Raw genomic sequence first — 103,313 nt, forward strand, 5'->3', positions numbered from 1 at the left:
GTGTAAGGCTTTCTCTAAGCGTCTACAACTCGTTATTGATGCAGATGGTGGACATATTGGATGAAATTGCGGGAATTGTATCTCTGAACTTCTGCCTACATAAATACATTTTCAAACATTCACAATTGTGTTTCATTTCATAGTTCTAACCATTCAAAGTTGTAAAGCTAAATATTGATGACCCTGAATTTGCTCAGCGGCACTGTCAACCAATTGTTAATTATTTTAAATTTAATTTGAGGCTTCGGGCATGCAGGTAGCACATCTCCCAGCCTGAGCACAACGGGTTTTGGGCACTTCAGTTCACTTCTAGATCTCTTTACCTCCTAGCACTTCCACCAGCCAGTGCGGCAGTAAAATTGTCAAAGAGGAAAATTACTATTAGGCTATGAAGAACATTCCCAGCCTGGTCACCATATTGCAGCTATGCAAATATTGACCAAGATGGCGGGTGGCAGCGGTGCGTCTCCTCATTAGGCTATCACTACCCTCATGAGCTGAGGAGTGCAGGATGAGGTGTATGATTGTGCCCTCCATATTGCATACTGGACAATTACTGGAGTCGGCTAAGTTGAATCTGGCCAAATGAGCGTTGACACCAGCATGCTCCAGGCGCAGACGTGACACAACGCATTCAACTGAACGTGGCAGCGATCCATGGTCCACATAAGATATCTCAGGTCAGTGACTTCGAGGAGCAGATCCAGTCATCAAAGGACAGTTGAGATCTTGCTGAGCGGGTGTTAGAATGTACAAGGTTTGCTACCCTATCTGCCACCTCATTTCCATGGATACCACCGTGACCTCAGATCAGAAAATAACCACGCTGTCAAGTCCATTGACAAGAATCAACTCCTGTATCTTGAAGACAATTGAGCTATATGCGTGCCCAGTTGAATATGATATAAGCTGCAAAACAGACTTTGAATTTGACAAAATCAAAACCGGCTCCTCCCTCATTGATACATCCTCGGTGGCCAGCTGCATGGCTTTGTGTATTGCAAACAGTTCAGCACCAAGAACCGTTGGAGTAATCAGCCAATCGCCAAGTTGGCCGATGGAACAGAAAGCCCAGCCGAAACTGACCCATCATCAGATTTGAAGTCATCTGTATAAATTTGGATTTGTTTTGGATAGTGTTCTAGGAGAAAGTCAGAGAAGCAGTTCTGGATAATTTGATGTGGCATATTAAACAATAAATTGTTTTGTAAGTTAAGAAGTATGTTTGATGCAAGATCCACTTGAGGAGAAATTTAACTCCTCAGAGGATTTGCAGAACGACGAGTGAGTGTGAGGCCCAACTTTCGGAGGCTTTCCTAAGCTCTAATGCAGTGGTTTCCAAAGTGGGCGATATCGCCCCCTAGGGGCGGTGGAAAGATTTTGGGGGGCGTTAAAGAAGAAAAGGGCGATATGGGGGCGGCAGTCCGAAGTCGAAGTTCGAACGTTTGTTTGACGATTTGTACACTACACGTGCAGCTCATGACTCCAAGTGATGGTTTTTTTTACCCAGATCTCTTTTTAGCGCATTTTCTCATTTATGGAAAAAATGCACTATTGTGCTCGCCATGTCCGTCCGTCTGTCTGTCCGTCTGTCCGCCTGTCTGTCCGTCCGTGACTTCACGTTTTCGTCAACGAGAAAGAGCGCTCTCTATCACCCACTGCAGTGAGTACTGATTTATATTTTTTAACCTCTCCTGGGTTTATGTCTCCGACAAATTAACGACCGGACTCGCGGCCGGTCTGTCTGACAGTGTTGCCAGATGGGCCTTTTTAAGGCCAAATTTCGCAAATGTGGCCTTTTTTGGAATGCCCTGGCCTGACAAAATTTCATTTGGCTTTTTTGTCTGTTTTGGGCATTTTTTTATGAAAAATTTAATTCTGTGCTTTATTTGGTGATAATTTGCTCTTTCAATTTTATCCAAGATAAGTACGCCCAAATTTAGTTTTGCCCAAGACGAGTACACTTAAATTTCGACACGTAACTGCGTCAACACTTCGGTTTAGGTGGCAACACTGGCGAGTGGCGCCTAATCCAGGCAATACTTCGGTAAGACTATATCCAGTTGCCGACTCGTGTTAATAACCATGGATGGCAGAGCTGAGAGCGCGGATAATCGAGTATAGTTTTCACTCCTAAAGAGTAGTAAATTCATCATTAATTTTTAAGGTTTCGCTATAAGGTTTCGCTTAAGGCGCTGTTTCGCTATACATTCAGCCTTCTGGTGTGAGTCACTACCAAATTTCACTCTGAATATATATAATTACTTCACTCCGAACTATGAAAGGCAATATTTTTTCTACGCATTCAAATGTTGTGACAAATTTATAGGATTGACTACGTATACATACCTAAGTCTTGCTAGGACCACATCATCTTTATACCGCAGGAATGAGTTTACATTTTTTATTTACGCATAAATATTCTTCCGTAAATACCAAAAAACTTCGCCGCATCACTTATGTCGCCGGCGGGTCCCCTGTCGAAGACCACCACTGCCATGGATGCAATGGACAATCATGTTTCTTGCCTCCCGGAACGTAGCCTTCAACACTTCTGGACAATCATATCTAGGCCGTGCGTCGAACCAGCCCTCGGTCGAACCGCCACTCGTCGAAGAACGATAAATTTTGGAACAGAACTATGCTATCTGAAACCTAACCTCAGATGCGGTGAACATAAAATTACGTAATTTAACGATGCCCGGAAGTCATATTCGATCCGAGGTCTGGTGGTGCACGGCAGGTTTTACGTAAGGTCGGAGGAGGACAAAGCCGAGTGGTTCACGGCTGATTGGTGGATGTCCGGAGAGATCTAAGGCGTTCGATTCAGGTCTTGTTGGTGCACAAAATTGGTGGTGCACGGCTGCGTTCCCTCACCGGCCACTTCACTATTTTGTTAGCAAACTGAGCCAAAACTCTCTAACGCGTTCGAAAAGCTTTATATAGAAGTAAGGTGGTAATCGAATCCTAAATATCGTAGTTCTGGACTTGTATTATACTGTTTTATTTGCGGTCGGCGAATATAAATGTGCGATTCGCTGCAGGCTTGAACCTGGCGGCTTATGTAGCATTGGCGGCAATTCGGCTCCTACACTTGGTGAAATTGGTGTATTTTTTGCTGTCTGAAAGTCTTGAGAGTAAATGCATGCACTGCAAACGGCTTGCTTACGATGTGAACATCTGTACTACATAAATGAAAGGTAACAGCTTGTTAACAAGGAAAACACCGAGGTAATTCTAAGAAATTACAAAGGAACCGTTTTCCTATGTTATGTTTGCAAAATTTTAAAGAAATAATTGTTAAACTAGTGACGAATGTCCCTTTTAAGGCTGTACAGCCTAAAATTGACTCTAATTTGATACCATATAATAGTTACCTACTTCGCCAAGCTCCAACTTGACAGAAAAAATCCCTGGTTTGTCGGGGGAAGGGTTAGTTGTTATGACAACGATGAAGGTGACGGATTTTTGCAATTCTTTCTTTCAGTTTTCAAAATCTTTTTTCCGGGAATTACTATGGATATTTTCACATCAATTTAAAATTTCACTATTGATGGCGCTTCAGTAATGCTTTAATAGAAATCAGACTTCGTTATATCTGTGAGATTCAAATCTAGCAAGGAACTCGATGTCCGTAAAATAAAATTTTTCGGCCGGAAAATAAAATCTTTAATTTGGTGCGTTGAATATTCCAGAGAACTTTAAAAAAAATTCAACGTCGATTTCATAAAATGGTAGGAGAATTATTCGGTTTGTGCGCGATGTCAATTTGTAACCTCAAATGCACTATATCATCGTTCGTATTTTGGCAAGACGTGTCCCATCACATGGCCTGTTGAACGGCACCAAAACGTTGGATATAATATAAGCAATGCCTCGCACTCAGTGATCAGTTTGGGATAACTTTCGTTGTAATTCTTAGTTTTTTATTCTCCTGTCGAATTTTCGATGGTTGTAGCAACTAAGTCGTTCGCTGGATACTCATGTGCCTCTGAGCTAATTAAATCGTGATTGTGATTTTTTCAACAAGCATTAAAAATTTCAAACTTCATCAAAATCCTTCGCGAAACTCATAATAGGCGAAATCTAATCTAGACAAATTTCCCCTAAAATACTCAATCAACATATCTAATGCCAATATGGCATTATCATTGGTTGTGTTATGTACTGAATAGATAAACAAATCCACAGGTGGCTGCTCTATGACGCTACGAACTACGCCCTGGACTCCACCATCTGCCCTTGGCATGCAGTAAACTACTGTGGCAATTGGATCACAAGTTGCCACAATATGAATAGAAGAAGTGTCGGCGTTGAAGACATAGGCCCATGGCCTGTTGCCGATTCTTGAACTTTTCGTGACTTGATTCACAAGGGATCCGGCCTTTGGAACCCGATCTTTCCATAACTGACGATTGATTGAGATAGCTGCTGGACTTATTGCACAAATCTCAATTCGAATATTAAGTTTAACTCCAGATTAATGTAAAGCAGTGTTGCCAATTCAGCTTTTTTCCGCACGATCTAGCGTATTTTCAACACATTCATAGGGAAAAAATTAGATTTAGCGGGAAAAATGTAAGTAAACTGCAGGTAAAATAATCTTTTCAGCTAAAAAGTTTGAACTTTTAGCGTATTTTTGATTGAAAATGCCAGGTTTTACTTTGGAAGAGTTTGCACTACTGGTGCAAGGTCTGTGACAGCCTACCTAGCTGCCCTACCAGTCAGATCCTTAGGCGGGTAGTCAAACCCGGCCGAACCCCAGAGCGAGCTTACCCGCGTTTGCTGCCGTGACTCGTAAGGGCTGACTATCTACGTCTGGCCGGCGTGACTACACAGGAATACCGGGTTCGAGTCCCACTGCGGACAAGTTCTGCCGGGAAGCTCAGCTCATGGTCAACTCAGCCATTCATCCAACTCTGGTTGATAAATGAGTACCTGGCTTGTCCAGGGTGTTGTGTAATGCAATCAAAACGGTTCTGGCGGGTCAGCGAGCCAGTGATGGTCGTGGAACTACCAGTGGCACAGAGTGCCCGGAAAAACTGACCTATCACCCCCCCTCCCTAGTCGCCACTACCAGGATGGGCAATTACAACAACACAACAACACTGGAATATCATGCGAGCACAGGCCTGTGTCGCGCTGCACCACACTACACCATCGCACAAGCACATACGCCATCAATGAACTTTGGCTACTGCCAACAAACTTTTTGCTTTTTACAGCGCGGCCTCAAAGAAATGAACATAATACATTTAGAAATGCGGTCAAAGTGGTATCCATGGAAATGAGGTGGCAGATAGGGTAGCAAACCTTGTACATTCTAACACCCGCTCAGCAAGATCTCAACTGTCCTTTGATGACTGGATCTGCTCCTCGAAGTCACTGACCTGAGATATCCTATGTAAACCATGGATCGCTGCCACGTTCAGTTGAATGCGTTGTGTCACGTCTGCGCCTGGAGCATGCTGGTGTCAACGCTCATTTGGCCAGATTCAACTTAGCCGACTCCAGTAATTGTCCAGTATGCAATATGGAGGGCACAATCATACACCTCATCCTGCACTCCTCAGCTCATGAGGGTAGTGATAGCCTAATGAGGAGACGCACCGCTGCCACCCGCCATCTTGGTCAATATTTGCATAGCTGCAATATGGTGACCAGGCTGGGAATGTTCTTCATAGCCTAATAGTAATTTTCCTCTTTGACAATTTTACTGCCGCACTGGCTGGTGGAAGTGCTAGGAGGTAAAGAGATCTAGAAGTGAACTGAAGTGCCCAAAACCCGTTGTGCTCAGGCTGGGAGATGTGCTACCTGCATGCCCGAAGCCTCAAATTAAATTTAAAATAATTAACAATTGGTTGACAGTGCCGCTGAGCAAATTCAGGGTCATCAATATTTAGCTTTACAACTTTGAATGGTTAGAACTATGAAATGAAACACAATTGTGAATGTTTGAAAATGTATTTATGTAGGCAGAAGTTCAGAGATACAATTCCCGCAATTTCATCCAATATGTCCACCATCTGCATCAATAACGAGTTGTAGACGCTTAGAGAAAGCCTTACACGAGTCACGAATGACACTCTGCGGGATTTTGGCCCACTCCTTCAGCAGTTTGACCTCTAGGGCGTCCAAACTGCTATGGTGAACGGTCGAGACCTTGCTCTCAAGGTATGACCAGATCCCAAAATCCAGAGGATTCATATCGGGTGACGATGGGGGCCATTCATCTTTGGTAATGAAGTAGGGAACATTCTAGGACAGCCACTCCTGAGTCGATTTTGCCCCAGGGGTTGGTGCTGAGTCCTGCTGGAACGACCAGGGGCGTTTTTTGAAGTGTTTCCGTGCCAAGGGCAGCAATGCACCAACAAGGATGGCATCTCGATAGTTCTTCTGATCAATTTCACCCCTTTGTCAACAAAAAAGAGGGGACTCCTTGAGGACTCTGTTACGACTGCTCAGACCATCACTGAGGTCGAGCATTGCTTCCTAGTCACCACACGGGATCCTTCGTCCCATTCGACCAAATTCGATCATTTTGGGAGATGAAGTGGTGTTCAACATTGAATATCATCTCATCACTAAAAACGAGGTTTGGCAACGTGCCATAATGAATGCGGGAAAGAAGAATCTTGGATCTTTGGAGCCGTTTGTCAACAACTTGAGCAGACAGTTGGTGTTTTTGACATGCTTGAATGGGGAGCTACTTTAGGTCCTTCCGAAGAACAGTCGACATGGTTCCATACGACACATTTGACTGTTTTGCGAGTGTATTGATTTTGAAAAACAATGTAACGCTAAATATTGATGACCCTGTAATACGAACTCACAATTCTCATTTGAGATTGTATTAAGAGTCTCGGATTACCTAATGTTAAATTTGGTGTATGCGGAATAGAGCAATATTATAACTACTGAGGAAAATGGTTGCTCAAATTTTAGAATCAATTTCTTTTCTATATACGAATTCTGAATCAATTCAAGTGAATTGTTAGGGTGTCCACTACCGATGTTGGTTATCTAGAAACATTCAAGTTCGTAGGGGAACCCTATACCCGGCAACACAAGGTTCTCCATATCGTGAAAATTGTAGTGAACAGGATAAGAAAACTATCATGAATTTGGAAATTTTCTAAAAAATAAATAGGTAATCCTTCAAAAAAGGCTCAATCACTTCTACGCACGAGGCTCAACTTAGGTACAAAGTAATATTTACTTTTAATCCATAACGCTGCGATTCTTAGGGAACGAGGCAATTGAGTTAATATTTAGTAGATCGACTATGACGGTCACTTCTGTTCAGTTGGGCTAAAACAACACGTATTATGTTGGAAGATTTAGATATGGTACTGGAAGTGATTTTACATGGGGAATAAAGGAATACTGGATTAACATATATATTTTATAATATATTTCCAGCGGGATTATAAATAATTTATAAAAACCAAGCTGCAAGGCAATTGTCCAATAAATTATAGACCACCTTGAAGCAAAAACGGGCAAGGAGCAAGAACTTTGCACAAATGCTGTCTCAATGAGCACGAACACTTCGCCACTCTTCTTCATGCAGTAGTTGCATATATACTTCTGTTAATAGCAAGAATGTATATATCGATGCAACGCAAAGCCGGCACCTCAGTTCAGTTGGCGTCTTGGACGTGTTCTCCGCCGGCGTGACTGCGCGGCGCAGCGCCCACCACGCGCTCGCCGAAGCAGCCGCGCGCCAAGGACCTGACGGAGTTGTCGGGCAGGCCGAGCTCGCTCAGCTGAGGGCCAAATATAAGGGGCCTGATGAACTGGCGTTCCATACAATCCGAATACTTGTATTGTAAAGTTTATTTTAACTAGATAAATCGTATTTAGAAGTATTCATACGGCACTTTTCCATGCCGAATTATCTCTTTAACTTACTTCAAATTAATTAGCTCGAACCGCGAGAATTGGTAAATATTGTGGAAGAAATAATTATATAACATCAAATTTATTAAGAAAGGATGTAAAATCTGCGATTGTGAACGTACAAAAATTTTCATGTTGTAAACGACGATATAAGATGAGTTATGATTCTCGAGTAAAGTTTATGGACGGCGCCCGAGACGTTATAGCTCGCTTTTTGAATTTCAGGGAGCTCATTTGCTTCGCACCTCAAATTACCTCGCTTCAATTTTCCTATAGTTAGTTCATGGAACTTTTTGCCTGAAAATTTCTCGTCATTCTTGATTAGTAGTTCAAAATTGTCATCTTATGCGATAACTATGAATGATCAATATATCAAGTTTGAATTTGTTCAACTTATGTAATTATTTCACTGATCTTACTTCCCCTAATTCCAGTCTACAATTTTTTTGCGTTCGATAAAAAGAAAAGTTTTGAAGTTAGATGGCAAGATCTTTACTTCTAGCAAGTTACCTTTCAATAAGCCTGATATTTTAATATCCCGTATTTGCTATTTGCATTCATATCGTTTAAATTGGAACATATTAGTATTCGTGAGTATCCAAAGATTACTGAATCTGCTTTGGGGAATAAAGACGAGACGAGATTTTTATATTTCGAGCTAATTCGGATATTGCTTTTCCAATAAATGAAATTATATATTACATTTGATTAATAGTCATTAAAAATCGTCTAGAGACTCCAATTTGCGTCCGCTCTAGCGTGGAAACGGAAAAGACTGTCACCTCACATTTTCGATGCGTGCGAAGTCGAGGTCAATGCCACTGTTGGTGTTTGTTTCATCGGCGTACACGCAGACGGTGGCGCCAGTGAAGTCAAGGCCTCTGGAATTTAGGATTTATAGTAACATCGAAAAAATTGTAGTAAGATACGATTCAAAATCTCTTTTTATTGTTATTCAAAATTTAGGTTTTCAATGAAATGAAATAACTGCTATATGAGTTTGAGAAGAAGTTTCAACCAAATTTATTTAAGTTATAGTCAAAATTAAATTTTTAGCATAAATAGGCATATATGAGTTTTAGTACGATGAAGAATAAGCTGCTGGTCGAGTTTGAGAAAAATTGAGATATATTTGAGTATTAATTATAAAAACTTTCAATAACAGTGATATATTAAACTTGCCATCATCACCACCATTACCAGAGGGCTGCCGACAATCACGTATAGAAGAAAGTCCACGCGGCCTGGCCGGTCACTATCAGAGACGAGACGGCCAGATCCAAGTCGCCCAATTGCGCAGCGTCCTCGTCGCCTCTGAACTCTTCGCCGCGGAAGTACGTGCCTTCATACAGATTGTAATAGTCGTTGTTGAGGCCGTGCGGACTGCCGGCGTATCTTAGCGACGACACCTGCAGGCATACAGATTGTAATAGTCGTTGTTGAGGCCGTGCGGACTGCCGGCGTATCTGAGCGACGACACCTGTGGGCATACAGAATTTAATAGTCGTTGTTGAGGCCGTGCGGACTGCCGGCGTATCTGACCGACGACACCTGCGGGCATACAGAATTTAATAGTCGTTGNATTGGTGGCCTTAAATAATGATCCTAAGGCCGCTTTCACACAGGGCGGGAAATCCCGCATGCGTGAAAAAAACCGCCGCGGGATTTCCCGCGCTACCATTCACACGAGGCGGTTTTTCACGCTGGAATCTATCAGACTTGCAGCTCTGTTCTCCATAAGTGGTCCTCAGTTTTTGTGAACTATATCTATAAATGGCTGCTCATAGCTAAAAAAAGAAGGCTCTTCTTACATATTTGCTGCATAAAAGACAGCAATTAAAGAAAGAAAAGGAGGTGCTGGGTTCACAATATAGTAAAATTAAGGCCACAAGAAGGTGAATTTGCCACGATATTCGGAAAATTGAAGTAAAATTCTTCAATTATTGTCGAATGAATCCCGAAAGTTTTGATGAATTATTGTCTTGTGTGTAAGTCAAATTAACCCACAGCAGCACGCAGATGAGAGACGCCGTGCCTGCTATTGAAAAACTACTTTAACTCTCACACACTCTCGCCGACCCACTGTCTGTACCACACTAGGTAGCGGCGTGAAAAACCGCCCCGTGTGAAAGATTACATTGAATACCACTGCAAGCTAAACTGTCGCGGGAAATCCAGCCGCAGTTTTAGCTTGACACATGCGGTCGTCAGGCGTGAAATTTCAGGCCGCGTGAAAAGCCGTCGTGTGTGAATAGCAGTGCACATTTTATATGTCCGCTGAGGTTCGGCGGGAAATCCCGCGGCTTTTTTTCACGCCAGCGGGATTTCCCGCCCTGTGTGAAAGGGTCCTAACACCGCGACATAATTAAGTCCAGACTCGAAATAGAATTCTTTGCAAACCCTATAGCAATGAAGGCTCTCACTATCCAGTGCCACAGGCGCTCTCGATTGTGTTGTCCATCTGCACGGCGCTTAGGTCGGGTGTGTACTCCGTGAACTGGTGATGAATGCCGGATAAACCGAGGTCCGCGTAGCCTGTTAGGTACCGGAAATCGTCCGCTCCTAACACAACTGTAATTGGAAAAGACCCTTTTTAACATCATTGAATAACAATTATCATTACAAATTGAAATACCAAGTTGTCTGAAATCAAACGTCGAATGTAGATACAAATCAGTTTGAAATAATTTGAAATTTTGAATCTTCTAAGACCCTTCTAAAGCATTTGCAATGCATAGAGATGAAATGGGCCAAATAAGCGAATTAGTTTGAGTTACCTTTCCACCATTGAGAGGATGCTATAACGAATAAAGTCCCAAAGAATGCGTGTATCAGAGTTTGCATTGTGGATTTACTTTTCTATGAACCTGCGAACACTTAATGTTGCAGAGCTATTCTACGAAGACAGTTGTTTAAGAGAAAAAACGATAGCATCAGACGCTACTTGAGTGCCATAGCGAGACGCAGCAATCGGCGCAAGTGCCGCGATTCCCAGCGTTGGATGAGAGCGTGGCTTCTAGGGAGTGAGAGATATCAGCGCAGAACTATCTAAGAGTGCTCAGTTGATGTCTTTTTTCGAGTGTCGATTAACAGGAAAATTTCTCGGCCCCAGTACGGCTTGTTTTTCAGATAAGATGGTTTGAAGGGTCAGATAAGCTGAGATATTTCTCCACTCACACCTGTTCTTCGGAAAAGATAGGATATAAAGAGATTAGATGGCGCATTCCACGACTCACGTCAATGCAATATTAATTTCAACGAATTTCCCTATCTCTAGCGATAACACTGAGACGTGCTGGTATTATTGTACAACTTAAGGGGAGCGTCTGGTCAACTTTTTTGGATTTTGCCTTTTCCGGTTTTTAGTCTCATCTTAAAGCTGACATTCTGAGCTATCCAACGGTACCAAAACCATCTCTGTACATTGATTTATGCGTTCATGACAGATTCCGCAAGAGAGTGAGGTGGGGGAGTTCTTTAACAAGTTAGATACGGGAAATTAGCTGCAGTGCACATAAAAAGGGTGTCTGCTAGAGCTGAGCTTCAGTAGCCCGACTGCCGTCGTACGGGGTGCTGTGCTAGCAGTCGCTTCCACCATCCTTGACTTAAATCAAGCTCCAGTAACGCTTAGTTTTGTATCCTTGCTGCATTGAGTGGCTATTTCGATGCGCGCCGGACTTTGTCACGCTGTCCTGAAAAGTTAACTTATTGTCACGGCAAACTATCTCCTCCTAGAGTTTTGAAGCTATAGCGATGGGAGATATACCATTCGATTCGCAATTAAAATATCTATCGATGTAACGTTGATTTTTTTTTATTTCGCTTTAGTTTTGAAAATATTTTGAGAAAAGGGGGAGGGAAAATAGGGAAAATTGAAAATTTTTTGAAAATTTTCGGAAAAATGCTCCTACATCCACAAAAATTCGAAATTCGAAAAAAACTACGTGGCATTGATAGATAATTTAACTGCGAATCGAATGGTTTATGTCTCATCGCTGTAACTTCAAAACTCTAGGAGGAGATAGATTTCTACAGTACCCCTTTTTTGGCAGTTTTCTAAGAATTTCACGTTTTCTGTAAAGATTCTCTTTCGGCGCTTATTTCGCTCCGGCAACCGGAACCTAAAGCGGACATAGAGCTTCTAATTTACACCGCAAAAAGAATTTGGGGCGACCCTGAGCCAGCGGCTGACAGGCATCCAAATTTTGATAGGGTTGGTTCCATATAAACATTCAAGTTCGAAGGGGAACCATAGCTATACTCGGCAGCACTGGATTCATCATCCCGTAAAAATTGCAGGGAATTGGATAAGAAAACTATCATGGATTTAGAAAATTTAAAGAATATATAGGTAATCCTTCGAAAAAGGTTCAATCACTCTTACACACGAGGCTCAACTCGTGTACAAAGTAATATTTACTTTTACTTCATAACGCTGCGATTCTCGGAGAAAGAGGCAATTGAGTTAATATTGAGAAGGTTGCAAGTTAAGACATGGCAACAGTGAAATTGTAATCAATTATGACCGTAGATCACTTTTGTTCTATTAGGCAAAATCCACACTTCTTATGTTGTGAGATTTAGATATGGTACTGCAAGTGATTTGCACATCGGGAATAAAAGAATATTGGATTAACATATATATTTTGCAAAATATTTCCAGTTGCATAATAGATAAATTATCAAAAAACACGCAAAAAGGCAGTTATCCTATAAATTATAAACCACCGTGGAGCTAAAACAGGCAAGGAGCAAGATCGTTGCACAAATGCGGTCTCAATTTGCGCGAACACTACGCCACTCTTCTTCATGCAGTAGTTGCATATATACTCCTGTTAATAGCAAGAATGTACGTATATATCGATGCAACGCACAGCCGGCACCTCAGTTTATTTGGCGTCCTAGACGTGTTCTCCGCCGGCGTGACTGCGCGGTGCAGCGCCCACCACGCGCTCGCTGAAGCAGCCGCGCGCCACGGACCTGATGGAGTTGTCGGGCAGGCCGAGCTCGCTCAGCTTAGGACCAAATATAAGGAGCCTGATGAACTGGCGTTCCATACAATCCGAATACATGTATTGAGAAGTTAAATTTTTCTAGATAAATCGTATTTATTCTAGACCATTTAAAGCCAAATTTTCTCTTAAACTTACTCCTCATTAATTACAGGGTTCGTACTGGTATTTGCAAAAAATTCCATGACTCTCCATGGCCAACAATATTATTTTCCAAGACTCGTATACGACAAGTTTAGCATGACTGAAAGACTAGTCACATTCTATCACCTCCTACAGTTGATAAATAGCAAACGTGTAAATGCAGAGCTCCTCTTGGCTCTTCAAGGGTGGCATTGCTCTTCAAAGCCGCTTCCCCACGTTTGATTTATCGAAGTCTTTTGAGCACAATGCACATATCGCCATACCTTCTTGCTTTGAATGGCGAGCAAGCCAGTCACTATAAGCTTCTATTCTTAACCACAAGTCATGAAATTTACACTTTCCAGGCATGGTGATGTAGAAATTGCACGCTGAATATGGAACGCTGACACTGCAGATCAAGAAGTCGAATGCAACTGAGCTCGGTGGCCGAGCTCACGTGAATAACCAGGTTCTCTAATCACGTGACCGTCGGACCAATCAGAACGCATGAAACAAGAGACTGCACAAACAGTAAACACACGCATCACAGAAATACACTTCCTTTTTTTCTTCATTTATTTTCAAAGTCCATGACTTTCCAGGTTTGCCATGACCGGTACGAACCCTGTAATTAGCTCGAGCCGCGAGAACTGGTAAAATATTGTGTAAGAAATAATTCTGTAAGATCAAATTTATTGGGAAAGGATGTAAAATCTGCAGTCGTGAATGTACAAAAATTTTCACGTTGTAAACGACGATATAGAGTTATGATTCTCGAATAAAGTTTATGGATGGCGCCTGTGACTTCTCTTTAGCTAGCTTTTCGAATTTCCGGGAGCTCATTTGCATCGTACCGCAAATTACCTTACTTCCATTTTCCGGTAGTTAGTTTTTGGAACTTTTTGTTGGAAATTTTCTCGACATTCTAGATTAGTTGTTCAAAATAGTCATTGTATGTGATAACTATGAATGATCAATATATCAAGTTTGACTTTGTTCAATTTAAATATTTCACGGCTTTTCTTTCTCTATTTCCAGTTTACAAATTATTTTGTATTCGAAAAAAAGAGCTTTTGCGTTAGATGGCACGATCTTTACACTCAGCAAGTTACCTTTCAATAAGACTGATTATTTAAATATTCCGTTTTCGTTACTTTCATTCATATTGTTTAAATTTAAACCAAACTAGTATTCGTGATTGCTTCTCTAAAAGTTAAGTTCATATCCACTGTGTCGTATTGTCCACAGATCTCTGACTGCTTTGAAGACCAATGGCATGAAGTTACGAGATTTTTATATCCCGAGCTAAATGGGATACTGCTAACGAAGAGCATGCCGTCCGTCAAGGAACCGAGACTAGGGTTGGAATAGATAGCGAGTCTATTCACGAATCCAGAAAAGAGTTTTATAACAGGAATAGATAGCGAGTGTTTTTGATGATCATGTTGTGAAATTTACCAATAAATGATATTTTAAATTAAAATTAGTAACTAGTCTCATTAAAATCCTCTAGAAAGACTCGAATTTGCTTCCGTTCTAGCGTAGAAACTGAAAAGACTGTCACCTCACATTTTCGATGCGTGCGTAGTCGAGGTCAATGCTGCCGTCGGTGCCTGTCTCATCGGCGGACACGCAGACGGTCGCGCCAGTGAAGTCAAGGCCTCTGAAAGTTAGGATTTATACTTTATAGTAACATCGAGAAAATTGTATTGAGGTACGATTCATCATTTTTTATAGTTATTCAAAATTTAGTTTTTCAACGAAATGAAATAACTGCTATGTGAGCTTGAAAAAAGTTTCAAATTAATTTATTCAAGTTGTAGTTTTAATTTATTTTCTATCATACTTAATAAAATAATAATAATAATATTAAATTTTACAAAATGATATTAAGTTTTAGTACGATAATGAATAACTGCTAACTGGGCTTGACCTTTTATTGAGATATAATTGAGCATCAGTTATAAAAACTTTCAATAATAGTGATATATAAAACTTGCCAGCACACCAATAATGGACGGCTGCTAGGACTCACGTATAGAAAGTCCACGCGGCCTGGCCAGTCACTATCAGGGACGAGACGGCAAGATCCAAGTCGCCCAACTGCGCGGCGTCCTCGTCGCCTCTGAACTCTTCGCCGCGGAAGTACGTGCCTTCATACAGATTGTAATAGTCGTTGTTGAGGCCGTGCGGACTGCCGGCGTATCTTAGCGACGACACCTGCGGGCATAAAGATTGTAATAGTCGTTGTTGAGGCCGTGCGGACTGCCGGCGTATCTGAGCGACGACACCTGCGGGCATACAGATTGTAATAGTCGTTGTTGAGGATAAACTAAACTAACACCCTATAGCAATGAAGGCTCTCACTATCCAGTGTCACAGGCGCTCTCGATTGTATTGTCTATCTGCACGGCGCTCAGGTCGGGTGTGTACTCCGTGAACTGGTGATGAATGCCGGATAAACCGAGGTCCGCGTAGCCTGTCAGGTACCGGAAATCGTCTGTTCCTGCAATTCCTGTAATTATAAAAAATCCCATGTTAACATTATTATTCGGCAATTATCATTACAAATTAAAAAAGAATAAGGCGTCAAATCAAAAGTCAACTGTAACCGTAAATTAGTGTAAAATAAATGATAATTGTCGAAGCTTATAAAGCATATATGCAATTCATAGATGGATGAAATGGGCCAAATAAGCGATTTAGATTGAGTTACCTTTCCAACTTTGAGTGGACGCTATGACGAAGAAAGTCACATAGTATGCCTGTATAAGTTTTCATTGTGGATTTATTTTTTATCATGAACAAGCAAACACTTGATATTTCAGAGCACTTCTACGAAGACTGAAGACATTTGCTTAATAGAATGAACGTTAGCACAAGACGCTTGTCAATGCCGAGGCATTGTAAACGCCACTTTGGCTTGGGTAAAAAACGCTCAGAGCTTGTAGCTGGTGGAATTTACTTAAATCCTTGGACCTGCCCAGAGAGCAGGAGAACAAAATACAATAACGAAAACAATAGACTGGCTCAATGAAAATTATGACAAATGATTAATCAAGAACATAAAGCAAATCTGAACTACATGAAAATACTGAACAATAGGTACATGATTCAAAAGGTTTAGCAACCAAACTTAACTTACGTTGGTTTTCAAGGGCTGCTTAACGGAACAAAATTGCGAGACTGCTGACGAGATGATAGTTCATCTGTCTAAGACGGCTGCAAGGTGAATGAATTCCTAAAATGCGATAGGCCTAGACGACGCTAATCCGCCGAGTTAATGGTTCTCGGCACAACGCTACTAAAATACCCTGGCAAGACGCGGCAATCGGCACAAGTGCCGCGATTCCCAGCATTGGAAGCGAGCGTGGCTTCTAGGTAGTGAGAGATATCAGTGCAGAACTATCTCAGAGATAAGCTCATGCAGTTGATGTTTTTTTTTCGCGTGTCAAATAACAGGAAATTAGTGCGCCATTGGGGCCTGTTTTTTGGATAAAATGGTTTAAACTTTAAAGGGTTAATCACTCACGCCTGTTCTTCGGATAACACTGGATATAAAGGTATAAGATGAGACATTGACGACTGGCGCCAATACGGCATGAATTTCAACGAATTTAATTATCTCTAGTGAAGACAATGTTACGTGCTAGTAATTTTGTCCGATTTAACTTAAACAAAGATACTCATACACTATACACACATACTCTATATGTACACACTATACACTATATGATACACATAGACTATATGTATAATTATCGATAGATGACAATAAGATTCGTGGTCATGTTGGTACTTTCGTTTCTAAATGAATAGAGGTCCAATTCAAATTTTTCGAGCAAATTCAGACACTTTCAATTTCATCTTCCTCTATCCTGTAGTTGAAAGAGGTAGCTATATGATAGTTGGTAAAATCAACATCTCTCCTCAACGGAAACCTTCTCTGCTGAAAAGCAGAAACCAATTGGTCTGAAAGTTACGTTTCCTGAGCTCAAGCAACACGTCGCTACGTATACGTCCCAATAACGAAGTTAGTTTCCCTGAAACATTTAAGTGCCAAGGGGAACCCTTGCCGGCAACACGGGAATTCATCAGGTAAAAATTGTAAGTATCAGGACGAGGAAACTGTCATGAATTTCGAAATTCTAAAAAGTTAAATAGATTATTTTTCAAAGAAACCTCAATCAATCTAACACATGAGGTACAACGCAGGCTCAAACAAATATTTACTTTTAATTTATAACTTTGCGATTCTCAAAGAACAAGCCCAATGAGTTAATATTGAGTAGGCAGCACGATAAAACCTAGCGACAGTGCAATTATGATCAACTATGATTTTGATCACTTCTGCTCAGACAAAAGTAACACTTCTAAGTTGGGAGCTTTAGAAATGATACTGAAAGTGATTGGCCGATGGGTAATAAAAGGGTTTTGGATTGACATATATATTTTTAATTTATTCTCAACAGTATTATTTAGGAATTTTCAAAAAAGGAAAGCTGAAAGACAATTGTATAACAAACTACAGACCATCTTGAAGTAAGAACGGGCGCGAGATCGTCGCACAAATGCTGTCTCGATGTGTACAAAGAACACGCCACTCTTCTTCATGCAATAAACGCTGAAAAATTTATGCATATACATCTGTTAATCGCGAAAATGCACGTATTGGTACAATGAATATAGAGATCCCTTAGTTCAGTTGCCAGCGTCCTGGTCGCGTTCTCCGCCGGCGTGAATGCGCGGCGCAGCGCCCACCACGCGCTCGCTGAAGCAGCCGCGCGCCACGGACCTGATGGAGTTGTCGGGCAGGCCGAGCTCGCTCAGCTGAGGGCCAAATATTGGGGCCTGATGAACTAGCGTTCCATACATTCCGAATAATTGAATTGTAAAGTTTTTGTTAAACTCGATGAGTCTCATTCAGGAGCATGGCTACCTTCACAATTTCAAGCCGAATTTTCTCTTAACTTGCTTCAACTTTGCTTGAACCGCGGAAACTAGTAAAATATTTGTGTGTAATAAATATATCACGTCAAATTTAAGGAAAGATGATGTAAAATCTGCCATCGTAATGTACAAGAATTGTCACGTTGTAAATGACGACATACCTCCAGTTTTGATTATAGAGATTAAATCATGAGGAGGGCACCTGTGGCTTTTCTGTAGCCAGTTCTTTGAATTTCCGGGAGCACACTTCCTTTCGTACCGGTTGCGCATATTGAACTCAGTTTTTTACCATGCTGTAATATTCTAAGGGTGGGTTTATTTAAATTTCTGTCTGAGTTGTTTTCTCACTCTTCATTATTCATTCCAAATGTAGCCCTGCGATAAAATTTAATCATAGCATAATCAAGTTTGAATTAGTTCCACTTAAATATTATATGGTTTATATTTTCTTTAATTTCAGTCCACAAATTATTTCCCAATGGAAAAAGTTAAGAATATTGGGGTAAGATGGCACGATATTTTATTTAGCAAGTTACCTTCGAATATGACTGATTATCTAAATATTCCGTATAAGTTATTTAGCTTCATATTGTTTAAACTGGAACTAATTAGTTATTTTTGTTTGTTTTTGTAAAAGTTTTGTTTATATCCACTATGGCTTACTGTCAACTTATTGCTGACTCTGATTTGGGTAATTTAGAAATAAATTTACGAGATTTTTATATTCTAAGGTAATTCTGATAATTCTAACGAAGATCACATCGTCCGTCAAGTTACCGGGAGAAGAGTTGCAGACAACGAATATATAGCAGGTCTCATTAATAATCAAGTATTCAATTTTTTTAAATTATTGAAATATACGTCCGCTTTAGCACGGAAACGGAAAAGACTGTCACCTCACATTTGCGATGAGTGCGTAGTCGAGGTCAATGCCGCCGTTGGTGGTTGTATGATCGGCGTACACGCAGACGGTGGCGCCAGTGAAGTCCAGGCCTCTGGAAGTTAGGATTTATAATATAATTGGAAAAAATTTTAGGGTGGTACGAGTCATAATATCTTCTCTCTTTATTTGTTCAAAATGGAAGTTTTTTAGCGAAATGCAATCAGCTTTTATGTGAGTTTGAGAATGAGCTTCAAATTAATTTATTGACGTAGCATTTATAATTTATTTTGTATCATAATTAGTCGAATAGTGCGTTTTACTATCATGAGGAATGTACTGATAGCGGAATTTGAGATTTAATTGAGTACAGTTTAAAAAACTTTCGATAACATTGATATGTTTAACTTCCCATCATCATCACCACCATTATCAGACGGCTGCTGGGACTCACGTATAGAAGGTCCACGCGGCCTGGCCGGTCACTATCAAGGACGAGACGGCCAGATCCAAGTCGCCCAATTGCGCGGCGTCCTCGTCGCCTCTGAACTCCTCACCGCGGTGGGACGTGCCTTCATACAGATTGTAATAGTCGTTGTTGAGGCCGTGCGGACTGCCGGCGTATCTTAGCGACACGTGGCGTCATAGAGCAGCCACCTGTGGATTTGTTTCTCGTTTCAGTACATAACACAACCAATGATAATGCCATATGCCCATATTTGTATTAGATAAGTTGACTGAGTATTTTAGGGGGAATTTTTCTAGCTCAGATTTTGATGAAGTTGGAAATTTTTAAGGCTTGTTTAAAAAATCACAATTGCGATTTAATTAGCTCTAAAACATGAGTTTTCAGCGAACGACTTAGTTCTACACTCATCGAGAGTTCGACAGGAGAATAAAAAACTGTGAATTACAACGAAAGTTATCCCAAACTGATCACTGAGCGCGAGGCAATACCTATATTATATCCAACGTATTCATGCCGTGCAACAGGCCATGATATGGGACACGTCTTGCCAAAATACGAACGATGATATAGTGCGTTTGAGGTTACAAATTGACATCGCGCACAAACCGAATAATTCTCCGACATTTTTATGAAATCAACGTTGAAATTTTTTAAAGTTTTCTGGAAATGTTCAGTGTACCAAATTAAATGTTTAATTTTACGGCCGAAAGGTTTTATTTTACGGACATCGAGTTCCTTGTTAGATTAGAATCTCACTGGGCTCGATATAATGAAGTCTGATTTATATGAAATAATTACTGAGGCGCCAAAAATAGTACAATTTTATATTAATGTGGAAATAGCCATAGTAGTTCCGGGAAAAAGGATTGTGAAAACTGAAAGAAAGAATTTTGTAAATCCGTCATTTACTTCGTTGTCATGACAACTAACCCTCCCCCCGACAAACCAGTAATTTTTTTCTGTTAAGTTGGAACTTGGCGATGTAGTTAACTATGACATGGTATCAAATTACCGTCAATTTAAGGCTGCATAGCCTTCAAAGGGATATTCGCTTATCAATTATTTCCGTAAAATTCTGAAACATAACATAGGAAAATGGTTCCTTTGTTATTTCTTAGAACTTCCTCGGTGTTTTTCTTGTTAATACACTATTATCTTTCTTCTATGTAGTACAGATTTTCACATCGGAAACAAGCATAGTTTCAACGCCATCCTACAATATAATTTTTGGCATTGTTTTCCCAAACTATAGTAAAAAATTTCACTTCCTGTGGGTTTCAGCTGATTACTGGCGGTTTTCAGTTTAATGTTCAATATTGAATTGTCTTACAAAGCTCCTTACTGGTAACTAAAAGTGTTGAACCGCTTCAACACACAACAAAATTGCGTCTGGACTCGTAATGGAATGCTTTGCTGAACCTTACTGCTACAATTAAGAGGACTCACAACCCCGTGGCACAGTCGCTCTCGATTGTGTTGTCCATCTGCACGGCGCTCAGGTCGGGTGTGTACTCCGTGAACTGGTGATGAATGCCGGATAAACCGAGGTCCGAGTAGCCTGTCAAGTACCGGAAATCGTCCGCTCCTGCAACATCTGCAATTGCAAGAAGCCTCTGTTAACATTATTAAATGACAATAATCATTAAAAATTAAAAAAGCATGTTGCCCCCAAATCGAAAGTCAATTGTAACCGTAAATCAGTTTAAAATAATTGAAAGCTTCGAAGCTTATAAGACCCACTGAAAGCATTTGCAATGCAAAGAGAGATGAAAAGGGCCAAATATGGGAATTAGATTGAGTTACCTTTCCAACTTTGAGTGGACGCTATGACGAAGAAAGTCACATAGTATGCCTGTGTAAGAGTTTTCATTGTGGATTTCCTTTTTATTAACAAACGAACACTTAATGTTGTAAGGCTCTTCAATGAAGACATTTGCTTAATAGAAAGCAAGCCAGCAACAGACGCTATTTGAGTGCCCTGTCAAAACGAGGCTATCGGCACAAGTGCTGCGATTCCCAGCGTTGGAAGCGAGCTCACTACCCAGCGTTCTGGGTAGTGAGAGATATCAGCACTGAACTATCTCAGAGTGAAGCTCGGTTGATTTCCTTTTTCGAGTTTCGAATAACAGGAAAATAGTGCGCCATGGCGGCCTCCTGTTTTTCGGATGAAATGGTTTAAAGGGTTAATCACTCACAGCTGTTTTTCGGGTAACATAGGATGTAGGAGAAAGATGAGACATTGACGACTCGCGCCAATATGGTTTTAATTTCGATGAATTTATTTATTTTATGTTATGTGCTAGTAATTTTGTCCAATTTAACTTAAACAGAGATAAATTATTTATCTATTTTACTAATAGTCGATAGATGACTATAAAACTCGTGGATATGTTGGTACTTTCATATGGTAATAAAGATTTTTTTAGAACCAATGCAGACATTTTTATATTTCATCTTCCTCAATCCAGTCTAGTTGAAAAAGGTAGCTATATGATAACGGCACCAAAGAGTAGGCCTGATGTGGCCTATCGCCGATTCATGAACTTTTCATGACTTGTTCACAGAAGATCTAAAATCGTGTCATTTGACCGGATCTTTTCAAAACTGACGATAGTTTTGAAATAGCTACTAGACTTCCACCGGTTCGATATGGTGCTAGGAATTTCAAATCTTTCGATAGCTTTATCTAGTCTGTTCTTGAATGCATTCATACTTGGAGCGCCAACGATGTCATCAGGGAGGCTGTTCCACATGTCGGTGATTTGAAGCGAGAAGAAATGTCGCGTGGACAAGTTGCAGAGCAGTTTTTTTAGTTTATAACGGTGGCCCCTGGTGTTGGCAAGAGAGGTGGCCCTGGAGACTCAAGACAAGATACATGAATAATTTCACCAGAAAAAGAAAGCATCGATAGCTGCTATCATACTCAAACAACCGCGAATCATGCTGAGATAACAGCAACGTCAATAACATACCTTTAATTGGAAATCAACTGCACATGCATTTGATGACAAAAAAGTTCTCGATTAATCAATGTGTTTCCCTAACTAAATTCGGGTACCACGTATAGCTTCTGCCCAAAGAGACGTTATACACTCGCCTAAAGTTATTCTGGTTGTACATATATCATGACCACCCGATCGAAATCAGCTTCTTGTCAGAATCCCCTCTCTAACTATGATAGTGTCCTGAGAGTATGAGAAGGGTTGGCCGAGCCGAGTTATACCGATCAAGGGAAGCAGCATGGTGTCCGTATAACAAGTAAACTAACTAGTCTGATCATACTTCTCAATACGCTGGTGAACCCGAGTGTTGCCGAGCGGAACCGCCCCACAGCAAGCAGTTAAAAGCCATGGCTCGGCTTGCCTTAATTTTGCCCGGCTCGGCTCGTTTGGAGCCATACACTGGCAGATTTGGTATGTTTGAATGTAAACCGAGCTAGATTTGCGAGTCAGACTCAATAGTATATGGAGCCGTTTAGGTCAGGCAAACGTTTTTTTTTCTGGCCAGAGCCAAAACTTAAATCTCTTTACGTGCGTTCAATTGAAGGTCCTACTTCAGAAAAGCTGACAATTTTCTTAGTTTATTCCTGTCCATTATATTGAAAAATCGACGCTCTAATCAGATGCACTTGAAATCCAACAGTCCGTCTAAGTGTCCGTTGATGAACAAATTTCTACCCTCGGCAGAAGCACGTGTCACCTCAGCCGCCTGCTACTGAACGCTCATAAATTTAATGCAATCAAGTTGATTACGGACCTTTAAAATAATTTACGGTAGCACATTTTTTAACAACTCTGAGACAAAAAGTGCATTCCAGATCATTATCAAATCGTTTGACTAGAATTAGGTGAATTGACAGCGGAGGCAAGCGTACCTTTCCATGGCAGTGGGGCAAGTTAGGGTGGCTGTGAGAACAGTTGCCCGAACATGGTGAGAACAGTTGCCTGAACATGGTGAGAACAGTTGCCCGAATATGGCGCGAACAGTTACCCGAACATGGTGCGAACAGTTACCCGAACATGGTGCAAACAGTTGCCCGAACATAGTGAGAACAGTTGCCTGAACACGGCGAGAACAGTTGCCAGAATATAATCGAGCCCATGACCTGAGTTACCACGCTTCGCCTCGTTCTTTCGTTATGTTTTAAATTACTATTTGCGATCATTTGCTATCGTTTAATTAATTCACGCTGCTGTTGGATCTGTTCCATTGAGGGCCTGAGTAATGACATACGATGCAACGATGCAGCTAATCCCGAATTGAGACTATATTCCGGGATGGCGTTCGGTATGTCTGTATATCACTTCGTTTTCTTCAATTTATGTTATCACTCATTAATGTCAGAAAAGGCATGCCTCATAAATTAATATCCTCAATTCTTTATGGAGAAACAAATTTCTGGATGTAATCTCCTGATTAATCATCGTGAGAATATTGACGTTGATCTTGGTTGTAGCCGCCTTTTTAGCATTTTGATTTTCCATATTCATTGTAATTTGCAGCAAGATAATTAGCCTACAATATAGGCGCAGTTTATTTTACATGTTCCACAGCAGTCATTGCTGGACTGTAGTGGCTCGATTATATCTCGCACTGTCTTTACTTGTGAATGTCGCAATTAATTTTATTAAACCTTCAAACTCGTTGATCATAACTCTCTGTAACTGTATGTAACTTAATTATCTCGATCGCGATAGCTTATTTAGGATTTCATCAATTTCACTTTTAAGTAATTACAAAAATATTCAGTCATTAAATCTTGTCAATTCTTGAGCACGTGTAACACGCGTGTAATTTCTGAATAATTAAAATTCAGTAAGCGACGAAATTATTTTTATTTTTAAATCGTACAATCAAATATTTTGAACTCTTTTTAGACTGCGCCAGCGAGTAAACATCAGCCAAACACGCTTTAGCTTCATTTTCTGTCTACCGCCGTGGAATTAACAGCTAAGGAGTAAATAAGCTGCCACGTTCTTTAGAATTCAATTCTTATAATGTAGTTTAATATTTCGAAGGGTAACTGTCATAAGTGAATCACCATGTGTATTTTCTGTATTATTTTCTTCTTGTTATTTCATTGTGTTCATGTCATGTTCTTTCCAACGACCAATAACTCATGTAGGTGTTGGTCGGCGTCGTCATTCTTCAACCCCAATAAACTCACTGAGCTTCACCGTCTTTATTCCAACCTACATAATACATAATATTTCATCAACTAATTCGGGAAGAGGGGTGGCCGCTGTAAAATCTAACTCAAGATCTGAACAAGTATTAGAAAAACCACCTCCTCATACCTTACAAGAGATGTCGGTTTTACTCCGAGGAACTAAGCTTTTCGGTTCGTTTGACTTATCTGTTCATTATTTGGATTACTGATAATATAATTCATAGGTCTAAATTTCATTTATATATCGTGCATTTTCCTTGCACGTTTTTCTTATATAATTTGTAATCCGTTTTCTAGAAACCGTGCGTCATGGAATATTAAAATTTTATCCTGCCATAGCGGCGCGTCTCAGACTATATATGTGCCGTAACTAGTGCAGTGAAAGTTCTCAAACGACTAGCTTACAAAAAATCCTTTACACTAGTCATTATGTCATGTCAATAGAGCGCTGTGAAAAACTAAGCAAAATTAATTATATGACTAATTTAATTGGCTCTGGATTTGAGCCTTCAAAGTACGTCTCGAACAAAATACCATCATACAGCAGCATTACCGGAGATATGATAAAATCACATGAAATATAGATATTTTTTTAATGCATTCTCTTGAAAAAGGAACAAAATTCAGATTCACGATGCAAAAAAAAAACAATTCAATAAAACTGTTCAGTTAAAGCGAATTGAGACGTATGAAATTACCATGTTACCACTTCGTGCACGATAGCTGAAGCCCTCATCATTCAGGATGAGTCTCAAGCTATTAACTAACAAACCACTGTATTTGTTAGGACGTTGACATTATTTTCAAGGTAATTTTGAGTTTAATTTTCGAATTATAACCTTAATACCTAATTAATGTTTGCATCTGTCATTCCAAAATTTAGCGATGCCAAACCTCCGCTCTGCTTGACAATGAATAATGTTTGTTTGAAACTAAGTAAAATCATAATGAAATATCCATTGAAAACATCATGTTCGAATTGTAAATCCCATCATTTGTGTAGCTCACAGAGTATAGAAAAAAATTAGGAAAATTATTTATAAGATATACACTCTGATTTTCAACGAAACTTGTATTAAAGATCATAACAAATAATGCACTGATTGGCAAGTAATTATTAAAAATGAGGGTCTTGAGCAAGTAAACACAATCAAACTCTATTATTAGAATGTGGTTAATCTTTCAGGGAAATCTGAATGATTGAATACTAAATATAGTCGAATTTTTCTCCCAATCCCAAAATAGGACGGAAACTGCGGGTCTTCTCCTCAGTGATGACCTGCTGCGTAGCACACGAACTGCTTCACCAGCGTCAGGGTGTCCAGCGAGTTGAGTACGCGCTGTACGTTCTGCCCATAATGTATTATTTATATATTATTTAATAATAAACAAATAATATGTATTATTTACTGTATATATTATATTATAATAATATATTTACATATAATATATATTATTTATTTATATTTATGCTTTAATCCACACTATTTAATTCTTCCATGAGGAAGTCCATGAATCCATTCTTTTCACGTGAATGATTTGGGCGTCGACTTGTCATCAAGATACAGGTTACATAGAAAATATGAATAACAATAATACGATCCATAATTGCTACATTTAGGGCGTGTTTTATTTAAGTAATGGCAACAAAGCCTCAAATGTTACGTCAATATTTTGTCCAGTCTAAATCGTGTTCAACAGTCGAGAAAGTGAGACTTGATGGGAGAGACTCAATACGTTATTGGCTTGACTTTTATGGCCAAGCTTGAACACAACTGCAACGCAAGCCTTCAGTTTTTATTCTTTATTATATGCCTCCTCGATCAATACGTTATTGGCTTGACTTTAATGGTCAAGCTTGAACACAACTGCAACGCGAGCCTTCAGTTGATCACTCAACATGTAACTGGCTTGATTATATTGATTTGTTGCGAATACAGCCTCATTTCTCCGATGTATTGATTCATACTAAGTGTGAATTGTGTCCAAAAGAATTTTAGCCGATTCTTCAGTAGAATTCTCTTTCAGTTAAAACCCAGCGTACAATAAGTCTACAAGTGACCATCTCTAGTAGAATTACCGTTCATGTCTAGAAATTCTGAAATGGCACCGTTACTGAACAAACTTGTAAGAGAGAATTTAGCGCTGAACAAACAAACACAGAGTGGTACTCTAACGACAGTTGAATCGAACTTTTATGGTACTCAAATTTACCAAATTGTACGTGAACGTCACTCGAAACATTCCTCAAATTGTACTCTTATGACACTTTGATGGCACTCTAGTGGCACTCTAATTCAGCAAACTACCATACTTTACTGACCAGGCCTGGCCGAGAACTCAGCGAGTTGGGGGCGCAAGAGCTGCCTGTGGAGAGTGAGCACCGCGCGGTGCTTCACCAGCCCCAGCTGCGCCTCCGTCCACTGCCACGTCCGGAACACCGCGCCGGGGAACCACAGCACGCGGTGTCTGAGGTGCGACTTTGTTAGTGATATGTTTCAGATATATGCATATTCAATGCTATGCATATTTATTGCAACGCAATATGTTTAAATAATGTGGAATCCCCTTAAAAGGGGATGCGGCGTGGGAGCTTGAAATTCTGATATTGATATAAGGTAAGTTTCTCCATAGAGCCCCTGGTTTGGTTGGACAGTGCGTATGAAATAAGTTAAATTTAATTTCAGTGAGCTACGACGCACATTGGATTATCGAAGGCTTACACTGAGGAAATACCGAGGTGAGAGTAACCGATCCAAATTCCATCACTCAATGCGTTTTGTAACTTGATAATGAATGATTGATACAATCGAAACGTCATTAACGAAATAAAAATGTCCATCGGTATCCAGATTTTCGATTTATCAGTGCAAACGAAATATATTGTTCGATATATTGAACAAAATAATAAGAAAGTTATCAATATAACAAATTCTTTGGTCTTCAATGAAACCTGCTGAAAAAATACCCAAATGATTCAATGCTATTCTTTCAACTTTGCTCGTGTAGTTATTTAACCAGACCTGCCACAACCCGATGGACATTTGCTGAGTACGTCGTTGGTGCAAGGGATGAGTTTTTTTTAACTTAAGCACCCACATATGTACATATTTATAACCAAAGTTATGATTACATTCACCAATTTTAGTTTATTATGAAATTTGAATTTTGCTCCAGCCAGGAACCTGTCGCTGTAAAAATGGAAGTAGTCCGAGACCTTTTAGATTTCATTTCATTATGATAGATAATTATGATCATTTACGCTACTAAACATTTGTTGAATGCGTCACCGTTGGGAGAGGAGGCATAGACAAAATGAATTACTGCCACTCTACTTCGGAAAGAAATATAACTTAGCGTTAAATGTAAAAAATTAAATATTGAAAATCATTAGTTTATGAGGCGTGCATCACCTGTTGAAGACGTTGCTGTGGAGCATCTGAGTGGTGATGGAGAAAAACTCGCCGTCAAAATCGAGCGCCAAATGCTGCACCTGCGTCACCTGCTTCAGGTGGTTCACGCTCATGTTGTGCAGCTGGTGATTATAATTCAGATTAGTGCTTCTATTGAAGTCAATAGCGGTTTTGTGGACTCATCATATGACAATATAATATATGAAGCGACCTCACACAAGATTTTTCGTAAAGTCCTCTTCAATTCCCCATAAAAATTTCTTGATGGTCTCAAAAAATTGAGAGGATGCAGTTGGATAAAAATTACTAGGCAGTCATATCTACTTTATAGCTGAAAAAATTACTCTAGCTTGGTCTATTAAATTATAACAAGATGGAGGTGATAACTACTCACTTCTGCAATGTCCAGGACGTTCAGGGTGATGTTGGGCAGGTAGAGGGGATGATAACTACTCACTTCTGCAATGTCCAGGACGTTTAGGGTGATGTTGGGCAGGTAGAGGGGATGGTATCTACTCACTTCTGCAATGTCCAGGACGTTGAGGGTGATGTTGGGCAGGTAGAGGGGGTCTCCAATCATCCACTCAATTTGGTAGCTCACGAATCTCACAAGAGCGGCTACTTGTTCTTCAGGGGAAGGCAGCTCCTCCGGAGTCAATAAATGATCGTCGAACGTCAGTAAATTTCCTCCTGTGGATAACTCATCCTGGGATAATGAATGATCATTATGAGACTGTAAATGATCATTGTCATACATCACAGTATGTGGAGAAATAGGTTCTGAAGGTTCAAGGGAAGGCGGGAGTGAAGAGGAAGGTATTGAGGAAGAGTCTGCTGTGCCATTGGGGGGTAGGAAGTTCGTTAGGCCCCTACGAATCTGGTGGTTCGCGAAGGCCAGAATTGTGGGCTTCGTCTGAAAACCAAGGAAATAAATATGTGATGATGACGCATTTTTATTATTGGTTAGACGAGCGTAAAATGTAACTAAAAAATCATCATTACAAAAAATAAATTTCCTGTTTTGATTACAAATTAGAATCAAATAAATTATCTCACCTCCAATACCATGGTTCCAATACCATCATGATAACTTTAAATAAACGTATAAACAAGTAAATACCGACGCAAACGTTCTAAAGTTAGTCCCTGTAGATAAACATGACGTCCGTTTATATATTTGAATTGTCTATATATTTCTCTTTCAGCCTGGACGATATATGAGAATGTTAAATATTCGTTAATATACAATCATAGGAATTATAAATTAATTGGTAATTGAAATAGTCCTGACCAAGTGAAGCAGGAGGGCGAAGAGGTCGTCGAAGAAGAAATCCAGCAAACCAGCGTCGTCCAGCAACCCGTCCGTGCTGTACGAGAAGCTGCCGTGCGTCATGTTGGTCTGCACATGACATCCATGTTGTGTTCATGTTTTACAGCGATGTATAACTCATATGTAGTGTACTGCTGTGTAATGAGAGTTACCTTCCAACATGATGTGGTTATGTCGGCAGAGGCACGTCACGTAGGTCTGAGCCTGGAGCTTGTCTTTTTCAATGCTACATGTATAATTGAATTATAATATTATGATTATTTCTTGAGATAGTTCAAGAAAATGTTTACTTGCAGCTTTCTCATAGTATACGTTCACTACCTTGGCATATATCGTACTAAATATTGTTATTCATAATCCCTTACACTGTTATCATTCACTATAGTCCAAAATAATCTCCACATAATCGGTCGTAATCCCTCCCTAATCCCTCCCTAATCCTCCGTAATCCCTTAAATCCCCGCGGGTTACCTGATAGTCGTAGACGCAGAAGCAGCCATCGGGCAGCACGGCGATGCTGATGGTGGTGTCAGCGCTGATGTTGGTGAGGGTGAGGTTGAAGTGCCCCGTCGTAGTCCACCACAAGCCTGGTATCTCGTATACCCCCTCCACCACCAGCATAGGCAGGCTTAACTTCACGCTGCCCTGACCCAGAAATATAGAGTGAAACACAAGCACTAAGAATATGCAATGGCTTAAACAAGGTCCCAGAAGGATTACTAGAATTTGAAACAAGAACCAACACCAGGGGCACCGGCCATAAACTAAAGAAGCTGCGTTGTAACATATCCATGCGACAACATTTCTTCTCGGTTCGAGTCACCGACATGTGGAACAGCCTCCCTGATAGCATCGCTGACGCCCCGAGTATGAACGCCTTCAAGAACAGACTAGACGAAGCTATGCAGGAGCATATGTTCAGTCTTATGCCTAGCAAATTACGGTCCAGGCTTTAAGTCCAGCAGCTATCTCAATCAATCGTCAGTTATGGAAAGATCGGGTTTCAAAGGCCGGATCCCTTGTGAATCAAGTCACGAAAAATTCAAGAATTGGCAACAGGCCATGGGCCTATTTCTTCGGCGCCGACACTTCTATTCAATTCTATTCTAACTTAACATCAACTGCCAGTGTAATGCTTCCTTGCAGCAGGGCAAAATAAGTCCATAGTGATATTGCAGGTTCATACAGTTATACATGCATTCAACAACTGAATTTACGATAGGTGAAGGTTTACTCCATACCAGATGGGACAAACAGACAAATTTCCTGTTATATTATATCGGTTTCAGTGTTTACTAGACGTAGGCCTGTCGCTGATTCTTAACATTGCAGAACATCCACAGCAATTGTTGCTGGCTTGAGCTTGCTTTAAATTTCCTTTGTTTTAACCGCCCGGCCTCCTCGCCGATTCTGACCAGAAACTGGCGCACAGAGCTGGGATCGAACCCGCACCTCTCTGCTCCACTCCTGCATCCCAGCACACTGAATAAGGAGTAAACTCCTAGTTTACTTCCTAATTCCTCCCTCGCATTGCCCCATGGGGGGTGGACTGACCGTGAAGTTGTGGGCGAGGACGTGGAGGTCATGGAGGACGAGGTCATTGAGTCCACGGGCGCGGGTGTGCAGCAGGGTTACCGGCCCCACTTGGAGGGGAGTCATCAGCGGCAGCCAGGGGGGAAGGTCCAGGCCTCAAGCGGAAAATGGAAGGGAGGATAAAGTGAATAACATAGAGTTCGGAGAACGTAAAAGCAATTACCTTCTCCAAAGATATTTTAGGTAATTAAGGGTAAAATAATTGGAGAAGGTAAAAAATATTGCAGTAACGTAAATATTTTTAGTAATTAAGGGTAGACTAAATCCTACCAATAAATTGCTCATGCACTAGCCACATATGCCGCTCCGTACCGTCTTCTCGCCGCTGCTCAAAGCTTTAACTTCGCCACTCCAACTCTACAGAATCAACGACTCCACCACTCCACCCGGGCACTCCACATCCAGCCATGTCATATCGCTCCGTTATAGCGAACCATTCCACTACTTGTTATTCCACCAACAGCACATGCTCACTGAGCGCAGCACATGCTCACTGAGCGCAGTACATACTCACTGAGCGCAGAATATGCTCAAACAAGGCTTAAGATGGTCGTAAAATCGTTACTTCGTTATTTCCGGTGCCAATCATACATATTTACACTTGCACACACTCACGATCGTCCTTTAACCTCTATAGTCGCCGTATCAATTTATTATTTAGAAAATGTCCAAAGGAAACGCAAAATCATTCATTTTAACATTGATCGCAACTCCTACGTTGATAGTGAATTCAATTAATTTGCATTACCATCGCTCGGACATATTATAGGTTGGAATGATTTTTCTTTTGTACGATATCGCAGCCATTGTTGTTCAAGATTAAATAGTAGGCATTAATTGAAAAGTTTTAGTCGGTTTAACAAATTTTACGATTTCGCAGTTGGCAATCGTGAGGGGAGCATGTCGGTCAAAAAACTTTTTTATTTACAGACGGATCATTACGAAACTTGACAAACATATGTAAAATAGGAATCAATTACTTTTTCGTTCATGTAAATTTTTCGAAAAAATTACGAAAACGTGAAATTCACAAAAAACGGTAGAAAAGGGGGGTCCTATAAAACTCTATCTTCTCTTAGGATTTTTAAAGTGCAACATCGAGAAACATATTCGATGCGCAAAGACCGTATCTAAAGACCTTCCGTTTTTTTTCAAATAAAATTTTTTTCGTATTTCATTTATTTTATTTGTCAGATTTTTTTCAATTTTGACCCCTTCCCCTTCCATTTTCTTTAACATATAATCGAAACAAAAATTAAATCGAAAAATGACCCGAAAATCTCTAGAGATTTTTCTTACAAATTCAATGGTATATCTTTCAATGCTGTAGCTTGAAAATCATAGGAGGAGATAGACGTTTAAGATGGCGTATTTTGGAAATTTTAATTGGTCAGAGGAGCCAAATAAGTAAAATTTCTTGAAAAAAGAAGAATATGCCAAAATATTGCTTGGTATTGTAGCCCAAGATTTCCCATTGCAAAATCATTTCATTTAGGGTACAAGCTCGCGTCTTGAGACTTATTCTTAACATGAATAATATGGGCTACATATGTGACTTTTTTATTCTCCTATATATATAAAATATGCTCATTTTATATAAATTCAAAATGGCCTAACGCCAAAAACATTGCATGTACATCTGTAATATTTGCTTTCTTGAACGCGCATCGTTTGAGGCTTTTAAACGAGTGCAAATACTTTGCAATTAACGCAAATAATGATCAATATATACAATTTTTTGATACAAATTTGTAATTATTGTAACAAAATGGTCATTTTATATAGTTCAAAACAGCCTTATGCATACTCTACTGCATATACATCTATGGTTTTAGCTTTTTTGAACGCGTATTGTTTGTGGCTTTCAAACGAGTGCAAACATTTTGCAATTAACGCGAATAATGATCGGTAAACACAGATTCAATTCAAAGAAATATTTGTATATATTGTTAAAAAATGTTCCATTTATATATTTTTGAAATTTATTTACGCAAAAACTAGAGTACGCACATTCATGCGGTTTGCTGCGTTAGACGCGCTTTTTCAGCAGATACAAAAATGAACAGAGAAAACGGAGAAGCCAAATTTTTTCAATTTCCGAGCGACACGCTGGGAAATCGATAGAGGCTGAGGTCATTGTTATATATTTCTATACGGTTACAATTGTTTAAACGGTTTCTGTTAGCAATATTTTCGATGTCTTAGTATGTATTGTTTACGATTTCAGAGTTAACATTAGGTGCTATGTCGCAGTTAACATGTACACGCGGTGGAAGTTGATGATATTTTCACTGTCACAGTTTATATTATTTTCGATGTCGCAGCAACACCGCAAACATCACTCGTAAGGAAGCAGTCGACGCTTTAGAGTTTAGACGATGTTGCTTTTTTTTAATTTTCTAAATTACATGCGTGCTTCAATAATTCAGATTTACTCACTTGCAGCGATCAGAGATATCACCGCAAACGTGGCCCAGCAGTATGATCCCATGTTGACTTCCTGACGTCCGATTTTTTATTTTTTTTAGAAGTTTGAGAAATATTTATTTCACACAAGAAAATTGGATTGAATTGATATATTTTACTGTTGATCAGCAGAGAATGTTACACATACCTGGCGAGTTTCATCATTTACGAATAAAAAAGTGTTAAATTAAAGCTACACGAGTAGTTTTGGATAAAAATATTGGCAGTCTACGTCCGGCCTAGTGCCGGGAATTAACAATGAACTCGATTTTCATTAGAATTTGATTTCAAAATATTTTAGATTTATTGTTTTGTGACTTACTTAATTGACCAACCATCGCAACCTCTCGGAAGAATTTATTTATACTATTTAAAGTACTATATTGATATTACCTATCGATTATATAGTTGCAAGTGGTTTTTTAGGGCAATTTTGAGCCAGATTTATTAATAAGAAGAATTCCCAAAATTCTATTTTACATTTTCGGCAGAGCTCTCATGAATAATGTGAATTAATAGATTGAAACGTGTGATCTGGAAATTGAACTTTTCATGACGTTTTTCTTTGTTTATTTCAAATTAATTGAACATTTATCTGAATGAGGATTCATTAAGCTATTATTGAATTTTTAAATTAATATTTGGCGCTCTCCTCTCCAATGCACCATAAGGCAGTTGAAGCGTCTTTTAGAGTGAGACAGAACGAAGGAATACCACCACAGCCCAGCTTGTTTTATTCAGCCATAAAAATCTAGTAACATTTACCCGCTCACGTAACGCTAATATCGTTACCCGCTCATAACATTTACCCGCTAATGTCGTTACCCGCTTATAACATTTACCCGCTCATGTCATTAGCTTGGCTGTCAATCTGTCGTTTCGAATGCCCCGGACGGAGGCGATGTTAAAAGAAATATGAAAGATGATAATGAATCCGTATTTCTTTGCAATTATTTAACATATAATCAATGTAAATAATATATATCTCATTTCTAAATGTCATTAGTATTTCCATGAACAGCTCAGCCTCAAGTAAAAAAAGTCAAAGATATACCTCACCGAACACAGAAAATATAACATCTTGAATGCCTCGACATTATTACACCAAGGCAGTAATTGCTTGCGAATTGAACATAAAAGATAAGTTCCAAACTAAAGGCCGTCTAGTACCTCATAATTCCTACGGAAAACTGATGATTGAAATATCTACGTTGAAATAACTAAACCGTCGATGAACTTTTTAATTCAATCTCACAAAACACGCATGAAAAGTTCACTTCCAAACTGTGCACACATGAAAACCCGGTCGTACGACGAACTCCCCACTGACGCCTCGAACTCCCCATTGACGCCTCCCCATTGACGCCTCCCCACTGACGCCTCGAACTCCCCACTGACGCCTCGAACTCCCCACTGACGCCCATTCACTGAACGCCTCGCGGAGATTGACGTTGAGGAGGCAGCTACCTTGGGCACCAAACAACCGTCCTCTGTTTGACTCTTTACGTTTGAGTCGTTGTTTGATTCCGCGATTATATTCCTAGTAACTTGTGCTTGTGCACACCTAAACTATTTACTAAGTATAATTTCGCGTTTGCATATATCTGAGCAAATCAATGACACTACCGACATAGTGAGTCAAGATAAACTAAACTCGTAGACTTGAATAAACTTGTACATTAATTATTACGATTGCGTGACCTGAGCACCATTTCAGGGTTTCGTTTTCTAATTCCATTCATCTATAATCTAAGGTGGCCTTGTGGTTAAAGTTCAGAGTACAAGATTGGAGCAGAGAGGCGCGGGTTCGATCCCAGCTCTGTGCGCCAGTTTCTGGTCAGAATCGGCAAGGAGGCCGGGAGGTTATGCAAAGAAAATTTGAAGAAGAGAGTTGCGAGTTCAAGCCCACAAGCTGTGGATGTTCTGCAGTGTTAAGAATTGACGACAAGCCAACAGCCTAATAAATGATGAAATCGCTAAATAACCCTGTTGGCCGCATGAGCGTCAGGCCAGAAAGGCACTACGGATAACCTTGAAATCAAGACAAAAATCTATTAGTAACTTATGCGACGAGAAATTTTTATTGATAAGTGCATTATGCGATGAGATTTATGTAGAATTATTTTTATTGAATGCATCACGCGATGGGATTTATGTGAAATTAATATTATTGAGCGCATCGTGCGATGGGATTCAGGAGTTATTATTATTATCAAGCACATGGGATGAGATTTATAGGAAATTAATATTATTAAGCGCATCATGTGCTGTTTTCATGGGAAAATATTCTTATTATAGGTGCATCATGCAATAGTCGTTACGGCCGCTGCCGCGAGGCCAGCGGCTTCACCTACTTTCGGATATTAACAGCTAGTCGAGTGTAACCATGACTCGTCGGTGACGCTACGATGCCATTTACAATCTACAAGTGATGACTATGACTTCGCGACATTACTGTGCGGCCAACATCAACGCAATTAACGGTCGTGCTGGCCGTGATTCAATTTCGAGATAACACGAGAAGCTACCAGATTTGCAGCGATTAATGAGACGACAATCCGATTACAAAGTAACGTCAAGAGTACGGTCGGCTGCAGCTGCGGCAGCAGTACGGCCAAGAGCTGGCAGCAACGTTACTCAAGTGGAAACCATCACGGCAATTTCAAAGTACGACCTTCTACAAATTTACGGCTTTGCAAATCGTGAGAGTTCTTTCGAGGAGGCGAGGCTACAGTTACAGAACTACATCCGCGATAATACTACATGGACCAATACGACCGTCGTATTGTACGGCATCATCGGTCGTATTCGACCAATGATGCCTTCGTCAGCGATACGGGCACGGCATAGCAACCGTACTACTCCACGGGACTGCCCTACGGATCAACGTTTCCCGGTAAAATAGTAAAGTTCGAACAGCGATAACATACTTGTTGGTTTGAAGTATTTTATTCGAATCTTTGCTTACCAGTTTAGAGTGATGTTTCCATAGTGATTCCCTCGCTCTCAGCTATCTCCACACCCTTCTCCACTATCGCAATTATCTCCTCTCTCGTTAAAATCCCCACATCCTCAACCGTCATCTCATCTACTTTCCCCGCACGCTCAGCAGTCTCTTGCTGCTTCATCCTTTCCTCTTCCGTCTCAAAGTCCGCAAAATATTTCTGGCGGACAATTACCGTTCTCTCAGTCGTCACATTTATACCACGCAGGCGTCGGACAATCTTCGCATCCTAATCAGTCTCCAAGTCATCACGGTGTGCTACCACATTCTATTCCCAACCAGTGCCCTCATAAATACAATTCCTCACGGCCTCCTCCAGTTCCATATTCACGATCTCAAGGTGCCCCAAGTTCTCCTCTGCCTTTGAGTCACGATATTTCTAAAGCGACCAATGCCTTCTCCCCTAAGAAGCAAAATCTGGGTTACCACGGCGAGATGAACGTCACGTCATCGAACTTCCTGTAGAGTAGCCCGTACGTGGGCAGCAATCGACCGTTCAGCCTCAGCAGGATTAGTGGGAGCAGCTCGAGTGTGGGAAGTTAATCTGTCAGCGAATCCAACCCTGCAGTGAGCAGTTACTCGTTGCCGCCTGGGACAGCTGACGCCAGCATGGCGTGCGAGACAAACCAAAGGCCAGACAAAGTCTACCATCGCATTGGTTTAGGTCCGCAGGAACACCACCTTTGTGCAGGTTCTCAGATCATGGGCATGCAAAGGAAAATGCAATCGTATAGTGCAGTCATGCAAGACTTCAATCAATATCACGGCAGACCTGACATGAAGGCTTACAAAATGCAGCAGTACGGTGGCAGTGTGAGTCACGCAGGTGGCGGAGGCAGTTACCCTGGCAGCTACGCTTCCATATGTGCAACCCAATTGGTCCTTCGAGCGGTTCAAGTTTACCAGGCGGCGCCCCAGCAGCTTCTCCGGCAGTAACCACAACAACCCTGTGTATCCTGTGGGCTCGTTTGGCCTCACTCCTCCCTACCGCCCAGGACTTCACCACTCGCCCCTACCGCTTCACCCTTCCCAATGGTTATAAGACCGAGATATGTTTCTCCGTTTTTGGATCCCATACACTCGCTTTAATTGGCAATATTACCTCCTTTCGCCTAAGTACCTCAATGCATCTTCTCCCCATGCGATTTACCAAATAATTAAGAGTCTTTTGAGAAATTTTATCCCAGGAACAAAGGATAGCCATGCTCAGGTCACTCACAGATTGGAACAGGGCGCTCAGTTTGGTGAACATCCCTCGCTATGATGCCCCATAGGTTTGCAATGGGGTTGAGGTCAGGGCTAAGCGCTGGCAACGGCGACTGGGTAATATTCTGCTCGAGGAACCACTTGCTTGCTGACTTTGAAGTGTGAATCGAAACATTGTTTTGCTGGAAAACACATAATCCCTCATGTTCCTCATTGGCAAAAGGGAGAAGATGGTGAAATAGCGTGTGCTTGTATGCCTCGGAATCTTGTCTCCCACGTAAAATAGCTAGAGTTGATTTTCCCTTTCGGCTACACGCCCTCCAAACCATGACCGAATCAACACCAGATTGCTGTTTGGAAAAGAATTCAGGCTCAAGGTCCAGATGGTGCCAATGGTGCCAATAGCATTGCCATCCATCTGGACCATTTAGATTGAATTTTTTTTATTTATTGAAGATAAATCTTGTGCCATCCCTTCCCAAGAAGCTCATTTTTTCAGTAAATTTTATTCGTTTGATAATATACATTTGTTTAAGCATAGGGACATCTTTCTGCTTCCCGTACTTGAATTTCTTCGAGTCATGCAATATCTGACGGATGCGCCGTGCTGTCACATCAACTCCAGTGGCCAATTTTATAGAAGTAGAGGTAGCGCCTGTTTTAGAAGCCACTGAAAACAGTCACCTAAGATCACTGTCGGTTAATTTTGGGGTGGGTCCAGGGTGCTTTTTTCATCCGTAGACGTCCGGATTAGCAAAAATTGATGGTACAATGAGTTTTGAGCGTTTTCTTCCCATTGCGATGTCCCGTTTGCTTCTACTGCATTTAACAAAGGCAAAAGTAGTAGTAGTAGTAGTATGATGGTTTGCTAGCGCTTCAGCTATAGAGCTATTTCGCGCCGGAGGTCATAATTTAACATCGCCAGCAAGGCGGAAGGTCTCAATTATTCAAGATCTCAAGTTAATCATCACCCACAAGGGGCGGAAGGTCTTAGATGTCCAGCCCGCTGAAGCTGGCTCGAAAGAAGCAGCGTTAGCATCTCAAAGAGACGAAGTGACAAGGAGGGACAGGTGAAAAGCAACAGAAACGAAGACACTCGAACAAGAGGTCGCTTACACGGGACGTCGGCCGCCCGCACGACAGAGACAGAGAAGGAAAATATAAGGAATCCTACCTACATACATAAGAACTTAACCCCACAACTGAGACCTGCAGTCAGACACCGCGAGCTCAGCGGTGGGGCGCTCAGGAACAATCCCCCTAGGAGCGCGAAATCCCATAGGACTTCTAACGAGCACAGACACGCGTTAGAAGTCCCCCCTGAGGGGAACAAAGGCAAAAATCAGCGCCTTCTCGTTCTCTGTCTTTTTCCTTCTGGCATCTTTTTTACAGCGAAAAATATGAGTGAGGACACTGAACTACACTAGAAGTACACTAGTAAGTACCTAAATGGCGAAAATCAGAATATTATTTATGTTGCTTTACTTTTGAAAGTAAAAATATTACAGAAAGATACTAAACGGAAAAACCTATCGTGGTCATATAACCATTTCCATCTTGGTTTTTCTAATTTTCATAACTTCTTCTCATATATTTTGAGAAATTAATTTTTTTCGCATATCGTCGGAACCATTTTCAAGCGTAGATTAACCTCGTATAATTAGAATTCCGTATTTTTTATGCAAGAAAAAATATTCAGAGAAAACTGGTTGGTCGTATAGCTATTTCCGCCACTGTATAGCTCATGCGCCGCCCCTACCTCTCTGTGTACGACCTTTGTTCCTCTCGATACTTCATTTATCTTCTAGCTAATTGCGTGAATCAAAATCTATGAAAAGTTTCTTATCAGATTTTATTTTAGTAATTTGTATCTTGAAATTGAATTCCATATCCGCAGGTTGAAGCGCCTCAACAATCTCCTGCTTTAGAGGCGCAGTCAAAAATGGTTATAAATTTAACCGTCCGCTAACATGACATGATTTTAAAGCCAATATGTGTGTATTGATATTTATTTCCTTTATATACCATTGTGTTGCTGTAAGAATATTAGCAACACAAGATAGATATTTTAATTGAGAATCGAATGGTATATGTCTCATCGCTGTAGCTTCAGAACTCTAGGAGGAGATAGGTTTGCCGTGACAATAAGTTAACTTTTCAGGACAGCGCGGCAAAGTCCAGGGCGCATCGGAATAGCCACTCAATGTAGCAAGGTTACCAAACTAAGCGTTACTGAAGCTTAATGCCAGTCAAGGATGGTGGGAGCGACTGCTAGCACACCTTCTCGTGCGACAACAGGAGGGCAACTGAGCTGTAGCTTGCCAGAAACACTATTTATGTGCTCTCGGCGGCTAATTATCGCCCATCTTATTTGTTGAAGAACCCACCCCCCACCCTTTCGGTATCTCTAGTGAACGCATTATTCAACGTACAGAGATGGTTTTGGTACCGTTAAATGCGTCAGAAAAGCAGCTTTAATATGAGTATAAGAGCTGGAGAATGTCATAATTGGCCGCTTTGCGTCAGACGATCCCCTTTATTGTGCCCGGCTGAGTAATTTCCGCCTTAACTTTACTGAAGAGGCCCGGACACCACCCCGCCCCTTACAGGATCTGTAGTGAACGCATAAATCAACGTACAGATATGGTTTTGGTACCATTGGATGCGTCAGAATGTAAGATTTAAGATGAGTATAAAAACCGAAAGAGCCAAAAATCTTGCCCAGACGCTCCCCCTCAACGCATTTGGGCCAAAGCGCACAGCAAATCTTGGAAATGCCGAACATCTTTTTGATAATGTAAAGTTTTCTTCCGGCGCGACATGCTCTATATTCTGTCTTAATTTCTAGTCTTGTAATCTACACTATTCGTCTTACTAATTTTTCTTATCTCTTCGTAATCATGCACGCGATCGGAATTTGCGATTCCGCCGAGTGATGCCACCAAGAACGTCGCTGAAAAGACGTCGTCATGAGATCTTAATAATTAATGTTTTAATTAAACTTCAAAGACATGAGTAGACTAATCACAAGATGTTCACTTAACGGTCTTACGGCCGCTCGTATATCGAGCATCTAACGGTCGGCCGTCATCCAATTGTGATGGTCGCTAAGAAATAAATTGTCGTATATTAAGAATTATGGAGGAACGTCTTTAAAACAGAACTATTTAGTAGCATGCTTTTTATTGACCATTACCATACTGGAAGATATTTCAATGCTTGTTGGGGGTTTCAATTAATCATATCAATTTTTTCGGCATCTTTGCATAACATTAACTACGTAGCCACCGTTGGAACGACCCATATGAGGGCTCTCTGCACTGACCGTCTAATTACCTATTGGCCTTCGAGACACCACGGTACACAACCATCAACCTTTACGTTCTTGGTATTCATATAACTGTCGGGATCGCATACGCGGGATGGTGCCCATGGATTCACGATACTCGCAGCAAGCCATGTCAGCGTCAGGTTACGGTACAACATATAGTACGTAGTACAACATACTATGTGGTCCAATAGGTTATTAGCATAATTATTAAAGCAACATAATTTATCCGAGCAATCACTTCACCCATGACGAACATAGCAGCCTCGACGACCACAAAAGGCAACACATTACTCAAGTCGTGTCTCTGGCTGTGGACCATAGTCCGCGTCAGAGGCCCGGCATAATGAATTAAAAATATTTCGCAATAAGAAATTAATCAAAACGGAGGCGAAAATCAAGAATTTAGGTAGAACTCAGAATATCCGAGGCAGCGCTTGTGGAACTCTAGACAGCGCCTTGGCACTCTAGGCATCGCCTTGGCACTATAGGCAGCGCCTTGGCACTCTAGGGAGCGCCTGTGGCTCTAGGCAGCACCTGTGGCACTCTAGGCAGCGCCTGTGGCACCCGCCACACTCGATGCCGTGTCCCTCAAGATAAGGTTCAGGCTCGCAGGATCAGGTCGCAGGATGCTCAACGCCGCCTTAGCGACTTTGAGCTCCTCTGACCCCGGCTCGACTGAGAGGTCAAAGTTCATGATGAGGTCAGCGAGTGCGAGTCGTGCCTCCATGCGAGCGAAGCGTTCCGCTGAAAATTGCGAGATGAACGACAACTTTATTTGAATGTATCAGAAACTTGAGACAAAATATAGGATAAAATAATTCAAAAGCATTTCGACAAGCAGGCCGACAGGCTTATCCATACTCGGGTTAACAAGAAATTACCCAATCAAAAATGAGGTACAAGAATGAGCCAGCATCGTGAATCGTATGATTTTGCAATGACAGAAATAGTGATTTTTTAGCATTTGGCCGCAGAAAAAAAAGCTTTTTAACGATCATCAAATAATGTTGAAAACAACGTGTTGACGTGTGCGATTTGACGCTAAACTTTATGTTAAGCTCGATCTTCATAATAAGGATAAAATAGTAGATTTTTTACGATGAATGGATGTTGAAAAATAGAAAAAATGAAGCCATTGTAAATAATGCGGAGTTGCACACGCGTCCGGCATGTCGAGGTCATGGAACTGACTCGTTACTCCAAGAACTAATATAGGGTATAACATAGAGAAAATAAGATTTAGAAAATATCTTAGATGATTTAGATGTAGAACGAAGCGCGGTCAACACTACGGCCAATAGTGGACTCACCGATGCACATACGGGGGCCAATACCGAAGGGAAGGTACACCCCCGACGGGATGTCGTTCTTAGTTGCGGGCATGAAGCGGTCGGGTAGGAAGGTGTCGGGGTCGGGGAAGTAGCGTTCGTCGCGGTGCAGCGAGTACACGGGCACGGTCACGAACATGCCCTGCGGGATCTTCACGTCCGAGTCGGGCACGCTGTCGCAAAAGCATTACTTATATCTTAGGTTAAAATTAATAATTATTCAAATTCGTACATTTAAAGAAAATACTGCATATTAACAAAATACCACATTTATTCAGCCGCAATATGTTTTAAATGTTTTACTCTGAATGACACGTCGGGATACAAATAAACTTTGTATTTAGATAACGTTGATGAAATAATAAAATATGCGTCTCAATCAAGGTCGTTGATTTCAGAGCAATGAGTACCATCTCTGGAAGATGGAATCTCCTAAGACGAGTGTGAGCTGCTTTGTCGGTTCCGAATGGAATGAAAGTCGGGCTGTAGAAATGTTTTCAGTATTTAAATATAAACTGAAAAACCACATCGTATATTCCTCCTAGAATGAGATCCTGCACATGTTTATTCCTTCATACGATAATGCAGTCATTGTACACGACTGTAAATAAGCACCAAGAACAAAAAGTTACGCAGATATGGCGACACTCGAGTTAAACTTTCAAGAAGTCCGGCACAACGCATCAATTAAAATGTGTCTAGAGCATCGCAGGATAAACTGTTTAATTGATATTGATACTGCGGAAGATAATGAGCTGCTTACGGGAATACAATAAACTCAAAAGATCTACCATTTCTGAAGCTACATACGATTCTTCTACAACGATATTAGGACACGTCGCGAAGGTAGAAATTTCTCAACCCTATTGACGCTGGCAAGCGACAGTCCCTCAGGATGGTGAGACAACTTATAAGTAAATAAGTAGTAGAATGTTTTCCTGACGTTTCAGCTATCAAGCTATTTCGCACCGGAGGTCAAAAAATAGAGTCGCCAGCAAGGTGGAAGGTCTCAATTATTAAAGTCTCAAATTAATCATCACCCACATATGGGGCGGATGGTCTCCGATGTCCAGCCCGCTGAAGCTGGCCGGAGAGAAGCAGCGTTAGCATCTCAATAGACGAAGTGACGAGGAGGGACAGGTGAGAAGCAACAGAAACAAAGACACTCGAACAAGAGGTCGCTTACACGGGACGTCGGCTGCCCGCACGAGAGAGACAGAGAAGGGAAATGTAATGAATACTACCTATTTAATAACTTAACCCCAAAACTGAGATCCACTGTCAAGACACCGCGGGCTCAGCGGTGGGGCGCTCAGGAACGATCCCCCCATAGTAGTGTGAAATCCAATAGAACTTCTGACGAGCACAGACACGCATCAGAAGGCCCCTGAGGGGAGACAACGTATAGGAACTGATACGCCCTTTTGCCAACAAAAACTGGGTCATGATGACCCATACAAGGTTAAGAAGTGCATCGCTACTTACTCATTTCTCTTACTTACTCAAGAACAAAGTCTTACTCATTTCTCAGCGCGTATACTGTCGCCGACGCGAGTGTGCGGCGTGTTTTAGCGGAAATTGGATGCATTTGGTTTGACCGCTCACCAGCTAAACTACAATCACAAACGCATGTCATCTGCCTGTAGATGCCACGAACGTAACTACCACCCGTTTTTATGGAAGACACACGAACACGAGACATAACACGATTTGTAACTCCGCTGAGGTCGAGATTATGAAATTTTTAACGTCCAAATCTTTGGAACAACATGATAACCGGACTGGCTCCCAACTTTGAAAGTGAGACTTCCAAAATAGTGACATATTCCAGCGAAAGGAGGGGGAGACTGTGCAGGATTCCCCCATCCAATAACCGAGCCGAGACCAGAGTACAGACTCTTCGTGGGACTGTTTAATGCCTTGCCAGAAGTGCTGAAAGGAGGGGAGTTCACCCTTGCAACATTCACGAGACGACTGGACAAGTGTTTGAGAAAGATCCCGGATTGTCCAGTTATGGGAAACTACCCTGAGCAAGTGACAAGCAACAGTATCTTAACTCAGCTGGCCCAAAGAAGGACAGATAGACGTTACACGTTAAACGTTACATCCGGGACCCAATGGCGGGGCGACTTGCCTATCGACGATTTAGAGACGGAGGACGACATAGTCCATGGTCAAGCATTAGCTTGACTTTGGACTACGAAGTCCTAAACTCACCATAAGGCCTTAGGTCACAGCACCGCAAACGAAGAACCACAAACACATCACCAATCACCTGTAGTCCTTGGTGCATTTCCTCTCCAGCAGGTGCGCCGGAGGATACATGCGCAGCGTTTCTGTGGAACACCAACACACAATGAGTTGCGTTTGTATAAGAAAAGTCGTGTTGCAAACTTCAATGAATTCAAAATTATTTACATCATGCTGTATTAAATTGAATACATTTCACCTGAAACACTAGACGCACACACGAGGATTCCAGTTCCACACCAACCTTCCTTGTATGCACCGTCACCACCATGGCCGTGTGTAAAAACCATCTAATTGATTTCGTCGCTCAACCAAGGAAACCCGGATCTATGCGTATTCTATCGCCTTACTTCTCATTCATTGCGGTCGAGAACCTGGAGCGGCTCCTGCACTCCGCATATACAGCCATAATCGCTACATGGCCATAAATCGAGCCATTCAACACCCATCACTATTTTTCAACATTCGCACCAGGGCCCGATCAATCAAAACTCGCTAGGGTACTAGTATCAGGCGATTTCTAGTTAGCGATTGGTGGGTCTATTTTGAATTTTTTGATCATTTTGTATTTCAATGTTCAGTGCAAATATCGTCGCCTATGGCAATTCTCTCACTAATATTTATCTCCTCTATCTCGGCGCCACGGACCTCCTCTCGGTATCTTTGACTAGTCCCAGGTTAGGAGATAGGATGTAGCCACACACAAATACTCGGCAATCCTAATCACCCCCCCCCCCCCGACGCACAGCAACCTAGGATCATATCCCTCACTCCAACTGCAACGGTCTTGCTTCGTAGGAGACAACCTCTAAAACACAGGAGTTGCTTTGAAGACCTGTCTCTTGTCACGTTCGGGCCATGGCCTCCAAAATGCCGACATTTAACGCATTCTATTAGCCTAACCTGATATTAAATGGGGGCTTTTCATATGAGGGCACAACTACCATTTACAAAAGTATTATATTACCATATTGCATATTTTCAATCCCTGTTTAATATTGCGCTTTGGAGAGCGCCTCTGGCTGCCTCAAAATGGAACTTCTCCGTTCCACTTATCCCTTTTTTTTGAGACACCAAGTGCATTGGCGCCACAAGCAACTACATCAACACATTCCATCAAAATAGGATTAAAATCGCTCACTGGAATCGTCATATTGAATCCTTAAAAGACAGATAAACGAGACGCAATCATGGCAACATGGATGGTGACGTCTGCCCTCACCACTGAGTACAGCATCGAGGTACTTGCACTCCATGACGTCCTGGTAGGTGAGTTTGCCGCCCTCGTTACGCTCAATTCTGGCCGCGACCTCCGCCCTGAGACGAGCCTGACATTGAGGGTTGCGGGCGAGAAGCGCTGCGGCGAAGCAGAGGGTGTTGGCTGTGGTGTCGTAGCCCGCCAGGATGAAGAGGACGCATTGCGCCACGATGGTCGAGTCCTTCAATCCACCTTCTGCGAGTATAAAAGAATGTCAGATCACTTTCTGTTATCGCTTAGTTTTCGTCATTTGCAGCCGAATGTCACCTCACTTTCTGTTACATGAAAACGAATGTAAACTCTATGTTCAAGTCCTTCAGAAATGGACCAAGCAAATGTCTGCCCATTCAATTATGATTTCAACGGACCATCTGTTAAAGAGAACTTATTTGTAATGATTGTATGATTCCACACGGTACTTTATAAAAATGTATATTTTTCTAATGTCAATAGAATTTTTTACTTCTTAGTTTTTACTAAATTACGCACGCTGCCAGATAAAATTAGTCTTTGAAGCCATTGAATCGAAGTAAAAAATAACACTTCCGACCGATTCGTTGCTAAAAACGAAACATTAGTGATGGAAAAGCGGGTTACAATAAGGCGCCCAAATGTTTATTTTACCTTACATCTTAGCAAGCTTATTTCCAACCAGTAACGTACTTTTCGCCCCCTTGGGATCGACCTCGCCCTCCTGCTCCTTCGTCGATTCCCTGGCATCCAGCAGCAGGTCCAAAAAGTCACCTCGGCGAACTCCTTTGGTCCTGGCATCCATTGCATCCCGAACCACTTTTTCCATATAAATCAAGGAAGGAGATGCCAAGCTGATACGCAAAAACTTTACCAGTTTTGGGAATAGCACGAACGAGATAAACTTTACCATTTGCTTAAATGTAATTTTGGACATATCTGCTGCTTTTTCTATGAATTCCTTGTTTTCGCCACGCAACGTGTTCGTCTCCAGACCAAAAGCGCAAGAAGCTATTACATCCATGGTGAAGCTGTTGAAGCTTTCTTTGACGTCCACAAGAAAATTCGCATCTCTGCGCTGTCTCAAGCTGCTCATCAAAGTATTCGATTGTTCCTGGACGAGGTGGAACATATCCTTCATCTTGCCAGAGGTGAAAGTGGGAGTGAGCTGGTTTCGGATGTGCTTCCAGTGATTCCCTGTTGCGTTAGTGAGAATGTCGTTCATCACCTCAGTATCTGTGCCTGTCATGTCCATGTTGCGGCGGTCGACGAAGTGGTCAAAATCCTTAATGCATATCGAGACGATAAGTTGCGGGTCTTGTATCGATAAAGAAGGCGTGAGGTAATCGTAAGTCCCGACGTATCTTTCTTCGCGAGACTTCAGGTATTCCTGGAAGTTAGAGGCTGTTTGAGTCTCAAATGTGCCAACTATTAGTGCCAAAATTGATGTCCGATGAATGCATCTCACCCATTAATAAATATATAAGATACAAAAAACACCGGATTGTAAGAAGCTCCTGTATATTCTGGATTCTCATGCGGAACGTCAAATCAGACTGTTAATGTCATCAAATTTCAAGAAGATTTCGGAGTAATAATTTACTCATCACAAGCTCTATTCCTCGTAACATAAAATTTTTCATACGCGGTCATTGCAAGACAGCTAAAAATATTGAATTATATTCGCATCAAGCATGGATAAATTTATCAGCGACAACTCTGGAGGACAGGCGAGCTACTTTCCAACACGTTATTCCTACCCTATTAATTACACATTTCTGCTGTCGAAACAATTCGTTCTCTTAAAATCGTACTGACCTCATACCTCCAAAGGTGCCCCACTTTGAACACGTTCAAGTTGTACATGGTATGTCCAACCAGAGGCAGGTACGGCAGCACGGGTACTCCTCTCCTCTGCCAGTAATGCTGTTTCCTCCAAACGTGCAATATCAACGCTGTCAACAGCACTACCAGCACCGTCACCACAAACCACCACATATCTGCCATGGCAACCAGCGTTAGGTTCAGGAAACATTTCAGTGGAGAGGGTCATAAATAACAACAAATCACGAAATTTCTCCAGTAGCAGCACAATCACGCTTATTCCATTGAGATCCGCCACTTTACCAAAAGTTCAAGCCATACTAAAGAAAATATTCCATTCTACTACTTTTTAGGAAAAAACTACAAAGAAATACTTTGTAGTATTTTCCATCACGCCATTTCCAGCTACCATGTTGAAGTAATACCAACGCAACAGGGAATCACAGAACCGACATACAAATAAATACATAAATTACATCCTTCCGCGAGGATAGCCACGAAAACCCACGCTGCTCAATTATGATGAAAAATAGATGCAGGATAATTAAATCAGATTGATTCGGCCTAATTTAGAATGTCACGGTAAGAACGTCAGAGAGCCCAATATAGCGCTCTGCTAGTAGCAGAGCCTGAACAATGGAGTATCAACCTTACAGCGACTTCTTCGCGCTCCGCCTCACTTAATAGCCTAATAGGTGATAACTTTACTCTATAATTTTTTATGAAACCCGGTCTTTACACGTACAAATAACTTACTAAATCATCTCCAAACAAAAGGATAGCAATACCGATGCATTTCTCCGACGTTGTTGACATAGGGGTAGCTGCCGTCTTCTGTCATGGTAGTGGTACGCAATCCAATCTGGTATGTACGATTTACTTTATTCCGCTAATCCTGTTCGCTTCAGCTCATGAACAAAGCAATGTTAGACACGACGTTCAACGGGAATAACATCGTCGTTACAAGAGAAACTTCGGGAAAATGCTTGCTTAGCCGGGAAATTTATGAATAAGAACGAATACTGCGTTAATTAAGGTTTGAATTTAGCTCTTTCCATAGAAGCGATCGAGTCTTTCAATTTTAGTGTTTTAGATAAATTTATCGTAATCCAAAAACTTACGACGGTCTCGTTCACTTACATCAGTGTTATTCAGCGTCGATCCAACGTTAGATTGCCTATCAGCGTGGAACAACAGGCAGTGGGGGTATACTGAATGGAAGATCTCCCAGTGCCAGCCCCCACCAAACCATGTTCGGCATTGCTTGGCCGTTCCTATGAACTAAATCTTTCACTGTGTGATCACCCTAGACTTCTTCATCAAGGTAACACACATACAACTCGATTCAATAAATATACTATCTCTGTGCTAAAGCCGGTATACATATTCAGCTTTCGAATTCTACCTTGATTAAGTGCTCAACCCTCAAGGATTACTAATCGCTATTAGTAAGAACGATTCGTCATTCTGCACCAAAATACCATTGACCGCTGACACTGAACAGTGATTTGAAAGTTGTAGAGGTCGTGAATTAAACGTTATATTATTGGGAAATGCAGCCGTGCACCACCAAACTTGTGCACCGATCAGCCCTGAAAGGAACGCCTAGCATATTTCAAGATGACCAACTATAAGCTGTGGATTAGGCCAACCGTCAGTAACCGGACCATGACATCATCTTGATTTAAATATTAGGAGTTTAACGCCACCGTATTCTGAAGCGAATAGCCCAGAGTGTAATGATAGTCCACCACTGAACGTTGCACCGAATCATCACTTCATACCCTGACTTTAGCTCGAACTGTAACTAGCTGACAACGGACTGCGACCAATCAGCCCAGCTTGCCAGTGGAACTGCATGCATCCTGCCGTGCATCACCAGAAGGTCACTTTTAGCTCACAACATCAGTGTTAGGTTTCAGATAGCGTAGTTCTGTTTAAAAATCTATCTTCCATCGACGAGTGACTTCCGCAGCTTCGTTAAATTAAGTAACTTCTAGCTCACAGCATCTGGGGTTAGGTTTCAGATAGCATAGTTCGGTTCCAAACTTTATCGTCCTATAACGACGAGTAACCGTTCGACCGTAGGCTGAGTCGACACACTGGGCAGATACGGATGGGTCGGCGGCGGGCATCATAATCACTAAAACTCTATAAGGCTCCGGCGCGCTCCGTCCGGGTGGTGTAAAATTTTTTCGCGTATTGGCAGACGATGCTGGGCCATACTACGTCAGGCTACTGTCCTGTGGGCTGACCGATCTAATTCAATGGATGTGATCTGTTTGTTGGCTTGCGGGTGATAATGTTACAGTCAAGAAGTGTTATACCTGTTAATAGGCTGTTATAGGTTACGTTCTTGAGGGAAGGGATCATGATATTCCATTCGAAGCACGGCAGTGGTGGTCTCCGACAGGCGTCTCATTTTATTGTTAGGTATTGGGCTTTTATTTAATAAATGCGATGCCAAGTTGAATGAGTCTTAGAATGTTTGAATTGTAGAATAATATTGTAAGAATGTTTAGAGAGTATTGAAATTGTGCTGGGAAATTGCGGATAGGAAAAGGTAGTAGTAGGAAGTTGGAACGTGGTTTTGCAAGCAGCATCTTCTGATTCGTAAAGCTTGTCCTTTAATTGGACTGAAGCTAATAGATGCTTATTTCTTGTGCTACAGTTGTCGTGTGTGATGAAAACTGTTAATATAATTTCTTGTGCAATTAAGTATTTCACGTTAACATTGATTTAATGAACATTATTGAACCAGCCACTATACGCACGACAACGTCTCGTTGCATCTGAAGTGTTAAGGGACAACAAAATAATTCGAAATCAGGGAAAATATTAGCCAGTGCCTTCTGGCATGCTTACCAATTAGGCAAACTGAAACCAACATCTCGCACATGACTGTTGCTCAGCGCACACAGTGTCAGAGTCGCAGTCACAGACGAAGAGTTCGGCGACTGGCGGGAGATTTAATGCCCTAAACTGCAGAACTATAATTATTTCTACCCTAAATTTTGATTTACGAAGTTTCGGTAAAATTAGATGAACTTTCTTCTCTTCATATGAAATTTTACTGCAAAAACCCATTTTCGATTGATTTTTTATTGGACCCGTCCACGATGATTCATCATCTGGGCGTTAGTTGGTTGGGAAAATTATCTATAATATAGCAGGGTATTACTTTAAATTTTCACATATAATTTATGCTCGCCAATTATTCATAGTCATTTAAGGTCTGCGTACTGAAGATATTCAAGTAAACTTCGCACCAGTGGGTCACGTGCGAAGCGAGCACGATAGCGTCGTGATAAGCGAGATAAGGTATAGCTGAGCTCATAACATAATAAATCACGAGCATAGAACATCGTGCTCACAGAACATCGTAAGCAAAGAACATAAAAAAGCAGAACATGGAGCATCGCGAACTTCATACATCAAGACTGCAGAATATTGCGAAATCACACGCCGCGAACATTCAACATTTCAAAGATTGACCGTATACACGCAGTACATGGTAAATTCCGTCATTTGCAACCTACCGACTTAAACGTTATCATATGCTACCTACTGACTAAACGGTTGTCCTTTGAACCCTGACGACTAAACAGTTGTCCTTTGCAACCTGCTGGCAAATATTAGTCATTTGTTCCTGTTCATATTGCGATTGTTCTTTGCACCTGCTCACCTTTCATTTCGTCTAGCGTCAGGTTTGTACAAACCGCTATAGTGTCATAATGTATGAATTGTACCTACCTGTATCGCTTTCCAAAGGCTATATCATGAAACGTTCTAAATTTAAATATATTGATTTATTCGCATTAAAATTTTAGTAAATGTATATATATTTTCAATTTGAAAAATTAATTTCAACACACGTGTTTCGATTGAATTGCTGGATATCAAACCTCCTACTCGATCGTCAAGCTACCACAAAACATTTTACGTATATGAGTGTGAAGATATGGGACAAAACGCTAGTAAAGTACTCAGAATTATACACATAAAGAAATGAAAAATAGTTTCTTATATATAATTATGTATCATTTAATATATTTACATATCTCTAGACTTGGTCAACGCGACTAGTTAGCAGAAATTGGGGGAGGTCAGATAATAGAGTACGAGCTGATAACGCTCTCAACTGTGATAACGTTGGTTCGGAAATTCTTGGTTGAAGCAGATCACGTCTTGTAAGTTGCATCCTCTTGCAACGATGTTCGAAAAGAAATAAATGTTCAAATTAAGCAGAGTCGAGGAATTCATCGTCATCGAAAATAACGAGTAAGTTTGTACGTGAACGAGACGTGACCTTGAACGAGCGGGGTTGAGGCTGAAGCGGATCTAACATGGAGGTGTAAACATAGCAACATCGTTCAAATAAAACAAATAAACATATTTTTTAAGCAGCCTAACCACTCACAAGTCCTTCAATACTGAACAGATTTGCTTGAATTTTGAAATATAAGTATATTTTGTCAAGACGCTGCGATATGAACAATTACAGATTTTTACATAGCATCTTTTCCAATTAGAACGAAAAAAAATTTTCAGGCAACCTAACCACTCATCCTTCGATACTCAACGGATCTGCTCGAAATTTAAAATATGATTAGATATTATCAATGCGCTGCGATAAGGATGATTACAGACTTTTGCATTACATCGCTTTCGATTAAAACGGAAAAACCGTCATTTTAGGCAACCAAATCATGCACTCGTAGCTCACCGAATCGGCACATCCGAACCGAAATTTTTTTTCGGTTTAATTGATATCAATGAAATGCAAAAATCTGTTATTATTCCTATCGCAGGGCATTGATGATAAATACTTGTATTTAAAATTTCGAGCAGATCTGTACTGTATGGAAGGACTTGTGAGAGGTTAGGTTGCTTAAAAACTGCGTTTATTTGTTTTAATTTAAAACGAAGTAATGTATAATCTGTAATAATTTCTATCGTTTCTGTAATAATTTTATATGTAATAATTTCTATCGTATCGATAGCGTATTGCTATCTACTTAAATTCTAAAATTCAAGCAAATCCACTCAGTATTGAAGGATTTATAAGTGGTTAGGTCGCTTAAAAAGCGCGTTTATTCGTTTCAATTGAAAACGAAGTTATGTTGAATTTGTAAATATTTTTATCGCAGCGTATTGATAATATTTACTTATATTCGAAAATTCAGGCACATCCATTCAGTATTGAAGGACTTATGACTGGTTAAGTTGTGCGTGTTTTGCGTTTGAGTCCGCAGGCGGGTCCGGAGAAGGGTCGAATCGGTTCTTCACATCCACGTTTCCCAACATAACGAAATTATATTTTTTATAATAACAATTGCACACATCATTACAACTCATAACGCTCGTACACCACTTCGATGTTCTAACTAGATCAAGAGTTTCTAGACGAAGATATCCTCCTGACTAAACCAAACGAATATAATATACAAGGTGAACTTGATAAGCCATTTTTACTAAGCGAGAAGCATACGTTCGTATGACTTATTTAGTCAAACGTCTGCCTTACCTCTTAATTAGCTTAGAATTATCCACACAAACAGATATTTTTCGGCACTTGCAGAAATAGGAGGAACGGACACCGGCGCGCCTGACGCGGTCACTCGAGCAATAGTGGCGCAAGCAGCAGGCCAGCAGCCGGCAGCGTTGCTGAGTCATGTGCAGTCATTTATCAGCGATGACTGATGGAGCTTGGCTGCATCAACAGAGCAAATGAAAATGATAAGGTAAATCATACCGTTGACTGGTGTCTTTGGATGAATCATTCCTGTTAATTGTTTGCGTCAGGTTAGTAATATAACTTCCAATAAAACAGAAATTCTTCGATTGAACTACAAAGGCATTAAACTCTTCGCCACCACTCAGGCACTGAACACCCACGCCTTTCAAGTGTTCACCAGTTCCGCAATCATGTCGATGTTCAGTAGTGGTATACAGGTGCTTGCCATGTCAGAGCATTGACGATGGTCGTCAGATGGTACCAATTCACCAGACGGTACCTACGTCAGATGGTGCTGAGGTCAGATGGTACTGAGGTCAGATGGTACTGAGTTCAGATGGTACTGAGTTCAGATGGTACTGAGGTCAGATGGTACTAAGATCAGATGTACTGAGGTCAGATGGTACTGAGGTCAGATGGTACTGAGGTCAGATGGTACTGAGGTCATAATTCATCGCATTGCTTCCCCATCTCTAGATTAACTAGGTCTGCAAATGTACGTGGCTTCTGCCAAATTTGGGTGTTACTTTCTTATTAGAAGTTTATTGGCAACTGTTCTATTAATTTTAGACGAGTATTGAATTTCTTCATTAACGTCGACCATGTACTAAAATGCATTAATCTGGAAAAATTAACACTTTGGGATCATGTCTCTGGTCATCCGGCACTTGGTAGTGGCTACTTAAAGCTAATATTTTCCCATCTTTCCTTGAATCAAGTTTTTTTCAGATTATGTCCCATCCAGAAATGCCTAAGAAATTTCAATGATTTTTTTTTTCATAGATGGCACATTGCAGATTGTACCTACAGATTGGTTATATAATGAATGTAGTGACAAACGTCATAAAAGACTGATGGCCATCAAAGGGAAATGTCACTGTTTTGGCTAGAAATGAGACTCCTGAATTAGACCATCGACGCTCCACTCATACCGGAATATAGCTGTTGCTTTAGGTAATTACATCACTGTCTTAATTTTACATCATTGGTCTCACGAACAATTTTCTTTGCATTGCTTTGTTGAGCTCATGTTTTAATTTTATTTTTATTTTGAGTGCTGATTGTGGAAGTTTAGCAAGTTTTTGTTGTCCTGGCTTACCTACTACTTGCAAGTTATATAGTTCTTTTGGAAATCAGCTCTTCAAACTTAATTTGTTGTAATCCCAATGTTAAGGTTTGTCACGTCTATTTCAGATGAATTTGAGAGAGCCGAGCAGATGATTCTCCAAGTAGGAGCTCAGTCAACTTCATCAGAAACGGAAGCCTGCAGTCCAAGGACCATGCAACATCTCAGAAGATCGTCTGGCGCGCCCTAGCGCTCGGCTGCACAGCCCACTTCTCCAGCAACTCCTAGACTGAAGGCACGGGACGCTTCAGCTACTGCCGCGCGTTCGTCAGTTCAGAGGAAAAGCCCCGTTTTCATTCCGCGAAGACCAAAACGGGTCTCTTCCTCCACCACAACCACATCGCTACGGTGAGGGCTACATCCGACGGTCTAAGTTTGCTCTGTGTTGTGTGGTTCCGAGCAGAGGGAAACCCTCTTGCTGACGCTGGCTGGCATACGTAATTTTTAACCTCAGAATAATGAACAAACAATCTTTCCTTCCAATGTTTTAATTTCATGAGGCATGCACTCAGTTGCAACCAAAATATTGGGAACGGAAACAAACTTGACCGTAAAGGATCAGCAAGATAATTAATCTGAAGAGATAAACGACTGCAACGAAAGTTGAGTAGAGATACTGCTTGTGTCAGGATGTGTAAATGATGTTTAAAATTGAAAAGATGGAAACTAGGTAATAAACAATGTAATATTAAGGGGAGCGTCTGGGTTAAAAAATTCTGTATTTCTGAAAGATATTTCTGAACCCCATTCACGACTTCACACATATTTAAAGCACGAATTCAAGAACTTTCTGTTCGTATGAATATTTGCACATATTAAAGGAAAAACTTGAAAAGCATAGAAAGCGGAAAAAGAGGGCAGTCACTGCTACAATATGCAGCCTGACAGTCACTGCTACAATGAGCAGTCTGGCAGTCAGTGCTACAATGTGCAGTCTGGCAGTCACTGCTACAATGTGCAGTCTGGCAGTCTGTGCTACAATGTGCAGTCTGGCAGTCAGTGCTACAATGTGCAGTCTGGCAGTCAGTGCTACAATGTGCAGTCTGGAAGTCACTGCTACAATGTGCAGTCTGGCAGTCACTGCTACAATGTGCAGTCTGGCAGTCTGTGCTACAATGTGCAGTCTGGCAGTCTGTGCTACAATGTGCAGTCTGGCAGTCATAGTTAAATATAGTAACCGTAGAAATGCTAGAAATTTGAGTCGCAGTTGGAGAAGAATGTTCCATAATGATCCTGCACGATGCAGTCATGATGATGATAATGCACGGTGCAGTCATGATGGTGATGCACAATGATGTCATAATGATGATGCACAATGCAGTCAAAATGATGATGCACAATGCAGTCATAATGATGATGCACAATGCAGTCATGATGATGATGCACAATGAAGTCATAATGATTCTGCACGGTGCAGTCATAATGATGATGCACAATGAAGTCATAATGATTCTGCACGGTGCAGTCATAATGATTCTGCACAATGCAGTCATAATTAATGATGATGCACAATGCAGTCATAATGATGACGCGCGGTGCATTCATAATAATAATGCACAATGCAGTCATAATGATTCTGCACAATGTAGTCACAATGATCGTGAACGATGCAATTAATTATGAACGCAATCTTAATGACATCGAAAAACGAAGTCACGAGCGTTCTGTTCGCCAGTTCTTCCGGCTTTGAAATAATGTAAAAAGTCAATAGCCTCATCATAATTCCTTAGAATGTTCGGTATTTAGGTAAATCTTTTAGCTCAGGATAAATTAATTTAAAAATAGGTTAGATAATTTACATTCCATTTTAAAAATTGATATTCATAAGAAAATAATCATATCATTATATACATCTGAATAAGACAAATTCGAAATTTTAGTTTATTTCTTATCATGAATTTTTTGAACTCATTATTTATTATTCTCAATTATTAAAATGTTTGAATCGCATTATAAACTGCAACGAATATCGGCAATTTGATAAAATTATCAAGTTATTGTCAATAGTATTATGTAGGAAGAAAATTTTTTTATTAGGTAATTGCGATTCCAAAAAATGGAAGAGAAACGTCTGTGATATACTTTGGAATCATATATTCATTTAGTTATCATGGCAGGAAGCATTCGACTTCATGCAGCACTTGTCAGATGTCCGAAGTCTTCGACTTGATGCAGCACTTGTCGGAAGTCCTAATGTCCATCCCGGTCTCCACGCTCCCCTTGATGGGGGCGGTCGCCCCTATAGACGTTGTCAGTGAGGCAGCCCTTAGCCACCGACCTGACCGAGTTGTCCGGTAAGCCCAATTGTGCCAGCTTTGGAAAGGAAAATATGCAGGGTTGATCACTGAAGTGCATGCAATGAGTGTGATTGGAGTTAAAATAACCCCCCCAAAAAAATAAGTTCAGCAGGTTTGGCTGCGCTGGAAAGTTATGAGCTCTTCGTTGATGCTCGCTATGTTATGTTTCTCAGCTCGCTCATATATCATGTCATGGCGACATGGTGACAAGCAGTACCAGACATAGCGACTTATGTACGCTAACTTGAGAATGCTGCTTAACTCACTTTATAGGTTGACTTCCTGCAGTGAGTTAAGCAGCATTCTCAAGTTGGCCTACATAAAAGATAAAGCCTTCAATTTTGGAACATGGCGCTGTCAATGTCACATCTATGCAACTATGTTCCCAAAGTAATTCACCCCATTCTTTAATTATTATTCACAATGAAAACATTTGAATACTTGAAATTTTATACAGAGCACTTGGTTATGGTCCATTAGGCGCTTAGCATTGTTTCACAGTTTGTATCTCCGTATTCAGATACAAATAAACAACATAAATGAAACAATCTTAAATAATTGCATTAGAATATTCTTACAGCGATACGTAATGTATCACCATGCATCACTATGCCAATTTCTCATACACACCACAATTATTATTTTATTGCTGTAATGACCATCACGATGTACTCACTAGCAACATGAAGAAAACTATTACTAGGACAGACAAAAAAGACGCGCAGGCGCCTTTAGTTTTCTTACTCTTGCAATTCCTCCGTGATGCAAATAAATGCTGTTGTCGTTTACAATATTAACAGGGTACAAGCACACGGCCTCCCCGGCGTACTGCAGGCCCCTGCACACCAAAGACGCCATTAACCTTCATCAGATGCTAATCAACGCTCTATGAGGTACGTTTCATCAGATTATATGAGGCACGTATCCTAACACTAACTAACTAACTAACTTCTAAAGACCCATCTCCTAGCATCAATATTTTTGTTCCTCTGATACCTAAACAGAGCTGCACTCGTTTAATCTTATTTACACTGCACAGAGGCTCTTGTTTTGGAGGCATTCATCTTTTCTTGTGAAGTACCTGAATGCTGACGTCGCTCATCTTCAGATATGTAAATTAATTTCCATCATATCATAAAAGACGCAAAATTAAATCGAAGCATTTATCCATCCCGCAGATATTTGGGTTGAATTATAGCACAAGACGTACGTAAAGAAAGTCCACGGCGATTGTCCACTGATCGACACGGAGGACACATTCATATCCAAGTTGGCGACGGTCGGGACATTTGTGTTGCCTTTGAATTCATTGCCCGTCCACAACTCCCCCTCGTAGAGGGTGTAATAGACGTCGTCCATACCGTAGGGGCTTCCTGGGTACCGCAGAGAAGATACCTGCATCTGCCAGGTAATAGTAGTAAATGTTTATACATCCACTATGATACATACATAGAGCGTACATACAAAATGTGATGCATACACATATAATAAATACCCATTTATTAAATACATTCGAGTAATGAATCCTTCCGCGTTTGCTTACAGAGAGACTAGAAGAAATATTGTGGCAGTCGTTGATCCCGTCATAAGCAGCACTAGTTCCGTTGTAGTATCGCTCGCTGTACATCAACCACCTGAAAAGAGAGTACAGCAAATTTCTGATGGTTTAATGAACACATGAAGAGGAATATCTCTAACGAGAAGCATTAATTATATAATAACACATATTTTCTGCTAGTTAAATTACCAATGAATCAGATGGGGTAAGTTTTCACATCCTATTACGAATGGACGTAAAAAACCCTAATGATTGTATTTCCAATTTCACGATCACGTAATGAGTCACACGCATGCAGTTACTGTGACTCAGAGGTGACACTGGAGATTGGGGAACCAAAGAGACACTCAACTTGATAAATTTTAAGGTCGATGTAAGGAGAGTCATTTGAACTTTTTTCAGCAACACCATCCTGATATCCATTCACTACTTTTTATTCGTGCATGATACTTCACCGAAACTCGAATACGTCGCTCAAAAATATTCACTCACAGTCCAGTTAAGCAGATGCGTACAATGGAGTTATCCATGCCCTGGACGCTGAGGTCGGGGGAGTAGTCCAAGAACTCGTGGTAGGGGCCGTCGGGGTCATAGTCGGTGTAGGCTCGCAGGTACCGCAGGTCGGGGATGTCTGGGGTGATGTAATAAATTCAATTAGTAGAATTTTAAATAGTAAATTTTGTAAGTTATTTCTTAATTCTGAGATACAGATGTGTAAAAAATATTTTTTGAATGACATTTATTTGTGCGTTCTTCATACTTCTGATAATCGTCACTTAATCCCTCACTAGCACATCCAAAGATCCTCACCGATGGCCAGCGCCGTGAAGCAAGATATCGCGGCCACGAGGGCAGGTAAGACGCGTACCAAAGATCCCATCTTCTCGACTGGTGACTTGCAATGGAGCAGCTGGACGAGGTAACTGCTTCAAGTAGCTGTAGTGCTACAGGTGGGCGATGGCGCAGTTATATATTCCATTATATACTTCAGTATCAAATCAGTGTGCAGGGATAACAGAATGTTATAGAATCCAAATAGATGAGAGGATATCAAGTCTGGTATGCCGCTGCATCAAAGAAAGATAAGCATGAAAATATCAGCACGTGTTCCTCGCGTAAATCTCTCACAATTAACGTTGATAAATCATTACAAATCATGTCATGTTATATCATGGCATGTGTTGTTTGTTGTCATGTGTTGTTTGTTGTCATGTGTTGTCATGTGGTTATCATGCGTCGTCATGTGTCGTCATGTGTTATCATGTGCTGTCATGTATTGTCATGTGTTGTCATATGTTGTCATGTGTTGTCATGTGTTGTCATGTGTCGTCATGTGTTGTCATGTGTTGTCATATGTTGTCATGTGTTGTCATGTGTTGTCATGCGCTGTCATGTGTTGTCATGTGGTTATGCCATGTCATGTCATGTCATGGCATATTTATGTTTTTATGCTCACGCTTTGCTCATGTGAATTCTTCAGAGTTTCTTGAACTAGATCTCAGCAAAAACCTTAATACTCGTACACCTTCATCTCCAAATTTACCGTCGGCAGAAGATATAGGCTTGAGAAAGGCATCAGGTGTTCGCCGTCTCATTAGATAAGTGTTCTGGTAGGACTAGCATAATACATCTCATTATGATCTCAACTAATGGCAATAGTTTGAAGTTCTCAATAATGAAGCCGAAGTTGTGCTTTTAGTATCGAACACAGTTTTTGTTCTACGAGTACGCGCGCATAACAGGTTCGGAGGAAACTTCTGATGAAATTACAATAATGCCAACATTGGGCGGGGACGTGGAAAAGTAGTTTATAAGTAACTTCAAATACTATTTTTGAAAAATTATTATTTAGATTAATATAAGTATCGATAATTTTCAGTAATAATAACATTTTAGTGAGTTGGATTTTTTTTTTGCTCCTGCACTATTGTACATTGTACACCTCATTGTAATTTATCCCAGCGCCTCGTAATGCGTGTCAGCTGCAGTCAGTGCTGCCTCGTAATGCGTGTCAGCTGCAGTCAGTGCTGCCTCGTAATGCGTGTCAGCTGCAGTCAGTGCCGCCTCGTAATGCGTGTCAGCTGCAGTCAGTGCGTGGCTAATGTAAGGACGAGTCTCATGACATGGCAGTGGACTACGAGATGGATATGTTTGAATTGGCAGCAGACTTTGTTTGCAGCAACATGGCAATAATATAAATTAGATTGTCAAGTTTATTTCATTTTTATCATTTACCTATGATTTTTCTATCAACGAAGCTGCATCAATGAACCCACCTGCTACATTCATCCATCATTCATTCATCCATTATTCATTCATCATTCGTTCATTCTTGATTCATCATTCATACATTCATCTCTCATTCATTCATTTATCATTTATTTATGTACTTGTCATTATTTTATTCATCATTTATGTATAATTTCTTTATCATTTATTTATCAGAATGAACTTTATTCCGTTCAGTTCTCCATTTTGGTTAATTTAATTAATTTTCTCCCTTTGGGTTAATTCCTTTTTCTCACACACCTGCAATCAAAGTCTCAGCCAAAATGTTTCATTTTAGTTAGAATAGATAGCCTACAGCAAGAGCTTTCCAATGGTACTAAAATCTTTAAAATTGGCTCATAGGAAACCTAGACATGATAATTTTTCCCTAAATTAAGTGGCAAAAATTGGGCCATTTTGGAGACATAATTTAATAAAGGAAAAAATTCATATCTTTTTCTTTTTTACTTGCATTACACTCATATTTATATGAGAATTTTCTAAATTTTTTCTCTTGTCAACAGTATAATTTTCTTTACGATCAGAGGAAAACAAATTTTGCACACACCTACTAATAACTAATGCGTGTCAGCTGCAATGAAAATGCGTGTACACAAAGATTTTCGTTAGTTGCTTCTCCATAAACCGACAACTTCTACAATGAATATTTTCTAAAATAAAAACATTTTATTATTATTATTATTCATTTATTATTATTATTATTTTATTATTATTATTATTTTATTATTATTATTATTAGAATTCACAGAATAGTCAAAAGATTCTAACAATGCCTACGAGGTACTGAATGCCTTTCGGAATGATTGGATAATCTTTCGTCACCTGATGAGCATGTTACCGTGTTAAATACTTGCACTTTAATCTCACAACATTTTACCCAATCAACACTTCTTGGAACTCGTTTGTGATCTCAAACTCGCCTGCCCTACTGCCCCAACCACAATTCCTGACATTATGAACAGATCTGCTTGAAATTTAGAATGTAAATTTTTGTCAGCAATGCTTTGAGGGAGGAATTATTGCAGATTTTTACGTAATAGCGTTTTTGATTGAAATGTAAAAACGAAAACTTTTGCGCAACTATCCCAATCATAACTCCTTCAATTATGAAGCGGTGAAGAGATTTCCTGTCTTTGTATGGGTAATGTCATATTCCATTTCATAATAAATAACTGCTATATACTATATCAGTTCATCACGACTTCAAACGAAGAGATCGCAAAACCTTTATCAACCTTTTTCAAACCTATTGGTGTTTTGATGTCGCATAATGAGACTTTGTCCGTAAAAACAGAAGTTATATTTAGCGTTCGTGCACTAATGGTCAAAATGCAGACAACTGTCATTATCTAGTAGTATTTTCAGTAAACACTATGAAATAAAATCTCGGCGCATTGTAATTTCAAATATGGCTAGTGCTCTTGAAAACGCAAACGAGTGGGGGGTTTGAAAGAAACGCACGACAACGAACTAAAGTTAATTGTATTGATCGTAATGGTTTCGAGCTGCGTCGCCTCAATCGCACCCCGAAGCAGCGGCAAACTTCCCGACAGCGTCGGGATTGCTGGAGTGCCGCCGCTGCACCACACGCGGTTGACAAGAGGTGAATGCCTGAAAATTATGATGATAGATTTTATCAAATTGGGATGAATCTATAGAATTAAGAATAATGCCAAGAACATAGTTCTGGAAGCTATATATATAGTTCAATAATTTGAGGGTTATAACTATAACGTAGGACATTCACCTTTAAAGAGTTCACGAGTGGAAAAAGCATTAGTGATCACAATGTATCAACTAAATAAACTGAAGGTAGAAGGCCGACCGGCATGTCACTCCAATCCGTGCACTGCGACCCACCTCTACCGCAGTAGGCTTTCATAGAGTCCACAAACGAGTCAGCAGGCGACGTAGTCGGCCTCCTGCGCGCCGTCGGGTGCGCGCGTCTCCACGGAGTGCCATCTCGCTGACGGGGTCCACCGAGAAAGGGCTAGCCGCTCTTCATAATCACTCGAAGACTCGAGTACAAATACGGAGCTATCCGTACACGCAGGGCAGTGAAGTTAAGAGAGGAGGTCGTCATGCGGTGATAGTTGGTGCTGAACTGGCTTGGAATGGCTGCCAGGGCTGAAAATCTCGAGGCTGCGGATTAACCTCGATATGGCGAAATTAAGTGGTGCAAGTAAACACGTAAGGGAGATAATGCCGTCGGAAAATGAATTTAAATTTAGACATGGGGAACATTGTGATCACTCCTTGCTTAAAATAAAATGAAATGAATGATAGCAGTTTTCAACAAGTGCTGACGTGATGTGGTAAAGTTGTAATGATGCAACTCATTCTGTCTCAGGAAGCGATTATTATATATGTATATCTGTCATTTCATCTTATAAATTTGCTCTCTCGAAAACATTGACGAATAAAAATTAAGAAATATTAAGAAATGCCAATCCCAATATTTTATATAAATGACTAAGGTTAAGTTGAAAGAAACGAACGAGAAAGATGGTGGTGAGGGTGGGAAAGAATGGCAACTCGAAGTGCATTGGCTTATTATATTACACTGTTGATGTCAAGGGATTTAATGTATTAATAGTCTGAAATATTTTGCCCGAAGTATGATAATCTTAGCGGTGACTGCAACACCCGCCCTCCTGACGCTGCCGAGTGAGACCTCAAACTGCCCAAGAAGAGCTGCTCAGTCAGGACCTCCTCGCCGCCGACACCCAAGTTCCCGTAAACAGTCATGAAGTAAACCTCGCGGCCCCCAGTCATGAAGAGAACATACTGAAGAAGGCGACGAAGCTGCTGTTGTTGAACACCTTGGAGACGCCAAAGTCCGCGTTTCATCTCTCACCGTCACTGTCAAGCGGCAACTCTTCGCCCTGCAGTTCCTTCTGAGGAGTGATAACTTCGTGCGTTTAGCAGTCATCGAAATAGCTCATACGCTCACTGAAATGGCTCACGCTTTCAACTATTAAGGGGGGTATACCCTCCAGAAAAACTTACACATTTACTAACGGATCTTTCTGAAACTTTCCACATATATGTAAAACCGAAATACAAGTACATTTTGTTCGTAAGATTTTTTCGGAAAATTAATAGAAAACGTGAAATTCATAGAAAACGGACATAAAAAAGGGGGTACTTTAAAAATCTATCTCCTTCTAGAGTTTTGAAGCTACAGCGATAAGACATATACCATTCGATTTGTAAAGACCATACCTATGGAGTTATCGAGCCCTTTTTTTCATTTTGCCTTAGTTTTTACACGCATTTTTCCGTTTTCTTCTTTTTTCCTCATTTTCTTCAAACTTTCCCCCCTCCCCCATTTTTAATCCAAACTATACACAAATTTAAAAAAGGGCTCGATAAGTCGATAGGTATGGTCTTTACGTATCGAATGGTATATGTCTCATCGCTGTAGCTTCAAAACTCTAGGAGGAGATAGGTTTGCCGCGACAATAAGTGTGAATGTTCAGCAGAGTGCGACAAAGTCCCGCGCGCATCGCAATAGGCCCTCAATGTAGCAAGGATACGAAACTAAACGTTAATGGAGCTGGATTCCACTCAAGGATGGTGGGAGCGACTGCATGCACACCTCCTCATACGAATCCAGGCGGGTTACTGAGCTGCACCTCAAGCAGACACTGTATTTAAAGTGCTGGGCAGCGAATTACCTTCTATCTTATTTGTTAAAGAACTCCTCCACCCTCCCCCCTTTCATGATCTGTCGTGAACGCATAAATCAACGTACAGAGATGGTAATGGCACCGTTGGATAGGGCAGAATGTCAGCTTTAAGATGAGACTAAAAACCGGGAAAGGCAAATCCGAAAATTTTAGGGTATACCCCCTCCCCTTAACACCGATAAGTAATGGGGATAAATTTCATCAAGTATTAAATATTATCGCTTCCACCGTTGTCGTGCTACTCTCTTCATGACTTCTGGAAGAGCAACACTTCACTGTCCTGCAGTGCTATGCGCTCAAACAGAAATAAAACACAGCCGCATTCACATCTGCATTGATCAACCAGATGATGGTACATGTCGGTACCATGAGCCAAGGGGAATATGCGCAGAAGTTTGTTTTTTCTTTATCAGTGATCGAGAATATAACTGATGATAAACAAACACTCCTAGAAAAAATGAAGGAAAGTAAAGATACCGTATAACATTGAAATTACACGGACATTAATATCGTTGTAATATCTTGTATGTAATATCTAATATCTTGTCTCATTTATGAAACCCAACCATTAAAATGTTCTTTAACATTTCTTTACGAAATGTACAAGCACGACACTAAGGATACTAAGGACAAATCTATTACCTATCCTCAAACCTAACATCCAATGTATTCACTTATTCATGTACCAACAATAACGTACTTGGCACATCCACGGCACACACGACACAATTTTCAATAGTTTAATTCAGTTCGCTCCGATACAAAAATCAAATAAATACACAATCTCTACAATCCCCAACATCTGAAAATTCTCTTCCCTTCCGTTCAGCATGTGTTAATTACCAATTCATTCATGACCTATTTCTTTCATATTGAGTACATTTGTTTTATTCATGTATATTATAGCCATTTGTTTTGGGTTTCTCTCATGCTCATTGTAACAAACGAGTAGTAGCAACAGACATTTAAAATAACTAATACGTGTAGTGGATTCTCCCCCCCCCCTTCCTAACAATGCGAGGAGGAGAGGATCTAACGTGAGTGCGTTCGTTCAAAAGGTAACCGACCACATTTCATAAGAGTCATTTCATCATTGACACATTTCATCAATTTAGCAATTCATCCATGGACATTCCATCGTTGCAAATATGCGTTTTGCAAACATAAGTGAAAATAGGTGCAATTAAGTAACATTCTTATCAATTGAACATCGTATATAATTAATAAATGTCATATATTTTGTTATACACGTACCATCCTGAGATTAGGTTGTAGGTAAGAACGAGTTCATTCGCTGAAATTTTGGTAAAATTGGTCTTGTGTCAAGATCCTTTACAGTTGTTTCAGTGAAAATAGCAAGCGAACAATCGCGTCGTAACATTGTTTCGGGATCACCCTTGAACTTCGAGTAGAATGCATGTTGAGGCATCGCAACGATGCTCTTTATCGCGACCACTATCGTCTCAACGAATGACAACCATACAAATCAAAAGTTGCGGGCGTATATCTGTAGACATATAAAAACTGGTAATCAGGATAATTCATCACAAAAGGTAAATTCCTCGCCAAATGAAACTTGTTTCCGGTTATTAACAGATGCTGTCGTTTTGGGATTCCTGCGTTCACGAGCTCGTTTAATGAATAAACACAGAACCGAAGTTATTGTATGGATAAAGCTCGTACTTTTTAGCGCATTTTCTCATTTATGGAAAAAATGCACTATTGTGCTCGCCATGTCCGCCCGTCCGTCCGTCCGTCTGTCTGTCTGTCTATCCGTCCGTCTGTCCATGACCTCAAGTTTTCGTCGACGAGGAAATGCGCTCTGTCACTCACTGCAGTGAGTACTGAGTTATATTTTTTCTGTTAATTGATTTCTACGAAGAACATGACCGATCACTTAATCCACGCCTTGCTACTTTTCTAGCATTCAATCAATTATTCTAAATTGAAATAGCTTGAACCACCCATAATACGTAATATATAAGAACATAATATTCTCATGCTATTACAGCACAGAATATATAAGAGTTGTTACTAATCAAGAGACTAAAAAAATAATCTATTTTTCCATATCATCACGTTATATCATATTTATACAGTGTGCTATGGGTTCGATCTCAGCTACATGCGACAGTTCTTGTCAAATCTGCGAGAAGGATGGGCGATCAAGCACAGCAAAGTTGGAGCAGTGAGTTGTGGGAAACAAGACTGCAATAAACTTTGAAAGTTCTGTAGCATCTATTACAATTATTATTAATTTTTTTGTTATAAAAATCATAAACGCTGCGTGATCCAACGGCAACAAGACCACTCAGATAACCATCTCGGTTATATGATTGGGAATACTGCCTTTAGTTATAATCCCACGAAATAACAGTTCCCGAAAAGTAATATATTTCCTCAGCGTCACACGAAACATTCAGGCTTAGCTGAAGAGCAGCTTCTTCCTAGTCTTCCTATTAGGGACGTGACAGTTGGGACAGCCCGGGACGCGTCCTGCTGCTGCAGTTGGCGACCCGGGACGCTTCTGCATCTTGTGGTAATCCAGCCACGACTTCACGGGTACTGATAGTGCAATGGGTGTTATTGGGACATTGGTTACCGGTGCAGTTGTCGATAGTTCAGTTTGTTGCGGACAGAACATGTGATTTTGCAGTTGTTGCAGTTGCAAATTTACCGGACTTTCTTTTTCATGGCGGCAGTTACCAATTTGAAATGCCCTTATGGTTCTTCTGCGTTATCTTTGCCCTCAAGAGTTTCTTCAGCTTGGTAATTGACATCATTTCTTTGATGGTTGTCTCAACTAAATTCTTGAAATTATTCTTCACAATCCGAGGCAGAATTTCGACTACAGTCGCTTCTACGACAGGCCTAATATTCTGCGACAGTGCGTTCTGTACCATGACGTTCGCTTTGGTTTTGATCATTTCTTCAATTTGTCGTTGAATGTCGGCTCCTACGTGTTCTTTTGACATTCCTGTAGGCACGAAAGATCGTGGGTCCGCATTAAAAATCAATTCTTCTCTATCAGGTCCACGAGCGCCAGTTCGAGTCCTCGCATTCCCTTTACCCACGGCTGCTTGGGCCTGCGCTGCAGCGCTCGTTCCCGGCGCCTCTCTAGCCGCATGTGACGCTGCGGCCGACGAAACGCCTGTAATGCACGCGGGTATCGAATCGAGCGGGTATCGTACCGGGCAACCACCTCGCCCAGGCGAGGTGGTTGCCCATGGAAAAGTCGGCAACGTCGGGTTTTTCGGGGATCTTCGGGGCAACTTGGTGGGCGGACCCTGGTCTCTAGGAGACCCGCTGGAATGAGGCAAGTCAAGTAGAGGCGGGTCTTCAGTTGTTCGCTTCCTCTTCCCGCATACTGGCATGAAGGCTTCACCACTCATTTCAACCCTACGCAGCAGAGGGTGCGGGTGACTATCGTTGCCTACTAATGTGAGAGTCACTTTGCGGTAGTAATCAGAGTAAATTTCCAGGTTACTAATGACCATGTCCAGCGGGTGTACCTTGCCGTACTCCATGCCTGTTAACGATAAACAAATTTAGTAGAATATTATCATTCGTAATCTATAACGTATTGGCAGTGAGAAGCCACTTTAATTGCAAATACGGCAATAACTCTCAGCTCCTGAATCAAAAACTATAGTGCAGAAAAATTCTACATTAAATCGCATTAGTTTCTTGAGGAGATCCGAAGGTATGAAAACTTTCCTAGCAGGTTATGAAGCAGTTCACCTGAGTTAGCACACAGCAGTTATGATGTAATAGGTCATTGCGGCACAGCCTAAATGTCTCACTCAGCCGACCTTCATGGCAGGAGTTGATGGAGGCGAAGTGCACACCCTGAGGCTGGCCAAGTCCCTGCGGTTGACGATGGCCTGGCAGAAGAGGTCGCTCTGCTTCTCCCCCGTCCACTTCATGTCTGGCAGCAGCACGAAGCCATTCAGGGGGTCGGCGTCACGCAGGATGACCCGATCTGCTTCGCGTTTGCCGTTCAGGATGTTGTATATCCACTGCCAAACGCAACAGTTATCATTAGGGACTTGAGACACGTCGAGCTTGGGCCAAGATGTAGCCAATACGTATTAAATTTTAAAGTGTAATCAAGACGCAAACTGAACACAGATGCAACCGCTCACTCGGTCACTCGATAAAATTGTCGACTGTGGGCAATACTTAATTATCTTTCAAGAGTTCACCCCATTAAATCTACGCACTGCACACCTATAGCCTTGTGTGAGCAGCAGCGTCAACAAATTACAGCTACAAACCTTGTGGGACTTCCTCCGCCTCATGATGAAGGCTGCAGAGTGGAACGCGTACAGCTCCGCCGTCTCCCTCACCGCAACCAAGCGACCGGCGGCAAAATTTGTGAACGCAGCTGCCGCTACCGGGTACCTGATGGTCACTTCCACCTCTGCGAATTTGAGGGAAAAATTCAAAAGAATAGTCCGCCAAATTGCGAAGCGAATAAAGGATTTTAATTTTTTTTAACACGCTGCAAAGGTGTTTTTATTGTTTTCCATAACGCTCAGATTCTGTACCAGTTTAATACTGCTATTGTGCTTCTGCGATGACCTCTACTAACTATCCAGGGTTATCGTGCAGGCTACTCATATTATTAAAGTGATGGCGAAATATAAATATATATACAGCATGTGATATGGTGGCAAATGTGGAGACTGTGTGTTGTGAAGCTAGGGGCGCTGGGTGTGAGAGGACCTTATGAAGAGTTTAGGACTTCTCAGTCTATGGTCAAGCTGATGCTCCGCCTTCGTCGTTCTCCGTCTCCAAGTCGTCGATTGGCAGGTCCCAGGGGTCCCAGATGTAACGTTGGACGTGTTTCGTCTATTTGCCATCCTTTGGGCTAGCTGATTGCTTGTCACTTGCTGAGGGTAGTTTTCCATAACTGGACAATCCCAGAGCTTCTTCAGAAACTTAACCAGTTGTTTCTTGAAAGTCGCAAGGGTAAACTCTCATCTCAGCACCTTTGGTAAGGCAGTAAACAGCCTTGATCCTACCACGGACAGTGATCCCTCACGAAGAGTCGGTACTCTGGCCGCGGCACAGTTATTGAATGGAGGAATCCTGCATAGTCTCCCCCTCCTTTCGTTGTAATACGTCACAATTTTGGAGTTCTCACATTCAAAGTTGAGAGCCAATCCGGTTATCATCTTCCAGTATGATATACGTCTCTCCTCTCCAGTGAGTACAGTCCCAGGTGTTTCAGCCTTTCCCAGTAGTTCAGGTCCAGCTCCCTCATGCCACTGATCCTGTGAAGGTCCGCTGCACTGCCTCCAGTTACCGCATCGCACCCGCCTTGAGCGGCGCTTAAAGCTGACAGCAGTATTCAAGATTGGGGAGCACGAGGGCTCTCAAGAGTGTAATCATTGGCACTGCTTCTCATGTTCGAAACGTCCGCAAGATCCACCCCATCCTTGGTCTCCCTCGCGCAACTATTTCCTCGGTGTGGTCATCGAACGTGGCTTTAGTACACATCAACATTCCAAGATCTCGAATAAGTTGCTTCTCTCCATTTTCTGTGCCATCTGATGCCAAGTAGCGATGTGGCATCCTGGTCTCTGTGCTACTCTGTATCTAATTACTTCGAACTTGGTACCGTTTAATTGCATATTATTCACAAGGGCCCAATCATAGATTGTCGCTAGTTCATCCAGTAACCTCTCACAGGCTAGGTCCTCCATGATCTTCATCAGCACTCGTGTATCGTCCGCAAATGACGATGTAGATGCGTGGGTAAATTCCGAGTCGATATCGGCGATGTGGATGAGGAAGATGATCGGTCCAAGCACCGAGCCTTGTGGCACTCTGCTTTTCATCCTCGCTTCTCTCGATTTCGAGTTTCCAATTGAGACAGCATGTACTCTATTTGTAAGGAAGTTGTGGATCCACCCTAATAGGTTTCCTCCCACCCCCAAAAGACTCAACTTTCTGAAGAGCACACCATGGTCAACTTTGTCAAAGGATTTAACAAAGTCCAGGTAAACAGGGTCATCAATATTTAGCGTTACATTGTTTTTTTCAAAATCAATACACTCGCAAAACAGTCAAATGTATCGTATGGAACCATTTCGACTGTTCTCCGGAAGGACCTAAAGTTGTCCCCCATTCAAGCATGTCAAAAAACATCAACTGTCTGCTCAAGTTGTTGACAAACGCCTCCAAAGATCCAAGATTCTTCTTTCCCGCAATCATGATGGCACGTTGCCAAGCCTCGTTTTCAGTGATAAGAAGATATTCAATGTTGAACACCACTTCAACTCCCAAAATGATCAAATTTGGTCGAAGAATGGGACGAAGGATACCGTGTGGGGACTAGGAAGCAATGCCCGACCTCAGTGATGGTCTGGGCAGCCGGAACAGAGTCCTCAAGGAGTCCCCTCTTTTTTGTTGACAAAGGGGTGAAATTGAATCAGAAGAACTATCGAGATGCTATCCTTGTTGGTGCATTGTTGCCCTGGGCACGAAAGCACTTCAAAAAACACCCCTGGTCGTTCCAGCAGGACTCTGCACCATTCCATGGGGCCAAATCGACTCAGGAGTGGAGAATGTTCCCCACTTCATTACCAAAGATGAATGGCCCCCATCGTCACCCGATCTGAATCCTCTGGATTTTGGGATCTGGTCATACCTTGAGAGCAAGGTCTCGACCGTTCACCATAGCAGTTTGGACTCCCTAGAGGTCAAACTGCTGAAGGAGTGGGCCAAAATCCCGCAGAGTGTCATTCGTTACTCGAGTAAGGCTTTCTCTAAGCGTCTACAACTCGTTATTGATGCAGATGGTGGACATATTGAATGAAATTGTGGGAATTGTATCTCTGAACCTCTGCCTACATAAATACATTTTCAAACATTCACAATTGTGTTTCATTTCATAGTTCTAACCACTCAAAGTTGTAACGCTAAATATTGATGACCCTGTACTACGTCCACGCCAGCTCCCTCCTCCATGTAGGGCCATAAGGCGGTGATGGCATTCCAGTAACTGTGACAAACAGGAAAGATTTCGCCGGAAACCAAGTTGTCCATTATGATACAGTCCAGTCTCTTCCATGTAATGGACAAGCCTCCTGGCCACTACATTCTCAAAAACCTTGATCACCTATGAGGTCAAGGTCACCGGTCTGTGGACGTACTTACAGGGGAGTGCTTTATGTATGATGGATCAACTCACCCCATCCATACGGTCTATGGTGTTCCTCACTGCTCAGCATGGTTATGGTGCTGCTCACTGCTCAGCACGGTCTATTGTTCTGCTCACTGCTCACTACGGTCTAGTGTGCTGCTCACTGTTGAGGTGGGGCGGCAGGTGGGCGGTGTGTTGGCTGAAGACGTCGTTGCGCAGCAGCTCCGTCAGGCAGCGGCTGCCCGTGATCGCCTCCTGCAGCCTCCGCTCGTCAACATCAAAACGTGCCTTCTGAAATTGCATAATGCATTTCAATACAAATAAATTGCTTCTAAAATATTCTTAAAAATATTTGCTCAGTAACATGTCCAAGTTACTTAGTTTAATGACCTAGTGTTTACCAGAGCTTCAGCTTTTTAGCCAGCTCGCACCGAAAAGTCAAGATGTACATCATTGACACCAATGAAGCAGTAGTGGGTCTCAATAAGAAAGTTTCTGAAATCAGAAATCGTTCATTGCCCATAAGGCGTGGAAGGTCTCAAGTGGTCGGTCCGTCTTAACCGGTGAGAAATAAGCAGCGTTAGCATCTCAAAGAGATGAAGTGACAAGGAGGGACAGGCGAACAGCAACAGAAACGTGTAGACACTCGTAAGAGAGGTCGCTTACACGAGACATCGGTGCCCGCACGAGAGAGACAAAGAAGGGAAATGCAAGGAATCCTACATACATAATAACATAAACGAATCCTACCTACATAATAACTTAATTGAATCCTGACTACATGACGACTTGAATCCACAACCCAAAAATTCAAGCACCGCGAGCTCAGTGGTACGTGGAAAGCTCAGGAACAATGCCCATAGGAACACGAGCAATTTCTATTGATAACTATTCCTCATTTAACTCTTGATAGGAGCATTTTCATTAAAAATGTGCCAACAATTTCATTTGAAGTGGACAAATAAACAAACTTCCTTGATTGTTATTACCAATTCAAAAAGACATTGAACTCAAGCAGTCCGGGGCCAGACCACGAAGCTGTTCCATCCGGACCCTAAATTACGGTTGATTAAATAAATTTAACATCACTCAGTAGTTGTACATTATGGTCATCTCAACCTCTGAAGTCATATGGGAATTGTTGTTGCAGGCGCCTGCTGCAAAAGCAGTGACTGGGAGTATATACATATATATAGAGATTCAGCTACTGTTTCGATACAGAGCAAAATGAAGCAATCTTCTTGGTTCCGTTTACATCACAAGCTATCCCGGACTAAATTACAGAAGGTTTGTGTTTATCCCTAGACAATTTAAAGGCGTTAAATTGCCCCTGCAATAAGCATCGTTACGTAAACATGATAACATATTTCACAGATAACGTCAAACTAATGTTTCAAAGTCGCGTGACATCTGACAACTCGCGAGCATCAATGCTTGAAAATATTAATGAGAAGTGACAGTTATTATGAACGGACGGAATATCCGTGAGCAAATCTACAGAGGACAAATGCGTGCATGAGCAAATCTGAAGAGGGCTAAAATGACATACCCTGATTAAGAGAAATTAAACTTGACGGGAAATTCCCGACAAAATTACAGCTGAATAAACTATCAACTGATAAAAGAGATTATTTTATTGATTATGTTTATCATATGCAAACTTTGAGTAAAACACTATAAAACCCGATGTAATTAGTGTTTCCTTGGGTCAATAAATCATGGTCAATATGGTTTGGTTTAAATCATGGTCAATACGCATGTAAAAATTGAGAATTTACACTAATGTTACAAGACTAACCTTCAACGTGATCGCGGCCTTGCTAGGCAAGGCGACATGTTGGGCTAATAGTTCGACGGAGTAATCGCTGTGACGCAGAACCTTCAATATTTGGAATTTGGATATGTCGGTAAATTGGACATCTCTTTGTGACGAAGCCTGTACATTGGAATGCTGAGTGTGCTGACTTGGATTGATCCTGCATGAGATTACTGGACTCGTAACGTGCGTGTATGCATTGGCCTCACCGTGAGGGTGTCCAGGCTCCTCAGCGAGCAGGTGTCTAGGTTGCTCAACGCGCTGGTGTACAATCTCCTCAGCAAGCGGGTGTCCAGGCACCTCGCCGCGCGGGTGCTCAGGCTCCTCAGTGCGCGGGTGTCTAGGTTGCTCAACGCGCTGGTGTACAATCTCCTCAGCAAGCGGGTGTCCAGGCTCCTCGCCGCGCGGGTGCTCAGGCTCCTCAGCGCGCAGGTGTCTAGGTTGCTCAACGCTCGGGCGCCCAGGCTCCTCGGCGAACGGTTGTCCAGGCTCCTCATCGCACGGGTGTCCAGGCCCCTCATCCCGCGGATGACCAGGCTCCTCAACGCGTGGGTGTCCAGGCTCCTCAACTCGCGGATGACAGGGCTCAACTCGTGGGTGACCAGGCTCCTCAACGCGTGGGTGTCCGGGCTCCTCGATGCGCGGGTGTTCAGGCTCGTCTCCGCGCGGTTGCAAAGGCTGCTCAACGCTCGGGTGTCCAGGCTCGTCACCACGCGGGTGCACAGGTTGCTCAACGTTCGAGTGTCCAGGCTCCTCATTGCACGGGTGTCCAGGCTCCTTACCGCTTGGGTGTCCGGGCTCCTCGATGCGCGGGTGTCCAGGCTCGTTTCCGCGCGGTTGCAAAGGTTGCTCAACGCTCGGGTGTCCAGGCTCCTCGGCGAGCGGGTGCACAGGCTCCTCATCGCGCGGATGTCCAGGCTCCTCAGCAAGCGGGCGTCCAGGCTTCTCATCGCACGGGTGTCCAGGCCTCTCATCGCATGGGTGTCCAGGCCCCTCATCCCGCGGATGACCAGGCTGCTCAACGCTCGAGTGTCCAGGCTCCTCGACGCGCGGGTGTCCAGGCTCGTCTCCGCGCGGTTGTAGAGGCTGCTCCACGTTCGGGTGTCCAGGTTCCTCATCGCGCGGATGTCCAGGCTCCTCAACTCGGGCCATCAGTCAATTGCAATACGTAGGCGTGTAGGCTTACCAGCGAACGGAGGTCTGGTCTTATCAGCAGCTAGTGTGGGTGTGCCTTCTCTGAAGCCTGCAGCTGCTGGACTAGACGGATGACGTCCGAGTGTCCAGAGGACAGTGAAGGTAAAATGTTCTAGAATCAATAGAGTGTGCCAGCATTGACTCATGAATTTCAAAACTAACCAAAAACTCTTAAGATTATTAATATAATTATTCAAAGGTCTGAAAGTCTGGGTGACAAGTAAAGAATAAATCAAATTGAGTCAACTGCAACAGAGTAACAGAAAGTTTTGTTAAAAACAGTATTTGAAACCGTTGATATCACCAAAATTAATACATCAGCTTTAATTAAAAGCAACCACTAGCGAACGAACAACGCGTGTAAACTGATCTCTTTTCTGATAAGAGTGAGGATTTGATCAAGATATTAAAGGCCTGATGGGTTGAAAGCGGATAGATTGAAGGCCGTTTGACTCAAGCCGCTTGATCGTTTGGGGCTCCTAGAGAGCTTGGACAACCAGAACGGGGCATAAGTAACTCCCAGGACGTTTTGAGCGAGTTGCTGACTACACAAGGCTGGATTCAGACCGAACCTTCATGGCGGCCACAACGTCGCATGTCAGTGCTGGGGAAGTAACTGTTGCCCGGCCGTGGCTGGACTGCCGTGAGAACCATAGAACCATAGAGTTATTCCCACCTAATTGTTTCATGCTGACGAGAATGCAATTACATATACAGGGGTTAGACAAAATTAGGGAAGAACCTTAAAAATACACAATATATATTTTAGTAAGTTGTAGGTTCACCTTTTACGGCAATTACATCCTCAATTCTCCGAGATATACATTCATAGAAATTGTGAATTGTTTCCAAATTAATTTTAACAACTCTTCAGTTAAAACTCCTCCAGCTCTTTCATAGAAGATGGCGGCGGGAATCGACTTGCATCTCAAGAATCGACCATCAATGCTCGATAATTTTCGAGTCTGGTGATTGTGGTGGCCAAACTTCATTAGAATGTTCCACGTGCCATTTTTTAACAATTCCAGCTGTATGGATCGGGCCATCATCATCTTGAAAGATGACGTTCGGGGCATCATGACACTCCGGAATCAGTGCTTGAAGCATTCAATGAACTCGGTCCTCTAAAATTCCTAGATAGGCACGGCTGTTGATTTTTCCACGAAGAGGAATCATTGGTCCGCCGGATTTCCAAGAAATAGCACCCCATATCGTCACAGATCCCCGCCATGTTTTACGGTTGGGAGTAGGCAGTCGGAATTAAAGGACTCTTTTGGCTGTCTCCAAACGTAAACTCGGCCAGAAGTTGGAAATAATACTAATAATTATAATAATAATCATTTATTTTTATAAGTATTTAAAATTTATTATTATCATTTACGTATTATTTTCCCATTATTTCCCCATCATTTCCCCATAATTTACCCATAATTTACCTATCATATAATGAATGCATCAATAAACCTACCAGGATCATTCATTTATCATTCATTCCTTTATTCATCATTCATTTATTCATTCTTCATTAATTCATCATTAATTAATTTATCATTCATTCATCATTAATTGAGTCATTCATCATTCATTGAGTCATTCATTGTTCATTAATTCATCTTTCAATCATTATTCATTCATCATTCAATCATTCATCACTCAATCTTTCATTCATCATTTTTCATCATTCATTCATTCAATATTTCATTCATCATTCATTTTCAATCAATCTTTCATCACTCATTCATTTATTCACCATTCCATCATCATTCATTCAGTCATTCATCATTCATTCATCATTCATTCATCATTCATTCAGTCATTAATCATTCATTCATTCATCATTTAATAATCATTCAATCATTCATCATTCCTTCATCATTTATTCATCACTCATTCATTCATTCATAATTCATAAATAATTATTTTATCATGTAATTTTTCATTTGTCACTAATTTATAATATATTTGTCAAACTGGAATTTATTCTGTTCAATTCTACCTTTAGGTGAAATTATATCATTCATATCTATCAGTCCGACCTGTTTCCCCCACCACCCACCTGCAGGCAAAGTCACAACCAAAATGTTTCACTTTAGTTAGAATAGATAGCCTACAATAGCAGCTTTCTAATGGTACTAAAATCTTTAAAATTGGCTCATAGAAAACCTAGAAAATGAAAACCCTTGGTAAAAAACCCTTTGGAAACCAAAAAAGTGGCAAAATTTGGTCCATTTTGGAGACATAATGATAATTCAATAAAAGAAAAAATTCATATCTTATTCACTTTTACTTGTATTCCACATTTCCACTTATATTTATATGATAATTTTCCTAAATTTTTTTCAACTGTTTAACTTTCATTATGATCAGAGGAAAAAAATTTTGTGCACATACAAAAATTCACTAAAAATATTTGTGCAATAGTGCAAACATAAAATATCTATCAATTACCTATATAGCGGCAACAAATCAATTATCAATAAACAATAAAACACAAATGTGATATCACGTTTTCAATGTTTATAACATATTTTAAAATTACGATAATTTACTAAAAATATCTGTGCAACAGTGCAAGGATAAAATACCTATCAATTAGCAGCAACAATAAACAATAAAACACAAATATGATATAACGTTTTCGATGTTTATAACATATTTTAAAATTACGATATAATAATGTCAGGTGTTTCCCATATTTTGTCGGTTTGTCCAACCTCTGTATATTTTTCAACGAAGCAATTTTGAATTGTATTGGAATTAATTTTACAGACTGTATGCAGCTGCAGCCTGCAGGTAGGTACTGAGGTCTGAGGAAGTTATTCAAAGGTATCAATAAGCAATGGTACCGATTCAATGTTTATCTCTTTAATATTTTCCAAACTATACCCATGAGTCCCAAGTGATATTCTGGTAGTAACGCAGTAACTCAGAGACAAACGCATAATCGATTTGAAGACCTTGATTGTCGACACAGCACTTACACTACACAGTCACACTGCCACTAACTCACGCCGCTAACTGACGTCACATGGTCACCTTCACTCGTTCGTTCCTCGTTCAAACGAACATCAAACAATGCCTTGTCTGAGTCAAGATGCATGACGAGAAACCCGTCATATAAAATACGAACACTATTGACAATATTTTATTCCTGCAATATTTTCTCATTGAATTACAGAAATTAATGTGAAAAGATATTTAATGTATATTATTACGATTATATCACCCACAGATCGACCCTCGTATTTTACGGTAGAGTTACCCGTCGCTCGTTTTCGCTGCCAGGTTTTCTAATTCGCACTCACCCAGAAATATTTCCCCCACTTCAGGGCTTATATAAATGAAATTTAGCATAAGAACACGCACAGACCTTCTGTTCGTGTCTATATAAATAGAGTTAAAAAAATAACATGACATGACCTATACACGAGCGAAGGAGTACAGCAAGCCTGTGTAAAGTTTCATTAAAACATGACAATTAAACTTGCGAAGAAAAAATGATCCACGACGTAATTCATCTGAATGTCAGAAGTAAATGTAATGCTCGTGGTATTCAGTCACATCTCTCCATTAGCACGTCTCGCTCAATGCTGAACAGCAGGTGGAAGTATAAGAATGGATGATGTATCCGAAGCGGTGTCTGCCCAAGAGGTTTAGGGCACATATGAGAAAGTAGGTTTCTGGCCTCAAGCTAAGGCTACCTAATTGGCGGGCAGCTTAGCGAAATTTTGAAACTGCGAATCCGATGGTTGAATTGGATTAACTATCGTCGAACTGATACTACTACCAATCCATTTCGAACTCTGTTTTATTCAAGGCTGTACTATCTTGTAAGTGGATAAGAAAATTCATCACCTCTATTGTTTAATTCGTTGCGTATCCCTGGTGTGTGTTCGAAACCTGTCACTGAAAATACGAGGATACAGGGTTTGATAGGAAGCGTATCCCCGGATACTTTTCGGGTTAGAATTTTGCTTGGGAGTTTTTACTAATTGTAGAATTATGTGACACTCAGTAATAGCATAGCACCTTCGGCGGTGGAGAAATGGCCTGTTTTGACCCTGTACTTTTCGTGTCATGTTCACATGTTCAAAAACTGGCCTTTTGACAAAGATCTTTTCAACTGACGTTGGTTTTCACTTTACAGCATCACGTAGTAAGAGGTTTAAAATTAGAATGTGATTTTTACTGCGATACGTGCAAGCTATATTAAAAAACAAATAGTTCTAGTTACCTTTAAATTACAGAACATGACTTTAATGGACGTTCGGTACAGAATCTGAGTTTAGCACAGTCACTCCTCCGAGAATTTGGAAAGACAGAGTATGTGATAATGGGATTCTAATATAATTTTCAAGGATTACCTATTCAGGGCTATGCCTGGTTAAGCTGCTAGTAGATTATATATTTATGAAAATGTTTTTGTGTGATATTATGTTTGTTTGATGCTAGAGACAGTTCTGGATTCGCATGCCTGCAGGTATAAGGGTCAACCCGTGTCATTGTTACAGTCGTACCACTTTGTTACAGTCATACCATTCTGACCATAGGAAATAAGACCCGGATGAAACTGACAGAGATAAAAATTAAGGTTCCAAATTGTTTCCGAGATCTCACTTCCATAAAGTATGAGCTGAATAAATTAATGGCGTCCTAACTACTGCTATTTAGAATGCGCAGTCCATATGGACCCAGACAAATTTGATATACATGGATTCGCATCACTTAAAAACCGCTCTGCATGACCCTGTAAATTTTAATGGTCGTTATTATTTATCTTTCAGCATACAGTCAACACGCATATAAGCTATGAGAGATATACTTTTTCTTATCTCTCTCCTCAACACCTTATGTATCGTATATTTGTTTGTTAAAGTCCAGCATTTTTTAATCAAACTAATCCAGCCTGATTTATAACTGCTTATATATTGATATCGAACCTTCGCAGTTACATGAACTTGAAAAACCTCGCCTTATTCCCATATATAAGTTCACCAAATTCTCTTAAGTGTAAACAAGTTGAAAAGCTTAGACTTACTTTTCCTTGATAAGACTCAAATAGAAACATTTTTATTTCAATCATCAAGCACAACAGAAAGAAAATTCAGCCAGCTTTCAACAGAATATTATCTCGTGTCTCTTTGTATATTGCTGCTGATACAAGTGCCAAATGAATAATTAATTCTCCAGAATTTCTTTACGAATTTTTTCCGCTCCTGCGAAGAAATTGAAAGCAAAGAATTATGCCGCACTTAAGAATTTAGGCACAAAAATAGAATTTGTATAGAAACACATAGTTTATACAGGTTTGATTGAAGACCAGAGCGTACTTTTTATTAACAATTTTCTTATTTTTTTTCAATAAGCCGAACGAAATTTCTTGCTGGTGCTTGAAATTTCGTTCGCCTTATTAAAAAAAAAACAATAAGAAAATTTTTAATAAAAAGTACGCGCTGTTCGTCAATCAAACCTGTATAAATGAAGAATTTCTGCCTAACTACAGTAAACACTATAGTATACACACATGTAACTAATTTTCTTCTGAAAAGTTCACCTTATTTGACGTTAAATCAAAATCACATATATTCATCTGCATGATTATTTTCTATGGACTCGCATTTTGAGCGTCGGCTGCATGAAATGTCGTGGTCTGTCGTGCACGGTGACGTATTGTCGTGGTCTGCATGGTGCACGGTGACGCATTGTCGTAGTCTGCATGGTGCACGGTGACGCATTGTCGTGGTCTGCATGGTGCACGGTGACGTATTGTCGTGGTCTGCATGGTGCACGGTGACGAGTAGAGCTGCAGTCACGTAGAACTGCAGTCACGTAGAGCTGCAGTCACGTAGAGCTGCAGTCACGTAGAGCTGCAGTCACGTAGAACTGCAGTCACGTAGAGCTGCAGTCACGTAGAACTGCAGTCACGTAGTGACAAAGTCGCGTAGATCATAACTCAATAATCGTTCATATCTATAGTTCACATTGTACATCTATCTATAGTTACATTGTACATCTATCTATAGTTACATTGTGCAGCTCGGCACATTAGGTTGTGCCGAGACGCGATGAAAATCTACTTCATTTCAAGAACTGCCACGTAGCCTCCTTTTCATTGTAATTTCTAAACGAATAGTCGGTCCCGCGTCGATCTCGTGTACTGGCATCATTAAAAACTTTCGGGGAGTGAGGATAATGAACTGACGGTGATTCTGGTGATTATAGTCGCCATGATGATGCACCCTGTTCATTTTACTTCCGCATCGCATGAGCAGTGGAGCTTTGAATTTATTTGAAACTTAAACTCGTCTTTTGACCGCAGGCGAACCGGCCGGCAATCAGTGTTTTCGTGTAGAATAGGCATACCTGAATAGGGTGCACGATACTGCTGGCTAGGAGAACAGGGTACACCTGAATAGGGTGCACCCTAATGCTGGCTAGGAGAACAGGGTACATCTGAATAGGGTGCACCCTACTGCTGGCTAGGAGAACAGGGTACATCTGAATAGGGTGCACCCTACTGCTGGCTAGGAGAACAGGGCACACGCTTCATTAAGAGTTCTTTCCTCTGACATGCCGCGTAATTGGTTGTCGCTCCAAATAAAACTATAAATCAATGGCAGTTACTTGCAGCAATTACTGCCCAAACTTTGTGATTGATTATCAACTTCGTCCGAGCTCCAAATTACTTTTTTTAAATCTTTTCATTAGGGCTGATTTTATCCCTGAATAATTATGGAGAGATAATTGTTCATTAAGTGTAGGAAATTCAAGGGTCAGGCGCATGCATGACGCTAACGCTGGGGTTCCCAAACTTTCTATAATTGCACAGCGCTTACAGTTCTGTCAAATTGTGCCTTCCTATACCGCTGTGTAACACTAATCCTAAAGAATATAATAGGTACTATAATAAAATATAGTAATTTTTGTTCCTTCTGCACCGAGAATGGGCGTCTCTGTAGCTCAAAAGTCTCAAGTTTCCGAGCTTCTTAGCGACAGCACCGACAACTTGATCCGGTGCAGCTGCGACACTAACTTAAGTTGCATGAAGAGAACCTGTCAGTTTTCCCACATCACCCGACGCTTAAAGTTTCAGTGTGTTTGCTAATTTTTTTAAATTAAGAGAAACAAATTCATGTTTAAAAAATCTCATTTTTCACTGTATATTATATTGTTTTATTACAAAATGTTCAGATTTTGGAGGAGGAATTTCTTCCCCTTCAGATTCCACCCTTGGAACAATAATATCATTATCAATATTATTTGTAATAAGGGTAACTGAGGGTAAAGCAAATTAAGTTGTTCGCTAACGAAGAAAATTTTGGGCTGTGACTGGACATTTGTGCAGGGATTTAAAATTTGAGAAATGTCTACACAATTTTATTGAGATTTATGAACGGAGAAGTGACAGAAAAATTGTGCAATTATTGAATTATTGCGCATTGGACAATAACTGATCAATTAAGCAATAAGCAGTTAATGAATTATCGCGAGATGACTGACTAATTCTACGGTGACTGATTCATTGTGCAGTTACTGAGTAACTGAGACATAACTGTACGATTAATATGTGCTAACATTTACGCAGTGACTGAATTATTCAGCAGTTATTTAATAACTAAACATTGCATGAACAATAATTGTGAAGTGACTAATTGTACAGTAATTAAAAAATTGTGCGATGACCGAATAATTGTACAGTAAATGTAAAATGGATGCGCTAAGAGCGCGAACTTCGTTGCACGCGAAATAAGACGAAGTGATTTTTACACCAGTGAAAACTGAGGTAAACAATCTATGCTCCCATCACCAATAAATTCATTTTAAGTTTTGAAGTACATTAAATAATTTAAATAAACTTAATGAATGTAATATTGAATAAACTCATCTATATCATCGATTAGTTGAATACTCTAAGATATTGATATGTTCAATAAAATTCAAAAGTTATATGCATATATCATAATTTATGATGCGACATTCACAATCTTTACACCAGCGTCGCAAGCCGATTGTACAAATACCGTACATTCGGAAAGTCATTTAAATATTACTACTGAAGCTTCATAGGTTCATTTCACAAATGCCACTAACACTTTGAGAGCTAAGTTCACAATGGCTGGTTTTAGAATGAAACAACAACAACATCAAGTGTTGATACACGACAAGTATCAAGTGTTGATACATCAACACGACATTATTGATGGTGTGATACCACATTAGCTTCCGCGATTTATTTCATGAGAAAAAGTTACGGAAGTCGAAAAATCTAGATCAGGTATGTAAAAAATACAATGACTTGTGAAGATTTCTCAAACGCCAAACTAATACCATGGGCAATTTCACGAAAAACCGCAATTTTGTTGATTTATATCATTAATACCATAATGTCTGAATAGATTTTACCAATACATCAACTTTAGGCGTTGATTCAAAAAATTACGGGCTTCACATGCAATCTTTTCCTACATTTATTGTTTAGCTTCACTAATTCCACAATCTTGCTTAATTAATTTCAGTACGGCATTAAGACTTTGGGCCAATTACAGAGATACATACCAGAATAATTTCAAGAGTATTAGCTCCCAAAAACAACACAAAGATTTGAAGTGATGTTTTAACAATTACTATAACAAATTCAAGAGGTAATATCACAACTTCCACAATTGCAGAGGGGTCTTGCTACAAATGCCAAAATGTAGAGCGTAGAGCTGCAGTTAGAGAGCCTATCAATTGCGCTCTACGTCGCAATTGATATCACGAACCCGAAAATGTCAAGGGTTGATTCTTCATTCTTTGATTTCACAAATGGAGGGAATTTTCGCCAGGCTTCATTCTTTGATTTCACAAATGGAGGGAATTTCCGCCAGGCTTCATTATTTCGCCAGGCTTCATTCTTTGATTTCACAAATGGAGGGAATTTTCGCCAGGCTTCATTCTTTGATTTCACAAATGGAGGGAATTTTCGCCAGGCAAGGCATGTCCCTCCACTTGCTGTACGTAGTTTGCATTACGCAGTCCCATGGCCCGGGTGGCCCAAAGATCCAGATGTTGAGGATATGGGGCTCAGAGGAGCCCCAGCTTCCCGATGCCACTTCCCCGTTGAGGAACTTCCATGTTCCGTTACCTACATAGTGTGCTCCTATCCAATTTTCGTTTGAACCTGAGGTAACAAAGCCGGGGTCAAAAATCCGATCAAATCAATTCATTCTAGTTATCAAATTTTTCCTTAATTAACCTAAAATACAAACGAAAAATTTCACTTTATTAGAATGAGCACATTACAAAAACCAGCTCCGTAATGATCATTACAGAATTCTAAGGCAGTGGAATCACTCAAAATACTTAGATAAACACGAAAGATCTTTATCTCAAATCTCACCTTTAGCAGAGAGGTAAGCCTTCATAGCTGCGCTTGAAGGCCCCATGTAGAGGTGCGAGGTAGGCCAGTAGGACCTGCACTTCTGCACTGCGTCAGTCCAGATCAGCTCCTCGAGGTCGAGGTAGATACACCCCAGGCTGCCTTCCATCTTGAAGGGCGGGGGGCAGCAGAAGCTGGCCCCACAGGCCGCGATGGCTGCAGCTGAGTGAATTTATTTGAAGTATGTATTATTGGATATGTAAAACTATTTGTGAGCCTTCCATTATTTTTTGCGAATTTACATTAAAATATGGCGTATAGATGTTATATAAATTTGTCGAATTTTGTATATTGTAAGTCTTGCGTCATGTCTATGCCAACTAAGAATAATATTAAACAATTCATTTGTGTCGACAAAAACTTCAAGAAATACTCAATGACCTTTGCCCTAATTGAAACATTAGTAAATTAATGACTCATATCCGCACGATTTATTTATGTTGTTCAAGATTTCTTGACGTGAAGTAGAAATTAAAACAAGTACCTAAATGCGGCTTTCGCTTGAGTTAAACCCATCATTAAAATCAGCTGAGGGTTCAAATTTATTACTTTAACAATTTCAGGCGACGAATAGGGCTTTGGAGGCGCGCATCCAGCTGGACACTCATGATGCCCTAAATGGCAACTATTATATAGGGGCTCTTGGGGCGCGTATCCAGGATACTTAATTATTACGCCGCAATATATATAGGGGCTCTTAATTATCGGGGCGCGTATCCAGGATACTTAATTATGGCGCCGCAATATATAGGGGGTCTCGGGGCGCGTATCCAGGATACTTATTATGGCGACGCAACATATAGGGGCCCTCTGGGCGCGTATCCAGGATACTTACTGTATATGGCGTAGCAACTTACAGGGGCTCTCGGGGCTCCTGGGCCTGAAAATTAATTCTTAACGGGAGAAAATCAAGACTTAGTAAAATTAGGGCAAAGGATTGGGCAAAAAATTAAAACTAGATTTCTAAATCGGTATTTTAAAATTTAATTACAGAGACTAAAAACAGCTATTTTTATATTGAAACGAGAATCGAATGGGAGTTCTACTTTGCATTTGAAATGTTGGTTTTGTACTGTTATATCTCTTCGTATCATAAATCAACTTCATAAGTATAATTGTGACTCGGGATTACGGAATGACAAGATTCACGAAAATAGGATTCTAAAATTGGATTCTAACAGTTCGAAGCAAAGGAACACCGGACGAACCTGCTAGCATCCGATCCCGGATTTGACAATAAAGTCTTGCATCCACTATGTTTATGATGCCCATGGAAAGAAGAAAATAATTAAAGATACACACATGTATTTATGCTCCGACGCAACTTACCATAGTCGATGAGTGGCGGGGTGCTGGTGTAACACTTGTATCCCTGATACGGACTTCCATCGTCATAGTACGCTGGGTAAACCTTGTTCACAATGTAACAATCGCCGTTCTCGGCGGTACAGAACGTTGTGTACATGTCAATGTTTTTGCGTGCCAAGTTTGCGCAGAAAATTGATCCGACGCCGAGAAGTGTTTCGACCACCGCTCCAGACTGCAACACTTCCGTCATGTTGACGACGATGTGGCGGAACAGTTTTTGACTAATAGACCCGCTAATAACATCGGTAAGAGTAGCACATAGGATGGTGCCGAGTATCCCGCGAAGCTGCATCTTGTTCTATCCTATTAAGAATTATTCTTCAAATCGACTGTCGAAAGCAATTATTTTATTGGCCTCATGAAAAGTTGCGTGATTTCTTCCAGTGCAAACTCCTATCTGGTATCTGTGCAAGTTCTGTTATATACACGAAACGATCCAAATGCTGTGCAAGTCTTGTTATTTACTCTCAGTGGCTTACCAATCACGGCATGTGAGTCTACGAGGTTCTCCTGAGGGCACCTGGTAATGTTATCAACATGGGTTATGCCAATAATACGAGGCATGTTTTTCAAGTAAGGACCGTTTTGAAATAAAAAAAAAACGAGCAAAGTTATCGCCATAATTTTATTTTTACATGAAAGCCTGTGCCTTAATCTACTTTTCTACATAATTTCCATGTATATTGAGGCACTTGTCATAACGTGGCACTAGTTTTTGAAAACCCTCCTGATAAAATTCTGCCGCCTGACTTGGAGGTGAAATTTTGAATTCTGCTGAAAAACGCCTGAAATTCTGCCGCCTGACTCGTCAGAAAGAAGGAATTTCAGGCGTTTGTCAGCAGAATTTCATCTCCATTTCAGCAGAATTAAGAATTTCACCTCCAAGTCAGGGGGCAGAATTTTATCAGGACTTCAGGAGTGTATTCAAAAACTGTTGCCACGTTATGACAAGTGCCTCAATATTCACGGAAATTATGTAGAAAAGTAAATTAAGGTACATGCATTCATGTACAAATAAAATTATTGAAATATCTTTGCATGTCTTTTTTTAATTCCAAAATGGTCCTTACTTAAAATACATGCCTCGTATTTTCGCCAAGTATTACGTATATCAGCCTGCATGCAGGATTACGTAACTCAACTTACGTGAAACTTTTAAGTCTGTGAAACGATTGAAAATACTAGTTCACGAAAATTGCATTAAATTGTGAATAATTTCAACCTCTCATTTCCACATATTGCGTGGCCGTGTTGTAAATAGAATGAATACTTGCATTCATACCAGCTGTTGAATTCCTGGTTCTCAAATGCACTTCTATTGTATATTTCGTACGCCTGATGCATGCGTACCACCGACATTTTACTTTAGTTCGATTTTAAAAGCATCTATAGTGTCAGTTGCGGTGTTGGCTCTAGACTGTAAAGAAGGAAATGTTTGTTACGTGTATTTTAATTCTGAATATCCGTGTAACGTGTATATTTGACCTTTATCGTGTTATATGTTCGAAATAAATTATCTTACTTCTTGATCATACCTTATTTGCAATACTAATTTCATGTCCCCATTTTTACCTTTGTATATTGTTTGTTTACAGAAACCGATTTATAAAGACAACTGAACGAAAAATCGTGTATTCAAATCCTTCGCCAAACGAATATACGTAACACCAGCCATTAACAGTTTTTTAATTAATAAGAAACGAGGAGCAAATAACCACTCTCAAATGCTCAAGTTCCAATGATTTTCTACTATTTCAAGGTTTCATTACAATTTAAAAGTACAGATGTAATGGCATAAGAAAAGCCAGCCGTTAATTCTGATTTACTTCTCCCCTACTTTCAACACGCTGCTCACGGCAATAGATCTGTTAGGCCTGTTGCTCTTATGATTTTCTACTATTACAAGATTTCATTACAATTTGAAAGTACAGATGTAATGGTATACGAAAAGCCAACCGTTAATTCTGATTTACTTCTCCCCTACTTTCAACACTCTGCTCTCGCAATAGATTTTAGGCCTGTTGCTCTTGGCACTTTGGAAAGCGAGACCCAAAAACAGAACGCCCCTCTCCGCCACTATCGCTGACAAATGACTGCGCGCCTCAAAGCAGCTCTGACGTGGAGGTAACGAACCAAAACAACACGTAACCAAGGAAATTATTCAATGGCGACCAATGGAAGCATTCACCCAGAGCTAGCAGGCAGTGTCAAGGGCAACTTAACCCACTGCAGCAAGAAAACATCGTTAATTGAACAAATTCTTATCCATTTCTGGCTTCTGGTGTACGACGACAGTGCGAAATCGGGCGTGAAATTTTATCAGCATGAAATCCACGTGTGATGATGACCTCTAGAGATTGCCTCGGTGAGCCAACATCGAGTTTGTCCTTTCGAGTTCCATTGAACACTACGTGTCAACAGCTTCACGGGTCAACAGCTCCACGTGTCAACAGCTCCACGTGGCAGCTGCTCCGCGTGTCAACAGCTCCACGTGTCAACAGCCCCACGTGGCAGCAGATCGCGTGGCAGCGTGAACAAAAGTTTAATCAGTGACCTAGCTCCATTCAATTTAATTGCTGGCTTCCTGCCAGTTCATTTTGAAGAATCAGAGTTGATGGCGATGATTCAAACCTCACAAATCGTAACTTAAAACGATTGTTGCATTTAACTTGGAAATTCAATCAGAAAGTTTGAGAACTTGTCACGCGATGTCTGGTTTGCCACCACAGGCTCTTCTGTGGCCATCACAGTTCCACACATGAAAATTAACACAGCAAGTGTCATGAGCTTGCGGCAGTAGAGTAATTTCAGTCACCGTCATTATTATGTAGAAAATTTTAATAGGTTCATAGACCGTGTCACAGTATTAATGCCCAGGCTTTTGTCCATAACTACCACACCATGTGATCATATTAATTGACCGTCTCCTCCAATAATTCACACACCGCACAACAAGAGGACCCAAAACTACTAGAAACTAGGCAGTTTTTCTTCCTCATCTAGAACTTGTGGTCGTAGATTCCGGTAATTTTGCTCTATTTTATAATATGACGGGACTTGCAAGTTTTTCATACAGCATTTTTTCCTCGTGAACATAAAATTTCCACCCTATAGAATGGACGGGAACTTTAGAGCGTCGGCCATATTCATTCTGTGACTAGTAACTTCCCTATTATTGATAAATAATTTGTTACGTAATAACTTGCTTACCCTAATTGCATGGTTTATCTTATAATCTTCTATTCTATTTACTGCCGGATAACCATACCCATCTTCACACTCAAAGGTAATTATTTGTTTTCCGAAACCGTTACAAATACTGAATGAGATTTCACACTGAACTTGCACGACCAAAGAGCCTTAATTAATAATCCTTGATATTATTGCAATAAATTTGAATTGTAATTCATCCGAATTTTTTTAGCGACAAGGGCAATTGAGTGAGAAAATTCCCTCTTTTACAGGTTGATTTGACTAAAATTTGTTGAGCAGCTATTGTGTCTGAATTTCTTATCGTGGTTACATTAGAAGACCATAAGTGCGTCTGGGAGTGCAGCTGTTTGCCACATTATAATAATAGCTGTGTTAGCGTTACAGATTATTCCGTTAGGCGTGTCGCCGCTTAGGAGCAGGTCGCAAAATTTTGAAAGCTTGTTGCAGGTCTTTGACACGCAACTCGATGCTCCAATATCCACTGAGCTTAGCCGCCAGGCCGGCCACCTTGCCGATTTAGACCATGAACTGTCGCAATTAAGAAGCTGGTATAGAACCCGCAACTCCACTGCTCCAATTTCTGTTAGTTTGACCTGTAACCATAGGGCTACCCGATTGGATTCTGAATTCACAATTTTCAAATCTCAGTGATTCAAAATAAGTATTTTGAAAAGTTATTCATAATGAATATTAAAAATTGAAAAATACCTTCGGTACATGGATATTTACTTTAAAATTGCCGATCCTTGAGTCGATATTTTACTCTGAATTAGTTGTGATTAACAAAAAATGTTATGATCAATTGTTATCTAACTTAGCTTCTCTCTAAATAATCTCTTTCAAATGCCGCAACCTACATCCATTTACTTTGAAATAATCTTCATATTTTGAGAAAGAATATCCATCGAAAGATAATTATTTTCTTAATGGTCATGAAACATTTGAACATAACATGGCGAAGTTTCTAAAAATATTATTAAACTATGTTGCAAAAGATGTGTCGTTGCATGTCGGCTGAAAGAGCAATATGTTTTAATATTTAATGATGTATATTTAGGAATTAATGATGATCAAGACTTCGACTTCATAATGTGTTCGAAAACTTGATACTTTGAAATAAATGAAGTTACTCCAATTGAATTACGCTGTAAATTATTGTCTCATTCAATATCTAATAATGAGAAGATGACCCAAAATTACTTCTGAAGCAATCGTCTATGTTAAAATCCAGAATAAATTTCGTTCATTTATTAACAAAAATTAATTTTTTGATTCGGTAATACTGAGTTGGGGTGTTGGACTAAATTGCGAAAAAGACGCCATGGAACGGGAAACTTTTTTCCAGTATCAGCCCAAAAACTTTTCAAATTCAGACTCCTAGAGAACTTAATAGCAAAATTAGGTGACTAATGGCGAGATAAATCCACAATAGACAGTTTACCTGTTAATTTTCATACTGCATAATAGAAAACCAATTGAAATAGTATTGATGGCTCATTGTTGCAATCAATTAAATCGCTCTGGACACTAAGAACAGATACGACATGCATGAGCGATGGTTGCTCTTTGTCGTTTATGCGGCGCTGTTTCCCAGCAGAGCTTCGTGGTGAACTGGGCTGGGCATTAACAAAAAATTGTCTGTCGCATTACACCAGAAATTAGCAGGTATACATACATACATTAACCTGCGCTGGCTAACTAAATTGAATGGGTCACATTCCCTTCATATAACTAAAATTGGTGGGGTCACATTCTCTTCAAACTAACTAAAATTGGTGGGTCACATTTCCTACAAACTATCTAAAATTGGTGGATCACATTGCCTCCAACTAACTTAAATTGGGGGAGCACATTCCCTCCAACTAACTTAAATTGGTGGATCACATTCCGTCCAACTAACTTAAATTGGTGGATCACATTCCCACCAACTAACTTAAATTGGTGGATCACATTCCCTCCAACTAACTTAAATTGGTGGATCACATTCCGTCCAACTAACTTAAATTGGTGGATCACATTCCCACCAACTAACTTAAATTGGTGGATCACATTCCCTCCAACTAACTTAAATTGGTGGATCACATTCCCTCCAACTAACTTAAATTGGTGGATCACATTTCTTCCCTCCTGACTCGTAAAATTGTGTGAGTCAAATTTCTCTTTCATCACAAGCGCACCAAGTTCCATCGAACTAGTATGAGCTTCGTCCGTCAATCGTATAATAGGTGCGCAATTTTTTATTTGTTGTATAACATTATGCTTATCATGATCATAATTGTAATATTAATTGGGATCTCACTACATTAATATTATAGAAATTATTTGTCGCACCATGCCCTGATAATAACGCAATACAATAAATAACATCACTATCATGTCATATCAATAACATCACTAATGTTATTTCATCAATCAGTAAGCAAAAACATTTTTCACTGCTTTCAATGCCTAAAGCTTTGGCTTATCATAAAATATTACACATAACATAATATTAACGCCTATCGTTATCATTCCTGACAATGTTAGGAAATTGGTAGAACAAATGTTAGAAGTATTTCGGTCGATGAGTATCGTTCGGATGAATTTGAGTATCGGTTGCCATGAAAGTAACGAAATATGCCATCATATAAAAATTTTCTATCTGATATTTCGCAAACATGTTTTCTAGCAGTAACTAAACTAAAATTTTTAATCCAGTCACAACGCATGGTATGAGTAAATGAAATGAAATAAATATTCCATTTTCTTCATTCAATAACTATGAGCGAAGTGAAAACTGGGGAAAAATATCGAATACATCACCATATCCGAAGTTACTGCGCAAATTTATCGATATCGTGTCATTTTTACCCTGAATTCATGTCCAACTTGAGAATATGATGTTGTATCTTGTTTGTATTGTTCATGTGATTTATGACGAAGTAATATATCAATAAAGATCATACTATTTTCATCCATTTAATTTAAAAAATATCAGTTAAAGGTTTGTTATAAATTAATTTACGAACATAATCCACTACGGTAGGAAGATGATTCACTGCGACGATCTGGGCCTCTGCGCGCTTCATCTCCCGTTATTATGAGGCGCTGCTGGCAGGAGCGGTGCTGTTGTTGCGTGCGCCGGCGAGGATACACCAAGCAAGATGTGTGTATGTATGTCGTCGTCTATTAATTAATTAATTTATTGTGTGTGGTGTGCGTGCCTGCCTGCTGTTTATTATGATGATGATGTTGTTTGTATTATGTATGTTGATAACGTTTTAATGTAATTTCGTGCTCTGTGCAATCTTATCAGCTATGGACATCGCGCCTTATTGGCTTACAAAATGACTTTTCCGAGTATTTCGTAAGTATTTGAGGCAACGGAACTGCTGTACGTCCGTCCATGCACTGTACAATAAAACCTTGACTTACGAATTTAATTCGTTCCAGGACTGGGTGCGTACGATTAAATATTAGTTTGTCGAAACAATATCGGTATTTGATGTGTAATAAAATATAGCACCGAATCGGTTCGTGAGCACCGAATCGGTTCTGAAATTCGGTTTGCAAGCATACATGTTCGTATGTGGAGGGAAAAAAAATCTAGAACCTCCGATTGGTATCTGGAAGAATTCGCCTGTCGAGGTATCAAGGTTGACAAAGGTTGAAATGAAATACACAACTGCATGATGTACGGTATCTTAAAACAGCACGACTGCCGTGATGCACTGTATCTGAAATTATCTTATCTTATCTTAAGTTATATACGAGTATGAGAGTAATAATTTGATCGAAATTTAAATATTTGTCTATTTCAACTGCAAAATTGTGCAGCAACAATCATCACCACCTGCATTGCAGCGTGATCATCACCCCCTGCGTTGCAGGGTGACCATCACCCCCTACGTTGCAGCGTGATCATCACCCCCTGCGTTGCAGGGTGACCATCATCCCCTGCGTTGCAGGATGACCATCACCCCCTGCGTCGCAGGGTGACCATCACCCCCTGCGTTGCAGGGTGACCATCACCCCCTGCATTGCAGGGTGACTATCACCCCCTGCGTTGCAGGGTGATCATCACCCCCTGCGTTGCAGGGTGATCATCACGCCCTGCGTTGCAGGGTGACCATCACCCCCTGCGTTGCAGGGTGATCATCACCCCCTGCGTTGCAGGGTGATCATCACCCCCTGCGTTGCAGGGTGATCATCACCCCGTGTTCAGGACGTAGCGTCATTTCTTTCCTAAGGCAGAGTTGTTCGACGGTTTGCCTGCACGTCACTTCAAAGGTACGCAACAAGTGCGCCAGCACGACCTTCATCTCCATCATGCCGAACTTCTGGCCTGTAAAAAAATAGTTAATATTACATATCAGAACAATAATATTGTGTTACAGAGCGCCAACATGACCATCAGCTCCATTATTCCGAACCTCTGGCCTGCGCCAACCAGAATAAAGCAATAAAGTAATAATAAATACATAAATGTAAATCTTCATGTATTGTTGGTGAATAATTTTAAAATCAGATATTTTTTTCAGGAGTAAAGATACATTCCCGGTTCCTATGCGATCGTCCTTATATGGACGATCTTATAGGGTTAGTTATATGGACGATCGAGGACGCTATATGCGATCGTCCCTAGCGTCTTCGGCATCAATATAGTTGTGCGCTATGCGCATCTGCGTATGTCGGTATGACATCTCGCAACTTTTACACTAGGCTGGCGGAGCATAAAGGAAGGAGTTTTAGAACAGGAAACCTGCTTGCGCAACCCTCTCATTCAGCAGTACACGTTCATGCCGAGCAGTGCAACGTGCTATTGTGCAAAGAGCTGTGCAACGTGCGAATTTTATAAACCCCTTTATGTTTTTAAACAAAAGCCTAGTTTAAATGCCGCCAACAGTTTATATCCTCTCGAAATTGTAAAAAATAGGTTTGTCTGCCCTTCATTCATATTTGTTTTTCATTTGACGATTCATGCTTCAATGTGAATTTATTGCTAATTGTTTGTACCTGTGTTTTAGGTTTCGAACGGATGATGGAGCTGGTCTCCGAAACGGTTTCCTTATTAAGAAATGGTGAATTTTCTGGCGATTTTTTTCCAAATTTTTGATAAATATGCGATTTAAGCAGTCAAGTGATTTTGAAGTTAATGCTGAATTGCATAGCAAAAACAAATCAGGTGTAAACTCGAGTGATCCCCATTCGATCAAGTATGTCGAAACTACTTAGATTGATTCAATAAGGGGCAATAACTTCTTCGATTTTTCATAAATGATCAGTTACCTAAATTGTTAATTCTCATAAAATCACTAATAGTTCTTAAAAGAAAAGTTTATGCCTGAGTTAATAGGACCAATGTTACTAAACTTATACATGAAGATAAATAGAGCGCCGCTCTAAATCTACTTCATTGATCCAGAGCCTCAAAAGCGGACACTTCGCCGACGTCGCGGCGATGACAAGCGGGAGCGTCGTCCGTCGTCTCCAACTCTATATGTAGAGCGTCAGTGAAACGTGAAAAAGATTGTTCAATCCCCTTGAAAAGGATTTTCGAACGGATGATGGAGCTGGTCTCCGAAACGGTTTCCTTATTAAGAAATGGCGACTTTTTTGGCGATTTTTTTCAAAATTTTTGATAAATATGCGGTTGAGCCGTTTCACAAGACAGACGTGCGTGCTGCGCGGGCTCACAGCTTGCCTTTTCACTATGTGGTTGAACTGTATTAACGCATTTTGTATTTAAACGTCTCACTAAAAGGACTTGAAGTGAAGTCAGTGAAAGAGAATGCAAACAGAGAGTGGAAGTAAATAGCGGTTCCGTTTTTACATGCTAAAAAACGAGGGTAAATCTAGTGAGTGATGGCACCTTGTGTCGAAGATATGCGAAGTGCCCTCTGTTAAGCCTACTCTCTCGAACCGAGCTCCGTCAACTTCACCCTTGCCCCTCCGTCTGCCTCTATACGCTGCCCGCCGTCTAGGGACTCTTATCCTGCCCCTCGCCCTTTCTACCCCTCTGCCGCGAGCCCTTCATTCCCTCAGCCAACCCCTTCCCCTCGCTCAGCTGTTCAGCTGAGTCCCCTTGCTCAGCTCGAATCGTAATTTTTGACGGAACTTTAACTCTATTCAAAGTCAATTCAGTTTCAAAATTGTGTGTTTTCCGTGCATTGTATTTTTAATTTTCAATTCTGTTTTAAATAGAATTTTAACTTCAACTCTACTCAAGTCAATTCAGTTTTTACACTTGTGTTTTCCTCCGTGCTTTGTACGATGGCTGGACAGATTAAAAAAGGTAGTTGAAAAGCCCTCTAGTTCTGCTAGACAAAAGGCTAAAATCAAATCAGCTAAGTCAGAGATGAAAGTTTGCAAACACTGAAAAGAAATCTCTGTGAGCGAGGCAGATCAGACTGTCATGTGTGAACGCTGCGAAGATTTCATTTGCATCAGCTGTTCGAAGTTGTGCTCAGACGAATACTTGTTTTGTTTCTCCAGAAACAAAACAAGGTCAGGTTTACTTCATTGGTTTAGTCGTGACTGCGAAGAACCAACTATTGGTATTCGAAAAAGCTAAAAACCGGTGGAAGAGCAAGGCAATGAGACGAAATCGTTGAATGATGTTGTAAACGCCTTGAGTGAGATGGTGCGCTCGCTGAGTGAAAAAGTTAGCTCGCTTTGCAATGAGCTGACTGAAGTGAAGGCTCAGCTGAAAAATACTGAAAATTTTGAGGTCAAGTCTCAGAGAGTTGATTTATCCGAAGTTGCTATTGAAAGCTCACGCGAGTTACTGGACAGAGAACATAGAAAGTCCAACTTGGTTTGGTTTGGAGTTCCCGAGAGTTCTGCATCTGATACGAAGGACCGAGTGATGGCCGATACGAAATTTATTGAGGAATGATGTAGCACGGCACTCAGCTCACCGATTGATATTAAATCGTGCACGAGGCTACACTCGAAGGACGCTGCTGCCAAATCATGCAGGCCTTTGTTGGTGACTGAAAAGGATCCTGCACAGGTTGGAAGCGTGCTGAAGGCAGCGAGAAAGCTTGGAGAATCTCTTGAGTACAACTCCGTTTTTGTAAAGAAAGATTTCACCCCTTTAGAGAAAGAAGATTTTCGCAGGAAATGGCAGGAGAGAATCAGGCGGAAAGGCACGGAAAATCAGGTCAACCACTCTCGCAATGTCAAGACATGGACGGGCGACTACGGCTTTCGTTTCTTTTTGAATAAATTCAAATGAGAATCTAGAGTATGTCGTTTACCTGTCCTCGCCATGAACTTATTTTCATCACGAGAATAGCATCATATCGTTAATAATTTCAACCTCTCATTTCCTCATATTGCGTGGCCGTGTTGTAAATGGAACGAATAGTTGCATTCATATCAGCCATTAACAGCTTTTTAATTTGAATAAGAAATAAGGAGCAAATAACCACTCGCAAATGCTAAAGTTCCAATGATTTTCTACTTTTTCAAGATTTCATTACAATTTAAAAGTACAGATGAAATGGTATAAGAAAAGCCAACCGTTAATTCTGATTTACTTCTCCCCTACTTTGAACACGCCGCTCTCGCAATAGATTTTAGGCCTGTTGCTCCTGGCACTTTGGAAAGCGAGACCCAAAAACAGAACGCCCCTCTCTGCCGCTATCGCTGACAAATGACTGCGCGCCTCAAAGCAGCTCTGACGTGGAGGTAACGAACCAAAACAACACGTAACCAAGGAAATTATTCAATGGCGACCAATGGAAGCATTCACCCAGAGCTAGCAGGCAGTGTCAAGGGCAACCAAACCCATGCACTGCAGCAAGAAAACATCGTTAATTGAACAAATTCTCATCCATTTCTGGCTTCTGATGTACGACGACAGTAGGAAATCGGGCGTGAAATTTCATCAGCAACAGCTCCACGTGTCAACAGCTTTACGTGTCAACAGCTCCACGTGTCAACAGCTACACGTGTCAACAGCTCCACGTGTCAACAGCTCCACGTGTCAACACCATATCGAACCCGGTGGAAGTCGAGTAGCTATTTCAAACTTTCGTCAGTCATGAAAAAATCCGGTCAAATGACACGATTTTGATCTTCTGTGAACAAGGCACGAAAAGGAAAAGAATCGGCGACAGGCCACATCAGGCCTACACTGCAGCGCCGAGATCACTATGTTATGACATACCAATGCAGTTGCGGGGCCCGGCGCTGAAAGGAATGAAGGAGAACGGGTGCCTCTTAGCTGCCTCAGCCCCCAGGAAACGGTCGGGGTTGAACTCCTCGGGGTTGGGGAATTGTTCGGGGTCGCGGTGGATGCTGTATATCATGATGATGAAGTTTGTTCCTTCTGGCAGCTGGTAACCATCTGGGTTAAATGAACAGGTCGAAAAAATTAACATACTTGTAAGTGCGAGTTATACATTTGATAATGTGGGTTACTTAAGTACCGTAAGGATTACGAGAGCAGAGTGATTCTATAATGAATAAACTCACCATCGTATACCATGGTGAATGCGTAATTTTATTCCAATATTATTGTTGGTAGGTTTGAGTTCATTGGCTGATACTCTCAAATGCTTCAGAAATTAAATAACAAGTTCCGGTATCATGACGTCATTGATTCACATGCGCAATTGAATACATTACGACGAACAAAGTTTCGCTCGATACATCAGTTCCTATCATAACCCTGGTCGCATTGAATTGCAACAATTTTACAATTGTACCTCAACTTGATACGATCATAACGCTGTAATATAATGCAGTAGAACAAGGGTTAATTTGTTTACCTCGATACTTGTTTACCTCGATACCCATCTCACCGATCACGGCTGGTTGGTGGAGTCTGCGACCCAAGACTGGAAAAGGCGGGAAGAGCCTGAGGGCCTCTTTGATGCACGCCTCCAGGAGCTTCATGCCTCGCAGGGCAGCAGAAGTGATGGTCACGTCACCCTCCCCGAGAACTTCATGCAGCTCCTGCACTACGCGCGTCTGAAAAAAGGAGTAAATCGGGAATTATAACTTTTTATTTCTCCCATTTCACTTGTTAATTAAATGACGACTTGATTTTAAAGTTTTTAGACAAAGAACATATTATTTTGGTTTACCCTGAGTATTTGCGTAAGAGCCATCTAAGCAATGGCAACTAGGGAAGGAGGGAGCGGTTTTAGGTCAGCTTTTCTGGGCACTAACCAATCGAAATACAGATTCCATTTACTGGTGTAGAGGCTCGCCATAGTTGCCCTAGAGGAAAATCAGACGCAAATCGGCCGCCTGCTGTATTCGTCTAGTAACAAGGAGCCATTTTCGGGAGTCACTTGCCTGAGGGGCGAATCTGCATATAGACACCACATATAAGCGGCTGATCAGGTCGCTCCATGCTCATCCTTCTCAGTAGCTTGCATGAGTTCTTATAGCGCAAGCGTGACTAGCCCCTGATTCAGAAACACTACAGCTGCATGTGCATGCATACGAACTTATATAGTCATGCGTGTTAAACAATCGTGCGTTAAGGGTACGTCAACTTGCGTGCGTTTCGTTATCTTCATTATGCTTGAATTGAGTGATTGCTTTTTTGCTCATGTAAACCTCTTCGACAGTTTTGGGACGGAATTTTAGGACGATATTTTTGGATCAAGCCAGCGTTTCCGGGAGCTTCATAACACGTGCAACGCGCGTTCGTCAACACGCGACCATTGCCAGTGTTTGACTAAATTCGCGTGCACTGCGCTATCTTCACACATTTACGCAACGTTTGTATTAGCATGCTTGTTATATATGTACGTCAACGCGAGACCATTTCTTAGCCAATTGCATTAGGGTGCCGAGCCAATGAATTTGTCCTATGTTTTTTCTAATCCACGCTTTGGAACATTAGTATACAAAAGGCAATACTGGAATGCCTCCTTGATCCTCTCCCTCAATCATAGGGGAGGGGGAGGAGAGTGCGTTTTATTAACCCGCTTTCTGACTCAGCCGTGACTCTCCTGCATGGAAAGTAGTAGGTGCCACATGCGCGTGCACTTCGGTTACCGTACGACCGCCAGGGAATTAATTTTTCGTTGTAAAAAAACAAAGTGATAAGCGGATATACAGCCTCTAATTTACGCGCTTGTCGACCGTCCGACGTCCCTGCGCCAGGTACGGATATAGGACCGAAATTTCGGTATAGGGTAAGGACACTAATAGTTCTACGAAAATATCTGGCAGCCTTCAGACCCGCCTAAAATATATCTGCATTGTTTTGCATTACACAACATCCTGAATGAACTAGGTACTCATTTATTAACCAGAATTGGATGAATGGTTGAGTTGCCATGAGCTGAGCTTCCCGAAGCAGCTTGTCCTGAGAGTGACTCGAACCCCGGGTCGCTCGGTGACCGTATCTCTAAACACTGCACCGCGAATCTCTAGAGGCTTGCCTGAATTTGTGGATGACAGCCGAAGAGGAAGAGGGCGAACCCGATCGTAGTTGCCACGGATTCGTGTCCTGCAAACATGAACGTGTCGACCTCCGCCCTTATGTCTTCTTCAGACAGCGGCCTGTCGGGATGTTCGGACGCTTCCAGCAACATGTCCAGGAAAGCAAGACGTTTCTTGCCACCTGAGGCACGCAGTACAGGTTTTTTAAGACATCTGGCACTCACATAAATAGTGACATACTAAACACAATCATTTGTTTGGTAATCGAAATAATCTTATCTGGTGATTACCACAGCCTTGCCGTTAGACATTGAGCTTGCCGACGATTTAGATGACTGGTAACCGATGGAACTCACATTCAAATAGCCAAAGCAACGCAAATATAACTTGTCACCTGCGTTAACAGGCAGTACGGGTACAAGCTGTCCATGTAGGTATCATTAATTCTGCCAAGCATCAAAGGTATATCCCGTTCAAATTCGAGTTAATCTGAGAATTTTGAAAAATATTCAATAATAATGCCGTTAATAATTACAGATTATGATCTCATGTATGATTATTTGGATTAACATTTGTCAAAAATATAGTAATTTTAAAGACGGAATGTTTTCTATGAGTCCGGAAATGAGTTTGAAGACGGAAGATTTTCTACTGACCGTCCGTTTGGATCTCCTTGTTTGAGTCTTTTTCGGCCTTGAGTTTGTTGCAGGCGGTTCGTCTTGTTTTGATGGCACCCAGAGACATGGCGTGAAGCGTGCTGAGATACTGACTGTGTTTCTTCGCAAGTCCCGACAGCTTGAACCCGATGTCGCTGTGCAGCCACGGGGAGTAGTGGCGCTTCGTGATAATGTCACTGATTCTGAATGAAATAAAAAAAAATTGGTACACAGAATACTAATGTTCTATTTAAACCTAGCTGAAGAGCATCAGGTTAAAAGACGACAATATCATTGGAAATTCAAAGTAATCATTGGAAATACGAAGTGAATTTTTATATTAAAATCATTACTAGTTTAGCTAAACCATTCACTGCTAATTTCGTTAATAGGAAGAGAGTAAGTGCTCTAAAATACCATGATCTAAATTCCGTACATTCTTTTTCCCTCCGCAATAGAGAAAAAATTTAAATACTCGTCACAGTGGAAATTAAGAAAAGCTTTGGGTAAGAGAAAGGAAAGCGGGCGAACAAACAATTGCAAGCAAATTATATGATATAACGCCGTCAATAACCATAGATTTTTGTTGAGTATTTACAGGATTCCAAAATCCTAAAGTTAGAAATACCGTATGTGTATGCTTAAAAACTTTAAAATATTTGCCGGTCAAAACTTACAAGGTACGACGTCGCTCCGGTGTGTGCGGGACGATAGCTAGTACGATAAATCCTGACCTCATACCAAAAATGGTCATACTGTCGCGACATGACATCACGCCAGAAATTTTCATGTCATTTCATTTTTAGCACATTTTCTCATTTATGGAAAAAATGCACTATTGTGCTCGCCATGTCCGTCTGTCTGTCTGTCCGTCCATCCGTGACCTCAAGTTTTCGTCGACGAGAAAATGCGCTCTGTCACTCACTACAGTGAGTACTGAGTTATATTTTTTATTGAATATTAACAATGAACCATGAACAGCAAATTACCAAAAAATCTTTACCCATGAACAGCCTTAACATAGTCGCATTCTTCGTCGTTCTGGGCGTTGATATCGACTCCCATGGCCGTCTCTATAAGAGAGAATGTTTAATTTTAATACATGATTTCGACCAACCAATGAGGTAGCAACCATTAAGGGAATTTATGTATGTAGCGGGGCAATAATTTAAACAACTCAGCGAAAAGAATTTTAACAACTGTTTGTAAAGTAAGACTTCGTAACATAACATAGCGATATCGGCGCTGAAGTGTAGGCCTGATGTGGCCTGTCGCCGATTCTTACTACAGACCATTGATCTTTTTTCCTCTTTCTAAAAAGTTTTTTTTAATATTTCTACAAATTCACGGGACTGGTAGTCCCTCGTGCTGCTCACCCATGATGATGTCCAACGAGCAGAGCTCCACCGAGGGACACACGTTGAAGGGAGCGTCACCCACTCTGCTCTGGAGTTTGTCGACGAGACGCAAGGCTTGGTGGTTGAAAACCTCCACGAAATCTTCCAATATTTTGAAATGGAACGAGGGAGTTAGCAGGCGGCGATTGGATTTCCATTTTTGACCTGAAATTGGAGATGAAAATGTTATATCAACACTGAAAGATATGTAAACTCATCTCAGAAAAATAAGAAGTTGATGCTCGAACGTTAAAATTGATTGGTCATAATAAGTTCCCTTGTCTAGCCCGGAAATGATTAAATTTAAAACCATTCACCAGTGAATAACGAACGATAGTTCATTCAACACGGAAGGAATACTCGGAAAAATGCGCCCATTTTTTCGAAACTCTGCATAATTTTTTCCTCGTTGTCTTCATGTGGGTCATGACTCAATGTGAGTCATGCCTCAATGTGCATCATACAGACCAAATTTTTGTAAAGTAAAAGTACTAGTGATAATGACGCTTTTGGAAGGGGACAGTAGTGGCGGCCAGTAAAACTTTAAAATACTCACCGCCACTTTTCACTGCACTATTGGCCTAGTGTATAGGCACTTCTGGAGACGGAAGAACCCAGAAAGCCTTTGCATGAGGCTAGTTGCATGATGTTTAAACTAGTGGCGGTTAGTATTTGAAAGTTGTACTGGCCGCCAATAGTTGCCGCATGAACAAGTAACTTTAAAAATGTACATTATTTTTTATACGTGAACGGTACTGGCAAGGAGATGGCGTTCATTGCCCATCGTAATAATTTCCCGAGAATAATAATTTTAATAGGCGTAGTCGCAAATTTTACAGCATTTTATAAAAATTAGAACACTGCATAATTAATCAAATAGAGTGCATAAGACGCATTTATATTACTAAAGGTTTGTTAAAATTACATTTAATTGTTAGCTACCAGTAGAGGTGAGCAGACTGATGCCAAGCCAGGGTCGTAGGAAGTCATAGGCGCGGCTCTTCTCAATCCAGACGCTGCTGGTCAACAGACCCTGGGAGGACAATTTCTTTAATAATTTGTCTCTCATTTGTGATGTACGAAGTGTTGATTGATTCCAATTGTGATCCAAGAAACAGTCTTTAGACACATGGCCATGGCAAAACATCAATGGGGGTATAATGATTATCAAATAGATTACTTTAGAGCAGAACTATAACATTCTGCATTTGTTCACTAAAACACAAATACGCAGAAAACACCATGTATTTATACAGCTGTTAATGTTTTGAATTGCAAGGTAACACAGATGACTTCAACATTGGGAATATTAGAAAATAAGTCATTTTTTGAAGTAAACATTTCATTTATTTGTAACATGTACTGCTTTTTGTCGGTTCCTTGCCCTAGTTCCCTTGTAACAGGGAGCACATGCCTATAAGCCTCGGCACTATCCGTGTTTAAGTGCGCCTTAAGAGAAGACAAACATTGATTTCTTCCCCAACTGTATCGAGATATTACCACTGCGTTCACAAGTGAAGCTTCAGCAGCATTGCCATCTGACAAGTATTCCAACGTACCGTCCTAATAATTACGACAGAACCGAGATCGAATTCTAGAGCTGAACAAAGAAATCATTCCTCACGACTTATAGCAATAAAAGAGTTATACTTTATAGATTAGAAGTATCGGCACTGAAGAAATAGGCCCATGGCCTGTTGCCGATTCTTGTACTTTTCGTGACTTGATTCACAAGGGATCCGGCCTTTTGAACCCGATCTTTCCATAGCTGACGATTGATTGAGTTAGCAGCTGGACTTATTGCCTGGTCCGTAATTTGCTAGGCATTTTAAGACTGAACATATGCTCCTGCATAGCTTCGTCTAGTCTGTTCTTGAAGGCGTTCATACTCGGAGCGTCCACGATGCTATCAGGGAGGCTGTTCCACATGTTGGTGATTCAAAGCGAGAAGAAATGTTGTCGCATAGTTGTGTTACAACGAATATTCGATAAAGTAGAATCGAATGAATGGAATGAACACCGAACAGCCCTCCCAACATCGATGCAGTGAAAAGTACAGCTTCTACCAATCACGAAATTCAATCTTGGTGCACATCCACTGAAATATGGTAGCTAGGAGAAAGATATATTCCTTGGGGTTACGGTTATCAGTAATTTATGTGTAAATGTTTCTAACTTGGCAGACTGTTTTACAAAGTTCCGCTGACAATTTTACTCATGATTATACCGCTCATTTGTAATACCAGAAGTCGAAGAATAAACAAAGAAAGGCTGAACGAATGCAAAACACTGACATTGTCCACACGAAACATACGGAGCCCTCTGAACACCTTCTACAAAAGTACACTATCCAAACTACACGCGGAACCCTATAAACATTTTACACATAAGTACATACTGTCCCCACACATTGACCTCACACATTGACCCCACACATTGTCCCCACACATTGTCCCCACACGCTGTCCCCACACATTGTCCCCACACATTGACCCCACACATTGTCCCCACACATTGTCCCCACACAT

At 40.9% G+C, this 103,313-nt stretch overlaps 6 protein-coding genes and 2 long non-coding RNA genes across 10 annotated transcripts in view; all 8 read right to left on the reverse strand.

Annotated features, from left to right (window-relative positions):
* Positions 1-7,730: 7,730 nt before the first annotated feature.
* On the reverse strand, positions 7,731-15,320 carry LOC125178902. The gene is made up of 3 exons (XR_007157063.1): positions 15,073-15,320; positions 8,690-8,783; positions 7,731-7,769 (listed from the first exon to the last, which is right to left on the reverse strand). It is a non-coding gene; the product is annotated as an uncharacterized LOC125178902 (long non-coding RNA).
* A 2,164-nt stretch (positions 15,321-17,484) lies between these two features.
* Positions 17,485-19,497, reverse strand: LOC125178901. Its single transcript, XR_007157062.1, has 3 exons — positions 19,322-19,497; positions 18,889-18,982; positions 17,485-17,867 (listed from the first exon to the last, which is right to left on the reverse strand). It is a non-coding gene; the product is annotated as an uncharacterized LOC125178901 (long non-coding RNA).
* Positions 19,498-28,277: 8,780 nt separating this feature from the next.
* LOC108682234 lies at positions 28,278-30,938 on the reverse strand. Its single transcript, XM_018171364.2, has 4 exons — positions 30,804-30,938; positions 29,721-29,894; positions 29,211-29,318; positions 28,278-28,832 (listed from the first exon to the last, which is right to left on the reverse strand). Exons 1-4 carry the CDS (start codon positions 30,906-30,908, stop codon positions 28,278-28,280), a joined length of 942 nt encoding a protein of 313 aa, XP_018026853.2. The 5' UTR covers positions 30,909-30,938.
* Positions 30,939-39,921: 8,983 nt separating this feature from the next.
* On the reverse strand, positions 39,922-53,093 carry LOC108682242 (cytochrome P450 9e2). Of its 3 annotated transcripts, none has more exons than XM_018171373.2 (7): positions 53,007-53,093; positions 47,474-47,655; positions 46,349-47,045; positions 45,650-45,880; positions 44,453-44,513; positions 42,160-42,350; positions 39,922-41,593 (listed from the first exon to the last, which is right to left on the reverse strand). In XM_018171373.2, exons 2-7 carry the CDS (start codon positions 47,651-47,653, stop codon positions 41,394-41,396), a joined length of 1,560 nt encoding a protein of 519 aa, XP_018026862.1. In that variant the 5' UTR covers positions 47,654-47,655; positions 53,007-53,093; the 3' UTR covers positions 39,922-41,393. The 3 variants fall into 3 exon arrangements, with proteins under 3 accessions (XP_018026862.1, XP_047739694.1, XP_047739695.1); XM_047883738.1 differs by lacking the exon at positions 53,007-53,093 and adding an exon at positions 50,345-50,406; XM_047883739.1 differs by lacking the exon at positions 53,007-53,093 and adding an exon at positions 48,620-48,640.
* A 3,290-nt stretch (positions 53,094-56,383) lies between these two features.
* LOC108682240 lies at positions 56,384-59,160 on the reverse strand. Its single transcript, XM_018171370.2, has 6 exons — positions 59,008-59,160; positions 58,690-58,828; positions 58,183-58,273; positions 57,850-58,040; positions 57,384-57,477; positions 56,384-56,655 (listed from the first exon to the last, which is right to left on the reverse strand). Exons 1-6 carry the CDS (start codon positions 59,075-59,077, stop codon positions 56,533-56,535), a joined length of 708 nt encoding a protein of 235 aa, XP_018026859.1. The 5' UTR covers positions 59,078-59,160; the 3' UTR covers positions 56,384-56,532.
* A 7,443-nt stretch (positions 59,161-66,603) lies between these two features.
* On the reverse strand, positions 66,604-74,612 carry LOC108682235. The gene is made up of 6 exons (XM_018171365.2): positions 73,130-74,612; positions 71,496-71,622; positions 68,456-68,601; positions 67,987-68,197; positions 67,465-67,707; positions 66,604-66,743 (listed from the first exon to the last, which is right to left on the reverse strand). The coding sequence occupies exons 1-6, from the start codon at positions 74,297-74,299 to the stop codon at positions 66,604-66,606; spliced, it is 2,037 nt and encodes a 678-aa protein (XP_018026854.1). The 5' UTR covers positions 74,300-74,612.
* Positions 74,613-83,222: 8,610 nt separating this feature from the next.
* LOC108682241 lies at positions 83,223-85,475 on the reverse strand. Its single transcript, XM_018171372.2, has 3 exons — positions 85,089-85,475; positions 83,721-83,921; positions 83,223-83,501 (listed from the first exon to the last, which is right to left on the reverse strand). Exons 1-3 carry the CDS (start codon positions 85,417-85,419, stop codon positions 83,272-83,274), a joined length of 762 nt encoding a protein of 253 aa, XP_018026861.2. The 5' UTR covers positions 85,420-85,475; the 3' UTR covers positions 83,223-83,271.
* A 6,479-nt stretch (positions 85,476-91,954) lies between these two features.
* Positions 91,955-103,313, reverse strand: part of LOC108682236 (cytochrome P450 4c3) — a 15,678-nt gene continuing 4,319 nt past the window's right edge. The window contains exons 4-11 of the mRNA XM_018171366.2: positions 101,728-101,818; positions 100,765-100,950; positions 100,392-100,461; positions 99,389-99,591; positions 98,732-98,913; positions 97,133-97,301; positions 96,496-96,675; positions 91,955-92,664 (exon numbers count right to left, since the gene is read on the reverse strand). Coding sequence (XP_018026855.1) covers positions 92,504-92,664; positions 96,496-96,675; positions 97,133-97,301; positions 98,732-98,913; positions 99,389-99,591; positions 100,392-100,461; positions 100,765-100,950; positions 101,728-101,818 — 1,242 coding nt within the window. The 3' untranslated portion in view covers positions 91,955-92,503. The remainder of the gene's footprint in view (positions 92,665-96,495; positions 96,676-97,132; positions 97,302-98,731; positions 98,914-99,388; positions 99,592-100,391; positions 100,462-100,764; positions 100,951-101,727; positions 101,819-103,313) is intronic.

The sequence above is a fragment of the Hyalella azteca genome, unplaced genomic scaffold (genome assembly GCF_000764305.2).
Source record: "Hyalella azteca isolate HAZT.00-mixed unplaced genomic scaffold, Hazt_2.0.2 contig13542, whole genome shotgun sequence".
NCBI lineage: Eukaryota > Metazoa > Arthropoda > Malacostraca > Amphipoda > Hyalellidae > Hyalella > Hyalella azteca.

Excerpts from the sequence above, each read along its gene's own strand:
- LOC108682235 (XM_018171365.2), bottom strand. The coding sequence starts at position 74,299 with ATGGCCCGAGTTGAGGAGCCTGGACATCCGCGCGATGAGGAACCTGGA. Across the intron at positions 71,623-73,129 it reads AGGCCGCGATCACGTTGAAG|AAGGCACGTTTTGATGTTGA; the intron begins GTTAGTCTTGTA and ends ATGCAATTTCAG. Across the intron at positions 68,198-68,455 it reads GGCGGAGGAAGTCCCACAAG|TGGATATACAACATCCTGAA; the intron begins GTTTGTAGCTGT and ends TGCGTTTGGCAG.
- LOC108682241 (XM_018171372.2), bottom strand. The coding sequence starts at position 85,419 with ATGCAGCTTCGCGGGATACTCGGCACCATCCTATGTGCTACTCTTACC. Across the intron at positions 83,922-85,088 it reads CCCGCCACTCATCGACTATG|CTGCAGCCATCGCGGCCTGT; the intron begins GTAAGTTGCGTC and ends AAATTCACTCAG. Across the intron at positions 83,502-83,720 it reads GGCTTACCTCTCTGCTAAAG|GTTCAAACGAAAATTGGATA; the intron begins GTGAGATTTGAG and ends TTGTTACCTCAG.
- LOC108682234 (XM_018171364.2), bottom strand. The coding sequence starts at position 30,908 with ATGACTCCCCTCCAAGTGGGGCCGGTAACCCTGCTGCACACCCGCGCC. Across the intron at positions 29,895-30,803 it reads TCCTCGCCCACAACTTCACG|GGCAGCGTGAAGTTAAGCCT; the intron begins GTCAGTCCACCC and ends TTTCTGGGTCAG. Across the intron at positions 28,833-29,210 it reads TCGCCCTCCTGCTTCACTTG|ACGAAGCCCACAATTCTGGC; the intron begins GTCAGGACTATT and ends CTTGGTTTTCAG.
- LOC108682240 (XM_018171370.2), bottom strand. The coding sequence starts at position 59,077 with ATGGGATCTTTGGTACGCGTCTTACCTGCCCTCGTGGCCGCGATATCT. Across the intron at positions 58,829-59,007 it reads CTTCACGGCGCTGGCCATCG|ACATCCCCGACCTGCGGTAC; the intron begins GTGAGGATCTTT and ends ACATCACCCCAG. Across the intron at positions 57,478-57,849 it reads TCGCCGTGGACTTTCTTTAC|GGGCCTGCAGTACGCCGGGG; the intron begins GTACGTCTTGTG and ends TTTGGTGTGCAG.
- LOC108682242 (XM_047883738.1), bottom strand. The coding sequence starts at position 50,378 with ATGTGCGAGATGTTGGTTTCAGTTTGCCTAATTG. Across the intron at positions 47,046-47,473 it reads GGCACCTTTGGAGGTATGAG|GAATACCTGAAGTCTCGCGA; the intron begins GTCAGTACGATT and ends TCTAACTTCCAG. Across the intron at positions 41,594-42,159 it reads TGGCCCCCGTATGTGCATCG|CGGAACGCTTCGCTCGCATG; the intron begins GTGAGTCCACTA and ends CGCAATTTTCAG.